Source organism: Leucoraja erinacea, chromosome 34, assembly GCF_028641065.1.
Source record: "Leucoraja erinacea ecotype New England chromosome 34, Leri_hhj_1, whole genome shotgun sequence".
Lineage (NCBI taxonomy): Eukaryota > Metazoa > Chordata > Chondrichthyes > Rajiformes > Rajidae > Leucoraja > Leucoraja erinaceus.
Window position 1 is genome coordinate 12946724 of NC_073410.1, and position 122844 is coordinate 13069567.

General features: G+C 44.4%; 2 protein-coding genes across 2 annotated transcripts; one reads left to right on the plus strand and one right to left on the minus strand.

Moving 5' to 3' along the window:
- Nucleotides 1-5052: 5052 nt before the first annotated feature.
- eif4ebp2 (eukaryotic translation initiation factor 4E binding protein 2) lies at nt 5053-19020 on the minus strand. The gene is made up of 3 exons (XM_055661861.1): nt 18730-19020; nt 10397-10585; nt 5053-7022 (listed from the first exon to the last, which is right to left on the minus strand). Exons 1-3 carry the CDS (start codon nt 18860-18862, stop codon nt 6991-6993), a joined length of 354 nt encoding a protein of 117 aa, XP_055517836.1. The 5' UTR covers nt 18863-19020; the 3' UTR covers nt 5053-6990.
- LOC129713013 (uncharacterized) lies at nt 7022-104994 on the plus strand. The gene is made up of 20 exons (XM_055661858.1): nt 7022-7056; nt 38992-39107; nt 40314-40454; nt 42976-43036; nt 44140-44299; nt 60573-60770; nt 63737-63868; nt 65997-66132; nt 67793-67866; nt 68703-68822; nt 73452-73617; nt 80382-80563; nt 80991-81189; nt 82226-82430; nt 87166-87339; nt 89613-89721; nt 92513-92661; nt 96535-96640; nt 98011-98109; nt 101496-104994. Exons 2-20 carry the CDS (start codon nt 38996-38998, stop codon nt 101745-101747), a joined length of 2775 nt encoding a protein of 924 aa, XP_055517833.1. The 5' UTR covers nt 7022-7056; nt 38992-38995; the 3' UTR covers nt 101748-104994.
- The last annotated feature ends 17850 nt before the right edge of the window (nt 104995-122844 follow it).

Here is a 122844-nt window from a genome sequence, read left to right on the forward strand (position 1 = left end):
TAGCCACAAGGGCCACATCTAACTCCCTCTTAAATATAGCCAATGAACTGGCCTCAACTACCTTCTGTGTCAGGGAATTCCAGAGATTCACCACTCCCCGTGTGAAAAATGTGTTCCTCATCTCGGTCCTAAAAGATTTCCCCCTTATCCTTAAACTGCGAGCCCTTGTTCTGGACTTCCCCAACATCGGGAACAATCTTCCTGCATCTAGCCTGTCCAACCCCTTAAGAATTTTGTACGTTTCTATAAGATCCCCCCTCAATCTTCTAAATTCTAGCGAGTACAAACCGAGTCTATCCAGTCTTTCGTCGTATGTCATTCATTCTCAAGGATTCAGTGAGATGACTGGTCTAGGAGTGTGTGGGTTTGATAAAAAGGATACACTTAACATGACCTGTTATTTTCACCATGAAGGCACCACAAAATAATTGTTGGCAACATTCATATTTGTTAATCCAGCTATCTCCATGTTCAAGCATCCTGCTTAATCTTCCACCAAGAGAAGTCTCTTAAGCATTCACAATCCATTTCCCTCCACAGCCAGCATTTCAAAGTCCACATGTATAAATATTAGCCCCAAACATGGAACATCATGGTTTGTGTGGTTCATGGTCCTGTTTGTGGTGCATGGCGATGGCCTAAAGAAATCCATTCGCAGGCTATGCACCAGGTTGTACAGCAGTTCACAGGCTAGGCAATCGTATAACCATATAACAATTACAGCACGGAAACAGGCCATCTCGGCCCTACAAGTCCGTGCCGAACAACCTTTTTTCCCCTTAGTCCCACCTGCCTGCACTCATACCATAACCCTCCATTCCCTTCTCATCCATATGCCTATCCAATTTATTTTTAAATGATACCAATGAACCTGCCTCCACCACTTCCACTGGAAGCTCATTCCACACCGCTACCACTCTCGGAGTAAAGAAGTTCCCCCTCATATTACCCCTAAACTTCTGTCCCTTAATTCTGAAGTCATGTCCTCTTGTTTGAATCTTCCCTATTCTCAAAGGGAAAAGCTTGCCCACATCAACTCTGTCTACCCCTCTAATCATTTTAAAGACCTCTATCAAGTCCCCCCCCCCCCCCCCCCCCCCCCCCCCCCCCCCCTTAACCTTCTGCGCTCCAGAGAATAAAGACCTAACTTATTCAACCTATCTCTGTAACTTATTTGTTGAAACCCAGGCAACATTCTAGTAAATCTCCTCTGTACTCTCTCTATTTTGTTGACATATACTTGGGAGACATGTGCACCAAGACCCACACAATTATCCTGCTAGCCCAAGTTGTCACTGTGTCTCTTTAGATTACGAGCACCAATTGTTTGAAGACAATACCCAACATACTGGCATCAGACCTAAGCTACAGAACTTGCAGTACTCCGGCACTCCCGTCTTATTTCAAACCTTTTGGAAAGATGAAATGCTCTGTGAATCCAGTCGTGTTTCAAGCCAAAGATCTTTGGGCGCTCAATCAATGGTATATTTTTAAATAACATGCTAAATGCCTAACACTCCAAAATGTTTAAAAATATGAAACTGGACTACAGTTCAAAATACAAAAGGATAGAGTTTTATTTTTTTTTGGGAATTATTATTCCATACAAAGATTCTTTTCCATTGATGGTAAATCCAGGTTGCATCAACATACCCATAGCACCAGTTTGCCAACAGATTTGAGAGGATTAGAATGATCAAGCTTCCGCCATCAAAGTGAGAGAGTGGTACTTTTTATACATGGGCCTTCAATTCACTGGTTGCATGAAGCTGTTGAAGAAGCAGGGTCGGTGGAAATCTAATACCCTCTAGTTGACTTCTGGGATTACAAATGCTCCAGAATTGCCCTGGAGTCCCCATGAAATGAAGATTTAAGTAAAAGATACCATTGGAGCAACCCAGGAAAAAATTAGTCATAGAGAGATATAGCATGGAAACAGGCCCTTCAGCCCAGAATCACTGATCACCAACCCCAATTTACACTAATCCTACATTAATCTTTTTTTTTTTTTTAATTCTCCTCAACTCTTCCCCAGATTACTGGGTCAACGAAAGAATTGTTTTGTTTTTAATCTGCTTTGAACAATTTTATGCGACACAAAAGGTTTTTTTTTTTTAACCAAGACCAAGAAATTATCTATTTCCGGGGACATGCAAATTATCCGCTTGTGGCAATTCAAAGTGGTCCATCATGTCACGATATCTCCAGGAATATGCCAGATCGGAAGTGGAATAGAATCAAACTCTGTTCCTGATCATGTTAAGTGACATGCACAACAATGATGCAAGATTTCTGCTTTAAAGAAAATGCCGATATTCAGTGTGGGCTCCAACTCGATCTGATTATAAACTACAATGGAGTGAAATGAAGTTAGCAGAAATCATATTATGGCAATGGTTAAACTTGCCACCCAGGCAGTTTCCCTTACAGTCACTGGAATAACTCGACTACCAGCCCAAACTACACCTACCATCATAGAACCTAGATTTGAAAAAAAAATGGCATGGCGCATACACAATACAGAAAGTGATGATCAGATCCATTCATCTTATGCACCCTCAGAACCATCGGTACGTTTCAGGTTAAATGCTGCGGCAGATTTTGTTCTTTCAAACTATTCTTCACAAGAAAGTGAGACTCCCCTGGTGTAGGAAGGAACTGCAGATGCTGGTTTAAATCGAAGATGAACAAAATGCTGGAGTAACACAGCGGGGCAGGCAGCATCTCTGGAGAGAAAGAATAGGCGACGTTTCAGGTCGAGACTCTTCTTCAGACTTTTTGAGATTGCTCTGGTGTTTACGTACAATACAACCTAAAGAAACCTCAAATATACAAACCAGCAAGGAGTCTGCCGCAAATTTATATACCCATTTTTAATTCTCAAGCTGCGAGTTGTAACATCTCAGTCCTACCCCTTTCAAACGAAGTCCAGGACCATCCATGTTGGGTATGGGTTCCAAAATGATCGGTATCATATTTGAGGGCAGCTTAACTCCCCACCGCAGTGGGAATATAATAATTCCTGACATCACAGGAGGCCATTCAGCCCATCGAGCCCATGCCAAATCTCAGGGTAATCCCATTAGCCCATCCACTTCTCTCACAAACTCCCCCCCCCCCCCTCACAAGGGGACTACATCATAATTAAAGGGGGGGAAATGGCATTTCTGGGCCAAAGGACGTCAGATGTAAAGAATTCAACGTTAAGAGTGCGAGCCAAGAATTTTAGTCTCTGCTCAGAAATGCTGGACAATAGAGGTTCTCCATATGGCTTCAATGAGGCAAAAATTAAAATACAAAAAAAAACTTATTGATCTAACTATAAAGAAGCATGACGTTAGCAGACTGCAGTTTGCATGAAGGATCTGTAATTGATGCCATTAGAGAAACTAGAATCAAGGCAAGTCAATGCTTGTAGGATGGCAATGGGTTAGAAGTAGAAACAGCAGACATCTTTAAGAATTATAACAGCATTGCCCACGTTAGTCACAGTCATATCAGAAACCACAAAACCAATGCGAGGTGAACTCTCCTGGATTCAAAGCAACTGCCCAAGAAGAAAAACCCAACGTTCTGAATTCACTTAAGGTCAGGCAGCAACTGTGGAGGGAATGGAAAGGCGATGTTTTGGGTCGGGGATCCTTCGTCAGACTAGGAGTTGTGGGAGAAAGCTGGAAAAGAGAGGCAAGGGTGGAATAATGCCTGGCAGTGATAGGTGGACACAGGTGGGGAAGTGGGCAATTGGTAGATGGGTTGAGTAAGTAACTAGAGATAAAAAAGGCCATTTGATAAAAAGAGAAAAATATAAAGCCAGAAGGAGAGATATAGAAAGAAAGGGGCAAAGAGGTTTGTGAGATTCTCTCATAGATGCTGCCTGACCTGCAGTTATTCCAGCATTCTGCGTTGCTCAGGATTCCACCATCTGCAGTTTCTTGTATCCACCCAAAGGTAGACAACAAATAACCCCCCCCCCCCCACCACCATCAACAGGACAGAGAGTGGTGTGGAGTAAGGATACAAGCTGGTGACTGTCACCTTGCATGTCAGGAAGGCAAAGCTGAAACTCGGCAGACATCAATCATTATGGTCTGGCCTCACGACTCCAGGAGGTGAGGTCAATGCAATCTACAAACCATACTGGGCTCAGCCCTCGCTGTACCTTAAGACACAATACGTGTCGCAGTTGGTGACTTGAGCCATGGCGGAAAACAGTGGCACTAAAGATGGATCCATGCAAGCTGTGTGTGTGTGTGTGTGTGTGTGTGTGTGTGTGTGTGTGTGTGTGTGTGTGTGTGTGAGTGTGTGTGTGTGTGTGGGAAGAAAATGCAGTAGAAAGTGATGTCAGAGCCATTCATGCTTTGACTAGTTACTGTTAGCATCTTATTTTGAACAGCAGTATTCATTTGAATGCTTGGGGTGGGCTTTTGATACGTAGGTGACCGTTACATATATACCAGGGCAGGGGCAGATCAGACCAGCAGGCATGGGAGAGAGAATACCATTCTTACCAGGTCAGATAGTAAGAACAGAAAGCTACAATTTGTACAAGAATAAAGAGGACCTGGCATGTTCACTTTCTTTGTACAACTACTTCAATAAAGAATTAATTAAACTGGAAATAACTGGAGGATCCGTTTCTTTTTATCGTCTGCGTACGATCGCTCCCACCTGCCCGTGTAGTAATGGCAACAGAAAGTTGGACATTGGAAAAGTTTGAAACTGCTATTACAGGTGACATAAAGCCGACCTCAGCATCAAACTCTAAAAGATAAGCCATACAATTTTGAGTTCAACTTTCCTATGAATGATTCTTTACAATCAGCTGATACGTACTTGTGCTTGAGTCAAAAGCGTTGTCCATGCAGGTGCATTAGTCACCAGATTACCTTTCATTAATTTTTTTTTTTTTTTTTTTAAATAATAGTTTTTTTTTTAAATTATAAAAGCACCATTTCCATACTAAGTAATGATTGTTTTCCAGTAAGAATCATGGAACCCCGATATTGATCCACCCACACAAACAAATAATAAAACCACAATCAGCTGCAACAATTTTTCTTGTTGTGTGAAGTTTGCCTTCAGATTGGAAATAACTGAGCGGCAGATTTTATTTATCCAGAGTATGAAGTAATTAATACGGAAACCATTCAGTATTACTTTGCTATGAACCCCATCAAAAATAAATCCCCATAAATCACAAAAAAAAAACATTAGAAACACAGTCAAACAGTAAAAATAGAAAGATGATCACAGATCCTTCAACAGAGGAATCCAATTATGATGTAGAATTCTCTTCTACACACCACTGGTTGGGAATAATACTTTTTGTTTTAAAAAAGTATGTGTTAAAAAAAAGAATGTGGCAGCAGGGGAGAAGAGTGGGTTGGCCAAATAACTTGTTGCAGTAATAATTGTTGAAGGAAGCTTGATGGGTCAAATGACGCACTTTGGAATTGCGGTATCCCATAGCCCGGAGCTTCAAAGCAGAGCCTGCCCAGCTCAATAGTTAATCTATTAACTTGCTGTGTTTTGCCAGCTCTCTCTCTTCAAGTTTTAAATCAAGAATTAAAGCCCTGTCCCACTGCACGAGTTCATTCAAGAGCTCTCCCGAGTTAAAAAAAAAAAAAAAAAAAAAAAAATCAAACTCGTGGTAAGCATGTAGAATGAACGCAGCGGGTACGTCGGAGATCAGGGACATCGCTTAGTGGCTCGTAACGCTAACGGCAGGTACTCGGGAAACACTGTAAGCTCGGGAAGACCCGTGAAGATTTTTCTTCAACATGGTGAAAAATGTCCACGAGAGCCCCGAGTACTTACGAGTGGCCATTACCGTAAATCTCCGAGTTCGAATCAGGGCAAACTCGGGAGAACTCTTGAATTAACCTTTAGAGTGGGACAGGGCTTTAAGCTTCAGCATATCCTAGCAGCCCCCCGTAGGACGATGCCAATTCAATACTACATCTTCCAAAGCTGGCCTCCTCCCATTGGAAACAGCACCACGGGGCCAGGTTTCAGACCACTGTCACCCAACATCAAACGTAATAATAAACATTAAAACTAGTCAACTTAAACAGTTAAATGTGAAAAATGTCAGATAAAAAACTCTTTAGCAAAAGGACATACTACTCTCCCCAGTCTCTTGGATCTGACCAGCCTGGTAGTGCAGTGAACCATCCCAAGACAAGCAACCGCAGTACCCATTCCAACAACATGGTTTTCAAATCTAGTGCTACTTCACAGTTTCTGGTGATTTGATAATATAATCGTAAGCTTTGCCGAACACATAGATAGATCCATGCACTTGCAACTCAGACCCAAGATACTTATTGCTGCTCCCCATTGACAACAGTGAAATGTACTGGAGCAAGTTCCCCCAACCCAAATATGAAGATAGAGAAGAGAAAAAAAAGCCTCCAGGCAGCAGAAATCATCAATGAAGCAGCGCTTTCATTGACAAAAATAAAAATGACAGGAATTTAATGGATTGCATTTAAAATAGTTAAGCAATGAGCTTACTGAGGATTCTTGCTGACCTCAACAGGACATTCCACAATGTTCCAAAAATAAGCGAGTACAATTGTGGCTATGTACCAAAATTGCCTTTGAACGCAATTAACAATGCAACAAATCTTAGCACAGATACATATAATGGAAATTGCTTCAAGATTGCTTAGCTTGCAAAGAATTTTTAAAATAGCTCGTTTGTTCATTAAACAAAATGTTATCTTTCCTGTTTAAAAAAAAAAAAAAAAAAAAAAAAAAAAAATTAAATTGGAACCCACTTATCTTGCTGCTAAAACATGATTTAAGGTCATAGACAAAGTGTAAATGTTCAGGATTGACCAAAGGCAAAAAAATAATCTGTATTAAACTTTTTTTTGGCAGATTTCTGGAGAGCTTGTGTACCACGGCAGAGGCCTGTGCGTTAGGATCCACAAGCCAGGTCGTCGAAGCGTCGAGAAGCGGAGTCTGCGGTCGCACGTGGACAGCTCAGATGTCCATCTCAAATTGAGCTTCATCTCCTGGAGAAAGAAAGAGTCACCCGTCAACATTCTGGTGCGTAGATCTCGAGTAAGGTCATAGGAGGGATGTGTCGAGTCACAGGGTAGGAGAATGTATCAGCTTTACAGAGTAAGCGCCCAAAAAGACCAAATCAGCTGAAATCCAACAACTCCCCTCACTCATTGTTATCAAGACAAAGCCCCATGTTAAAGGGGCAAGTACTCTGGGTTAAAGACTCAGAGCATTCAACGCATCTATTCTCCCCATGATCTTATACACCTTTGTAAGATCACCCCTCATCCTCCTGCGAACCAAGGAATAAAGTCCTAGCCTGCCCAACCTGTCCATTTAGCCGAGGCCCTCGGGTCCTGGTAACATGTGAAAGGAGTGCCTATTAAATTATGACATTAAGCAACCACAATATCCTCTAATAATAAACACTATCGTAATGCGTTTTAATTTGTTAAAGCTGGTTAAGGAGAGAAGGCAGGAGAATGGGGTTGAAAGGGAAAGATACATCAGCCTTGGTTGAATGGTGCAATAGACTCAATGGGCCAAATGGCCTAATTCTGCTCCTATCAAATCTAAACATGATCTTATTATCCTAGCTGAGGAATAAAACAAAAATTGCTGGGGTATTGATGGAACTCCCCTGCTCTTCAGTAAGTGGCATGGAAAGTAGCAAATGTTAAGCTCAGCGCTTTCAGTTAAGGAAGTTCCCTTTCACACTAGTGCTAAATCAGTAATGTCACCAAAGTGTCAGCCAAGCTTTGTGTATTCATTGCGAAGAAAGAACCTGCAAATGCTGGTTTAAACCAAAGATATACACAAAAAGCTGGAGTAACTCAGCGGGTCAGGCAGCATGTCTGTAGAAAACAAATAGGTGACATTTCGGGTCGAGCCACTTCTTCATACCGAGTCACGGGGCTATCTCTGTCTCTATATCAACGCATATATCTCGTTTCCCACCCCCCCACCCCATCTCTCACTCTGAAGAAGGGTCTCGATCCGAAACGTCATCTATTCCTTTTCCCCCCAGAGATGCTGCCTTACCCACTGAGTTACTCCAGCTTTTTGTGTCTGTCTTTGTGCATTGATTCCTGGAGTGAAACTCCAGACCCGACGCGATTGAAGGCTGAATCCTAAGGGGCAGCTGGTTAAAAGTATAGAGGAAGGAGGATCAAGAAGTTGGGGTAAATGTGTTCCCTTTAATATAGGGAAGTTGAGCACTTGGGAAGGGAAGAATAAATGGTGATGGATAATGCTTTAGAAAGACGGTGTTGTGTGACAACAGAATACTCTTGTACATGGTCAGCTTGGCGTGTTCCATTGAAAGATGAGAACCGGTTAAACAATTCAGACTACATCCCAGCTACACAGGCCAGGTCAGCTCCAGGCCACGTGTCATTAACTGGCGACAGCTGCGGCAGAACTATGTGCAGCGTTCAAGTTACTGGAGTGGCACGTAGAACGCCAAGTTACTAACCCAAAGACACGAGCTTAAATGGCAGCATGGGGCAAAAAAATTAATGCATTAAAAAGTTATCATGCTGTTCAGAGGCAACCAGTGAATGACAGTAAATGTCTTGCCAGCATAATCCATGCTCCCCAAACAAAATACAACTTCCACCAGTGTTAGATGAGTCTTCAGAGTATCTTGACCAAGATTCATTTCAATAGCAGTTGCTGGACAAACATCAAGGCGATGGTCAGCTCTGATGGGCAAAGGTGTTGGCTGGTCTTGGGGAAACTCCCTCATGGTGGTGGAAAGAGTGCATAATTCATTGATGCAGGGCCACAGTACACTGGTAGCCCAAGGGGTCTTCACTACAGAGAAGTTTGCACTACAGAACCCTATCAGTGTGACTATACAATCTATTAGCACTTTTCATGAAATGCACAAGTTCATTTAAGGACCAAAGTACCAGGAGAAGTCAAACTCAAAGAAAATTCTTGGCACCTTTGCACTGGTTGGATACTCAGCTCTCTAGCCCGCAACTTTCCTGCTCTATCATCTTATGGAGCAGGACAAGAAAGACAAACAGCCTGAGGAAGATGCCAGGCAGATCAGCCTTGTAAATGAATTTGAGGAATAACTACACAACAGACAAGGGAACTCGAGTGGGTACTGACGGAGAAAGAGGGGAAAAATGCACAGAATATCCATAATATTTTTGCAGAGTTTGCATACACCTCCTGGTGGAAATTCGGCAGTTGGGAAATTAGACCAAACATTTCCTGCTTTGCTTCATTCACCTTAAAGTTGTCCCAATTTCCTCACATAATTATCTTATGAATACATGCAAAGAGATTTCGTTTACAGCATACCTGGACTCAAATATTGTGATTTAAACCATGCGTAATCAGTACACTGTTACATAGAAAATAGAAACATAGAAAATAGGTGCAGGAGGAGGCCATTCGGCCCTTCGAGTCAGCACCGCTGTTCAATGAGAAATCCACCATATTGAAAGTAACAAAACCAATGCAATTTACAGGGGATCACTGGACTATCACTATTTCCAATTCTCTAAAATTTTTATTTTACAATGCAACCCACTCTTAACATGGGTGAAGCAGGTGTGGTCCCCATCTGATACCCTAATCCACCCAGCCAGAAACCCCCCCCCCCCCCCCCCCCCCCCCCCCCCCCAACTGACTTCATAGCTCAACAATCTTTCTCACAATTTAAATGCCTCAGCCCCTCATTCTCCCCTCATTTCCCTGCTGTTCTTGCCTCTTCCATTCGATTTCCCTCGTCCATTTAACAGCATTAACCAATATCCAAAAGTTCTGCTTATGAAGGCTTGGTCTGACTTTGAAATCGCTTAAAGAAGTCAACTTGCATTAACGATGTTTCAAAGCAGATTCCCAATTTTCCCCATTACTTGCAACATCTCCGTTAGTGTTAGTTTCAGCACATGTACAGGACAGACACATGCACAATGTATCTTCTAGTGTTGCTTATATACCAAGATTCCAATCACTATAACCACAATCATGATTGTGCTTTGCTGCTGCTGCTAATCCATTCTGATCTACTGGGGGGGAGGGGGGCGCAGCGGAAGAGTCGCTGCCTTACAGCGCCAGAGACCCGGTTTCAATTTGACTATGGGTACTATCTGTACGGAGTTTGTACATTCTCCCTGTGACCAATTTAGTTTTCTCCGGGTGCTGCAGTTTCTTCCAACTGTCCAAGGACGTGTGCGTTTGTAGGTTAATTTGTTTTTGTAACATGTAAAATTATCCCTAGTGTGTGCAGGTGAGTGTGCGGGGTGGTCGTCGGTGACCAGCAATTATTTCACATCATTTTAAATGTAATATTTATGAATGAATGAGAAAAATGTCCGTAAACCGAGTTTTGCCCCCAATGGTTCAAGTTGTCGAATCTCACCAGTAGATGATTTTCCCTCACGGTTGATGCCACCGCTCTGAGCAGCATTATTTGCTTCTGCCTTCGTATCTTCAGCAATGCCTGGGGTTGTCACACCTGGGATATGTGGGAGGTAACGAGGTGGAGTCTTTGCAATCGGAGAATGACGGCAGTCCATCAGAAACTTCCGATCGTAAATAATCCGAGTGCCTGAAATAGCAAGTTAAAGTTTGCATTTTTTAAAAAAAAAAGTTGCTCTTATCTACTCAGAAGAAAGAACATTGAAAAAAAAGTGTTGTCTTTTAAGAACCTGTGGCATCATATCTCAATCTCGAAGAACAGAGTGGGGAATAACTAAAATGGTATCAGTTCTGAGTGCCCTCTGTTGTGTGTAGATAGGAGAAAAGCTGGGTAGTGTCCTTAGATTAGAGCTTTCAAGAGAGTTTTGTTTGGTGCTCACAACTATAAAAGGTTTTTGACATGAGCAAAAATATTTCCTCTCACAAGAGAGATAGCAAAGATTGAAGGTGAATTGTTAAAGTGGAGGAGAGGTGTGGAGAATTTTATTTTAAATATACAAGCTTGTTGCCTTTTTCTGAAGTGTGATGTATTATGTTAAGATTTAGATTTGAAGGAAGTTGGGCAAATACGCAAAGAAAAATAATTGTGCTACAAGGAAAGGGGGAGAGGAATGAGGCTTTTTGCACAATTTGTCAAAAGAGCAGACAAAGGCATTATGGAATAAATGGCAAAAGGTGGAACTAAGGAACTGTACATGCTTGATTACAAAACAGACAAAGTACTGGAGTAACTAAGCAGGTGAGATAGTATCTGTGGAGAATACTGTTGGGTCTCAAGAAGGGCCCGAAAACGTCTACTATCCATGTTCTCCAGAGATGCTGCCTCACCCGCTGAGTTACTCCAGTACTTTGTGTCTTTTTATGGAATAAATGGCCTTCTCCTGTGCTGTGGGATTCTATAACAATGCCCAGACCCACCCAGACCTTCACATAGTATTGTTCCCAATGGAAAAATCAACAAATTACAGCCAAAGCCATGTCTATTCACACCTGCTAATTTTAGCTGAAGAATCCTTGCACAATGAAGCTTGTACATCTATATTTGTTTAACATCTAAAGCATTCGGTGATCACGGAAGAGCTCAAGGGTCAACACATACTCACACGCACCCACTACCCTGATGAAAGCAAATTTTAAAAAGTGTTCAATCCAGCAAACGCACTGAAAGTTTGAAAAAAAAAAATCACAAAAACTTACTGTGCAGGTACATTTCACATGTCTATTTTGCTAATCAGAAGAGCAACTTATACGATACGGGAAGCGGTCTGCTTATTGCATAACACGGACTATAATAAGGCAGCACAAAGTAGGGGTGACATGTGGGACACCATGATCTACCTTTCTCTAGAATGCCAGGGAATGCATTCATCATCGGCACAATTCAAAATTAGATTCATAATTCTTTTCAGCCACTGGATCATGAAAACAACAACTGGTAATAGGAATTTCATGATAAAAGGCTGGAAACTCTGGAAAGAAAATGGGTTTCACAATACTGCCATCCTACATCTGCGCTTTGAAATATATGGGCAGACACAAGGCGTTCAGTGCCTAGTGTACGGTCTGCACTATAGATGGAAATAAATTCTAGGATTGGAGCAGTTCACCCAATTGCTGCAGAATCAAGTCGTCAAGTTTATTTGTCACATACACATACGAGATGAGCGGTGAAATTAAAAGTGGCGATGCTTGCAGATTGTGCAAAAAAAACTACAACCCAGAATAGAACAGAATCACATATTCACCCATTACATATTTGTGGGAGGAAAATAAAGAAAAAGACACCACACAACAGTAAATTGATACAGTAAAGTTAGTCCCTGGTGAAATAGGAGTACACAGTCCTAATGGCCTCTGGGAAGAAACTCCTCATCCTCTCCGTTTTCACAGCATGGCAACGGAGGAGTTTGCTTGAATCATGCCCCAAATATAAATAAAAACACACATAACCCACAGCAAATTGGAGGAGCAGCACCTCATTTCGGTAGGGTAGTTTACACCCCAGCAGTATGAACATTGACTTCTCCAATTTCAGGTAGTCCTTGTTTTCTCCCTCCTTCCCCTCCACAGCTCTCCCACATCCCACTGTCTCCGCCTCTTCCTTGCACCCCACATCGGTCTGAAGAAGGGTCCCGACCCGAAACATCGCCTATTCCTTCACTCTATAGATGCTGCCTCACCCGCTAAGTTTCTCCAGCATTTTTGTCTACCATAATGATACAGAATCTCACTTCCAAACTGCAAGAACAACCTTTGTAACCCAAAGCAAAAAAACTTACACGTTTAACCTGCTCTCATTTCATACAAATATCATGCAAAATCAGCAGTTTATCTGGAAGTAGGAATCTGCAAAATGTAACTGCACAAGACCAAAACAGCCTTGTCTCTGAACACAACTCGTCAAAGCTGAATTGTAACCACAAGATTGAGATTATCTTTAGATTACATATACCCTGTGCAACATATGTTGAGAATAAAAGATTGAGGGGGGGGGGGGGGTCTTATAGAAACGTACAAAATTCTTAAGGGTTTGGACAGGCCAGATGCAGGAAGATTGTTCCCAATGTTGGGGAAGTCCAGAACAAGGGGTCACAGTTTAAGGATAAGGGGGAAATCTTTTAGGACCAAGATGAGAAAAATATTTTTCACACAGAGAGTGGTGAATCTCTGGAATTCTCTGCCACAGAAGGTAGTTGAGGCCAGTACATTGGCTATATTTAAGAGGGAGTTAGATGCGGCCCTTGTGGCTAAAGGGATCAGGGGGTATGGAGAGAAGGCAGGTAAGGGATACCGAGTTGGATGATCAGCCATGATTATATTGAATGGCAGTGCAGGCTCGAAGGGCCGAATGGCCTACTCCTGCACCTAATTTCTATGTTTCTAAACTTATTTTGCTTGCACCAACACACAAAGGTAGCTGTGAGTTTAAACTCCAATCAGTTCTTTGGCAGAGTAGGACTTGACTATTGAACGATCAGATGGGCGAGAATGGAACCAGCTAGAATCAGATTAGTTGAAGGTAACACCTATCTCTTTCCACATCCAGTCAAGCTTAGGACAGGATTTGGGCTTGTCAGAATCATAAGTATTTCCCACAGACTCAGAAGAATTTTTACAATTTGTAATATTCCAGCCCAATAGTTAATTGGGGGACCCAGGTTTGAGTTCGCTTAAAATTAGATCCGGCTTCTACAAAGGGAAGTATGGGAACAGGCTAAAGTGTTATTGGGGATAAAAGCCAAACTGCCCACAGCGGCTCTCATCAGAGATGCAATTGCAGAAAGGAGTGGGCTCATCTCTCATCCATCACACACACAATCAAAGTCTTGATCTCTTTGCCTTTGCCCACAATGCAAAGGATAACAAACACTATATGGATAGGAAAGGTTGAGAGATATGGGCCAAACGCTGGTGGGACTAGTGTAGATGGGGCATCTTGTTTGGCATGGGAAGTTGGACTGAAGGGCCTGTTTCTGTGCTGTATGGCTCTAACACCTTTAAAACAACCCTCTATCCTTAAAAATATAAAGTCACCAGCTTTATCAAAAGTGATGTTACAGAAGATGTGATAAGTTTGAAAACCTTCACTATGGTGGTTAGATGGGCACATTCGGGCTGCTACCTCTGCAGTATTTTCTCTCGCCCTCTTGAAAGATTGCTCTGAGATTTTGTTTGCTTGAAGAGACAATACGATGGCATTTAAAGACCGAGAGATTTCTTCTTAACACATGTACCAGAGCACTTAATTTTTTCCAGAGCTTGGAAGTTAAACTGTAAATTGAATTGATGTGTGTTGCTCATTGTCATTATCATTGCATCGGACAATTTAGGTCATTACCAGGGAAAAAAAAAATCACTGGGTTTCGTTTCATTCTGTAATTGGGAACGGTGTTTGGTTTATAATTGTCACGTGTACAAAATTACAGTGTAAAACTTTGTTTTGCATGTTATCTAGTCATTCCATACACAAATACAATCAAACCATATCCAAGAAGCAACAGATGACGCAAAAAGAGAAAATAAACAGGGTGCAGAACATAGTGTTACAGCTGCAGAGAAAGTGCAGATAACAAAACTGTGCAAGGGCTGTCGCAAGGTAGATTGGAAGATCAGAAGTACACCCTTAGCAAATGCCCGCCCATTCAAAAGTCTGATAACAGCAGGGAAGAAGCATTTACTTGAATCGTTTTTAGGAGTTTACCACCGACCATGTGCGTTCTCAAATGGTACATTATTGATTAGTTAAGGCTTGCACAACTGACTAGAAACAAGTCGGCTCTTGTTGCCTATGCTTGCACAATACATTTCCAATCAAAAGATTGTGTTGTGTAATTATTTTAGTCCAAATAAAATTATAGGCATCCAAAAGGGTATTTTATGATATACTTATTAATATTTTTTTAATTGAAGCACGAATGTCACAGTGGGCCTGTTTCACCATTTATTTATGATATGTATCCATTAGGTCCGTCTGCCCCTTAATCCCTTTTCATGCTTGAAAAATCTATTAATATCAAATCTTGTAAATGTCAATTTGTCTGCAGTACATGCTGTCCTTCAGCTCCACGGGCCTTAACAACTCATGTAAACACAAAGCATGGATGATCCATCACCAAACACAAACATCTAACCAGATATTTCAAGATATTTGAATTTGGAAACATACAGCAGGCTGATTATTATCTAAAGAAAAAAAATCAGATCCACATATTGTTTCTTGCATCACTTTAATTTTGTTTCTTGCCATCATCCTTCTATCTTAAGAAACAAAGCAATTATGTTTCATTAATAATTATGTCAGCATACTTTTGATTTGCATAAACTCTGCCTATCTCTGGGCAAGTAAGAACAGGAGAAATAGAATGAATATTATAAATAGTATTAGGAGCCTACCTTTCTATTCAATACAATGGCTGTTCCCAACTCCCAAATATACCTTCCCTCCACATCTCTGAAAGACTGGGGCACAAACGTTGAGAATTGTATCCCCTTTGGCTAAAACCAAGGGAATCTACATGCCACAGAATGGTCTGTTGCTAACCGTGTTAAAACGTTACCAGAATAAGTAAAGCTCATCCTCCAGACAAAAAACAAAACCGCAAACTTTCCTTTGATAAGAATTCTTCACCCACAATGCCAACAAATCGTGTTAAGTTCCCTTGCCAATTCACACGGACACGATTCTTGCCCAATTCTGTCAACACCCATCTCAAGCATCATTAGTGATCCGTTCAAAACATTGCAACACTATTTATGCGGAAACAGGTAGCTAACACATATTTATCCCATGTTCTCCAGGGATGCTGCCCGACCTGATAAATTACAATAGATGTGTATTTTTTTGGGATAAATCTAGCCCCCTTTAGTAATGGCTAGGATCACCTCCGCTATAAAAGGGATCAAAGACCAATAATTTATTCTAAAAAAAAAAAAAAAAAAATTTCCTGTTTAGTCCTCCCTCCGTTTGGAATTTTGCTCATCTTTTAACACTGTACAGTGGCACAATTTTTAGACATCGATATCAGCTATGAAACTCACTTCAAATCAAATCTCACCCAACTGCAGTGGGTGAAATGCAATACAGCACCTTGGAAGTGGTGCATAGTGACTGGGTGGTCTTTAAGGAGCAATTTTAAACTGATGTGCAACAAAGATCTGCAGATGCTGGTTTAAATCGAAGGGCGACACAAAATGCTGGAGTAACTTAGCGGGTGAGGCAGCGTCTCTGGAGAGAAGGAATGGGGTTCCCCTCTTCCATTATAGATGAGGCTCGCGCTAGGTCTCCTCGATATCCCGCATGTCCAATCTTGCTCCCCCTCCCACCCATTTGTAACGTGGACAGAGACCCCTCTGCCCTCACCTACCACCCATCGTCACATACAGCATATAATCCTCCAACATTTTTGCCACCTCCAATGGGATCCCACAACTGGCCACATCTTCCCATCTCCACCTCTTTCTGCTTTCTGCAGAGACCGTTCCCTTCGAAACTCTGGTCAACTAGTCCCTTCCCACCCAAACCACCCCCTCCCCAGGTACATTCCCCTGCAACCGCAGGAGATGCAACACCTGTCCCTTTACCTCCCCCCCTCGACTCAATCCAAGGACCCAAACAGCCTTTCCAGGTGAAGCAGAGGTTCACTTGCATCTCCTCCAAACTCATCTACTGTATCCGCTGCTCCAGGTATCAACTTCTTTACATCGGCGAGACCAAGCACAGGCTTGGTGATCGTTTCACTGAACACCTCCGCTCAGTGCATCTTAACCTACCCGATCTCCCGGTGGCTCAGCATTTCAGCTACCCCTACCATTCCCAACCCGACCTTTCCGTCCTGGGCCTCCTCCGTTGTCAGAGTGAGGCCCAGTGCAAATTGGAGGAACAGCACCTCATATTTCACTTGGGTAGTTTACACCCCAGCGATACGAACATTGACTTCTCCAACTTCAGATAGTCCTTGCTTTCTCTCTCCGTCCCCTTCCCAGTTCTCCCACCAGTCTTACTGTCTCCAACTACATTCTATCTTTGTCCCATCCCCTCTCCTGACATCAGTCTGAAGAAGGGTCTCCACCTGAAACGTCGCCCATTCCTTCTCTCTATAGAGATGCTGCCTCACCCGCTGAGTTACGCCAGCATTTTGTGTCTACCTTCAATTTTAAACTGATATCTAGCTTCCCTCTCGGGCAGTTGCAAATGAGTGCGGTTAATATTTTTCTGTATCCATGTCATGCAAACAAGTAGTAGAAACAAGGAACTGCAGATACTGGTTTAAAAAAAAAAAAAAAAAGTGTCCCAACCCAAAACATCATCTATTCCTAGACACTGGAGGCAGGAGTAACTCGAGCAGGAAAGACAATTCGAGAGAAGGAATGGGTGATGTTTCGGGTCGAGACCCTCATTCCTTTGCTCCAGAGATGCTGCCTGTCCCGCCCGCTGAGTTACTCCAACATTTTGTGTCTATCTTCGGTTTAAACCAGCATCTGCAGTTCCTCCCTACAAACATCACCTATCCATGTTCTCCAGGGATGTTGCCCGACCTGCTGAGTTACTCCAGCACTCGATTTTTTTTTTAATATCACAAATGCAATTGTTCTGATGAAGGTACATGAACCGCCTGACCAGCTGAGATTTTTGCAGCATTGTCCGATTTTATTTCATTATACCCGATTATCTGTCCCAATCACATTGTGTGTGCAAGCCTGCATTATCCATATTGGCTGCAGTATTCCCCACATTACAGCCACAACCACCTTCAAAAAAATGATATCCACCTCATTGGCCAGAAAATGCTTGGGATGTCCTATGCTCAGGGAAAACACCAATGAAACACGAAGTTACCATCACCTGATTAAGTTAGAAAAATTCTTTTGTTGTGACTTATCTGCTGTGGTTTGGTGGGACCTGCTGCATTTTTCATTTATTTGAGCTATCCTTAAATTGAGAAATCTCTTGTTCTGACTTTGCCCGAATCTGAATGGTCCCTTAAAGGAGCTCTCTGCACGATTCAGGCAAATGGCGAGGAATTAATGGACAGGCAAGGCTTTGGCCGAGGGGGAAGAGGCGGGTGTTGCTGACTCGCTTTATACGCGACAGGATCACGAGTACAAGACATGCAATCCAACCTCGGGGGAGGGGGGGGTGGAGCAAATACAAATGCATGCATGTTAATTTCACCCTGCAGAAGCAAAAATAAGCCAAATAACCCGCATTTAAGACGCTCATTGAAGCACCGTTAACAAACCGGAGTGTTTGCAACAAACAGGAAATTAACCCAAGCCAGGCCGAATTCGAGCAGCGAATTTAGTCCTGAAATGTGCATTTCAAATAAAGCTGTTTAATGCAAGAAATTGTGTGCAGCCTTCTCGCATATCTGCATTAATTGTGATTTCGGTTGGGTACACTTCCATTTTGCAAAGGGAGGGGGGGAAAAAACCATGCAGGCTGCGAAAAGTTAACTCCGCTCAGCTTCGACAACACGAGGTGAAGGCTCTTGCCAAATCGGCCTGCACTCTGGTTTGTTTATTATGCGAACGGAACCGAGCAATTCAGCGCAACAGCAGCTATGTTTTAACCCACAAATACAGCACTAAGTTTCCTTGTGCAACCACACTTGTCTTTGCAGCTTCTCCACCCACTCTTTATTTTTAAACAAACGGATTTAAAGGGAAGTACTCGGACCAGGCCCCCATGTGTGCATTTGCCCGATTTACTGAAGACATAAACGCCAAAGCACAACCAGCAAGGGTTGCATTTACTGCTCGCCAACATGGATTTACCTCCGGGAGTGGTGGAGAACAGCGTTCCTCCCGGTGTAGTGCAGTAATCATGAGGTAGCTGCGTTGTATCGTTCAGAACCACCGTCCTGGTGGGGATCACTCTGCATTGGCTTTGCTGGCAACTTGCAGACATCTTTTCTGAAATTTAGTTATTTAAAAAAAAATAATCAAAAAACAAAAAGTTGAATGCTTTAAATCGCACCCTGTTCTCCCTTCTTCCAGCCTTCAACACACCTCCAACCCTCACCCTGCAGCGAACCAACTCCAGCCAGGCAGCACCGCCTACTTGCAGTGAGACGGGAGGGAAGGCGTACACACACATACACAACAAATCTTCATTTGTGCTCTTGCAGTGGGTGTAATCTTTTAAAGGGGCCCTTCTCTCCCATTACGTTTTCTCCACTGCCCCTTCATTAGTGCAATTATTTCATTGGGACGTGATATGGGGGGAGTGGAGAGTCGAGTCTGGATATGGAGACGGAGACGATTTTTCAACTAGATGTTGAATTTGGAACCACTAAAAAAAAAAAAAATCCTTTATAATAATAAAATAAAGATGTAAGAGAGAAATGCGGTGAATTTCCTTTCTCGCTGACAAGAGTCTGGAACACTATCTCTCAAAGAACCGTGGAAGCAAAAGGCTTCGAATATTTCAAATATAGAAGTGGGTAGATTCTTGAGTTAGCATGGAAAATGGAAATTTATTGAGATAAATAGGAACGTGGGGACGAGGTTTCGATTGGAACAAGCATTATGTTATCGATTGGCACAACAAGCTTGTGGGATTTGCTCCTAATTGTCCTGAACGTTCAACTGTACACCACCCTTTAAACAATGGCGAATGCGGAATGGCACGAGTTAATACCATATTGCAAATGAAGATTTCATTTAAATATCACCTAAACGGTGAAATACTTTAGGAATATAGAAAGGATTGGAAAGAGTCAAGAGTTTCATTGTCATACAGACAACGGAACAATAAATTCTTACCGTTATTCTTAATTCTTAATGATAAAATAATTGAACATTTTTCTTTTAGAGGAGTTGGATGAGGGATAAATAATGGCCAGCAAAACTGCCCTCCCTTTTTCAAACAGTATCTTTGGATTTATAACGATAGAAACAAAATGCTGGAGTAACTCAGCGGGACAGGCAGCATCTCTGGAGAGAAGGATTTATTGCGTTCTTCATTTAGTTGGATTTATTAAGTTCACTTGAGACGGCATTTGGGGGCCCAACCAGAATACACTCCCTCACTGTAGAAACAAAGAACTGCAGATGTTGGTTTATACCAAAGATAGACACAAAGTGCTGGAATAACTCAGCACATCAGGCTGCATCACTGGAGAAAAAGGATAGGCAACGTTTAGAAGATAGACAGAAAATGCTGGAGTAACTGGGCAAGCAGGCAGCATCTCTGGAGAGAAGAAATGGATGATGTTTCAGGTGGGGACCCTTCTTCAGACTCTCGCTTAGTTCTGTACTCACCCTATTCTTATGTGCACACTTAAATGGGGATTGATACAGAGCAGTGAATGGTGTACGAAAGAACTGCAGATGCTGGTTTAAATTGAAGGTAGACACAAAATGCTGGAGTAACTCAGTTGGTGAGGCAGCATCTCTGGAGAGAAGGAATGGGAGATGTTTCGGATCGAGACCCTTCTTCAGACCAGTGAATGGTGTAACTGGGCCACACCTCGCACCACTGGTATGCTGCATGACCAGATCACCCAGCACATGCTAACACAAATTACTCCACCCCTCCAAAAGGCTTTTTACTCTTAAGGTCACTGGGTCATAGAGCACAGAACCACACTCTCGTTTTGCTACTACCATCGAAACGGTATCTGAAAACCATGACCACCAGGTCCAAGAATAGTTTATTCCCAACAACTATAATGCTATTGAACTCTGCACATCACTAACTATGTAGTTCCATTTCTCCAGAGATGCTGCCTGACCCTCTGGGTTACTCTAGCATTTAGTGCCTATCTTCGGTGTAAACCAGCATTTGCAGTTCCTTCCTGCACCGACTATGTACCTATATGGACTGTACTTCTCTGCCACAGAAGGTAGTTGAGGCCAGTTCACTGGCTATATTTAAGAGGTAGTTAGATGTGGCCCTTGTGGCTAGAGGTATCAGGGGGTATGGAGAGAAGGTAGGTATAGGATACAGTTGGATGATCAGCCATGATCGTATTGAATGGCAATGCAGGCTCGAAGGGCCGAATGGCCTACTCCTGCACCTATTTTCTATGTTTCTATGTATTTGATTGCACTGAGGACTTTGGCTTATTTTTACAACAGTATTGTGGTGTATTGATTTTCTAGAATTGTAAATTGCGATTACATGTTTGTTATGCTGCTGCAAGTAAGAATTTCTTAGGTTCACAAAATTGCTGGAGAAACTCAGCGGGTGCAGCAGCATCTATGGAGCGAAGAAAATAGGCGACGTTTCGGGCCGAAACCCTTCTTCAGACTCAGACGGGGAGAGGGGGCAAAATCCCGGTTCTGTGCTCTATGACACAGTGACCTTAAGAGTAAAAAGCCTTTTGGAGGGGTGGAGTAATTTGTGTCAGCATGGGCTGGGTGATCTGGTCATGCAGCATACCAGTGGTGCAAGGTGTGGCCCAGTTACACCATTCACTGGTCTGAAGAAGGGTCTCGATCCGAAACATCTCCCATTCCTTCTCTCCAGAGATGCTGCCTCACCAACTGAGTTACTCCAGCATTTTGTGTCTACCTTCAATTTAAACCAGCATCTGCAGTTCTTTCGTACACCATTCACTGCTCTGTACCAAATGTGGGTTCAATCCCCATTTAAGTGTGCACATAAGAATAGGGTGAGTACAGAACTAAGCGAGAGTCTGAAGAAGGGTCCCCACCTGAAACATCATCCATTTCTTCTCTCCAGAGATGCTGCCTGCCTGCCGAGTTACTCCAGCATTTTCTGTCTATCTTCTAAACGTTGCCTATCCTTTTTCTCCAGTGATGCAGCCTGATGTGCTGAGTTATTCCAGCACTTTGTGTCTATCTTTGGTATAAACCAACATCTGCAGTTCTTTGTTTCTACAGTGAGGGAGTGTATTCTGGTTGGGCCCCCAAATGCCGTCTCAAGTGAACTTAATAAATCCAACTAAATGAAGAACGTAATAAATCCTTCTCTCCAGAGATGCTGCCTGTCCCGCTGAGTTACTCCAGCATTTTGTTTCTATCGTTATAAATCCAAAGATGCTGTTTGAAAAAGGGAGGGCAGTTTTGCTGGCCATTATTTATCCCTCATCCAACTTCTCTAAAAGAAAAATAAGTTCAATTATTTTATCATTGTCTGTGTGAACTTGTCCTGTGAAGATTACCTGTTCCATGCCACACATTACAATAGTGACTACATCTCAGTATTTCTTGCCTGGCTGCATAGTGATGTGGGACATCTTGAGTAATGATATCAGACTCACAATACTACACAAGGCAACATCCTAAATTAATCTGGAGGGAAAATTAATTAAATTATCAGCTAAATTTCAGCATATCTTAGCCTGTCTAGCCTGTCTTAAGGGGTTGGACAGGCTAGATGCAGGAAGATTGTTCCCGATGCTGGGGAAGTCCAGGACAAGGGGTCACAGCTTAAGGATAAAGGGGAAATCCTTTAAAACCGAGATGAGAAGAACTTTTTTCACACAGAGAGTGGTGAATCTCTGGAACTCTCTGCCACAGAGGGTAGTTGAGGCCAGTTCATTGGCTATATGTAAGAGGGAGTTAGATGTGGCACGTGTTGCTAAGGGGATCCGAGGGTATGGAGAGAAGGCAGGGATGGGATACTGAGTTGGATGATCAGCCATGATCATATTGAATGGCGGTGCGGGCTCGAAGGGCCGAATGGCCTACTCCTGCACCTAATTTCTATGTTTCTATGTTTCTATATCCAAAATGGATCTTAATGTTAGTCTCTTAATGATAACCAAGTGCCTCACTGAACTGTTCTAGCTTCATTGCAAAAATGCCAAAGTGATTGATTCAAATGCAGTGCTATCTACAACTTTTTTTGCAAGCTTGATTTCAACTGCTCTAATATTGCTTTACATAGCTTTACCGATATTTATTTGATAATACGACTCTGAAACGAGTAATATTTTATAATGAAATAAAAGTACCACTTTAAAGCAAGTTGTTTTTCTTACAGAGTGTTATGGCAGAAAGGATGAGTTTGGAAGGCAAGAGGCTGGCAAAGATTACACAGGAAGAGTTAATTCTAGTTTCATTTGGTTTAGAGTAAAGGGGGCTGTCCCACTGCGGCGACCTAATCTGTGAGTTTAGAAGAGTTTGCTCTCGACTCAAACTCACAGCATGGTCGACACGTGGTCCTAGGAGGTCCTATGTGATCACTGGAACTCTCATTCACGCCCGAGGGAAGTTCCGGCCTACTTGTGGCAATAGTTTGGTTGAGGAAAATGTTTCAGCATGTTGAAAAAATTTCCGCGACTAAAAATTGGTCGGCATGGTTCTTTTGAACTCGTGGTGCAGTGGAGTGGGGTCGCTATGTAGTTATAGGCAGTCGAGGGCAGCCGTAGGCAATCTCCTTTGCTGACCGGGCATTTTAATTGGCTCATTGGAGTTTTCAGGACCAAGGAAAACCGACCGGTAATTTAAATGCCCGCTAAACTTTATTATGTTGCCTGGTTTCTTAAAAGTGTCTCCACTCCTTCTCCCCCCCCCCAAATGTCTCTCCCCATTTCTCCCATTCTCTCCCCCTCTCTCCCCCATTTCTCTCCCCCTCCCCCCCCCCAACGCTCTCTAAAGGACTTACCGTACACTGTGCAGTCGTCTTTTACCTTCCTGTTCATCGCGGGGTGTGAATTTCAGACAGCGCTCCACGCTTTCCCTGGCCCCCGCCTTTGCGATGTGTTTGTGTCAGTGTGCGGTCGGTCCATCCAGCTCAAGGTTTCATCGCTGACGGTCGATCCAGCTCGAGGTTTTCCAGGCGAGTGCCCTCGAGCTTGAAGGTCGAAGACAGTCACTGTAAAGGAACATCAGTGGGACAGGTGCCTTACAGCACGGAATCAGGCCCTTTGGCCCACCGAGTCCGGGTCGACCAGCGATCCCCGCACACTAACACTATCCTATACACACTAGGGACAATTGACATTTATACCAAGCCAATTAACCTACAAACTTGTATGTCTTTGGAGCTTGGGAGGAAACGAAGATCTCGGAGAAAACCCACACATTCACAGGGGAAATGTACAAACTCCATACAGAAAGCACCCGTCGTCAGGATTGAACCTTTGGCACTGCAAGGCTGCGAACTCTACCACTGTACCACCATGCCTGCCCATGCCTATAGATAAAACAATTGGCAAAGATTTCAAAAAGGAAATTAAGTGAGGCATGAGATTTTCTTCTTTCATGTGGCGTGCACAGCCTAAAGTTGTAGGACAACCTGTTCTATTTGATCTTCCGTTTGTGCACATCGAGTTGATTGCATTAGTCGAACAGGACGGACCACGTGAAGGTTGCAATCTTCCACCTGAGGCATGAGATGGGTCAATGTTATGGAGACAACTTTAGTGATGCAGATGATAATGGTTAAGAAACTCTGCTCCTGGCTAAATCGGATGCCAAAATTATGAATGGTCTTCAGCAGCAAACATCTGTTGGAGGAGTTCAGCGGGACAAGCAGCATCTATGGGGGGAAATTAATTGTTAATGTTTTGGGTCAAAGCGCTGCATCAGATGCTGCTCAACCTCAGATGGTGGAGAGAGACGGGTGATAATACTGGACTGGAAATTAGAGGCTTGGTTGGCCTCGAAGAATTGCCAAAGTCTTCCCATTATTTAAATTCAAAGCCAATTATCTTCTCAGAATCTATTGCTGCTTTTTTTAATGTTAAACTATCACATTGTAAGCATAAAATAGAAAATATTAAGGGCTAATTTTAAATCTACACCGGATAGATTCCCTGCTTGTACTCAGGATCATTTAGATACACAAGATACAAGATACAAGATACATTTAATTGTCATTTGGACCCCTTGAGGTCAAAACGAAATGCCGTTTCTGCAGCCATACATTACAAACAAATAGACCCAAGACACAACATAATTTACATAAACATCCATCACATCGCTGTGATGGAAGGCCAAATAAACTTATCTCTCCACTGCACTCCCCCCCGATGTCAGAGTCAAAGTCAAAGCCCCCGGCTGGCGATGGCGATTGTCCCGCAGCCATTAAAGCCACGCCGGGTGGTGCGAGGTCGCACACCGGGTCTTGATGTTAGAGCCCCCGGCGTGCGCTCGCAGAGTCCCGCGGCCATTCCAAGCCGCGCGGGGCAGTGATGTAGGCCCCGCTCCCGGAGCTCTTCAACCCCGCAACTCGGGCGGGGGAAGTCGCCGTTGCGAGAGCCCTGAAATTATATTATATCCCATTGTCTTTATTAAAGACATTGATTAAAGAAAGACTTTCAACTGATGGAAATATGCCATGAGGAGTAACACTGCCCAGTCCATCATCGGCTCTGACCTTCCTTCCATCGAGGGGATTTATCACAGTCGCTGCCTCAAAAAGGCTGGCAGTATCATCAAAGCCCCACACCATCCTGGCCACACACTTATCTCCCCGCTACCTTCAGGTAGAAGGTACAGGAGCCTGAAGACTGCAACAACCAGGTTCAGGAATAGCTACTTCCCCACAGCCATCAGGCTATTAAACCTGGCTCGGCCAAAACTCTGATTATTAATAACCACTTTCTGTTATTTGCACTTTATCAGTTTATTTATTCATGTGTGTATATATTTATATCATGGTATATGGACACACCTATCTGTTTTGTAGTAAATGCCTGCTATTTTCTGTGTGCCGAAGCAAAGCAAGAATTTCATTGTCCTATACAGGGCCACATGACAAAAAACTCACTTGAACTTGAACTTGCTTGCCATTTATTGCACAGAAACAAAATAATAAATGGCAAGCCATTTGAAACATCTTAAAACATTTTTAATTTCAAAATAGACTTTATTCAAATAATGAATATATACAATACGTGAACCGTGCGGAAAAATTAATCCGACAGAGGCTCTACAAATTGTTCAATATAGTTTATACATTTCTCAAGTCTGTCCCCGACCCGTGCCACTCATGTGGCTCCTTGGCGTGGGATACCTTCCCTTGTTTTGAGGGGCGTCTCCACCATACCGTGCCCCCCATGTCCAGCAGCGGAAGGACACTACACTGTGGTCCTCCCCCACTGAAACATCTTAAAATAGTATTTAAAGCTAAAAATGTGTCCTAAAGGCCGGCACAGTGGCGCAGTGGTAGAGTTGCTGCCTTACAGTGCCGGACACTCAGGTTTGATCCGGACTACGGATGTTGTCTGTACGGAGTTTGTACGTTGTCCCTGTGACCATGTGGGTTTTCTCTGGGTGCTCTGGTTTCCTGCCACATTCCAAGAACGTGCATGTTTGTAAATTGGCTTCTGTAAATTATCCTTATGGTCTAGGATAGAACTAGTGCACGGGTGATCGTTGGTCAGTGTGGATTCAGTGGGCCGAAGGGCCTGTTTCTATGTTGTATCTCTAAACTAATCTAAACTAAACTAAACGAAAATTACAAAGGCATTGAATGATTGTTTACATAGCTTGAATCTGGTTCATTCCAGTCACAGTATCAGTCTGGTGTATGTTTAGCACCCTATCAGTTATGAGCCTGTGCATTTATTGGCTTAAGGCTTTTAGTTTGTGGTTTATTTTTAGCTATACATTTATGAACATTCTTCTATGGAACTGGCCTTGGATTAGATAACATTGAAAGCAAAGTATGGGACTACTCAACCAAGCTGGTCTCTGTCTGAAGATCCTCATCAGCGTCTTCCTGTTACATTGTACTTTTAAATCTTTTATCATTCTGCTCTATTACAGCACTTTCTTTCTCGTGTGTTTATTTAGCTTTCTTTTTGTGTTAAACTTCCCACAGGAAACAGTTTCTGCCCACTCTTTGGGTGGCTGAGATTCTCTGAGTACTGGATTGAATTTATTGGTCACCATCAACATTTTTGGCCTCTAATTTTGAACTATCTTACATAGAAACATAGAAAATAGGTGCAGGAGTAGGCCCTTCGAGCCTGCACTGCCATTCAATATGATCATGGCTGATCATCCAACTCAGTATCCTGTACCTGCCTTCTCTCCATACCCCCTGATCCCCTTAGCCATAAGGGCCACATCTAACTCCCTCTTAAATATAGCCAATGAACTGGCCTCGACTACCTTCTGTGGCAGAGAATTCCCGAGATTCACCACTCTCTGTGTGAAGAATGTTTTTCTCATCTCGGTCCTAAAAGAGTCCCCCTTATCCTCAAACTGTGACCCCTTGTTCTGGACTTCCCCAACATTGGGAACAATCTTCCTGTATCTAGCCTGTCCAACCCCTTAAGAATTTTGTAAGTTTCTATAAGGACTATCTTAGACTAGGGACCATCGATCGATAGGGTAACCATCCATACAGTGTCTTAATAAGGGACGCTGACTTTTGAAAAGCGACAAGGAGTTGCCAAACACAACACCCAACAAAATCCCTCCATGTCTGCAGTGTGAACTCATTCAAAATCAATGAGGTGAAATGCAAAACATATAAAAACACTAAAAAGAAAAAAAACTGGTAGCTTTTACAACATATTACAATAGTTGAAATTAATAATAAAATAGCAATATTTACAGTTAAAACCTATTGCCTCTTGCCCTCTTGTCATTGTGCTGCTGTAGTGTAATGTTTCTATCAGTTGTATTTTTCTTCTGAAGCAATCTTTTGTAAACTCCATTTATTTTTCAACAATTTATCACAAAAGTCTGAAGGTCAAAATGTACGCACACAAACAAAACAGCCTCCATTATTGAGTTATTGATGTGCGACTTTACAGGTGACGAGGCTGTGTTCACTATTGAAAAGAAGCGTTCAGCAAGGCTGTGCTGCCAGGTTGATACTTTATCAGTTGCTTTAGCTGGATCTTCCACTACATTTGTGTCCATTTAAAAAAAAATCATTGTACCTCCTTCCAGAAATTGGTACTTCCAAACACATCAGTCTGCCTTTGCAGATTATTGCTTTCCCATTTGTCAAATAAACAATTTATATCCATTAAACTTGGGTGCCAGTTCTTATTTGGCAAGCGACAGACTGCTTTGTGTACTGTATCATTCTACTCTGGCATGTCCTTCAACAAGACCCCTTAAACTGTTCCGTGGACAAATTTGCCATTTTCCATAGGTCTCAGTGTTCAATAGTTTAGAAATGCTTTATTTGCCACCTACGCAACTGCACCTAGAAATTCCTTTTGCACACTTAAACATGCAGGCTCCACGATTTTGCCGCTATTATTCAAAGTCCAAAGTTCAGTGTAACTTAAAGCTGCTGTGGAAACATTAATGTTTGCATTAAAGAATTCCACTCCACAGATTTCCCCATCATCAGCAAAACACAGATAAAGTTCAAGTTCAAGTGAGTTTATTGTCACGTGTCCCTGTATAGGACAATGAAATTCTTGCTTTGCTTCAGCGCACAGAACATAGTAGGCATTTACTACAAATCAGAGAAGTGTGTCCATATACTATAATATAAATATATACACACATGAATAAATAAACTGATGAAGTGCAAATAACAGAAAATGGTTATTAATAATCAGAGTTTTGTCCGAGCCTAGTTTTATAGCCTGATGGCTGTGGGGAAGTAGCTATTCCTGAACCTGGTTGTTGCAGTCTTCAGGCTCCTGTACCTTCTACCCGAAGGTAGCAGGGAGATGAGTGTGTGGCCAGGATGGTGTGGGTCTTTGATGATGCTGCCAGCCTTTTTGAGGCAGCGACTGCGATAAATCCCCTCGATGGAAGGAAGGTCAGAGCCGATGATGGACTGGGCAGAGTTTACTACTTTTTGTAGTCTTTTCCTCTCCAGGGCGCTCAAATTGCCGAACCAAGCCACGATGCAACCGGTCAGCATGCTCTCTACTGTGCATCTGTAGAAGTTAAAGAGAGTCCTCCTTGACAAACCGACTCTCCGTAATCTTCTCAGGAAGTAGAGGCGCTGATGAGCTTTCTTGGTAATTGCATTAGTGTTCTCGGACCAGGAGAGAACGGGTGGTGAAAACCGCGCAGCACATCATAGGTGCCCCGCTCCCTGCCATGGATGCCCTCCACCGAAAACGGTGTCTGAGACGGGCTGGGAAGATCATCAAAGATCCCTCACACCCCAACCATGGACTGTTTGCCCTCCTCCCATCAGGGAGGCGGTACAGGAGCCTCAGGTCACGTACTAGTAGGATGAGGAAAAGCTTCTACAACAACACAATCACATTGCTGAACTCGGAGTCCCGACGATAGATTTCTCTGGTCCCTCCGTCCCCATTGTTTAATTATTCTGTATTTCTTCATTATTCTGTATCTTCTCTCTTTCTATTTTTTTTTTCTTCTTTATGTACAACTACTACGGACTGACGCAAAACTGCATTTCGTTGTACTCATACTTGTATTTGTGCGATGACATTAAAGTTGAATTGAATTGAATTAAATCTTCAGAGACGTGCACGCCCAGGAATTTGAAGGCTCTTGACCCTTTCAACCATCGACCCGTTGATATAGATGGGGCTGTGGGTCCCCCTCCTATTCCTTCCAAAGTCCACAATCAGTTCCTTGGTTTTGCTGGTGTTGAGGGCCAGGTTATTGCGCTGGCACCATATGGGCAGTTGCTCGATCTCTCTTCTGTACTCTGACTCATCCCCATCAGTGATGCGTCCCACAACAGTGGTGTCGTCAGCGAACTTGATGATGGAGTTCGCAGTGTGACTGGCTACGCAGTCATGAGTATAGAGTGAGTACAGCAGGGGGCTGAGCATGCAGCCTTGAGGTGCTCCCGTGCTGATTATTATCGAGGCTGACACATTTCCACCAATACGAACAGACTGTGGTCTGTGAATGAGGAAGTCGAGGATCCAATTGCAGAGGGATATTTGTGCTATGCCAAGCCATCCTGTGATCCTCTCGGCTAGTTTTCTCAAAGGTCGTGGATTTCCAATGTAACTTCAGTCACTGGCGATTTAATTTTTCCAGCAAACAACGTGACCTTTTAAAATATGGCTCTTCGTCTACTTGCAAAAACAAACCACAGTTGGTGTAGGTGTCATAAAAAAATGTTTCTCGGCATGTAAAATGCACTTTCCTTGCAATAGAAAATACGCCTTCAGCTCTGCAAGTCTCAAAAAGTTCATGAGCTTGGGACCTTGTGCTGCACACAGTCAGAAGAAGGGCCCTGACACAAAAACGTCACCTATCCTTTTTCTCCAGAGATACTGCCAGACCCGTGGAGTTACACCAGCACTCTGTGTCTGTCTTGCCTCTGCGGTGCATGTTCTTGCCAGGTTACAATCACCTGATTTAAGTACATCCTGCCTGCACACTGTGTACAATTGTTTGGCGACCAGCAGGGTGGATTTGCTGGCTGCTGAGAGGTTGCAGGCAGCCGTTCTTGATAGTACTTGGAATTTTGCCAAATGTCGGAAGGATATATTCCAGTTAACATGCACATGTTCAATTTGCAAATCTTGCCTCGAGACAAGCCATCTCTTTGAAAACCGTCAATAGCCTTTAAAATCTCATCTGTGGTAAAATCATTAAAAAATAATATCATTATCAGCCCAAGGTAGGCTCAGGCCAGATTTGTTCTGAATGATAAAATGAGATTTAAAATGCTTCTCCAGACTATCTATTCCTATGGGGCAACCCACCTCAGCAGGCATCTTCTGCCGTGTGGGAACGTGGTCTGTGGCCACATTTCCAATTTGCAGATTGTTGGCGTTACCAACAGAACCCTGCCGTGACCCTGTGTTCCAGCTATTTACAATACACAAGGTTCACAAATTGGCAAACACCCAATCTGTTCTTCAACACAAACTGTGTAAATGTGGAAGAATGGAAGTGAAGAAAAAGACAGACAACTTCAGTCCTCAACAATTAAGTGCAATGTGAGCAGTGTCAATGTCTGAAGAAGGGTTTCGGCCCGAAACATTCCTATTTCATTTGCACCATAGATGCTGCCTCACCCGCTGAGTTCCTCCAGCATTTTTGTCTACCAAATATTTAATTCCCAGGTTTGATCTGCAATTTTTGCCAGGCAGCTCCTGCAGCTTGTTCAGCACGGCCAAACGCTGTACTTTGATCATTCTGCTTTTAGTTCAACAAGCTTTTCACTGTGATGTTTTTTTCCTGTTCAATTGAATGAGAGAACTACTCTGTGGGTCAAAGGTTTTGCCTGTAAAAAATAAACTCCGTGATTATTGTTTCCACCCCAATCATTCGAAAAATTCATAAACCGGGATCTGTAATCACTTGCGGCTTATTCTGTCTGATGAACCAAATCTAAGTGAGATATACGAGCATTCCTTTAAATTATCCAGTTCTTCCATTGACAATGACGTTAACAAGCTGCAAACAATTGCCTCAGATTTTGTCTATGCAGAAGAACATTTAGGCTGCATTTCTTTAATCAAATGCAATGTATAATCATGAGCTCTGAAAACTGACCTCGGTACACAGCACGGCACACAAACTGTCCCTCACCCTCTGAGCATTATTATCTTCTGTAGATTTGCTTTGCAACGAAAAAACCCTGAAACAATTGAAGCTGCTCAATTTGTCCAACGTTCTTGCATTTGAAGATGTCGTGAGAAATTGCAACGTTTCCTCTGCCTTGCTGACAAATTAATGGTATTACCAGCAGCTGGCATGCCTTTCTTCAAACTCTTAAATTCTTTCTGAAGATCCTCACAAAAAGAACAGGCGTTTGTGACATGTCTACAGAATTAAAAAGATCTGCCGTGTACCATAGATACCACTTTGGTACTATGACAACATTTAAATGACATTTGGACAGGTACATGGATAGCACAGGTTCGGAGGGATATGGGCTAAGTGCAGTCAAGACCAATCTAGTGTAGATGGGGCATCTTGATCGGCATGGCCAAGTCGGGCCGAAGGGCCGTTCCCATGCTGTACGATCCTTTGATTCAATGGCGTGGAAATTGTTTATGTGCAGTTTCTTTTACAATAGCATAGTTGTTGTTGGCATCTGTCACACAGGTTTCCCAAAGCAAGCTCTTGGTGCCAGTTCACCCACCGGTGGCACCCATGTAGGTGTCACTTGGCTGGTACCTTTCACTCTCTCCCTCTTCCTTACAAGTGTGTGGGCTCAGCGGAAATCTTCCTCACTTCTATTCCCCCCCCCCCTTCCCCCCCCCTCCCCCCCTCCCCCCCCCCCCCCCCCCCCCCCCCCCCCTCCCCACCCAACTGACCATCACTGACCTTGCACAGACTTCCAGCTCTTCCACCCCTCTCTCTCACTGTACACTGTCCAGTCTGGTGCCTTTGGTCTTGGCTACACACCTGATCCTGTCCATCAGGCCCCGTTCCTCTGCTTCAGTCTCCTGCCCAGCTCTCATTTGCATATCTGGCCCCAATCCTGCCCGTGCTCCATTTTTGACAACTTTTCACATGAATCATACAAAAGGGCACTGGAATCGTGGTGACTCTTGTGCTGCCTCAGTTAATCTGCTATTCCTACACCCTTGTACTTAAGTAAGATTGTGTTTGCGAATAAAACGATGTTTACTGAACTGGATGCGAAAATTGAATTTCACTGTACCTAGGTACATGTGAGTGTAAAGTATGATTGAACCATGAAGACAGCTGACCCTGTCCCCCCCACCCCCACGTTGCCTTGTTCCACCGTACTCCAGCTGCATATCTGGCCTTGCTTCCTGCTCCTGGCAATGCATCGCTGGCACAGTTGTATGTGTTCCCAGACCTCTCCTCCTGGATCGGCCCCAGTTCCTGGCAGCGCTCAGGCTACATGCCCACTGTCGTATTGTCAGGGGTCTCCTGGCAACTTGCAGAGGGTGGATGGCCAAGCATCACTGGCCAGTAGAACCCTTCTAGGTTTAATCACAATGTGTCCGAGGTCGCTCAGGACAATGGCTGTCTTTGGGATCTGCGGAGACTGACGAGGCCAGTGTACAAACCACAGAGTCTTCCACAGGAGGGGCAAGAGGCATCTGATGTGCGGGATAGTATGATTGATGAGATGCTTCTTATACCATTCATGCAGGCTTCTGTGGGCTGCCCAGTGCAACTTAAAGCTGCTGCAGAAACATTAATGACTGCATTAAAGAATTCCTCTCCACAGCTTTCCCCATCATCAGCAAAACACTGATAAACATCAGCAGCGTGGATTTACTAGCTGCTGAGGGGTTGCAGGCAGCCGTTCTTGATAGTACTTGGAATTTTAACAAACGCCGGAAGGATATATTCTGGTTAACATGTACATGTTCAATTTGCAATTCCCACCTAGAGACAAGCCATCTCTTTGAAAACTGTCATTACATTAGCATTTAAAATCTCATCTGTGGTAAAATCATTTTTAAAGAATATCATTATCAGCCCAAGGTAGGCTCAGGCCAGATTTGTTCAGCTTTATTGTTAAGAATGATAAAATGAGATTTAAAATGCTTCTCCGGACCATCTACTCCTATGGGGAAACAACTGACCGCAGCAGGCATCTTCTACCCTGTGGGAACTTGGTCCATGGCCAAATTTCCAGTTTGCAAACTACTAGCATTACCAAGAGCACCCTGCCGTGACCCAGGATGCATGCAGTTGTATAGGGCTCTGATGAGACCACATCTGGAGTATTGTGTACAGTTTTGGTCTCCTAATATGAGGAAGGACATCCTTGTGATTGAGGCAGTGCAGCGTAGTTTCACGAGATTGATCCCTGGGATGGCGGGACTGTCATATAAGGAAAGATTGAAAAGACTTGGCTTGTATTCACTGGAGTTTAGAAGGATGAGGGGGTATCTTATAGAAACATATAAAAATATAAAAGGACTGGACAAGCTAGATGCAGGAAAAATGTCCCCAATGTTGGGTGAGTCCAGAACCGGGGGCCACAGTCTTAGAATAAAGGGGAGGTCATTTAAGACTGAGGTGAGAAAAAACTTTTTCTCCCAGAGAGTTGTGAATTTATGGAATTCCCTGAAAATTCTGGAGTAACTGGAGTAACAAAATATCGGGTAGAGACTCTGGAGAAAAGGATTAGGTGAAGTCAATTTCATCTGCCTTCGGTGAGAGGAGGCTCGTGAGATATGCTAGTTACATCACACTATCCAGCGTCTTGCTGTCAGCTTTTATTTTTGGAGGGCAATGTTGTACAGTATTGTACACTGGGGAAAGGCTGGCAGAGAACCAATGTTTGGCAGGCATGGAGTGCAATCGATATCCTCTTGAATGCTGAAGTGAATGAATCAATGTTGCTGTGGAGTTTGGCCCTGAGTATGTGCAAACACAAACAATCTCTGGGTATCGCAGCTCAGTTACTGATGTTCAGTTCATTTTGATTCTGCATTATAGTCAGTGTGGCCGAATAATTGTCCATTGGGTCTGAAGATCAACTCTATGCTCCTGGAGTTGAAAATGAGTGGGGCATTATGGTGAGGAAGATGAAACAAGTTAGAGGAACAGATATACAGGCAGATGATGGAAAAATATGGAAGTAACTGGGTTGGAATCATGGGCATCTTAAATATCCCTCATATTGAGTGGGAGTTCCTCAGTACCAAAGGCTTAGATGGTGCAGAGTTTGATACTTAATCTTCATTGTCATTGATGCTGTTGTCCAACTGGTGAGTTAAGATCATGGGTTGCAATACATCTGGAAGCAAACGTAAAACTGTGACAAATATCCGTGGGGAGCTAAATTAGAGTGTGGTGCTCCATAGTCCTTCCCAGTTGATGGAATCGAAGGCTTTAATGAGACTAATATAAACCATAAAAAGACACAAAAAGTGCTGGAGTAACTCAGCGGGTCAGGCAGCATCTCTGGAGAACATGGATGGGTGACCTTTTGGATCAAGACCTTTTTTCAGACTGATTGTGTGGGGGGGGGGGGGGGGGGGGGGAGAAGGAAGCAAGAAAAGGGGAGAGGCTGGACAAAGTGTGGCAGATGATAGTTGAAACTAGGCGAGGTGGGTTTTTGACAGGTAGATAGTTGGGACGAAGGGCAGAGGTAAGAAAGGGAGGTGTGAACAAGTTTGAGTAGTTGCGGGCTGTAAAGCCAGAGGGAGGAAAGTTGGTGGAGTGGGTGGAGGGGAGAAAGAGGGAAGATGGGGGGGGGGGGGGGGGGGGAGATGGTGGGGGGGGGGGGGGGGGTTTGGGGAGGAAGGGGGTGGTGGGGGGGGGGGGGTTATTATGGGACATTACCTAAATTGGAGTAGCGATGGTCCATTATAACAAGGGCTTACTGTAAACAGACCATAGTGGGAGGAGTGGTGTCCATTATTGCCGATGACTGCTGATGGACACAAGGACACAAAGTGCTGTCGTATTTCAGCGGGTCAGGATCTCTGTAGAACATGGATAGATGACATCGGAACCCTTCCTCAAACTGATTCAGTCATCTGAGTTACTCCAGCACTTTATGTCGTTTCACTCTAAAACTAGGCCCAGTTACCGTGGGGCTCCCTCCCCTCTCACCCACCTTCACTCAGGGTCTTCCGCATCCTCCCATTCCATCATCCCCACCAACAGTCCTAGACTAAGCCAGTGAGCCAATTTCCTTCCTGGGGTCTAACTCAGGCTGAGACTTCTTGCCACTCTGATGTTTAGATGCACTGGTGAACGCAGGAACTGGAAGAGGAGGCCTCCTGTCAGCGAGGCGTTTGGCAGATTTGGCTCCCTATGGCAAGGAGAAAGAGCAGTGAGATGCCAACCTAGCTGTTAGATAGGTGGTCAGAAGGTCAACGATCGCTGCGAGATTCAATGACCTGCCGAATCTCTGATTCGAAATTGAGATATTGTTTGAATGTGGTTAATAAAGGAATAATTAAACAAAAAAAAAAATCACTGTCTATGGGCTTGGAGCTGTTCCGAGCTATAAAAGAATGCCTTGAAACCATGCCTAATTACATATAAAATTACAAGTAATAGATGCATCAGAATTACAAGTAATAGATGCATCAGAAGAGCATTCAAAATGCAAAATCTCATGGTTTCTATCATAGCAATGTCTTAATCGACCTTCCCAAAGAGACATTACTAAACTTCAAAGTAACGGAATTGCCCATGTTGGGGTTTCACTCAGCACAGGAATAGATGTAATCATTAAAAACAAGTCATTAAAATAGTTACAGCTGTAGATAAAAAAATTAATTAAAATGTTCATACTTGTTATTAACATTACTTACTTCATCATGTCACCGTAGGGAAGAAGTAAAGAGCCGGGAAAGTTCATAGTTTTGGACGGCTAATTATGATAATTTCCAAACTAAAAAGCAATCAGCAAAACATTTAATTTTTGAAGTGGGGTGTCATTCCTTCCATCTACAGATGTGGCTTATGACGTGGGCGTTCATTGAAATAACCTTATAAAAGGTTTCTGCATCAGTTCAACCATGATCTCAGCTCCCCAGACCACCCCGTTATACCTCAAGTCAAGTCAAGTCAAGTCAAGTCAAGTTTATTTGTCACATACACATACGAGATGTGCAGTGAAATGAAAGTGGCAATGCTCGCGGACTTTTGTGCAAAAGACAAACAACAAAACAACCAAACAAATTATAAACACAAATCATAACACTCATATTCTTTTACATAATAAATAATAGAAGGAAAAACGTTCTGTAGAGTTAGTCCCTGGTGAGCTAGGCGTTTACAGTCCGAATTGCCTCTGGGAAGAAACTCCTTCTCAACCTCTCCGTTCTCACTGCATGGCAACGGAGGCGTTTGCCTGACCGTAGCAGCTGGAACAGTCCGTTGCAGGGGTGGAAGAGGTCTCTCATGATTTTGTTTGCTCTGGAGTTGAACCTCCTAATGTATTGACCTTCTGTCATGGCTTAAAAATAGCGGAGTCAGGGGATATGGGGAGAAGGCAGGAACGGGGTACTGATTGGGGATGATCAGCCATGATCACATTGAATGGCGGTGTTGGCTCGAAGGGCCGAATGGCCAACTCCTGCACCTATTGTCTATTGTCTGTTTCCATTGTCTTGCACTGGCCAAACAACAGCCTCAGCTGTCACAGCATTCACGCTTCCAACCTGACAATTCTCATCTTGTACAAAAACATTTCGCCATTTCAAATTGGATGTGATTTTAAATGGGCTTCAGGCACAAAGAAATGTGCGATTGCATATTTACACGCTGTTAAATATAACAAGACTAATTAAGAAGACCGTACAAAATCCAAACAATGGGAATTCTTGAGAAGAATGGAATTCAAGAGCAGAAAGCTATGTTAACTTTATGTAACTTAGCTTGTACTTGGAATACTTGGACCAGTTTTGGAAGATGGACATAAGAGGCGTCAGGGAAGATGAATAAATATTTGGATGATGTCAGAACCGAGCAATTGTTTCAAGATGATAGATTGAATAGATAGTGGGGCTTTTTTGCTTAAATAAATAGGTTAAGCAATGGCCTTATATATAGTAGATCTTAAAAACAATGGAAGTAGATGTAAGGTAGACAAAAATGCTGGAGAGGCAGCATATATGGAGTGAAGGAAACAGGCAACGTTTTGTGTCGAAACCCTTCTTCAGACTGATGTGGTGGGGGGGGGGAGGGGGGGTGGCGGGAAGAAGAAAGGAAGAGGTGGAGCCAGTGGGCTGAGGGAGAGCTGAGAAGGGGAGGAGAAAGTAGGGACTACCTGAAATTAGAGAAGTCAATGTTCATACCGCTGGGGTGCTAACTGCCCAAGCGAAATATGAGGTGCTGCTCCTCCAATTTACGGTGGTCCTCACTCTGGCCATGGAGGAGGCCCAGGACAGAAAGGTCGGATTCGGAATGGGAGGGGGAGTTGAAGTGCTGAGCCACCGGGAGATCAGGTTGGTTATTGCGAACCGAGCGGAGGTGTTGGGCGAAACGATCGCCAAGCCTACGCTTGGTCTCACCGATGTAGAGCAGCTGACATCTAGAGCAGCGGATGCAATAGATGAGGTTGGAGGAGGTGCAGGTATGTAGTAGTTTTTCCATTTGTGAGCAAACTAAAAACCGATGATATAAATATAACCATTGGCAATGTAGGAGAAAGAAGTTATACCCAGAAATGATGTTGAATATTGAAATTGATAACACAAGGTGCTATTGAAGCAAACAAATCCAATGACTTTTGGAAAGTATATATATACATGTGTGTGTGCATGTGGAAGAAAGGAATAGATATTCCCAAAGGGTGAGATGAATATGGAGGGATGGATATGCAGGGAATGGAAGGATTGTGGATCATGTGCGGGCAAGAGGAGCTTTGTATATCTTGGCATCATGTTCAGCACAGACATTTGGTTCGAAGTGCCAGGTCCGGTGCTGCACTGTTCACAGTATGTTCTATGCAGCACAATGACAAGTGTTTATATGGAGCATAAAGATCAGCTTAGATCAGTGGAGCTGCTTTTGTGTTGCAAATTTCACATTTTTATTTAGCAGGTCTGGAAAAGGATAGACTACACAGTGTCAGGACTCTTTCCCAAATGACCTTTGTGAAACACTAAGGGAGTGCAACTGAAGTAATCAGCAGAAGGTCTCTTTTTCTATATTTGATGAGAAATCTGAATCAATTTTAAGGACTCTCAATGATATTGTATTTAATACTGCCCAACCCCCACTCCTAACAATCTAATTTTCATCACAAAAAAAAAGTCACAAATGCTGGAGTAACTCAGCGTGTTAAGGCCCTGTCCCACTTTCACGACCTAATTCACGACCTCTGCCGAGTTTGCCCTTGACTCGTACTCGCAGCATGGTCGTCACGAGGTTGTAGGTAGGTCGTAGGTAGGTCGTGAAGCTAGTCGTAGGTACTCGTGGCATCAAGTAGGTCGGGGCGTTTTTGCAACATGATGAAAAATGTCCACGAGTAAAAAAGGTCGTGAATTAGGTTGTGAAAGTGGGACAGGCCGTTTAGGCAGCATCTCCGGAGAACATGGATGGGCGACGTTTTGAGTCGGGACCCGTATTTAGATGCCGCCTGATCCACTGCGTTCCTCCAGCACTGTGTCTTTGTTTGTAAAGTCGCATCTGTAGTTCTTTGTTTCTACAACTGATTATAACATTTACTGTATTTGAAAAGTACTCCATTGATTGGAAACTTTGGCTCAACTTCAGGATGTGATACCATGTTAAATAAGATTATTGTACACACGCTTCACTATTCTAATGAAAGTGTTTTGTCTTTTTCAGCGAAATGGATATCGAAGCTGTTGAAAACAAGATCAGGAGTACAGTTTTAGCGAAAAGGATTCGAATCTCAGAGTACTTTGGAGACTATGACAAATTGCACAGTGGTTATATCACAAGTAAGTCAGGAACACCACACACTCGGGGTAATTTACAGAGGCCAATTAAACTACAAACCCACATGATATGGGCGGAAATTGGAGCAGCCGGATGAAACCAGCGTGGTCATAGGGGGACTGTGCAAACTCCACAAAGACAGCACTCGAGGTCAGGATTGAACCTGGCACTGTGAGGCAGCTGCTCTACCAGCTCATTGGGATTCTCCTTGGTCTTAAATGCATTAGTTAAAAATGTTGTTACATCTTCAGTTTTATGGTAAGTATATAGTTCATGCGATCTGCAAGTGAATACGGGCATGCAAAGCCCAATTCTCCCCACTTGGTATGGTATCGTGTGTGTGTTTGGAGACGTATTCTAACTTTTATCTGACATTTGTGAGGTCAGTTTGTTATTTGTCCATTTCCTTTATTGCCATGTGAATGTACCACTGAATGGTTAAGATAACTAAATCAAAACCCTGTCATACGATGATCAACAGAAAGCAATGTCAACATAAATGGATTAACCAGGATTACATAACATTCAGCTCAAAACACAGAAATAGCCAACTATTTATACTCCACATGGCTCATTTAACATTCCCTTTACCTCAAACCTCTTTCCTTCCTTGCTCTTCTTCTTACCTAGCCTCCCTTATTTGCGCGATGTGCATCAACTATGAATATGGAATATGGAAGGTAGACAAAAATGCTGGAGAGACCCAACTCTATAGATGCTGCCTTACCCGCTGAGATTCTCCAGCATTTTTGTCCACCTTCGATTTTTCCAGCATTGTAGTTCTTTCTTAAACTATGAATAAGGAAGTGCGTTTTCCCATTTTCTCATCTGTAGACAATGCCCAATGATTTGCCAAGTTGCGGCACCAATTGATGCTCCAACAGGAAGGTGCTAGCCCCAGCAGAAGCTTGGTTTAAACTGCATAGCTTGGAATTATTGAGTGTGCTTCCTGCCTAGAAGACGCATTCATATTGACTTTGGTGCCTTCCCACACAGTGGGGAACTTTGATTCTGCTGTGTGGGGATGTTTTATGTCAAACCCTATAGTGTGTTGTGTCCTGTTGATTTTTATTGTATGGCTGTATGGAAATTCATTTCACTGTGCCATCAGGCACACGTGACAATTAAATCTATCTTGAATCTTGAATATTGCAGTCAATGGCAAATCAATTTTGTTCTGCAATGACCGCTACTTACTTGTCTTGCAGGATCTCAATTCCTACGATGCTTGGACCAAACGGTCGGGGTCCGTCTCACACTGGAGGAGAGCGATGCCCTCTTTAGGAAGTATGACTTGAAGTGCAATGGCACCATCAACTACAGGCATTTCAATGATATCATTAATAAACGTAGGTGAAGACGGTGGGTGGGGAAGTATGGATGTTTGAGAGGCTGAAGTGGGATGGGATAGAATTATATAAATAATAAATTATACACATTGGGAATAATTAGTCCTGTACATTTTCTCTGTGCAAGTCAATAGTAATCACTATAGGTGCAGAAGTAACCCAGCGGGACAGGTAGCATCTCTAGATAGAAGGAATGAGTGACGTTTCAGGTCAAGGCCTAAGGGTCTCAACCTGAAACGCCACCCCATTCCTTCTATCCAGAGATGTTACCTGCCCCGCTGAATTACTCCGGCATTTTGTCTCTATCTTCAGTGTAAACGAGTATCCGTAATTCCTTCCTACACTATAGGTGCAATGTAGAAATGGCTGGATGCTCAGTTCTACTTCTGAAATTTGTTTCCATTGAACAGGTCTTGCACTGGAAATGGAGAATCCCAATGACTGCACTGTTACCTAGGAATGGTGGGAATGGTGATATTTAAAAATTACAATCCCTTCTCCATATCATGCTTGTTTAGACCAGGTATACTGCTGCTGTTCCACCACTGCCCTAACACTGACAATAGTCCAAGTTCGCTGGTGCACCAACATATATATATATATATAATTCCCATTTCAGCCATTCTGTAGACTCTTTCAGATTAACAGTTATTTCCAAATTAAGGATTATGTTCAATGACATAATGAACCTAATGGAGAAAGATACAAAATGCTGGAGTAATTCAATGGGTTGGATAGCATCTCTGGAGAACATGAATAGTTGATGTTTCAGGTTGGGATATTTCTTCTCATGGAAATTGGTTTGGAGACTGGTAGAAACAAGGAACTACAGATTCATGTTAATTTAATACACAAAAGGGCACAAAGAGCCGGAGTCACTCAACCTAACATGCGTAGGTGACATTTCGGGTTGAGACAGTTCTGTAGACTAATTGTAAGGGGCAGAAGAAAGGCAGAACCTGGGAGAGGCAGTTCAAAGCAAAGATCATGGAGCGGAGCAAGATTGACCACTCCTGCAAAGCCCAAAGGACTGACGTGTAGTACGCCACGGATCTTTGGTTCAAAGTGTGGCTGGTGATAGGCGGACACAGGTGACGGGGGTGTTGGATAAAGCAGATAGTTGGAACAAAGGCCCGAGATAAAAACAGAGATGTGAGATGATTGAATAGATGTGAATCCTAAAACCAGAGGGAGGAAAGTAGCAGGAGGAGATAGATTGGAGTCCAGGTGAGGCACAGCGGAGGTGAGGCGTGAGTAAGGGGAGGTGTGGTACAGTTACCAGGGAAACCGGGGAGAGGATCATTTCAGTCAGAGACATTCAAATGCACAATTTAATATCCTATACAATTGCCTTTTTATAGATATCTGAAGCTACAATTTAACTATTGTTTCCTGTTAAGTCATGACCTCCGTAGCAGAAATGGATACTGGAAGTAGAATTGGTTTGGGCCTGGGAACAAAATGGAGGGACTACAGCGCCACCACTTGCAGGATGGTGTGAGTGCATGATGATCTTTAAAATGTCAATAGGTACAAATATAAACAGGGAAACCTTTAAAGAGTGCCATAGAGTGGGTGGGAATATAAATCTTTACTGGATTGTAACTGGATACTGTGGACAATTTAGTTGCAGTCAGAAAATATTCTGCATTTAAGACAATAAACTATGGGATGAAAATAAAACTATACAGGAGAAGAAATAAAGAATGACAGAAGGTACACAAAATTGCTGGAGAAACTCAGCGGGTGCAGCAGCATCTATGGAGCAAAGAAAATAGGCGACGTTTCGGGCTGAAACCCTTCTTCAGACTGATGGGGGGTGGGGGGGGGGGGAAGAAGGAAGGAAAAAGGGGGGTGGAGGGGCCCGAGGGCGGGGAGGGGGTGGGGAGGAGACAGCTCGAGGGTTAGGGAAGGGGAGGAGACAACATTGGGAGAATTCAACGTTCATGCCATCAGGATGCAAGCTGCCCAGGCGGAATATGAGGTGCTGTTACTCCAATTTCCGGTGTTGCTCACTCTGGCAATGGAGGAGACCCAGGACAGAGAGGTCGGATTGGGAATGGGAGGGGGAGTTGAAGTGCTGAGCCACCGGGAGTTCAGGTAGGTTATTGCGGACTGAGCGGAGGTGTTTGGCGAAACGATCGCCCAACCGCCGCTTAGTCTCCCCGATGTAAATCAGCTGACATCTAGAGCAGTTTAAAGAAGGACAGATGCTGGTTAATACACAAAAGGACATAAAGTGCTGGAGAAACATAGCAAGTCAGGCAACATCTCTGGAGAACATGGATATGCGATGTTTTAAGTTGACACCTTTCCTCAGGTAGAAACAACTGCACATATTGTTTCAACCTGAATGTCACTTGAAAGTCGCGACCCGAAACGCTGCCTGCCTGCTAAGTTACTCCAGCATTTTGTGCCTGTCACTTGCCAATGGTCTCCAGAAATGCTACCTGACCTCCTGAGTTAATCGGGCACCTTATGTACTATCTGTTCAGTGATCTGTTGTCTATTTTATCGATAGCCTTCAATCCAAATGAGATTGACATAGACCCAAGTCTTCAGGAAGTCAAAGCTCCAGAAATGTGAGTATGTCATTACGATAAAACTTGTTTTAAATTTCCAAAAATAAACTTTATTAAAATTGAAAAAGTATATACATACAAAATTAAAACGGTGCAAAAAACAATTCAGACTTTCTCCTCACTTGTACATTATTGTCGTACGTAGAGTTTTTGCATCTATCATTAAGATCCTCGCCACTCAGGTAGACAAAAATGCTGGAGAAACTCAGTGGGTGAGGCTGCATCTATGGAGCGTAGGAATGGGTGACGTTTCGGGTCGAGATCCTTCAGACCTCACCCGCTGAGTTTCTCCAGCATTTTTGTCTACCTTTGATTTTTCCAGCATCTGCAGTTCTTTCTTGAACACTTGCCACACAGGTGGTCCCCTGGGGCGAGGCATTGGCCTCACCAGACTCTACCGCTCAATGACCAGCAGATGGACCCTAGACTGTGCTCCTCCACAGAGCTTTCATGTTAGTTGCACCAAGCATCAGTGAGTCCCTCAGCATGTACTCCTGCAGTCTGGAATGGACCACTCAGCAATATCCCCTGACGCACTCATTCAGTTCTTGTGACACACCAATTAAATCTCATTTCTAATTCTGCAAACCAATGCCCATTTGAAATTATAATCCCCTTTCAGGTAGGTTTAATTATTTTTATAATATAGTCTAAACAATGGGGAACAAAGTATTTTTCCAAATAGAGATGTGTAGGAAATTCAAATCAATTGGCAATAGGGTGGCACGGTGGCGCAGCAGTAAAGATGCTGCCTTACAGCACTTGCAGCACCGGAGACCCACGTTCAATCCCGACTACGGGTGCTGTCTGTACGGAGTTTGTACGTTCTCCCCGTGACCGCGTGTGTTTTCTCCAAGATCGTCGCTTTCCTCCCACACTCCAAAGATGTACAGGTTTGTAGGTTAATTGGTGTGGTAAATGTAAAAATTGTCCCTAGTGTGTGTAGGATAGTGTTCATGTGCGGGGATCGCTGGTCGGCATGGTCCCAGTGGGCCGAAAGGCCTGTTTCCGAGCGGAATCTCTAAACTAAACCAAAATAAACTAAATACTACAATCCATAATGGGAACGTTTTAACATGTTTTATTTCAATTTGTTTTCATAGTCGGAATGATATCAATCCTGAAACTGACCCAGACAAGATGAAGTGTTTTGAGACTATCATGAAGCAACTATGTGCTTATTATAAATACCATGGTACTGACATTTCCCCACCATTTCAAGACTTAGACAAGCTAAACTCTGGAACAGTGACAGAGAGTCAGGTAAGATAAGCGGCCATTGGCTCAACATAAAATATCTTTTGGTCAAGCACTGATTTAGAAACACCTTTAAAGAAATAAAATAAATCAAGAGCTTGGTTTTAAGAGCTTGGCTCAGATTCAGATTCAATTTTAATTGTCATTGTCAGTGTACAGTACAGAGACAACGAAATGCATTTAGCATCTCCCTGGAAGAGTGACATAGCAAATGATTTGAATAAATAATAATAAGTGTCGGGGGGGGGGTGGTGATTGGCAGTCACCGAGGTACGTTGTTGAGTAGAGTGACAGCCGCCGGAAAGAAGCTGTTCCTCGACCTGCTGGTTCAGCAACGGAGAGACCTGTAGCGCCTCCCGGATGGTAGGAGGGTAAACAGTCCATGGTTGGGGTGAGAGCAGTCCTTGGCGATGCTGAGCGCCCTCCGCAGACAGCGCTTGCTTTGGACAGACTCAATGGAGGGGAGCGAGGAACCGGTGATGCATTGGGCAATTTTCACCACCCTCTGCAATGCCTTCCGGTCGGAGACAGAGCAGTTGCCATACCATACCGTGATGCAGTTGGTAAGGATGCTCTCGATGGTGCAGCGGTAGAAGTTCACCAGGATCTGAGGAGACAGATGGACCTTCTTCAGTTTCCTCAGGAAGAAGAGACGCTGATGAGCCTTCTTGACCAGAGTTGAGGTATTGTGGGTCCAAGAGAGGTCATCGGAGATGTTGACTCCCAGGAACCTGAAGCTAGAAACACGTCCCACCTCCGTCCCGTTAATGTAGATGGGGGTGTGCGTGCCGCCTCTGGACTTCCTGAAGTCCACAATGAGCTCCTTGGCTCACATTTTAAGGAGCATTTAAAGGCAGAAAGGAAGATGGAGTCACAGAGAGGACCTGGGAAGGAATTCCAGAGCTTCTAGCCTTGGCTGCTGCAAATGGTACATTAGATTTGGGAAAGGGTATGAAGCTGGGATTAGCCAGATACATGAGAGGATTGCAGAGCTGTAACTGAAGGAGATCAGCAGAGAAAACGATGAGAATTCCAATACAGATACATTCAGAGAGCATATTTCAGAATAGAAAAAATACTAATGTTGCATATTACAGCAATCCTCACCACATTCACTGCCGTATGTTCTTAAGAATTTCTGGAAATGTTATATTTAGATTGATAATCATAATAATAATAATAATAAATAACTGTAGAAATTCTCAGAATTAAGCCATTGATTGTGGTGTGTTTCAGGGACAGATTGTGCAGTTCTATACATAATTAAAAGTTCAAATATTGTGACCAAAGGAATGATAACAATTGCACAATTCTCTGCAGTTGTTCTGCCAATTAATAATTGGGTGTAGTGTGTGTTAACACCCATAACATGCCTCGGGAGATTGTTCTGCCAGCTGGAAGTGGCCAGCAATGTTGCCTTGCACAACTTAAACATAGAAACATAGAAAATAGGTGCAGGAGGAGGCCATTCAGCCCTTCGAGCCTGCACCGCCATTCATTATGATCATGGCTGATCGTCCCCTATCAATAACCCGTGCCTGCCTTCTCCCCATATCCCTTGACTCCACTAGCCCCTAGAGCTCTATCTAACTCTCTCTTAAATCCATCCAGTGGCTTGGCCTCCACTGCCCTTCCACAAATTCACTACTCTCTGGGTGAATAAGTTTTTTCTCATCTCAGTCTTAAATGGCCTCCCCTTTATTCTAAGACTGTGGCCCCTGGTTCTGGACTCGCCCAACATTGGGAACATTTTTCCTGCATCTAGCTTGCCGAGTCCTTTTATAATTTTATATGCTTCATATGTTTCAAACCTTCACATATATATCACATATGTTTCAAACCTTCCATAACTTACACTGACTCCCAAATAAACCAAGCCCTGCATAACCTCGCCAGATAAATGTCTAAAGCTAAGGTAGACAAAAATGCTGGAGAAACTCAGCGGGTGCAGCAGCATCTATGGAGCGAAGGAAATAGGCAACGTTTAGGGCCGAAACCCTTCTTCAGACTATCTCATACCCAATGTCTAAAGCTACCCCATCTGGAGCAGAATATTGCTGGAACCATTTGTTCCTCTATCGGCTGGTGGTACCTTGGACTTTAGCTCTGGCATTCCAGGTGTACGTTGAATAATGCCCAGGGCACTACATAATTGTCCATTCATATGTGATACATATACTTTATGGCTTCTTAACCCCATAAGACTTTATAACCCCATGAAGTTGTATATTTAGTACAGGTGAACTGGAGAAGGGTAGTGGTGGAAGCAGTTACAATAGTGGTGTTTTAGATATGCACATTTAGATGTGCAGGGAATGTAGGCAAATTATTCTCGTGTCGGTTATGCTAGGCATGGATATTGAGGGCTGAATGGCCTGCTCCTATGCTCTACTGCTCTGTGTTCTATGAGAGCAGATGCTGTGGCTGCAACAGGCTCTGTGCCTTCATGCCAACCTCTCAACTTTCATCCAGTTGAAGATGGCTGGTCCGAGGCCATTGCCGCTGTAGTGGTCATCTGGAGTCGAGATGATCGACCTCCTACTACCACAGCGCTCTACACAAGATATAATTCTGACCATTAGAATCATTACCCGTTCACTACAGTTTTACTTGAGTACCTTAATGCCACGCTTGGCCAAATGCTGCTTTGATAGATCGTTACTTCTGAATTCAATTCTTTTAGTTCATGTTTTACAAGGACTATGAATCTGAGTGGTTCTGCCAAAACCCAACATGGGCATCCGAGGGTAGTTCATAAATGCATAAATGCTGCCTGAACGCAAACAGTAATTAGTTGGACTGGAGACTTCTGACTGGGTACCACATCATCCCGATTCGTCCTCTCTCCACTGGCTCCCGGTACGATGCAGAATCAACTTCAAGCTCCTCTTATTCATATACAAACCCCTTAACGGGCTTGCCCCCCCTCCCATATCAAACATCTTCTAACCCACCATACTACCTCCAGGTCCCTCAGGTTGACCGACTTGGGCCTACTAATTATCCCGCGGTCTAGGTTTAAGCTCAGGGGTGTGGTTGCAGCACCTAAACTGTAGAACAGCATCCCTCTCCTCATCAGAACTGCCCCCTCCATCGACTCCTTTAAATCGAGGCTCAAAACCTATTTCTGCTCCCTAGTGTTTTTTGAGGCCCTCTGAGGGGACGCTGTAAACAGGTTATGTATGTATTGTTAGGTCTGTGTATGTAGCACATTAGTATCGGCTATGATGGACAGCACTTTGGTCAACGTGAGTTGTTTTTAAATGTGCTATACAAATATAATTGATTGATTGATTGATTGGAATCATACTTCTTTTTGTGAGGAACATAGTAAAATAACCTGGTGTGGACCACAAACCTGCGTTGCTATTTCACATGTTCACAACTTCTAACTTCAATCTCAACGTCATTTTTGGTACTTTTTATGCATCCATTGATTCCGTTAATATCCAAAACTATCTATCGTTGTTTTGAGTGCAATCAATAATTGAGCCACCACAGTACTCTGGTGTGAAGAATTCCAAAATGTCATCACCGTCCGAGTGGAGACATTTCTGCTCATCTCAGGCCTCCACCGCTGTCAGAGTGACGCTAATAGCAAACTGGAGGAATAGCATCTGATATTCCTCTTGAGCATCTTACACTCCAGTGTTAACATTTTGATTTCTCTAACTTCAAATAATTCTCTCTCTCTCCATCCCTCCCCCAACCAAGTCACACCAGTTTCTCGTTCTCACCTAGCAAACAGCTAATGAGGGCCTGTTTCCTTTATCAACGTTACTTTTTTTGCATATCTTTCATTAATTTGTTCTATATCTTTCTACACTACCGTCTATATCTCTCGTCTCACTTTCCCCTGACTCTCAGTCTGAAGAAGAGTCTTGACCTGAAACATCACCCATTCCTTCTCTCGAGGGATGCTGTCTCTTCCACTGAGTTACTCCAGCATTCTGTGTCTATCTTTGGTTTAAACCAGCATCTGCAGTTCCTTGCTACGCATTCCTATATATATGTGTGTGTGTATGTGTTAGTATGTAGTATATAGACACACACTGAACTTTTTCCTCATTTATTATATTGTATACAGTGTACTATGTTCACATATTCTGTTGTGTTGCTGAAAGTAAGAATTTCATAGTTCTATCTGGGACATCTGGGGTGGCACAGTGGCACAGCGGTAGAGTTGCCGCCTTACAGCGCTTCCAGCCCCGGGTTCGATCCCGACTACGGGTGCTGTCTGTACGGAGTCTTTACATTCTCCCCGTGACAGCGTGGGTTTTCTCCGAGATCTTTCCTCCCACACTCCAAAGACATACAGCTTTGTAGGTAAGTAGCAAAGAACTGTAGATGCTGGTTCAGTCTGAAGAAGGACCCGAAACGTCACCCATTCCTTCTCTCCACAGATGCTGCCTGGCCCGCTGAGCTACTCCAGCATTTTGTGTCTGTCAGGTATGTAGGTAAATTGGTTTGGTAAATGTAAAAAATTGCCCCTAGTGTGTGTAGGATAGTGTTAATTCACGGGGATCGCTGGTCAGCGTGGACCCGGTGGGCCAAAGAGTCTGCGTCTACGCTATATCTCTGTATCGTATCTGTACATGACAATAAAACACTTGACTCTTGACTCGACCCGTGACAAGCAGTTAATAAATTTCACAAATAGCTGAGGCCCTGGCATGGATCCTGTTAGGATTCTCAACCGGATGTCAAATCCCTTCCTGGTTTTGTTTCACCCAGCTTGGTCATCTTGCTGTGATTTCCACTATGTCTGACCTTTAGCACATCCATAACTACCATCAGGCCACTAGCAGCACCTGTGCTTTCAATCACTAAGGCCTAAGTTCTGGAATTATTCTTCAAAATCTCTCTGTCCTTGCGTGTCTTTTAAAACGTACCTGCTGATAGACGCCAACGTCGACAAACCAACGTTTTTTCTATCTTCCAGGTACTAAAATAAGTCATTATTCCTGGAACTAATTAACGTTAGCTGTTGTTAGCTCCTGACATTTGAGATTAATTGTACGGCTTTTTTGCAGAGTCTGATGGTCATCTGGTTGATTTATTTTCCACACCCAAAACACATCCACAAGCTCAGACCTGCACAAGGGAATGGTAAAGAATACTTGCAGTGTTCCTCAGGGGAAATGCAGTGGCAGGGCATAACCCTAATGTAATATCATAACCACATTGCAGCTGGGAGCAGTTGGATTCCACTGTTCCCTATATAACTCACGCTAACTGTAATCATGTATAGTCACGTAATCATGTATAGTCTTCTCTTTGACTGCTTAGCACGCAAACAAAAGCTTATCACTGTACCTTGGTACATATGATAATAATAAGTAAGGCTAAACTAAACTATCTCAGTTTTCTAGTTAAATAATAACTGTAAATAGCAACATAATTCTTCGACGGAACCCTGGGACGTGCATTGATGGGGCCCCGCGACTGGGAGATGCAAGGAGCAGATGGGGCTGTGGTTGTCGGGGACGTTGCATCGATGATCGACGAGGAGGTCGGTGTGGAGGTCGAGGTTGGCAGTCGTTAGTGGGGCCGGTGGTCGAGGATGGGCCTCGTGGGAGCTGGACGACATGCTGCCAGGAACAAAGGAAGTCCTGGCTCCGGGGGGGGGGCGGGCGGGGGAAGAACAAGGCGAAAACGGCGGCCGTGGATGGGACCGCCACCGTGGGGGGGGGGGCGTGGGGGGGAAGGGAGAACAAAGGAGGATCCTGTGTCGGGGAACCACCATGGTGATGAGAGGCAACTCTTTCACCCACAATAAAAATCCTAATAATCATTTTATCACCTTTCCAGGTCCTCAAGGACAACTTCACAGAATTCCAATATCATCCCACCGGAGTAAAATAAATAATAAAGACAACCAATCCTGGTAAAGACAGAACGATCCAAAGCCAAAAAAATCCAAAACACTGGCCCTCCCAGCAGCTAAAAACCGCACCAGTGACCACTCTTCTTCCCCCATACACAAACTGACATCACGGTCCCACAAAGATCATCCCATCAGCCACTGGGGGGAAGGCTCCCCATCCCCATCCACAAGTCCAACCTCCGCATTGTTTTACGGGGCCAGATGTCCTGCCTTTCTCCAGGGCAGCTCGGGAGAGTCCCTCAGCTCTGGAACTCCCTCCCCCAACTGATAACAAGCTTACCCCGGAGGGGAAGGTCGCAATTCCGTGTCCCTCCCGATGTTGAATCTTTCCAGTCCCACCTCAAGGTCCATCTCTTCACAGCTCTGCTCCATCGCTTGGCCCCCACAAGTGCCCCGTCCGCTCCGCGATAGAGCTCCATCTGTGCCGCCACCGAAGCCGAGGTGTGCCGGTCCCCATATTGTGTTCCACGTATGGTAGAAGGACGGTCGATTTACTTTGGAGTAGTAGCTCATGTCTCTACTATTTATTTACATTCCCCTTACATTAAAAAGTTTATTTCCTCTACAAAAAACTACTAACAAAAGTGAATTTGTAAGGCTGCTGGTCAGCCGTTCCCCAGATGGCTCTCCTCCGAGGCGCCCATAAATAAAAATTTCATGTATTATTATTGACAATAAAGTGTATCAAAAGTAATGTTCAAAATGAGAGGGTCACTCTCCATTGGGTACAGCAGGCGAGACCAAACGAAGACTGGGCCCATGTTTCGCGAATATCTGAATCACTCAGTCTGCCTGGAACTACCCGATCTCCCAGTTGCCAAACACTTTAATTACCCTTCCCATTCCCACCCTGACCATTCTGTCCTAGGCCTGCTCTATTTTTAGAGGGAGGCCAAACGCAAACTGGAGGAACAGCATCTCATATTTTGCTTGTGCAGCTTTCAACCCAGTGGTATGAACATTGATTTCTCGAACTTCAAGTACCCACCTCTCTCCATCCCCCCCTCACCCATGTCGTACCAGCTTCAAAGTCATCTTGTTGAGCCTCATTGTCTATACTCATTTTCACCTCGGCCACAGCTAACAATGGCCTGTTTCCTTTATCATTGTTACTTTTTTGCAAATCTTTCATTCATTTGTTCTATGTCCCTCTACACCACCGTCTATATCTCTCATTTCCCTTTCCCCTGACTCTCAGTCTGAAGAAGGGTCTAGACCCGAAATGCCACCTATCCCTTTTCTCCAGAGACGCTGTCTGACCCGCTGAATTACTCGAGGTTTTGGGTCTATATCCAACATTTCCTTGGTGTTCAGGCTATGGTTTCCTGTTGCAGTTACATGTTCTACCTTCCAATCTATGGGAATCATTCTGCAGTCTGCAAAACTTTGGAAGGTAACAACTAGCGACTCAACCAGCTCCATAGCTATCTCCTTAATGACTCTAAGATGTAGGTCCATTGATTTCTTCAATAATACTTTTATTTCCACGAGGATTCCTGTGTTTCTATTGTGAAGATATACTCAAAATATATATATTTAATTTCCTTAGCAGCAGCCATATCAGCAGCGCGTCAGTTTTTTCCCCAACTTTTTTCTTATTTTTTAGTATGTTTTTAAAGTATGTATTTTGTGTTTCTTTGTGTGTCTTGTGTGTGGGGGGTGGTGTGGGTGGTGTAAGGGGGAAACCGCTCCAGTCACCTCCTCCATGGAGAGGCGACTTTTTTCCAGGTCGCCTCCCCCATGGCCTAACATCAAGGATCGGCGCGGCCTTTCCCGGAGACGCGCCCGGGGCTTCAGCGGCGGGCGCAGCGTGGACTCTCGGCGTGGAGCGGGTGAGCCCTCGCTGGAGGGGAGCGCTCCGTTTCGCTGGCCCGGGGCAGCCGGCAGCTTGAAGTCGCAGCCTGAAGCCGCGGTCTGCAGAGCTCCAGCTGGTGCGGCGTCTACAGCCCGAGATCCCTCGTGGAGGACCCGGGGGAAGAAGAAGCCATCACTGCCGGCCCGCGGCCAACTTCTACCGCGGGGCCAGCATGGACTTACCAACACCCCTGGAGGGGAGCTTCGACCGCCGGCCCTGCAGTCTACGGTGCTTCTGGCTGCGGCAGAGACTTTAAATCTCAACCGCCGGCCTGCGGCCTACAACAACTTAATTCCGCGGTCTCCGGTGAGGAAGAGCCGATCCTGGACTGACTCTGGACTCTGGACGGGGGGAAATGGAGGAGGATTGGCCAAATTTTTGTGCCTTCCACCACAGTGATGAATGCTGTGGTGGATGTTTGTGTTACAATTTTATTGTGGTTGTGTGTTCTTTATTATTGTATCGCTGCTGACAACTCAAATTCCACCGACCCTGGTTGTGTGGTCATTAAAATACAATACAGTACAATACAAATTAATCCTGAATACAATTTCTAATTTCTCACTGTGATTTAACTTTTGCTCTCTACTTTAACTTTTGCTGGCCATTTTCTTGTTAAAGTCAAGATTCAAGATTCAAGTGAGTTTATTGTCATGTGTCCCTGATAGGACAATGAAATTCTTGCTTTGCTTCATCACAACAGAACATAGTAGGCATTGACTACAAAAACAGCATCTAGTGTGTCCATATACGGCGGAGACTTTAAATATCAACCGCCACATGAATAAAACTAATTCCGCGGTCTAAAGTGCAAATATATCTGCTGACTCTCTCTGGTCCAGTCCACGGGGGGAAATGGATGTTGGCAAAATTTTGGAGTAACACCACCAGGGATGAATGCAGTGGTGGATGGATAGAACAATGAATTGTGGTTGTGTGTTCGTTATTATTGTCGCTGCTGACAACCAAATCCAGTCCTGAAGAAGGTCATTGAAATACAATACAATCCAGCACTGAGTTACTAATTTCTCACTGTGATTTAACTTTTGCTCAAACTTTTGCGCCCCACCTTCAGTTAAAGTAAATTCGACCAAGTCTTTTATTGTCAGTGTCCCTGAATCTAAATTCTTGCTTTTTTCATTTAGAACATGTAGGCATGTTTTCAAAACAGATCATTGTCCATATACCTTTATATAAAGATACATGTTTTGAATAAATAAATTTGTCCCAGTGCTTAGACTTATTTTGGGTTTTTTTGGTAAGTCATAAGCTTTTTATCCAATAAATCCATAACCTATCCAGCGAGGTACAGTGAGACCACCTATCTTCTTGAATCGTTAAAAGCTATGAACAAACAGGTCATTGTTTGTCTCCTCCCAGTGTGCATATTCAAACGTGTTGTTGCTGCATTACTTAGCTTGTTACTACGCTCAAGTTTACTTGTAACTCCCACTGCGGTAGTCATAAACAACCTACTTCTTCCCACAGTTCACAAATCGATATGGGGAAGGTCAGGATGAGGAAAATAACATACATTCATTGTAGTAAGCTATCCAAACAACAAGGAGCAAAACTGCAAAAGCTGCAATTCATACATTTACTATACATTCAATTGTGTCATACGCAGTAGTATTTGCGCTCTTCTTTAAAGAAAACACCCTTGCCACTCATGGCCATCTGGGGTGATATCCCTTCCCTTGTTTGAAGATGGCCCTCATTGGGCTCTGCCCCTCAATGTTCAGCAGCTGAAGAACTCTCGACTGTTGTCCTCCCCCACAGAGTCTTCATGCTCTCTGCACGAGCTTCAGTGCGTACATCAGTTCATACAGTCTGGAAGCAAAAACATTCCCTGACAGACATCTTACTGCGTCTTTCACCGGGTTAAAGGTCTTCCTGCAGCACTGTATGTCCATCTCCAAGTGGGCGCCTGGGAACTGCCCATAAATCAGGGAGTCCTCTGTCACAGAGCTGTTTGGGATGAACCGCGACAAGGATGCTTGCATTCTTCTCAAAAAAATTATCTTCACAAATCCACACTCTGCGAAGAAATAGGCAAGGAGTAAGCTGTATAAAATTGTCTTTACATCTTATTGAAGTGTCAGGGACTTAAACAGTTCCGCATGGCTCAGTGTCACCATTTTGAATTTGATCCTGGCTGGAATTTTACTTACATGTCTTACCAGTACATTGGCATCATTAACATTGATAATGTGAACCATCTGTGTACCACTTGTGTCGGCCGCCTTTGTAACAGATTGTTAGGGCTTATTCTCACCTCTGCTTTGGTCAGCATAGAGTGATCCGCTGGGTTTCGTGATGGCGGGCAGTTATTCCAATATCAGTGTAGGAAGGAACTGCAGATTCACGATCAGAAAAAGGATCTCCACCCGAAACGTCACCCATTCCTTCCCTCCAGAGATGCTGCCTTGCCCACTGAGTTACCCCAGAATTTTGTGTCTATCAAAGAACTGCAGATGCTGGTTTACACCAAAGACCACCACAGCGGCGGTGGAAAGCATCTTGTCCGGGAACATTACCATCTAGTTTGGGAATTGCTCTGCCAAGGACAAGAAGGCTCTGCAGAGAGTAGTGCGTTCGGCCGAACGTACTATGGGAACTTCACTCGCCCCCCTGCAGGAACTATACAGCAGGAGGTGCAACTCCAGAGCAAATAAAATCATGAGAGACCCCTTCCACCCCTGCAACGGACTGTTCCAGCTGCTACGGTCAGGCAAACGCCTCCGTTGCCATGCGGTGAGAACAGAGAGGTTGAGAAGGAGTTTCTTCCCAGAGGCAATTCGGACTGTAAACGCCTATCTCACCAGGGACTAACTCTACTGAACGTTTTTCCTTCCATTATTTATTATGTAAAAGAATATGTGTGTTATGATTGTGTTTATAATTTGTTTGGTTGTTTTGTTGTTTGTCTTTTGCACAAAAGTCCGCGAGCATTGCCACTTTCATTTCACTGCACATCTCGTATGTGTATGTGACAAATAAACTTGACTTGACTTGACTTGAGATAGCTTCCAGTATCAACGATGATGGTCTCTTTTGTACTTTACAACAGATATCTGAGAAGGGTGGTTAAGAAGATGATGGCATCAACTTTGTATAACAACCTTGGACATTTAACCATGTATGTTTGCAAAGCCACCCTCTCCGACTGTTCCTTTCTCTTAACATGTTCAGAATCCAAACTTTCTGTTAATAGGGCTGACCGAGGCACTTGGTTGCCATGTGAGCATGCATATTTATTTACATTAATTCTGGATGATCATACATCATTACACAGAGCAAGATAATAACCGAATACAAATTGGAGCCATTGGGTGCCATGCCAACCTATAAACTGTACCGCGATTGGATACCAGTTATACAATGCAGTTCAATACCTTTGGGGCACTCCGCCAAGAATGCACAGTGATTTCATGCAGTTTTATCACAACAGGTGTATGTCATGGGTATAGAGTTCAGGTTTTTTTATCGGAATCTATTTTGCTTTTGGGGTTTTTTTTAATCAATGTCCTGAAAAGTTGGAGAATTAAACTTATTTCCGGAAACGGCACCCTTTGGAAACAGGGTTGAAGATAGACACAAAATGCTGGAGTAACTCAGTGGAACAGATTCACTATTGTATTGTACTTACGGAGAGAGAGTGAGAGAGAGAGAGAGAGAGGAGAGAGAGAGAGAGAGAGAGAGAGAGGAGAGAGAGAGAGAGAGAGAGAGAGAGAGAGAGAGAGAGAGAGAGAGAGAGAGGCCGGAATGAACTCAATCAACAATTGCTAGGTTTTTGGAGCTATCTTGATTTGGAACTATCTTGTGCATGTGTGAAGGAAGTAAGTTTATTTCATGCAGCATCTGCATTATTTTGGTTGGAAATTTCTCACTGAAACAATTGTGTGATTTCCTCTTGTAGTCTTGAAGGTAATGCGAGTGGGTCGTGGCTGTCTGGTGTCTGAGCTTGTACATTGTATATCAGTGTTAGTGAGATACTCGTTGGCTCAGGAATTGCGTGTGTGTGTGTGTGTGTGTGTGTGGGAAGTAGGCAGATAGGTGATTCATGTCTTTAAGAAGGAACTGCAGATGCTGAAGAAGGGTTTCGGCCCGCAAAACGTTGCCTATTTCCTTCGCTCCAGAGACGCTGTTGCACCCGCTGAGTTTCCCCAGCACTTTTGTCTACCTAGGTGATTCATTACTGTCTGGGTAGTAGGTTGCACTGATATACTCACGGAAGGAAACCAAACAAGACAAGTGGGGGAACTGGCAGACAGTGCTGGGAGGTCAGTGAGTGTTGCAGTAATCGAATTATGGGCAAATCACAAAACAGAAACAGCCCTCCACTCTCACTATCTCCATGACTGTGCCCTCTGCATATGAACAGTTCTTCTTAAAGCTATTGGATGATGTTCTTGGTGATGTTCTGAGACACTGCAATTTTTCACCATTTGGGATAGCGTGGCAAAGCAGTGCAGGAATGCCTCAAGGTGAACACATCCGACTTTGCAATCTGCTGCCTTAGATCCAGTATGGTAGAGAAACCTACTGCAGTCCCAGATCTCTATGCTTCAAGTTGGACTTTGGCACAGGCAGAGTCGGCTTCCAGTTGACTGCTCAGTCACCGAGGCAACAGGTGCCTCGTTCTGTTGAACAAACACTTCTCCACCAGATGCTTCAATGGAAGGAATCAGAGGTGTCCATTTCAGAGACTTCAAAATCTGGCATGGTGGAGACTAATGGACATTGTTCTAATCATGAGAGAGAATAGGCCTCTTCAGAAACCAAAGTGGTGATCTATAGGTAAAGCTGCAGTAGATGGACAAGGTTCTCAATGAGTATTTCTCCTCTATTTTTACCCTGGACTTCTTTTACTGCTTTGGTCTTTAGCGAACTTCTTTTTGTTTATTATATTGTTTACAGAGTGCTATGGTTACATATTAGTTGTGCTGCTGCAAGTAAGACATCTCAATGTTCTATTTGGGACATATGACTGTAAAACACTCGTGACTCTTGACTCCTTTGGAGAACAACATTGGGGATGTTGCTAGGGGACTTGGGACAGTTAATGAAGATACCCAGAGGATTGTCCATATTATGGTCTAGAAGACACTGGGCATTCGAGGGAGCATGAACGCAGGTAAATCTCCTGGTCCGGATCAGATATATCCGAGGTCGCTGTGGGAAGCTCAAGAAGAAATTGCGGGAGCTGAAAAAGAAGTTCAGTCTGAAGAAGGACCTCGACCCAAAACATCCCCATTCCTTCCCTCCAGAGATGCTGCCAGTCCCGCTGAGTTACTCCAGCATTTTGTGTCTATCTTCGGTTTAAACCAGCATCTGCAGTTCCTTCCTACACATTTCGTCTGAGATATGTGAATCATTATTAGATGTGGTAAGGTGCCGGATGACTGGATGGGTGGCTGATGTTGTGTCTCTATTTAAGAAGGGCCACAAGGAAAAGCTGGCAACTATAGACCAGTGACCCTAATGCCTAACATCTGTGCTGGGTAAGTTACTGGAGAGGATTCTGAGGAATAAGATATATATGCATTTGGATAGTCAGGGGCTGATTAGGGACAGTCAGCATGATTTAGTATGTGGGAGATTCTGGTCTCATGAATCTGATTGTGTTTCTTTAAAGAAGTACCTAAAAAAGTTGATGATAGTCAGGATGGCTGACTTCAGGGACAGTGATTAGGTTGATTGTACATTGCTCTGGTGGATTAGATTCTGGATCTCAGGGAAACTAAGAAACTTACAGGATGGCTACATATCTTTAATACTAAAGTACGATCGTAGAAAATTATCAAAAATGTTCTTGATGACACAAAAAAGCTGGAGAAACTCCATCGGTGTTGCAGCATCTATGGAGCAAAGGAAATAGGCAACGTTTCGGGCCGACCCTTCTTCAGACTGATCGGGGACGGGGACAAGAAAGGAAAAAGGAGGAGGAGCCCGAAGGCTGGGGGATGGGAGGAGACAGCAGGGGGGCTGAGGAAGGGGAGGAGACAGCAAGGACTAACAAAATTGGGAGAATTCAATGTTCATGCCCCCAGGATGCAGACTCCCCAAACGAATATGAGGTGCTGTTCCTCCAATTTCCGGTGCTGCTCGCTGTGGCCATGGAGGAGACCCAGGACAGAGAGGTCGGAGACGGAGTGGGAAAAGTGCTGACACCAGGTTCTTGGTTACGGACCAGTGTTCGGGATCGCCCAAGTTGGTCTCACCGAGATCTGTTGAACTGGTAACCAGTTGGGCAGTTTAGGAACAATGAATACAGAAAAGTGAGTTGTGGCATTTTTGGAAGTCAAACCAGGGCAGAAGGGGTACCTGAAGGTAGAGCAATCAATATTCATACCGCATACACAAATGTATCATATTAATTCCAATGTCACCCATCAGAGGGAGCTCTAGTATTCAACCAAGTCGATAGCTCCCTGAAAATGGCAACATTTCTGAGGACAAAAATGGTTTTGCCTTTCACATCTTGGGTCGTCTCACTGCATGGATCCCTCATTAGAATCATCAGCCACGTGTCCAGTTTTCAGAAATATGTTCCATATGCAACATTTGGCATATATATTCATGGAGATTCGAATGCTTCAAGGAGTTTGGATTACCACTGGATGAATGAAGTATGGCAGCTGCTCAAGTGTCTTGCCCAGATTCTATGATCAAATATTACCTGCACATTATCAGAATAGAAATGTCTATGATTGATGGGACTTAGGGAATAGATTTGGAGTTGCGTGTTCCGTACGTTGCACTTATAGCAGCAGAATTAGGCCATTCGGCCCATCTAGTTTCTTGATTAGTACAGGTGTCAGAGGTTTTGGGGAGAAGGTAAAAGAATGGGGTTGAGAGAGAAAGATAGATCAGCCAAGATTGAATGGCGGAGTAGACTCAATGGTACTTCGGTCATAAGTTCACAAGTGATAGGAGTAGAATTAGGCCATTCGGCCCATCAAGTCTACTCCGTCATTCAATCATGGCTGGCCTATCTCTCATTCCTAACCCCATTCTCCTGCCTTCTCCCCATAATCTCTGACACCCGTACTAATCAAGAAATCAAGATGGGCCGAATGGCCTAATTCTGCTGCTATAACTTATGAACTAATGAACTGCAAACCCGTTCATTGCGTAATTGTCAACCCTTGAAAAGGAAGCCCCAGTCATCTGATTCCGTTGTGATTCCTTCTTCTGCAAGATGCATGGTTCAAAATTCATGATAGTCCTGGAAGTATTCTAAAGGTGAAGATAATGGCTACTCTCACGGTCGCTAGTCGTCTGTGCCCATCAGGTACAATGGGGAGACACGGAGAGGTGTGGATGCTGGAATCTTAAGTAAAACTCAAAGTCACTAAGAGGGTCGGGCAGCATCTGTGGAAGGTTCTGGCCTGAATCGTCGCCTGTCCATTCCATTAGGTGCAATGGGGAAAAGAGTTTGCGGAGGCTGCAAGGTGCCTGGGCCTTTCCTGGGCCTTTCAAGCCATCCTGGGCCTTTCAAAGACAGGTTTTCCAATCTGGACCCCTGAGCTGTGTGTGCATGTTCTGCTATCCAGTGAGCTAACTCCCTCTCATGGGCTCTTCTCTTATGTGCCACCAGCAGGGGGCGACCCACTGCTCTTCCTGAGACTCCAGTCATTTAGTTTGGTTTAGTTTAGTTTAGAGATACAGCGCGGAAACAGGCCATTCGGCCCACCGGGTCCGCATTGGTAGACAAAAGGAATTGGTAGACACAAGGAACTGCGGACACCAGTTTACCAAAATATACCCAAAGTGCCGGAGAAGCTCAGCTGGTGCAGCACCATCTATGGAGCGAAGGAGATAGGCAACGTTTCGGGCCGAAACCCTTCTTCAGACTGCATCTCTGGAGAATGTTAATAGGCAACGTTTCGGGTCGGGACCCTTCTTCTGACTAGAATTCAAAATGGAATTTGTGTCGGATTAGTATAAATGGTTGCTCGAGGGTCAGCACAGGCCTGATGGGCTGAAAGGCCTGATTTTGTATGGATTTATTGACATTTGATCTGTGCAATTAATTTAATCAATCTCTGTAAAGCACTTTGGTTCAAATACTGGTTTTGTTGAAAAGTGCTATATAAATAAACATTATTATTATTATTATTATTCCATGATGTGTGACTTTATGACCCCATCAACAACATTTATTGTTATTCCCCAATTGACCATCAGAAGGCGGCAGTGAGCTGCCGTCTCGAACTGCTGCAGTATTGGTGGTGCAGCTGTTATTGCATACAGAGTTTCTGGAAAGAGATCCTGCAACAATATGGTGTGTGCCTGAGACAAGATATTGAAGGAGGTGATATCCCCACTTGCTTGCTACCATTTTGTTGTTCTAATTCATGGGGATTTATTATGGTTAAATTGGCTAGCTAGTGGTTGGGTCCTCTTCATCGGGGCGACCAAGCTCCTGCATTAGTCCAAAATACAATGAATTCTCTGCATTACCGGTGGTTCTCTAACATTAACTAAGCATTCATGCCTAACCTGGGATTTCTCTGCCATTTCTTCCGCAGTTTGATCGTAGTATTATACGTCCCACTGGTCTGTCGGATGAGATGGTATCTATGATTGCCTCCCACTACGCAGTGCCAGACAAACCCGGCTTCATCAACTACATAAACTTTTGTAACGATGTTCACAACAGGACCAAGAGCATGGAACCAGATGCCCCGGCTGGGCCAACTATTCCATATGGGTACTGGCCACCTGAGGTAGGTGCAAGAAAACCACACAGGGTTTCACTGCTCAGTCCGATTTTGATGTCCGCAGCTGCAATTGCGGTCCTCGAAAGAGGTTTCAATGATTCAATTCAATGCTTAAATTATGCTTCATTCTCACATGCACCTAGGTGCAGTCATGCTTAGTTTTGCATCCAACCTGGTAAAATCATACAGCAGGCCTCACTTAGACAGAACACGAGTGTTGCCACGTTTCTGGTGCCGACATTGTTACAGAGATTCCCCGAACTGTCCTATCTTCAAACTCATGCCGCACGTGGTAGCAGCCCCCCCTCCTCCCCCCTCCCCCCCCCCCCACCCCCCCCTCTCTGCGAAGCCTCCCTTCAAAGTCAAAGTCAAAGTCAAGTTTATTCGTCACATACACATACGAGATGTGCGGTGAAATGAAAAGTGGCAATGCTTGCGGATTGTGCAAAAAAAACTACAAATTGGAACAGAAACACATATTCACATATTTGTGGGAGGAAAAAAAGAGAAAAAACAGCAATTTAAAAAAAGGCACAACAGTAAAAAGGCACAGTACAGTTAGTCCCTGGAGTTTACAGTCCTAATGGCCACTGGGAAAAAACTCCTTCTCATCCTCTCCGTTCTCACAGCATGGCAACGGAGTCGTTTGCCTGACCGTAGCAGCTGGAAACAGTCCCGTTAGCAGCCGGAACAGTCCGTTCCTTCTCAGTGCCCACCCCCGCCAGGTCCCCCCTTTGTTCACGGCGCCACCCCACCCCACCCCCCACTGCCGGACTCCCCCCCCCCCCCCCCCCCCCCTCATTGGTTTTGTATAGTTTATTTCTTTGGATTTTATTGTTTATTCTTTGCTTTTAGGAGCTCTGTGTTTCCTTCTTAATGTCTTCTTCAGGTTTCAATACAACGCTGTGTTTTACCGCCTGGGTTTCCATGCGTGGTATTTGATGTTCATGTACATTTTGGTATTTGGATGTTTCTTCTCCTTGGTCCTTCGGTTAGGTTTTTGTTTCAACCATTCCTTGTATTTCCCTATTTTATTTTGGTTTCTTATGACAATGTATAATGGCTTTGGCATTTTGTGGTGAATTTCAGTGGGTAAGCGAATGCTCGAGAAGTAGGGAGGAGGGGTTGGAAATGGGATGTGAAATACCCGTTGGACATTTATGTCGTGTTCACAACACAGAGAAAGGCTAATAGCTGGCCTTGTTCATAAGTTAAGGGCCTGTCCCACGATGCAAGTTCACCCAAGAGCTCTCCCGAGTTAAGAAAAAAAATCAAACTCGTGGCACCTTTTTTACTCTTGGACATTTTTCACGCTGTTGAAAAAACGTCACGAGTTTCCGCGTTTCCCGAGTACCTGCCGTTAGCATTACGAGCCGCTACGAGACATCCACGAGCTCCGACGTACCCGCTACGTACATTCTACGTACTTGCCACGAGTTTGATTTTCTTTTTAAACTCGGGTGAGCTCTTGGGTAAACTCACATCATGGGACAGGCCCTTAGCAATTTTCACTCCAAAATTAAATTTGGTGGATTCAGTGATATAACTCTTGCTTTGCAAGATTAGAGAATCATTCTTGTGAGCACTCTAACTACTCCGCTTTTCATATTTCCTTATTTGGCTACCTAACATCCCCTTTGCAGGATCTTCATACACAAATTAGAATCTTATGCCCCTGTCCCACTTAGGAAACCTGAACGGAAACCTCTGGAGACTTTGCGCCCCACCCAAGGTTTCCGTGCGGTTCCGGAGGTTGCAGGTGGTTGCCGGAGGTTGCAGGTAGTGGAAGCAGGTAGGAAGACTGACAAAAAACTCCGGGAACCGCACGGAAACCTTGGGTGGGGCACAAAGTCTCCAGAGGTTTCCGTTCAGGTTTCCTAGGTGGGACAGGGGCATTAGCAGACTTTCATTGATATCTCTCCCAGACCAATAATCTTGGAATAAAGAATAATAATAGGAAAATCTTTTTTTTCTCAAACAAATGTGATATTTCGCGCTAAAAGAAGCCGCTTTTAAATTGGAATCACTGATGTCTTCTTGAAAAAGATCCTATTGCGACATTTACTGGCTGGTTTCTGGAAATGGAACATGTCACCTCTTTTTCTATTTTCCAGTGCATGATTAAACATGATTAAGTAAGAATGATAATAATGAGACAAGCTAGGTACACTACGAACCACACCCAAGTCCAATAAATCCCTTATTTACTGCATTGCACGTTCTCCCTTTAACTATGTAGGTTTCCTCCTGATGATCCAGTTTCTTTCCATATCCTAATGTATGGGAGTGGTAGGTTAGTTGTCCACTGTAAACTGCCCCTAGGTTGGTGGTAGAATATGAGGGACTAGAGGAGTCTGATGGGCAACATTGTCTTGGTGAGATGAATGGCCTGTCTAAAACTCTGTAACATGTAGCAGATCTTTGACTGGGAGAGACAGGAGACGTTGGGAAACAACGTCTGTAGTATATTATGAGTTCTATTTCACGTCCAACCTGTTCTCTGTTTGATCAAGCAGTAGTTTGCACAACTTATTATGATATTTTTTAATGGAGCTTTTACTCTGCAGTTAACACAATACAATACAATACAGTACACTAATACTTAATTAGCCAAGTATGTTTTGCAACAAGCGAGGAATTTCATTTGCCAAGTCAGTGCCAATTTAATTTGCCAATACAAATAAAAAGCAACAGAACACACAAAATTCATTTCAACATAAACATCCACCACAGTGACTCCTCCACATTCTTCACTACACGCAAATTAGTAGTGATTATATTATTAACAATGGGTATTAGTAGTGATTATATTACTAGCAATGGGTATTAAAATTGAAAGATGCCCTTATGGATAGATTTAAAAAAAAAATGTATTACCCTGAAATAATCCCCATGATAACAAATGCCAAACTAAGTTGATCATAACGTTGACTGGAACTATAGGGCTGATTTGGTTTGTGCATCATTTACAGTTACCCAAATCGCCTGAGATTCTGGAGGTGTTTGACAAAATCCGGGATGTTGTTTTCCTTAAAGGGATTCGAACGCCAGAATTCTTCAAGGATTACGACAAACTGCACAGTGGTCTTGTCACAGAAAGTCAGGTGAGCATGGCTCTTTGTGCGGAAGGAACGAGTTATTAAAAATGTAAGATCTTACAAAATAGCAGCAGGAATAGACCACAACCCTGCGAAGCCTTCAATAAGATTGTGGCTGATGAACATAAAATCCACTCTTCACCTAAACTCAGAATGCGAAACTTGCACAATCTCAAAGCATTTGTGAATCATGGTAGCTTGTCCATGCAATAGGCTTCAGTATCAGCAATACTAATGTGACAACTAATGGGTGGCGCAGCAGTATAGTTGCCGTCTGTACCTTCTCCCCGCGACCGTGTGGGTTTTCCATGGGTGCTCCGGTTTCCTCCCACACTCCAAAGTCTCACAGGTTTGTAGGTTAATTGGCCAGTAAAAATTGTAAATTGTCCCTAGTGTGTAGGATAGTGCTGGTGTACGGGGATCGCTGGTTGGCTGGGACTCGGTGGGCCAAAGGGCATGTTTCCCTGCTGAATCTCTAAACTAAACCAGAGCATTATCTTATGAAAATGCCTGTGCAGCATTCACTGCTTTTAGCTGGAGAATAAGATATTTCTCTAGCCAGGGCCACCTATGTTATACTGTTGCTTCTTTCAATTTTTTGCTCCATTTCTTTTATTTAGTTTTACCTCTCCATGTGTTTATATCTGTGAAGTATTTTCTCTGCATTTTATCCTTCTAAGTGCACCAGAATAGATGATAGCAGGAGATGCAGCTGAAGCCACCAGATTATCAGTAAAACATATGAACAAAATCTGCATCAGAATATGAATTTTGATGTAATGACTGGATATTTTTGAAAGGAAGTTGAACCTACAATGGTTATTCCCTACCAGCGACTGGGAGAATGGTCTTTGATATATTTTGATTGCCTGTATCAATGTTCCTTAAATGTATCCTCTTCTGGCAGCAAGTTCCAGGTGTCAACCAGTCTCTGTGTGATATACCTTCCCCTCAAGTCCCTCTTAAAACTCATTCCACTCACCTTAACTCCTCTTGTTTTTGATACCCCTACCACGTGAACAGGATTCTGACTGTTTACCCAACATAATTTTACATATTTCTATCAGATCACCCCCCTCAGCCTTTTTCACTCCAGCCTATCCAATGTCACCCCATGTGCAAACTCCTCCACTCCAGCCAATGCTGCCACATTCTCCAGTGCAACCTCATTCTTCATATACTGTGATCAAAACTGCAGGCAAGACTCAAGTGTGGTATAAACATTGGTATGTAAAGCTGAAACTTAATGTTCCCAATTTTATATTCTCTACCTCGACATGCATGAAATAGATCTTCCTCACTAATCCTGTTGAACTAGTGTTGCTACTTTCATGGAACTATGGATTACAACTCCAAGGTTCCTCCATTCATTAGCATTCCTTTGTGCCCCACCATTTACAGTATACGACCTCTCCAAATTTGACTGCGTGGTGCATCATCTTGCATTTGTCGAGATTCAAATCCATCTCCCATTTGTCTGCCCAAACTTTGCATCTGATCTTTATCTTGTTGCAACTTTAATCTTCCTTGTCTCACGCAGAACACGGCCAACTCTCAGGTCTTCCATTGAGTAAGCCATTTAGAACGGAGACGAGGAAACACTTTTTCTCACAGGGAGTGGTGAGTCTGTGGAATTCTCTGCCTCAGAGGGCGGTGGAGGCAGGTTCTCTGGATGCTTTCAAGAGAGAGCTAGATAGGGCTCTTAAAAATAGCAGAGTCAGGGGATATGGGGAGAAGGCAGGAATGGGGTACTGATTGGGGATGATCAGCCATGAATGGCGGTGCTGGCTTGAAGGGCCGAATGGCCTACTCCTGCACCTATTGTCTATTGTCTATTGTTTATTGTCATCTGCAAACTTACATATAATACTTGCTAAATTCACATCCAATATATCTTAACATGTATCTCAAAGAATAAAGGTATCTGCATCAACTCCTATAGTACCCACTGATCACAGTTTTAAATCAGAGAAACATCCACCCACCACTATATGGTGCCTCCTATTATCAAGCCAGTTTTGGATATAATTACCTAGCTCGCCTTGGATCCCATGTGCCTTAACTCTGTGAACCAACCCGCCATGTAGCGTCTTATTCATTAATTGTCTGATTTATTACAAAATGTTTTCCACAGTTTGTACGAGGCCTGCATTTGATTTGTGGGAGAGAAGGTATCTTGACAGAGCAAGACATCCAGATACTTCTCAGATGCTTTGGCACACCGGATGGCAAAGTTCGCTATCGTGATTTCTGTGATGTGATGGAACACGGTGAGGGAGTTCCTCCAGGATCATTGCATTCACATTCTGAAACTCCTTCATTATAGAAAAGAGAACTAACATGTTGACAATGATTAGCTCCAGCAATTCTCCTATCCTCACAATCAGGTTACCCTTGCCATGTCAAATGAATGGCAGAAGGGTCATAGAGTCGTAGTCCTACACCATGGAAACAGGCCCTTCAGCCCAACTTGCCGATACTGACCATCATGTCCCATCTGCCTGTGTTTGGCCAATATCCCTCTAAACCTGTCCGATCCATGTAAATCAACCTTTAGTCATTCTGAACCATCACGGAATTGTCTGTGAACAGAGGAGTAACCAGAATCATCTCCTCATATCTTGTAACTAATTAAACTACCATAAGAAATCAGTGACTTTCAGGGTCATATCACTCAAATGAGACAGGGCTGCATGCAATTGTTTTTTCAATGACAGGTGGATGGGTGAACTTTTGGTGGGATTATTGGTTTGCATTTAGAAAGCAAAAATTAAAAAAACTTAAACATATACAGCTCAATGAAGATAGACACAAAAAGCTGGAGTAACTCAGTGGGTCATATCTACCCTAGGACCATGACCCCACAGATGAGCATCTTGCCATCATCTCCAATTTTAGCACTTCCAGCTATCTGCCATCCACAGCCTCCAATCTTATCGTTCTCCAGCCCCGCATGGCTTGGTTTTACCTTCTCCCCATAATCCATCAACACAACTGCCCTGGTAGCACCATTGGTTCTGCCTGCTCCTGTCCCTATGAAATAATTTCCGCGTACCTTCACTCCATCCTATCCTCCCCTGGTCCAACTCCTCCTGACTAAGATGCTGTCTGACCCACTGAGTTACTCCAGCTTTTTGTGTCAATCTTCAGTTTAAACCACCATCTGCCGTTCCTTCCTACACAGCTCAAAGTCGCCTTGATATAAAACAGACATCTTCTTCTTCTTGCGTATGGCATGCACAGCCTAAAGTTGAAGGACAAGTTGTTCTATTTGATCTTACTTGATTGTGCACGCCAGGTTGATTGCATTCGTCGAAACAGGGCGGACCACGAGAAGGTTGCAATCTCCCACCCCTAAAAAAAAAACAGACATCATATTCCCTTACAATGAGAAGCCACATTTGTGATTAAGGTACAAACAGAAATATGGAAAGTGTGGTTTATGTTGCTCAGAAGAGATGGGTTGTTGGGGTTTTGTACATATTTACTTCTTGCTTCACAAATTAGTCACTTGTTCACTACAGTCTCCATCTGTCAGAAAGTTCCCACAAAACTTTTTGTCTTATTAACCTCCCCCCTTGCCTTTAAAATGACTCATAATTCCATTTATTTAATTGTGCGTTTGGTCTTTTGTTGCACTCTCTCTCAATGCCGTTCCCCTTAGCCCCACCTGCCACCCGCCACCAACCCATCTAGGCAACGCAACTCACAGGAGGGTTTGGTTCAGATGAGCTTATTGTCTATTTTTAATGTAATGGTGGACCATCGGGACCTTTATAATCTTGTTCGATAAAGGAGATTGAATGAATTGTGTGTGTGTGTGTATGTGTGTGTGTGTGTGTGTGTGTTGTGTGTGTGTGTGTGTCCGTAATCATATACGTGTGTATGTGTGTAACCAAGACATATCAAAATGATCATTTCTTTCTGCAGCATATAATATTCCTCATTTGGAAAAATATCCCAGAGCGGAGGTGTACAAGCCACCAAGTGGAAGTCTGTTCAAGGTGAGCTGTCAGATGTTACACATTCACTCCCAAGCAAAGTCCACTGGGTTCATGGTACATGAAGTAGGGTTACTGTCAGAAGCAGGTGTGGAGGATATGTGCGTGGAGGATAGGATAAATGCGATGTCCAAGGAGAAGCAGATCATTTAATTGCTCAGGGAGTCCTCTCTTGGTCAGGGAGATACTCTTTGTGCCATTTGCTCATATTTCTGCATGGCCAAAGGATTGAAAGCGAAAATTGCAGACTTTACAAACTAAACACCTCGGCTCCACAGGGTGGGATCATATGGGGCAAAAATACATGGAGTTGTACAATGCAGTTTCTATGCATCGAAGCAGAAAGTGGTGCAATATGAGGTCATGGAAATGACCAAAGGTGAAGTTGCGGAGACAATCATGACCATTATGTGTGAGGGTTATAGATCAGTGGCAGAGCATTTGAATGTGGATCAAGAGGTCCCCAGTTCAAATCCAGGTGCTCCCTATACAAGCTGTAGTAATAATATGAGCAAGAAGTAGTTGAGAGTTGTATGGTATGTTCACCTTCATCGGTCGAGACATTGAGTATGTGACTTATGGAGTCTCTGTCTGAAGAAGGGTCTCGACCCGAAACATCACCCATTCCTTCTCTCCAGAGATGCTGCCTGTCCCGCTGAGTTCTGTGTCTATCTTCCTTCTTCAGTAACCATCAGACTGGCCCTGATGGGCTTTTGTGGACCACATGCGCGTGATGCAATGAATTGACATTCCAGCCTTGTTCTAGCCAAAGACTTATAAAGGGTTAGCATCAAGAAGATACTTCTAAGCAGTTGACTGGTATTCTCTCACTCCGACAGCTAGGGACAAAGCTAACGGATGAAGAAGAGAAAAGACTGGAGACTCTGCTCAGAGAACTTTGTGACAAAGTGGATAAGAGACAGTTATTGGTGAACCCATTTTTCAGAGACTATGATGAGGTAAGAGCATGGTCCTTTCCTTTGAAAGGTTTCTATAGATGTCAAAAGAATGAGTTTCCACTAATTCCATAACTAATTTATCAATCCTCACTTTCAATAAAAGGACCCTAGCACAAGCTAATCCTGTAATCTCCAAATAATGCAACAAAGCTTTACCCGACTTCTCATTGTGGATATAATGGATCATAATACCCCATTATCACTGTTATCACTTCAGCTTCTGCTAATTCATTTGAAATGACATATATCCAAATCACTTTTCCTGACGCTGCCTGCATTGACTCTCATTTCCTTTGTATTTGCTCCTGATCTACTTAAATCGGAACCATTCCCTCTGCTTGCGGCCATAAGATATTTTCATCCATAGAGTCAAAGAGTCTGTCACAGTTTATGTGTGTAGCCTGGGGGTTTTCGTTTGGGCCTAGGCCTTGCTGAATTGAATCTAAAAACGGCATCCAATGCACCCATCAATATTTGAGGCATAAATGGAGTCAGCCCAATAATGGAATTATTAGATACAGCATCAGGTTTTCATTCATCAGGCACAATCATTTCTCGCCTTCCCTAGGTGCTTAGCCATATAGCATGCCCTTGGCTGAGTTAAATTTCCACAGATTCACAACTCTCAGGGTGAAAAGGTTTTTCCTCATCTCCGTTCTAAATGGCCTACCCCTTATTCTTAAACTGTGACCCCTGGTACTGGAATCCCCCAACATGGGGAACATTTTTCCTGCATCTAGCCTGCACCAAATTGCACCAAAACATGCAACACAGCAGTTTTGTAACGCCTAGTGATTTGCAGGACTGCTGTGTGCAATCACCCAAGCTAAATTTCCAAATCAAATGTGTAATTCTGCATTAAAACATCAACAAATCAGCTAATAGCTTTCCTTCCTGTCCCTTTCCCGGCACTACACAATACAATACAATACAACGGTTTATTTGTCACATTGCACAAAAAGTGCAAGTGAAATGATATGTCAGCAGCGATACAATGATAAAGGGCACACACAAAAACACAATAAAATTTTAACATAAACATCCACCACAGCATTCATCACTGTGGTGGAAGGCACACAATTTGGCCAGTCCTCCTCCATTTTCCCCCGTGGTCGGGACCTCAACCCTCCGCAGCAGTCGCTACGGGCGTCCAGATGGTAAGTACAAGGTACAAGTCCAGGTAAGTCCAGAGTCGGCTCATCCCCACCGGAGACCGCAGCTTTTAGTTGGTGTAGGCCGCAGGCCGGCGGCCCAAGATTTAAAGTTCCCTCCACGTCGCAGCCATAAGCACCGCAGTCTGCAGGGCCGGCGGTCGAAGCTCCCCCTCCAGGGGTGATGTAAGTCCATACCGGACCCGCGGTAGAAGATGGCCGCGGGCCGGCGGTGGAAGCTTCTTCTTCCCCCCGGGTCCCCGACGAGGGATCCCGGGCTGTAGACGCCGCGCCAGCTGGAGCTGTGCAGACCGTGGCTTCAGGCTGCCGTCTGCTGCGGGCCAACGGAACGGAGCGCTCCCCTCCAGCGAGCCCCAGCTCCGTGCTGACAGTCCACACTGCACTCCACTGACAGTCCACTAGGGCTCAATGTAGTGCCTGCAGCTTGGCTGGCGAAAGGTGCTGACTTTCAATGGGGGAAGGGGGGGTCTTATGGTCTTAGAATTAACCTTGAGCAGCTGTGGCATCAGAAGGCCCAACTTCACATTGTGTCATTTGGTGCGGTGTGAACCAGCTGGTTAACACGGACTGTCTGAGGCACCGGCCAACCGGCAGTGGTGAGTGGAGAAGATCAGCAGTTTTATGCTCTATGGTCACAGCTACTCCCCTGCATCAGCCTGTCGACAGTGCTGGTAACCTGTAGTTGGACCGATTGCTGGAAGGCTATGATGACCTGTAGATAATAGTTTCCAAAACCATGCATTGTGATTTTACACAGCAGACGAGTGCATGGTTCCACCACACCAATTGCTGTTGGCTTCTGATTATGGAGATTAGAAAATGAGACATTGGCCCCCCAGATACAGTGTAGCACTTGGGTCCATTGGTGTGTTATTAAAGTTGCCCACCACATTCACTGCTGAAGAGGGGGACGTAAGCACTTTCTCAAGTCATATGTTAATAGAATGGAGCGGCTGGGCTTGTGCACCCTGGAGTTTAGAAGGATGAGAGGGAATCTTATTGAAACATATAAGATTGTTAAGGGTTTGGACACACTAAAGGCAGGAAACATGTTCCCGATGTTGGGGGAGTCCGGAACTAGTGGCCACAATTTAAGGATAAGGGGTAAGCCATTTAGAACGGAGATGTGGAAATACTTTTTCAGACAGAGAGTTGTGAGTCTGTGGAATTCTCTGCCTCACATGGAGGCAGGTTCTCTGGATGTTTTCAAGAGAGAGCTAGACAGAGCTCTTAAAGATAGCGGAGTCAGGGGATATGGGGAGAAGGCAGGGACGGGGTACTGATTAGGGATGATCAGCCATGATCACATTGAATGTATATTATGTGGTGGGTATAATGTGGATAAATGTGAGGTTATCCATTTTGGTGGCAAAAACAGGAAAGCAGACTATTATCTAAATGGTGGCAGATTGGGAAAGAGGGAGATGCAGCGAGACCTGGGTGTCATGGTACACCAGTCATTGAAGGTAGGCATGCAGGTGCAGCAGGCAGTAAAGAAAGCGAATGGTATGTTAGCTTTCATTGCAAAAGGATTTGAGTATAGGAGCAGGGAGGTTCTACTGCCAGGGTCTAGACCACACCTGGATTGCGTACAGTGGAAATCTGACATTTTCAGAGGGAGTGCAGAGTTGTGAGTGGATTCTCTGCCTCACATGACTGGATATCTATGGAAATTTAGGAGATTAGGAATTCTCTGGATGGAGGCAGGGGATTCTTGTTTTCAAGAGAGATAGACAGGATAGGAAGGAGCAGGGGATATGGGGAAAAGGAGGGAGGGTACTGATTGGGGCATGATCAGCCATGATCACATGAATGTATATTATGTGGTGGGTTATTGTGGATAGGAGGTTATCCAGTTGGTGGCAAAAAATTCGGGAAAGCAGACTATTATCTAAATGGTGGGTAGATTAGAAAGGGGGGAGATGCAGCGAGACCTGGGTGTCATGGATGTATAGGAAGGTAGGCATGTGAGGTGGGCAGGCAGTATTATCTAATGGGTGGCAATGAGATGCAGCGGAGACCTGGTATGTTAGCTTTCAGGCAAATGGATTTGAGTATAGGAGGGGTTTCATTGCAAAAGGTTGGAGGGAGCAGGAGAGTACTACAGTTGTACAGGGTCAGGGGTTTTGGTGAGACCCACACCTGGAGTATTGCGTACAGTTTGGTCTCCAAATCTGAGGAAGGACATTATTGCCATAGAGGGAGTGCAGAGAAGGTTCACCAGACTGATTCCTGGGATGTCAGGACTGTCTTATGAAGAAAGACTGGATAGACTTGTTTATACTCTCTAGAATTTAGGAGATTGAGAGGGGATCTTATAGAAACTTACAAAATTCTTAAGGGGTTGGACAGGCTAGATGCAGGAAGATTGTTCCCGATTTGGGGAAGTCCAGGACAAGGGGTCACAGCTTAAGGATAAGGGGGAAATCCTTTAAAACTGAGATGAGAAGAATGTTTTTCACACAGAGAGTGGTGAATCTCTGGAACTCTCTGCCACAGAGGGTAGTTGAGGCCGGTTCATTGACTATATTTAAGAGGGGGTTAGATGTGGCCCTTGTGGCTAAGGGGATCAGGTGGTATGGAGAGAAGGCAGGTACGGGATACTGAGTTGGATGATCAGCCATGATCATATTGAATGGCAGTGCAGGCTCGAGGGGCCGAATGGCCTACTCCTGCACCTATTGTCTATTATGCAAGGTGCCATTCGTCAGTATCATCAGGTTCATGCTTGATGTAGAAACAATTCTTCCCTTCGAGAAGTCAGCGTTAATTGGTGTTGACCATTCCTGGTGAGGCCGGCAGCTGTCTAACACCGTGACTACACACAGCAGTCCTGCAAATCAGTAGGCATTACAAAACCGTTGCGTTGCATGTTTTGGTGCAGTTTGGTGCAGGCTAGATGCAGGAAAAATGTTCCCCATGTTGGGGGATTCCAGAACCAGGGGTCACCATTTAATTATAAGGGGTAGGCCATTTAGAACTGAGACAAGGAAAAAAAAAATGTTCACCCTGAGAGTTGTGAATCTGTGGAATTCTTTGCCACACCAAGGCAGTGGAGGTCAATTCACTGGATGTTTTCAAGAGAGAGTTAGATTTAGCTCTTAGGACTAAAGGTATCAAGGGATATGGTGAGAAAGCAGGAACGGGGTACAGATTTTGAATGATCATCCATGATCATGTTGAATGGCGGTGCTGGCTGGAAGGGCCGAATGGCCTGCATCTATTTTCTATTTTTTCTATGTCTATGTTTAATTGCACGTTGCAGTCCCTGCACCACTTTTCAACAGCTATCAATTTAACCCCACTGTAGCATTTCCCTATTCCAGCCACTCAACTTTTCAGATCAACACCAGAGACAGCATAGGTCAATACCCAATCACTCAGCTTGCATCTACTCCATCTGTGCTCTGCAATACATGACCCTGCCAATTAATTGTGAAACTATTTAATTCAATAGAAAGTGGCATATAGAAGACTTCTGTCCAAATCGCAGTTTGAGAGAACATTGGATTATTTGGGACTGAGCGTGTTGCCAATGGACTTCCGGCTGCTGTGTAAGAAATTTGGGGACCCAGCTTCGGGAGACATCAATTATGTTGCATTTAGCCAGGCCGTTGACAAAGGTAGGTGATAAAGTACGATGCCTTTGGTATTATTGCAAAACAATACAAAGTGCACTTGCCAACTTTATTTTCAGCTTGGATTTTACTTTGAAGAGTTTTTAAATAGAACTTTATTCAACCATCATTCCATATTGTAGAGATTATTCACAAGCCCGAATAACAAAGAGATACTTTGTCATTAGAATGCTAAGTTTTCAGATGACTACTTCTGATTAAAAGATAAAATTCCTCTTACATTCTCTGTGAGATTTCTTCTGCTAAAGATGTTTTGAGGTTTGTGCAAATCTCTTCCAACCACTTCATAAAAATCGCATTCATTGTTGTTCTGGTGGCCTAAGCATAGACCACTCTGATTCTTCACATTCTTCATCTAATCTGATCAGCACAGATGTAACAGCAAAGAAAGTTGATAAGTACATATTGGGATTTATGGATGGGATTGAGCTGATGTTGAACGTTCTGTCCCATGTGCATGCTCATATTGTCTCCTGGGCAAAATAGCCAGTTTCAGTGCTTCAACTTTAATGTAAAATAGTTTCTACATATCTTTTCTAAACAGTTTCTAAATTTCTTCATCTCCTTTTCATCCCATATGTATCAGGTCTTCCCTCAGCCTCCAAATCCCCAGAGAAAATAATTCAAGTTTATCCAAGATACAAGGAACTGCAGATGCTGGTTTACAAAAAAAGTGCTGGGGTAATTTTGTGGGTCAGGCAGCACCGCTGGAGAAAAGAATTCCGACCCAAAACGCCACCTATCCATGTCTTTAGAGATATTGCCTGACCGGCTGAGTTACTTCAGCAATTTGTGTCTTCCTAATTTATCCAATTTATCCTAGTAGTTAATTACTACCTCATCTGGGATGTACCCTGGTCCTCTTCTTCATGCTCTCCAAAGCATCCACATCACTTCCGTAATGGGAGCGATGCAGAGATGCTGCCTGACCCGCTGAGTTACTCCAGCACTTTGTGTCCGTAGGTGTCCCAAATGCAGCATGATCAATGGTTATGAAACCAAGGCATTGCACATTTTAAAACTGGGGTCAAGGAAAGAGCATTCACGTCACAGTCCTGTTTCCACCAATCTTTCCAACACAACACCCAAGTAGCGCAAGACGCCATTGTATGCAGATGCCGACAAGTGTGTTCCTCTCTGGATGAGCAATTTCTAATCTTGTGAAGTCAACTGCATTAGAAGATTTAAAATCCAATCAGATCAAGATTCAAAACTGATTACATTTTTCAAGCTGTGCACTATATGTTAAAATCTCTGCACCTGGGCACCCAGGTGTCCTTTCACCTGCTGAGTTTCCAGTTTCTCACCATTATGAAAATGTCCCAGTTCTTCTTTTTTGGATCTGGGCAGGATGACCTCACAAATCTCCATATTAAACTGACTCTGTCATTATTTTACCCGCGTTAGTTTAGTTTAGTTTAGTTTAAAGATAAAATGTGTAAACAGACCCTTCGGCCCACCAAGCCCGTGCTGGCCAGCCAACCCCGCACACTAACACTATCCTACACACACTAGGGACAGCTTACACTTATACCAAGCCAAAACCTGCACGTCTTTGGAGTGTGGGAGGAAGCCAAAGATCTTGGAGAAAACCACGAGGGTCACGGAGAGAACGTGCAAACTCAGTACAGACAGCACACGGGATTGAACCCGGGTCTCTGGTGCAACAAGCGCTGTAAGGCAGCAATTCTCCTTCTGCTACCACCGTGCTGCCCCGCTCTTCTTCTCCCCCCACCTCCCCAATTCTGCACCTGTTCTGGCACCCGTAACTAACTCCCTTCCCTCTCCACCCACACTGCTTCCTCTCACTTCACAATTCGCAACCAATCGATAGTTTGGTGTCATCAATTCTGTTTTCTCAACTCTGTCTAACCATCTGTCTAAAACCATCTCCCCCCCCCCCCGTCCTATTAAACCTGTCCCCCCCCTCCTCTTTTCCAGTGTTCTTCCCCCCCCAGTCTGAAGAAGGGTCCCGACCCCTATCCACCCAGAGATGCTGCCTGACCGCTTAGGCTTTGTCCTGCCCCTCCTCTTTTCCAGTTTTCTTTTCCCCTGACCCCAAAATTCAGTCTGAAGAAGGGTCCCGACCCACCTATCCATGTTTTCCAGAGATGCTGCCTGACTCGCTTAGTTACTCCAGCACTTTGTGTCCTAAAATGTCCCAAAATCAGAGCCAGCATATTCCACAACTTCTAACCACATAAAATGGGGTTAATTAGGCTTTATTAGTTTGCAGCCAGGGTTTGGTGAGCAGACTCGACCTGATTTGGAGGTGTTGATCTTATGTACAGGATGGGCTGCAGGCACTGTGGTGCAGGGAGCTGGCCACAGTTGAAGGGAGAGGTAGGGTGGGGTTGAGAGGTGGTACGGAGGGTGGGAATGGAAAGAGCATACAGTGCATGTTGACCATAGAGATTGGGGGCAAGCCTAATTGTGCCGGGAATAAATTGCCCAACGTTTATGCCCAGAGCTGTACCTTTCACTATAGAAAGTCAGTATAGATGGAGGATAAGTTGGCTGGACAAGATAGACTGTGCATGCATTATGCTTCAACATTTTCAATGCCAAATGATGCAACGTTTTCTTTCTTTTTTGGTTGCTAATGTTAATTTAAAATGTGGGATGCCCAAGGAGGTGCCTTTTACAGTACGTGGATAGAAGGTGCCACAAACAGACGCACAGACATACCTTTAACCCCCCTTCATTCCATGGCATTTAGTTGATGTGGAATCTTGGTCAGGAGCTCCGGGGCTGAAGGGGAAGAAATGTCACATGAAAGCAGTTTGTAAGGATAAAAATAAAACTAATGTGGCCCGTTAAACATGCTTGGCCACGTACAAGAACAAATTGATCTTATCTTTTCTAAACACTTTGAAAGCATTCCACGGCTTTTGGTTCTTTAGTACCAAATTCTTCTGCCAGATCTGTGCAGCTGTCGGTGGAGATGTGGAGTGGTCAAAGTTCACAGCGCTTGGGTGGCTTTCAAATCGGGAATGGTTCATTCAGCGTGCCCCTTACATGGAAGAATGTCTCCCCTAATCCTCACCCCAAGAACTTTCCAGCTCGTTTGGCAGGAGGAGAATACAGAGTATTCCTTTCAGTGGGCATTGCCAGCCGATGGTACAAATTTAGTTTAGTTTAGTTTATTGTTACGTGCACCGAGGTACAATGAAAAGCTTTCTGTTGTGTGCTAACCAGTCAGCGGAAAGACCATGCATGATTACAATTGAGCTGTCCACAGTGTACAGATACATCGATAAAGGGAATAACGTCCAGCGCAAGATAAAGTCCAGTAAAGAATGTCCGAGAGTGTCAATGCTGCTGTTGGTGGAGAGGTATTAAAGAGTGGAGTGATTGTAAGATCCACATCTGGGTCACTTCTGGCACAGCAGCGTTGCCTGACTCAGTTACCAGATGTGTTTCCTCTTGCATCAGGTACCACAGAACTCCACTGTGCCTCATCTGGGAACTCACACACTCTGCTGATAGTATATAGAACTTAAAAAAGTATAGCACAAGACCAGGCCCTTTGGCCCACAATGTCTGTGCCGAACATGATCTACCACCTGTGTCATTGTGTTCTGCGGTCAACTTATGGCCATCCATTCTAAATCTTTAAAGTAAAAGGCACAGCTCTAGGCATGAGTTATTTTTGATTCTTCCCAGCTGCAGACCAACTTTGTATTCTAAGATATACTTGGATTCTTCATTTCTTCATACAGATAATTTCTTACTAAATCAGGATATAGTCTTTTCCATGCGTACAGTTGATGTTTAAAGTTTAACTTTGAGGTCATGAAACTAATCACAACTTATTAATAAAGGTTTTTTTCCCCTCATATACATTTACCAACAGTAGTTTGGGGTTATTTTTGTTCTGAAGTTTATTTTTGTCAGGAATGTTAATTGCTGTTCAATTCAAAATAATGTTTCCTCAATTTTTTTTGATTTTTTCATAATTGCTGCTGATCAAGCAAGCATTTGAAATTCATAATGTATCTAATTTAATCATTCTCTACAGGGCAAAGGCCACAACCACCCTTTGGCACTTCGCCAGTTTTGCAATGTTTAGGAAGCCGTGGTACCAACTCATTGTGTTTTTCTTTGTTTTGCCCATCCAAATCAAATGGCTTCCGCTATTTCATTCCTGTGGATACATCAATGAACTGCAATGGGACTTTAGCTGTCTTTTCTCTGCACCACAAACCCAGCTCTCCCCCTACAGTATAATATCATCTTCTGGGTTTTAATATCTCTAAGGTAAATGTCATAATCCTATGACATTGATTGACGGGGGATCTTATAGAAACTTACAAAATTCTTAAGGGGTTGCACAGGCTAGATGCAGGAAGATTATTCCCGATGTTGGGGAAGTCCAGAACAAGGCATCACAGTTTAACGATAAGAGGGAAGTCTTTTTGGACCGAGATGAGAAAATCATTTTTACCACAGAGAGTGGTGAATCTGTGGAATTCTCTGCCACAGAAGGTAGTTGAGGCCAGTTCATTGGCTATATTTAAGAGGGAGTTCGATGTGGCCCTTGTGGCTAAAGGGATCAGGGGGTATGGATGGGATACTGAGTTGGATGATCAGCCATGATCATATCGAATGGCGGTGCAGGCTCGAAGGGCTGAATGGCCTACTCATGCACCTATTTTCTATGTTTCTTTGTTTCTATCCAACCTTGGCATATTGCTTGGTTGCAAAGTTATCACCCTGGAACAAGATTATAACCTCTAACATGGTTAAATGGGCATGCTCAGTGCTGAGCTGCTGGGCTCCGAAAACGTGTAAAGGGCCTGTCCCACTTACGTGACCTTTACAGGCGACTGCTGGCACCCGTGATAGGTCGCCAAAATTTTCAACATGTTGAAAATTCAGTGGCGACCAGAAAGACGCTACGACTCATTGGAGACCGTGGTCGTGAGAGGTCTCCAAAGAGTCGTAGCCTCTAATTTGAGGAAGGACATCCTTGCTATTGAGGGAGTGCAGCGTAGGTTTACAAGGTTAATTCCCGGGATGGCGGGACTGTCATATGCTGAGAGAATGGAGCAGCTGGGCTTGTACACTCTGGAGTTTAGAAGGATGAGAGGGCATCTCATTGAAACATATAAGATTGTTAAGAGCTTGGACACGCTAGAGGCAGGAAACATGTTCCCGATGTTGGGGGAGTCCAGAACCAGGGCCCACAGTTTAAGAATAAGGAGTAAGCCATTTGGAATGGAGACGAGGAAACACTTTTTCTCACAGCGAGTGGTGAGTCTGTTGAATTCTCTGCCTCAGAGGGCGGTGGAGGCAGGTACTCTGGATGCTTTCAAGAGAGAGCTAGATAGGGCTCTTAAAAATAGCGGAGTCAGGGGATATGGGGGAAAAGGCAGGAACGGGGTACTAATTGGGGATGATCAGCCATGATCCCATTGAATGGCGGTGCTGGCTCGAAGGGCCGAATGGCCTACTCCTGCACCGATTGTCTATTGTCTATTGTCTTTCTGGTCGCCACTGAATCGGCGACCTATCACGGGTGCCGGCAGTCGCCTATAAAGGTCGCGTAAGTGGGACAGGCCCTGTAACTTGACTTGCAGCAGTTTCCATCGTAATTGTTATTTTTTACCAACGCTTTGCGCCGTTATTTTTTATCAATGCTTTGCCTGCATCAATGGTTCTGTCAGACAGAAAACAAAGCAGCCCCTTTTTCCATTTTCACCAGCATCACATGTTTCAAATAGTTCCTTCTGTGTTGCTTAAACAGAGAAACTATTTTATCATGAATTTGCTTCCTCTCTGGTTAAACTTGGACTATTCCTGTTTTGTGCTCAGATATCATTTGCATGCTTGGACTAACTGTTCAAATCTGTAGGCCGATCAGCAACTATCAAATTCTATGTCAATGGTTCATATTATGGGCTTGACTGTTCATGTGAGATGCTGTCCTTAGACTTTTTGGAATCTGTTAACTTTTAAAGCCCTGTCCCACTGTACGAGTTCATTCAAGAGCTCTCCCGAGTTTTAAAAAAAATCTAACTCGTGGTAAGCACGTAGAATGAACGTAGCGGGTACGTCGGAGCTTGGGGACGTCTCTTAGCGGCTCGTAACGCTAACGGCAGGTACTCGGGAAACGCGGTAAGCTCGGGAAGACTCGTGAAGATTTTTCAACATGTTGACAAATGTCCCCGAGAGCCCCGACTACCTGCGAGCGGCCATTACCGTAAATCTCCAAGTTAGAATCAGGGCAAACTCGGGAGAACTCTAGAATGAACTCGTACAGTGGGACAGGGCTATAAGTTGCCTCAAAGTGAAAACAGAATTTTCAGTTCTATAACACTGTCTATATCTCTCGTTTCCCTCTTCCCTGACTCCCAGTCTGAAGATGGTCTCGACCTGAAGCGTCATCTATTCCTTTTCTCCAAAGATGCTCTCTGACCTGCTGAGTTACTCCAGCTTTTTCAGTGACTCGGTTCAGTGGCATGCAGGAGTCAGTAATATCTTCTTCTTGCGTATGGCGTGCACAGCCTAAAGTTGTAGGATAACTTGTTCTATTTGATCTGATTTGAGTGTGCACGCCGGGTCGATTGCATCCGTCGAAACAGGGCGGACCACGTGAAGGTTTCAATCTCCCACCCCCAGTAATATCTTCTAATGTCGACAGGTAAAATGACACGCTGACTCAGACCAGTTGCTGTCGCTGCACAGAAGTGTAGAGGATGGGAAGCATTTGGCACAACAGTTCACCTTGTGTGTCTCTCAATCAGATTTTACAGGTTTCAGAGTGGATTCCTTTGAGGATGAATTCCCAGCAATTAAACCAATTGTGCTTTCGCCAGAAGAACAAGAAGTTGGCTTTAAACAAGAGGAAAAGATAGAGAGCGGTGTGCAGGACGTGGGCGAGCTGATGGCCCGACTCCGCCACCATATCTTGGTCAACAGAGTCAGGGTGAGTTCACAGATTCCTCTTTCTCTCCTTGTTTACTTTCATCATTTCTGGCTCAAATTCTCCCTTCTTTCCTTTGGGCATCTGCCTTAAGCAGGGACTGGTTGTGCTACATGTGGCCAACTGGTGTGGGAGATGGGAGGGGATGTTGCGAAAGGACACCCCTGCCCCAACCCATCCACAAAGATCTCTGGTACCCAAGCGTTAGAAGCTGCTCCCAGGGATCACCCTGAATGGCGGAGTAGACTCGATGGGCCGAATGGCCTAATTCCACCCTTATAACATGTGAATCCTCATCCCGTCTCTGATTCATATAATATGGCTGCTGAAGAATGATCGCACAGGCAGATCCCAGCTGGTATCTGCACCCAGATTGAGCTAAAGGCAGGACTATAGTCAGTGAGTCTAACTAAAATGTTTTCCCTTTCAGACTGTTGACTTCATTGAGGACTTTGACCCTTTGCGCAGTGGAAGAATCCCTACATCAGTCTTTAGGAGGGTTCTTGGTATGATAGGATTTGACTCAGAACTAAATGATGCTAAATTCAATGCTCTGGCGAATTGCTATGAAGATCCCTTTAAACCTGGCCATATTATATGGACTAATTTCACCAAAGACATTGACTCAGGTACTAAACCCTTTACATGAACCATAATTTGGGGACAGAGATAGAAGGAGTAACAGAAGATGTCTTTGAATAGAAAGCTATTGACTTTCTCCATGTAACTCATTGATTCGCCATTTTACGCTGTTGCCCTTTTGAATCCTAGACTGTGTTCACCTGACTTACAATCCAAACACAAAAAGTTGGAGTAACTCAGTGGGACAGGCATCATCTCTGGAGAGAAGGAACGGGTGACGTTTTGGGTCGAGACCCTTCTTCAGATTAGTTCGGGATAAGGGAAACGAGAGATATAGACGATGATGTAGAGAGATAAAGAACAACGAATGCAATATATGCAAAAAAGTTACGATGAGAAACAAAACAGGCTGTTTGTTGGGTAAAAATGGGAACCTGGTGTGACTTGGGTGGGGGAGGAATAGAGAGAGAGGGAATGCCAGGGTTACTTGAAGTTAGAGAAATCAATATTCATATCCTTGGGCTGCCCAAGCTGCCCAAGCGAAATATGAAATGCTGTTCCTCCAATTTGCGTTCAGCCACACTCTGACAATGGAGGAGACCTAGGCAGCAAGATCTGTGTGGGAATGGGAAGGAGAATTAAAGTGTTTAGCAACCGGGTGATCAGGTAGGTTCAGGCAGACTAAGCGGAGGTGTTCAGCGAAACGATCGCCCAGTCTACGTTTGGTCTCGCCGATGTATAAGAGTCCACATCTTGAACAACTGATACATTAGATGAGGTTGGAGGAGGTGCAAGTGAACCTCTGCCTAACCTGAAAGGACTGTTGGGGTCCCTGGACAGTTGAGAGAGGAGGTATAGCGACAGGTGTTGAATCTTTCATTGGGAAGGTGATGAGTTAACCAGGGAGTGGTGGAGAGAACGGTCTCTGCGGAAGGCGGAAAGGGGTGGAGATGGGAAGATGTGACTAGTGTTGGGACCGTGTTGTAGGCGGCGAACATTTAGGAGGATTATGTGTTATATGCGATAGATGGACATTTCGTTCATCTCTTTGCACTATTTAAGGTGAGCCAATTCTCTTTCCAGTGTTCACCATCCCGGAACTGGAGAAGGCACCCACTGTAAAGGTTCCACCATTAGAGACTTACCTGCTGCCCAAGGTTGGCACAGTGGATGCAGACATCTTAAACGCTCCAGAGAGAACTAAGTTCGAATCTTTGATGTGTCGTCTGAAAGAGCGAATCAGCCACAGGGGTCTCATAACACTTCCCGTATTCAATGATTTTGACAAGTACGTTGGTTATTTGTTTCTTTATATGATAAAACATTGTATGTAATCTTTAAACAAAAAGGCCATCATTACAACATCCAGTGAGTTTTGCAAGGCTGTTTGTTGCAATTTATCAGGATGCATCTTAGGACACAGCTCCGAGGGTTCAGGTCGGGGGGAGATCCCCCCCCTCCACGGGTACCATGTAATCCCGTGCTACCTGCTCCATGGTCGGATAGTCGGCGACTAAACCGTCTTCCCCACCTGGGTTTTCCAGTTGAAGGGGGGGGGGGGGCTGTAGACCCCCAGCAGGACTAATAACAAAAGACCTGTCAAAGGGCGGATGAGTCAATGGCCATCCACACTTCATAGAAGTTGCGATCACTGTCGTACATAGCATTGTAAGGCACCGTGCAATTGATGTTTTCAACGAAGATGATGATGATGATGATGATGATGATGACGATGATGATGATGATGTTGACGATGATGATGATGATGATGATGATGATGATGATGATGATGATGATGATGATGATGATGATGATGATGACGATGACGATGACGACGATGATGATGATGATGATGATGACGATGACGATGACGATGACGATGACGAAGACGATGATGACGATGACGATGACGATGACGATGATGATGACGATGACGATGACGATGACGATGATGACGATGACGATGATGATGATGATGATGATGATGATGATGATGACGATGACGATGACGATGACGATGACGATGAGGACAATGACGATGACGATGATGACGATGACGATGACGATGACGATGACGACGATGACGATGACGATGATGATGACGACGATGATGATGATGATGATGATGATGATGATGATGATGATGACGACTTGGTTTGAGACCAGCTCCATCCAGGACCGTACGCAATTGCAGCAAATTGTGGTCGCAGCCCAGGCCATCACACAAACCAACCTCCCTTCTATTGATTCCATTTATACCTCACGCTGCCTCGGCAAGGCCAGCAGCATAATCAAGGACGAGTCGCACCCTGGCCACTCCCTCTTCTCCCCTCTCCCATCAGGCAAAACCCAGAGAAGTGTGAAAACGCACAACCCCAGATTGAGGAAGGTTTTCAAGGTTTCAAGGCCAGCTTATTATCACGTACCAATTAAGGTACAGTGAAATTCAAATTACCATACAGCCACACTAAAAAAAAGCAACAAGACACACAACTACATAAAAGTTACATAAACATCCACCACAGCGGATTCCCCACATTCCTCACTGTGATGGAGGGCAATAAAGTCCAATCTCCTTCCTCTTTATTCTCCCGCGGTCGGGGCAGTCGAACCATCAGGGGGGATCGAAGTCCCCGCAGCCGGTGATCGAAGCCCCCACATCGGGGTGATCGAAACTCCCACGTCGGGGCAGTCGAAACTCCCGCGTTGGAGCGGTCGAAAATCCTGCGGCTTGGAGTCTCCGATGTCGGTCTCTAACCAGAGACCACGGGATGTTAAAGTCCGCCGGCACCCACGGCTGGAGCCCCAAAGTCGATCCCCGACAGGGATCGCGAACTCCGTGATGGTAAGTTCCGCAGGCCTCCGCGGTGGAGCTTCTGGTCGGTCTCCAGCAAAGGCAGCCAACTCCTCGATGTTAGGCCGCAGTGTGGACGGAGATACGATACGGAACAAAATCGCATCTCCGTCGAGGTAAAAGATTAGAAAATGTTTTCCCCAACTCCCCCCCCTGGTGAATCTACTTTGCATTACTCCCAGCTCAATCATATTCTCTCTATGGTATAGCAACCAAAACTGCACACAACACTCTAACTAACCACTAAACAGCTGGACACTTTAATTCATCTTCCCATTCCTACACAGACCTTTCTGTCCTAGGTCTCCTCCATTGTCAGAGTGAGGCTAAATGCAAATTGGAGGAACAACAGCTTACAGCCCAGTGGTATGAATATTGTCAGACTTTAGACTTTAGAGAGAGCTCCCCCTCCCCTCACCCCACTCACCACCAACAACACCACAGTCACATCTGTGGAGTCTTTTAAGTTCCTGGGAACCATCATCTCCAAGGACCTTAAATGGGGCATGACCATCGACTCCACAGTCAAGAGGCACAACAGAGGATGTACTTCCTGCGGCAACTGAGGCAGCACAATCTGCCACAGACAATGATGGTCCAATTCTACACGGCCATCGTAGAGTCTGTCCTCACCTTCCCCATCATGGTCTGGTGTGGCTCAGCCACCAAGCACGACACCTGGAGGCTGCAGCGAATCGTCCGATCAGCATGAGAAGGTTATTGGCTGCAATCTTCCCTCCATTGACGAACTGTACACTGCAAGGGCCAGGAAGCGAGCGGGAAAGATCATCTCTGACCCCTCTCACCCTGGCCACAAACTCTTTGAATCACTTCCCTCTGGAAGGCGACTCCGGACTGTCAAAGCTGCCACAGCCAGACATAAAAAAAGCTTTTTTTCCACGAGTAGTAGCTCTACTCAACAGCCAAAAATTTGTAGCCTTCTTTTGCTCTGGTATTTTATTTAATTCACATGTTTAATCAATAATGTTTTATTATTAATGTTTAATGTTTTATGAGTCATTCCTAACTGTCACTGCATGTCACATTGTCACTTGCGGGCGGAGCACCAAGGTAAATTCTTTGTATGTGAATACTTGGCCAAAAAACTTGATCATCCATTCATTCATTCATTCATTCATCCATTCATTCATTCATTCATTCATTTCTCTCACTTTAGGTAGCCCCAGCATTCCCTTTCTCTCTCTATCCCTCCCCCACCCAAGTTGCACCAGCTTCTCGTTTTCACCAACAAACAGCTAACAATGCCCTGTTTCCCTCATCATCGTTACTTTTTTGCATATCCTTTATTCATTGTCCTTTATCTCTCCACATCATCGTCAATATCTCTCGTTTCACTTATCCCAAATCCAGGGGTTCCCAACCATTTTCGTCCCGTTCACCCCCGGCAACTTTAATTGTCATCATCATCATCATCATCATTCTTTATTGTCATCATACAAAGCAACAAATTGTACAGTGCAAAATGAGAAGACGTTTCTCAGGGAATACCGGAGCATCGCACATAAAAACTTAAACATTTCACACATAAATAAAAACAATCCAGTTTCTGATAAAAAACAGTACGAATAGTTAAATAAAAGTGTAGGTAAAAAAGCAACATTAAAATACAATTTTAAAAAGTCATAAAATGTCCAGGACAGCTGATTTAAGTGGCCTGAGCCAGTGCCAGACTTATTACTCTGCCAGTTATTAAATTGTCAGTGCATAAGCAGCAGAATCAGGTGGAATGACTGTTTAGCAGCCTCACAGCCTGTGGAAGGAAGCTGTTTAGCAGTCTGGTTGTCCGGGCTTTGATGCTGCGGTATCTCTTTCCTGATGGCAGGAGATCTAGATGTGTGTGGAAGTGGGTGCAGTCTGTCCTTTGCTATGCTCAGTGCTTTTTTCAGGCAGCGGCTCTGGAACAGTTCTTGTACCGAGGGTAGCGAGACGCCAATGATCCTCTCTGCTCCCCTCACTACCCTCTGCAGAGACTTCCTGTCTGAGCAGTTACAGTTGGAGTACCACGTGTTCATGCAGCACGTGAGTACAGACTCCACCGTGCCCCTGTAAAAAGTCCTGAGGATGTTGGTGGGGAGTGAGGCCTGTTTGAGTTTCCTCAGGTAGTGCAGTCGCTGATGGGCCCGTTTGACAATCCCAGTGTTGTTCCTGGACCAGGTGAGACTATCTGTTATTTGCACTCCGAGGAACTTTATGCTCTCCACTCTCTCCACCGTGGTGCCACTGATGTTGAGGGGTGTGTGTTTGGGCTGCGACCTCCTGAAGTCGACAATCATCTCCTTTGTTTTTTCTACATTTAATTCTAGATTGTTGTTGCCGCACCAGTCCACTAGTTGGTTCACTTCCTCCCTGTACATTGTTTCATCCTCTCCACTGATGAGTCCCACCACTGTGGTGTCATCTGCAAATGTTATAATCCTGTTGTCCCTGAATCTAGCAACACAGTCATGTGTGAGCAGTGTGAACAACAGCGGGCTGAGCACACAGCCTTGAGGGGAGCCAGTGCTCAGCGTGATCGAGCCTGAGGTGTTCTTGCCAACACGGACTGTCTGCGGTCTCTCTGTCAGAAAGTCCAGGATCCAGTGACACAGGGTGGTGTTGAGGCCCAGCAGGGTTAGTTTCTCCACAGGTCTCTGTGGGATGATGGTGTTAAAGGCTGAGCTGGTCAATGTACAGGATTCTGTACCACATAATACCACATTACAATGTTATTTCATTTATTTATGAACAACTAATGATGAACAGATACCGGTACACCAGAAGCAAACATAGTCAGTCAATGAGGAAAAATATGTACAAATCCAGAATCAACAAATTTACCCCTTGGGTAGGCAACATTTACCCCTTGGAGGTAAATTTACCCCAGGTTGGGAACCCTTGCCCTAATCAGTCTGAAGAAAGGTCTCGACCCGAAACATCACCCATTCGTCTCCAGAGATGCTGCCTGACCCACTGAGTTACTCCAGCTTTTTGTGTCTATCCAGTTTAAACCAACATCTGCAGTTCCTTCCTACACAAGACCCTTTGTTCTTTATATTCAGAAAACTATGGCAAGTGACATGGACATTAATGAATGATAGAACAGAGTTTAGGAGATAAATAGTCCATTGTGGCATCCATGTCCCTAATGTTGTTGCTGTCATATTTCTAGGGAAAACAAAGGCCACTTGTCTCGGTCTCAGTTTCATCGATCTCTTGCTCTGCTGAATATAGAAGTGCCAGAGAATGAGGTGGATTTGCTGGAGAAAGTGTTCTCAGATGAACTGGGTGTCAACTATGTCAGATTCCTGGACCAAGTAGATCCCCAGCCGAAGCCTGAAGAGATGTGAGTATGGATGTTCATTACTGCATGATACTGGCTCTGCCGAGAGATCAGAAGAAGAGGCTTGACTTCATTCCCTGCCCCCACCTTGCCTCATCCAAACCCTGAAGTGAGTATATTACATTATCACAGATTCAGCAATTCTCTGGCAAATGGGCTTTGCCCGTATTTCAGTCTTAATGGTGGATTTTGAAAGTTGACCAGTCAGTAGGGAAATCCTATCCTCCTTTAACTCTTTGCACAAGTTAGTGATGTGCAATAGAGCCCAGGCTGACTGCATCCCTATTATCATAGAGGTCCCATGGCCAATATCATTGAGAGACATCAGTGAAAAAACAGAAGATGAAGCTAACTCTGGCCACGGGTGAATGGGTAAAGGGCCCAATATATGTTGGATGATGATGCGCTGGTTGACCATGTCAAATGTTCTACAGTGGTTAATAGTACCAGGAGAGAGGTCTCCCACAAGTCCCAGGCATGGTAGCTCTTGAGGGAAAGATGACTGAAAGATCACTGATTAATCCATTACTCTGGCTGTCTTCCCATCCTCCACCCACAGTAAACTACAGCTGATACAAAACCCTGTGGCCCATATTCTATCCTGCAACGGATCGCAATGGCTCATGTCTTGGGTGCCATTGTGTAAGGCTGCTCTGCCTGCAGTCTGTCCTTTCACCCTTATTTTCAGTGTGTTTAAAAAGTTTTGTTGGAGGTCTTTCATGTGGGGGGATGGGGGGGGAGGGGAAGGGGGAAATTGTATTTCTTAGTCCCTACCTGGTCGGAGAGGCGGCTTCCCTCTGAGCCGCATCTTCGCCCCTTCCTCGCGGCTTACCAACGGGACTGGAGCAATGTCTCCTGCCGGGACCGGCCAGAACCCCAGCTTCGGCGGCTGTGCATCGCTGAAGCACCATCACGGAGCGGGCGATGCCTTACCGAGGATCGCCGTGTGGTAAGCTCCAGAGTGCTGAGACCGCCGACGCCAACGTCGCGGAGGTGTGGTCGCAGAGCGTCCAGCCGCGGGCGGCGCTGACTTTCAAACACCGTGGAGCCTGGAATCCCTCGACGAGATCACCAGTGTCGGAGCTCGGACCAGCGCGGCCTGTGGACTTCGGGAGCCTCGGTCTCCGGGGAGGAAGCGGCCGTTCCAGACACTCCAAGCCGCTGAAGAGCGTTCTCCCAACACGGAACTCCATCACCCGGCGAGAGGGCCTGTTGCGGCGACTGCGGAGGCCTCAAATAGTGCCATGACATTGCTGGTAGTATGTTGGTCCATTTGCACTTGAGCTTGGTTATAACACCTTGCAGTCTGGGCTATGGTAGATTAGGTGTTGGACATTGGTATCTTTGGTTCTTCGACATGCAGATTAGGAAATTAAGACATTGTGAGTTGGATTCTGAGCCACAGCACAATGTGCTTTGGAGAGTTGGACTTTGGGCATTTGGGAGTTTGACACTGAGGTTTGATGAGATGGCCTCTGGGTTATCAAGGGTTGGATCCTGGACATGATGATTTCACAAGAACATTAAAAAATACAAGAACATAGGAGCATGCTTCACTGTGGATAGTCACCTTGTCGTGGTGGAGAAGCTTGTGTGGACCTGAGATCCTGAGAGCGATGCCGTCTGGAGCTATGCTGCTGGTAGGGCCACCCATGGCGGTAAGGTCGAGGGGGAGGTCTCTGACACAGAGCAATCCAACCAAGACCTCAACGGTGGAACAGGCGGAGGATGATGGCTGACCTTAGTGGAGCGTCACAGCGGCTGGGAAGGCGGATGAAGGCTGCAGCAGAAAAAGGTCACCGGTCGTCTTGGACTCCATGCCACTGGATCCTGACCCAGATCTGTCAAGGACCGTGGGGTGGCTGTCTGTGCACCAGTCTCCCCATGTTAAACAAAGTAACGCACAGGTGTCCTCCATATAGGGAATAGCACCCTGGAGACACCTATGGTCAGCCAAGACTGAGGGGGGCCTAAGCAGAAATAGGAGCATGCTCTTCAAGCCCCACCATTTAATAAGATTGTAGTTGATCCATGCTTGCCTCTTCTTCCACTTTTCCCTACCTCATTATTTCTCAACCCTTCTCCCCTTGGGGTAACCAGAGGCTTTGGCACCGGGCACTGGAGGTGCTGAGATTGATCCTGAACTGAGCAGAGATGGATCTAGGACAAAAATAGTTGTACCCTGGATCTGGTTAGTTTCATTATCAGGCTGTGGGACATCAGAAGTTCGTCGTTGTTTTTTTTTAAATTTTGATACTCTTTTATCTTTCTTACAGGTATGACAAACTGATGGATGAGATTCAGCAGCTGAACGATTTTAAGGGAATCCATGAACTGGGGGCCTCGAATGACATTAACTGCATCTTAGAAAAGATTAAAACCAAGGTAAACATAACGTGCACAATTTATTGCAGTGTACTGGTCCCATTCATCCCATTTCCAATATCACATCAATCCACTGTTACCCAACATAAATCTGAATCTTCAGTATTATAGACAACAGACAATAGGTGCAGGAGTAGGCCATTCGGCACTTTGAGCCAGCACCACCATTCAATATGATCATGGCTGATCATCCCCAATCAGTACCCCAATCAGTACTGCCTTCTCCCCATATAGAAACATAGAAATTTAGGTGCAGGAGTAGGCCATTTGGCCCTTCGAGCCTGCACCGCCATTCAATATGATCATGGCTATTCATCCAACTCGGTATCCTGTACCTGCTTTCTCTCCATACCCCCTGATACCCTTTAGCCACATCACATTAAATATAGCCAATGAACTGGCCTCAACTACATTATGTGTCATTATATCCCCTGGCTCCGCTATCTTTAAGAGCCCTATCTAGCTCTCTTGAAAGTATCCAGAGAACCAGCCTCCACCGCCCTCTGAGGCACAGAATTCCACACACTCACAACTCTCTGTGAGAAAAAGTGTTTCCTCATCTCCGTTCTAAATGGCTTACTCCTTATTCTCAAACTGTGGCCCCTGGTTCTGGACTCCCCCAACATCGGGAACATGTTTCCTGCCTCTAGCGTGTCCAAACCCTTATTCTGCCGTTTATTCCAAGTTGGATCAAATCCCCTTCATCCATGGTTCCTGGGTTCGTTCACTAACATTTGCTTATGGAATTGTAACAACTCGATTTCAACAGCTGTTTTAAATCCTGCTCTCTCTGTAACCCTCTCTATTCTACGGGGCATGATGGCAGAGCAACGTGGCACTATTACACCCTGTATAATATACGCTCATTACTCCCCCAAGGATCTGCAATTACAACCTCAAATCCCATCATGTCTGTCTGGCAAGTTAGATGCCAAATAAGAAAATAAATATATCGAGCTTTGAAATAAATATATTATTTATGAGAAATAATGACCATAACGGTGACAGTTGTTGTGAAAGCTTGTTCATTGACAGACATTAAAGAGGGAAGTCAGCTATGCAGGTACAGCTGGCAGTGAAGAAGGCGAATGGCATGTTAGCGTTCATAGCAAAAGGATTTGAGTATAGGAGCATGGAGGTTCTACTGCAGTTGTACAGGGTCTTGGTGAGACCACACCTGGAGAATTGCGTACAGTTTTGGTCTCCTAATCTGAGGAAAGACATTCTTGCCATAGAGGGAGTACAGAGAAGGTTCACCAGACTGATTCCTGGGATGTCAGGACTTTCATATGAAGAAAGACTGGATAGACTCGGCTTGTACTCGCTAGAATTTAGAAGATTGAGGGGGGATCTTATAGAAACTTACAAAATTCTTAAAGGGTTGGACAGGCTAGATGCAGGAAGATTGTTCCCAATGTTGGGGAAGTCCAGAACAAGGGGTCACAGTTTAAGGATAAGGGGGAAATCTTTTAGGACCAAGATGAGGAAAACATTTTTCACACAGAGAGTGGTGAATCTGTGGAATTCTTTGCCACAGAGGGTAGTCGAGGCCAGTTCATTGGCTATATTTAAGAGGGAGTTAGATGTGGCCCTTGTGGCTAAAGGGATCAGGGGGTATGGAGAGAAGGCAGGTACAAGATACTGTGTTGGATGATCAGCCATGATCACATTGAATGGCGGTGCAGGCTCGAAGGGCCGAATGGCCTACTCCTGTACCTATTTTCTATGTTTCTATGTTTCTATCCTCCATCCAGGGGCAGCATGGTGGGGAAGTGTTAGAGTTGCTGCCTTACAGCTCCAGCGACCCAGGTTCGATCCTGACTACGGGTGCTGACTGTATGGAGTTTGTGTGTTCTCCTTGTGACCACGTAGGTTCTCTGTCAGTGCTCCGGTTTCCTCCCACACTCCAAAGACGTACAGGTTTGGAGGTCATTTGGCTTCAGTAAAAATTGTAAATTGTCCCTAGTGTACAGGAGAGTGTAAGGCATGATTGTTGGTTGCTGCCAAAGCTTTGTTTTGCATGCTATCCATACAGATCTGATAGACCCTACATACGTAGTGGATACACTAAGTTCACACGCAAGTACTCACTGGGGTAGAAGTGAATCGAACAATTACCCTGGCTTATGGAAGGACCATTCGGAAACCTGATAAAGGAGGGAGATAAGCTCTCTTGAATCTGGTGATGTGCACTTTCAAGCTTCTGTACCTTCAGCTGGATGGGAGCAGGGAGAATAAGGAATGATTGGGGTGGGGCAAATCCATAAGACATGGAAACAGAATTGCTGTAATCATTCAGCCCGTCGAGTCTGCTCCGCCATTCGATCATGGCTAATCGATTTTTCCCTCTCTACTCTATTCTCCTCTCCGTAACCTTCAACTCCCTCACTAATCAAGAACCTATAGGAAGGGTCTTGGCCCGAAACGTTGCCTATTTCCTTTGCTCCATAGATGCTGCCTCACCGGCTGAGTTTCTCCAGCACTTTTGTCTACCTTCGATTTTCCAGCATCTGCAGTTCCTTCTTAAACAAGATACTAGAAATCTCAGTTTTTAAAATATCTTGGTCTCCACAGCCATCCGGGGTGATGAATTCCACAGATTCACCACCCTCTGGCTAAAGAAATTCTTCCTCATCTCCATTCTAAAGCTCCATCTTTTCATTCTGTGTCCGTGCCCTCTGGCCCTAGATGCTCCCACTACTGGAAGTTTCATCCCCACATTCACTCCATATGATGCTTTGAATATGTGCCATGTTGTCAGCTGTTCCTCAGTCACTTTGTGTTGGTTCAGGTGTACAGAAACCGGGTCAGGATTGGTGATCATATGAAGGACTTTGACAAGCTGAACAGTGGACGTATTCTGAAGAATAACTTCAGAAGGGCACTCAATTTAGACGGGTTCGAACTGCAACCTTCCGAAATGGCAATACTTGAAAAAGCGTAAGTAGATTTGTACATTATGGTTACATGTTTGTTTAAAACAGGAGACTTCTATAAATCAAACAAATCAAGTGAATCAAAGGATAAAAATGGCATTCTCACTGGTTTATGAGTTAACATTTATCCCTCAAAAATCCATAAAGGTTTATAAAGTCAACGGTAGCGCCAAAAGCTTAAAACAATTATAATAATTGTTCAAATAAGGTCAGCCGTGTGTTATTTTAAAGGGAGGATTGAGCAAGTTGGACCTTGATTCAGTTGAGAAAAGAACCAGAGATAATCTTACTGAAATATAAAAGCGTCTGACAACGCAGAAACGGAGAGGATGTGTGTTTGGAAAATCCAGAACAGAGATCATAATTTCTCCCATTTAATACAGAGATGAGGAGTGTAAAGAGCTCACACTCACACAGGTTAAAACACAAGAAACAGAAGAAACACTGGAATATCAGATGATTGTGGATGCCTGAACAGAGAGAGCAGGGAGACTGATGTATTGAATATATTTAAGACCAAGATTTATTTGGTCTATAGAAAAGCACGAGGCTCTGTGGAACAGGAAGGAAAGACGGGCTTGAATGTCGATCATTTTGAATGACAAAGGGCCATATAATTTTCTCCTGCTTCTATTTCAAACGAGCCTACGTAACAAATGTTAAAGCAGAATTCAAGGGGAATTTATTTGATAAATAAACCCCTCTCACCTAGTATTCTGCCATGCAGGAACAGGGGTCAAAGTAGATCACCGTTGGGCAGCAGGTAGATGTTAGTAATTTCAGTTTAGTTTAGAGATAGAGTGTAAAAACAGGCCCTTCAATCCACCAAGTCCACGCAGTCTAACAGGCACTCATTCACTTGTTCTATCCTACACACTGAAACGATTTACAGAAGCCAATTAATCTACAAACATGCATGTCCTAGGAATGTGGGAGGAAACCGGAGCACCCAGAGCAAACCCACGTGTTCACAGGGAGAACGTGCAAACTCCGTACAGACAACACACGTAGTCAGGATCGAACCCAGGTCTCTGGCACTGAGGCAGCAACTCTTCCCCAGTGCCACTGTGGAATTGGTTCTCAGGGCAAGTTCCTACAGCAACATCGCGTTGCTATGTTTTACTCCTTATTGGAGTGGCTTCCAAACCTTTCATCAGCAGTCAAACATTTGGCCTTAAAGTACATATTTTTAACTTAGTATGATAAGTGAATTGATAACTCAGTCAAAATGATTTTTATTTTTTGGATTTGCAACTCATTGGAACAGAGAACAGGTTCACAAAGAACTACAGTTCAAGAACAGGTTATATGACCTACATATCTGTGCCGAACATGATGCCAAAACTATGATTCACATCCCTCCCATTCCCTGCATATCCATAAGCCTGTCAAAAAAAATTGTAATTGCCTGCCACTGCTCAACCACCAATCCTGTCAGCACGTTCCAGGCACTGACCACCCTCTGTGTTAATAAGTTGCCTCACAAGTCTCATTTAAACTTTGCCCCTCTCACCTTTAAGCTACAGTATGTCCTCTAATATTTGATTTTTCCATTCTGAGAATAAGATTCTGACTGTCTACCCTATCTATGTCTCCCATAAATGTATATAACTTTATCAGCTCCTCGCAACCTCTGGCGTTCCAGAGAAAACAATCCAGGTCTGTCCAACCTCTCCCTGTAGCTAATCCCCCCTAATCCATGCAACATCCTGGTAAACCTCCTCTGAGACATTTTCAAAGCCTCAACATCCTTCCAGAATGGGAACTGCATGCAATACTCCAAATGTGGTCGAACCAAACTCCTATCAAAACAACAAGAAGCTGGTCAAACTGGTTAAACGAGCCAGCTCAGTGCTGGAGGGGAGAGTAGACTCTGGGATGGATGTGCTTGAGAGGCGTATGAGGCACAAGGTGCAGGTCATCCTGAAAAACCCCGGGCATCCCCTCCATGTAATTCTGGAGAGTCAAAAGAGCAGTCGGAACAACAACCGGCTCCTCTCCCTGCCCTGTAGAACGGAGCGGTTCAGGAGATCCTTCACCCCTGCAGCCATTAGATTTTATAATTCGGACCGCTAGGCTGTAGGGGGATGCATTTTTGCCATTTTTAATTTTTAATTGTTAATTATTGGTCTTTTTAAGTATTTATTGCTCTCAGGTAGTGTCCACAGTGTATTCTATGTATTTTCTGTCTGCATTCGTTTTGAATCTGTGGGTTTGTTGGTTGGGGGCTTCTGGACATCTGAATTTCCCTGAGGGGATTAATAAAGTATTTATTATTATTATTATTATTATTATTATTATTATTATTATTATTATTATTATTATTATTTATCACCAGCTCCATCTCCAGCTCTAGCGCTAACTCCAGCTCCATCTCCAACTCTAGTGCTAACTCCAGCTCCATCGCCAGCTCCATCACCAGCTGCTCCAGCTCTAACTCCAGCTCCATCTCCAGCTCCAGCTCCATCTCCATCTCCAGCTCCAGCTCCATCTCCAGCTCCATCTCCAGCTCCATCTCCAGCTCCAGCTCCAGCCCCAGCTCCATCAGCTCCATCTCCAGCTCCATCACCAGCTCCATCTCCAGCTCCAGCTCCATCTCCAACTCCATCTCCAGCAACTCCAGCTCCATCTTTACCACCCTATCTACTTGTATTAATCACAGAATTAAAACATGGAATTAAACCTTTTCGATCCCCTTACAATTCTTCAGTTTCAATCCTTCGCAGCCCAATATTGGGCAGTGGCTGGAAGTTGGGAACCAGCACCTTAATGCTGGCAGCAGCCCAGCAGCAATCCCTGGGCAGTAACTATAGATACCTGGAAGCTGCTGACTGATTTGGGCAAATGTTAGCAAATTCGAAAATTTTCATATAATTTCCATACAAAACTGGGACATTGTGGTACATTGAAAACTATAATCTTTACATGGGATGTTTGTAATAGTTTGAATTAACTATGATTAACATTGTATTAAAACTATAGGCTATGTGTATGAATTTAGAAGAATGAGGGGGGACCTCAGTGAAACATGCAGAATAGTGAAAGGCTTGGATAGAGTGGATGGGAGAGGATGTTTCCACAATTGGGACAGTCTTGAACAGGAGGTCATAGCCTCAGAATTAAAGGATGTTCTTTTAGGAAGGTGATGAAGAGAAATGTATTTAGTCAGAGGGTGGTGAATCTGTGGAATTCTTTGCCACAGAAGGCTGTGGTGGCTGTCAGTGGATATTTTTAAGGCAGAGATAGATAGATTCTTGATTAGTATGGGTGTCAGAGGTTATGGCGAGAAGGCAGGAGAATGGGGTTAGGAGAGAGAGAGAGATCAGCCCTGATTGAATGGCAGAGTAGACTTGATGGACCGAATGGCCCAATTCTACTCCTATCACTTATGACCTTATGACCTTATAACATTCTTCTCCTTAATAATCCAGTTTAAGGAACGGTTTAAAAAAAAAGACATCAAGGTGCTGGAGTAACTCAGAAGGTCAGGCAACATCCCTGGAGAACATGGGCATGGTGGCACAGCGGTAGAGTTGCTGCCTTACAGCACCAGAGACCCAGGTTCGATCCTCACTATGGGCTCTACACAGACAGAATTTCCTCCCACTTTCCAAAGTATAGGTTTGTAGGTTAATCGCCTTCAGTAAATTGCCCCTAGTGTGTAGGATGCAAAACTGTGACAACATAGGGTGATCATTGATCAGCATGGACTTGATGGGCTGAGGAGCCTGTTCCCATGCTGTATCTCTAAACTAAATGAAGCAGTTAAATTGAAGAATACCATTTTGACATTCTTTCAACATTAAATTGATCTATGCACTAATGATTACATGTCAAAGCTTTAAATTTACACAAGATGCATTTGCTTGTTTTCCAGATACGAATCCTGCAAGGAGCCAGACTATGTTGATTATAAGGTGTTCATCAATGAAATTGAATCTATTTTTACACTTGATCATCTTGAGAAGTGTCCTCAAACTGAGGTAACAAAGCTTGATTCTATTTGCGACTCTAAGATTTACAAGTAAAATCAGTTATTACGCACCTGGAGACTTGAACCCGAAATATATTCTTTTCACACGTATCCGCAATTTAGTATAAACAGCAGAAACCATGTTGCTATGCAATAATTTATTGAAGTTAGTCACTTCATGAATATTTACATTTAGAAAGCCTCAGGAAGACAAAATTGCTGGAGAAACTCAGCGGGTGCGGCAGCATTTATGGAGTGAAGGAAATAGGCAATGTTTCATGCCGAAGCCTCAGGGCTGGGCACAGTGTATTGCTTTCACATAGACACCCATGTAAAGGTTGGAGCTCCTTTGAAGAAAGGTCTCGACCCAAATAGTGGCCAATTCCATCTCTCCATAGATGCTGCCTCACCCGCGGAATTTCTCCAGCATTTTCTTTGTAGTTTATGTATGTATATGTGCGGTATATACCAAAGATAGACAGAAAATGCTGGTGTAACTCAGCGGGACCAGGCAGCTCCTCCGGAGAGAAGGAATGGGTGACGTTTCGGGTCAAAACCGATCTTCAGATATATGCATGTACAGTATATATGTATGTGGGTGGCACGGTGGCTCACTGGTAGAGTTTGTTGCTTGCAGCGCCAGAGACCCGGGTTCGATCCTGACTACTGATACTTGTCTGTACAGACCTTTAGTACGTTCTCTCCGTGACGTGCGTGGGTTTTCTCCAGGTGCTCCGGTTTCCTCCCACACTCAAACACAAATGGATTTGTAGGTTAATTGGCTGGGTATAATTATCCCTAGTGTGTGTAGGATAGCGACTACACTTTTTTTAGAAGGGCTGGCAGGAGTCTAATGGGCCGAATGTCCCATTCTATCCTCTTGTATGATTCATTGATTCTCAAATATTTGTTTCCATGTATTTTTTAATGATTTATCATATTCATAGAAAAATAAGTGTGTTCACAGGTTAGGAAGAGTTCCTTCATGACTTTTGCTGTTTATGTCCTCATTTTTTATTTATCTTCCTACATCAATAAACATTATAGAGACAAGTAGCACTAGAACTGCAGATGCTGGTTTACAAATAAAAACGCAAAGTGCTGGGGTAATTCAGTGGGTCAGGCAGCATCTCTGGTGAAAAGGGATAGGCGACACTTTGGGTAAAGTCCCTTCTTTAGGATCTCGACCAGAAACGTTGCCTGTCCATGTTCTCCAGTGATGCTGCCTGACCCACTGAGTTACTCCACCACTTGGTGTCGTTAAATGTTATTCTGTTTTTCATATCCCATTGTCATTTGGAGGATGTGTAAGTGCTCGCGTGACTTGAGTTTACAGCAAAGTATATGATCACTAATGGTCCTAATATTCCCGTAATGTAGGTGATCGAGTACAAGCCACCTCCAGACTGGACCCTCAACACACTGTCTGCGGAAGAGATCTGTGTTTTTGAAGATGCCATGAATCGACTGGCGGACAAGGTAAGCACATCGTGAGGAATTTAATAATTAATGTCTCGGGTGGAAAATGTGTCCTGGTGATAGAGGCACCAGACTCCTGACTATCGAGCTATGTCGAAGCCTTCAACTTCGATGGACTGGCCATGTCATCCGCATGTCCAACACACGTCTCCCTAAACAAATCCTGTACTCTCAACTGAAGGGATGTCGGTGACCCCCCCGGCGGGCCAAAGAAACACTTCAAGGACAACATCAAGAACAGTCTGAAGAAATTCATCATCACATCGAGCAACTGGGAGCACATTGCACTGGACGGGCGCTCCTGGAGGAAATCCGTGCAGGAAGGAGCTGCACGTCGTGAAATGGAACAACGCCGTGTCGCAGAGACAAAGCGACAGCACCGTAAGGAGAGAGAGAGAAGGGGACTCGACGACTACCAACCACCGCCAGTCTCCACTGCCCACGTTGCACCAAGGTGTGTGGATCGCGGATCGGCCTCTACAGACATCTGCTGATCCACAAGTAGACGACCCTATGGAGAGGAGAGGACAATCATGCTCATTTCGAGTGACCACGGATGATGAGAAGCCTCCTACCCTGGCCTACATGTGACTACCGCACCACCATTTACTTGGTTGTAATATCCTCAAGGTGAGATTGAAGAATTCTCTGGCTTGACCTGCAGGTTTTGGCAGCAGTAGAAATGATTTATGATAATGATAATACTATAGCCTTCCCTTATCAATCATATTTACTGAAGAAGGGTCTCGACCCAAAACATCACCCATTCCTTCTCCCTAGAGATGCTGCCTGTCCTGCTGAGTTACTCCAGCTTTTTGTGTCTATCTTCAATCATATTTACTGAGTGACTGCGATTAATTTAGGGCACAAATATATCCTCCATTACTGCAATTTGAGATGAAATATGAAATATTTGAAGTGGTTGGTGCAGTTTTTAATGACTGTACTCTTACACAGACTGTATATGAGTAAATTGACTTTGTTTACTGTGCTATAGAGGGTTTAAAGTGAGTTTGATTTTCTGTCTCATCCCCAGCAAATTGGTTGTCCAGGAAATATTATGTGAAGAATCAGCTTAACTTTCTAACCTGTAATACAATTATCAACCCAGCTAATAAAGTCTGAATGATCCACAACCTTGAACTTTTGGGAAGAAATTTGGAAAGATTCCAGATTTCTATTATAGTTTATAGAAGAAACACTCAGTTCAGTTTAGTTTATTGTCACGCTTACCGAGGTACAGTGAAACACTTTTGTTGCTTGCTATCCAGTCAGCAGGTCTAATTTTAAGCTTATGTCCCCCATTCTGGCCTATGCCATTCAAGAGGATAAAGGGCCTCTGCATGCGGCAAGCTCGACCAAACCGGAAGCGGGGGCCGTGCGGAGGTCCAGTGATCCCGTACAAGTTGACGTGAAGTTCGAGCGAAGGCGTACGTCATCAAGACGCTGCGTACGGCATCAAGACGCTGCGTATGGCTTCGAGACGCTGCGCATGCCCGTCGTGGCGGTGCGTACGGCCTCAATGCGGCTGCGGGCTGCGGAATCTTTGGACAGTGGCAGTTTTTCGGAGCCCCGCGCGATGTTGGGACCAGCTCCGCACAACTTTATACGGCTCCGGCGATCTAAGTGGGACCGGCCCCGCGAGGCCGTACAGCTCAAGCGACCACGTTAGGTCACGCTTGCCGCATGCAGTCGCATGCTCGTGGAACAGGCCCTTTAAAGGTTCTCTATATCTCAGTCAAAATCATTTTTATTGTGATGAATAAAATTGACTTTGACTTTGACTACGACTTCTCTCTCTTGATTTTAATAACTCCTAAATACTGCAATGAAGAGGATGCAAATCTTTTGAATGTATACTGCCCTTATAAATTACCGTTGTACCCCAGGGATCATTTAGACAAATCTAGGCACACAAACCTGAAGTGCAGTATCTGAACTGAACACAGGATTTTCGATGTAGTCAACCAGCCAACAACACTTTATCCACTGATAGCCCAAACAAGAGGTTTAGCACAGAGTCGTTTGAAACATTCCACCATCTGTAGCCTGTTCATAAAACCTGTTTTGCTGAAATCCAGCCAGTTACAGTGTCTTACAGGGCATGCCAGATGCAAAAAGTCATGTGGATAAATGGAAATGCAAATATTCAAGTAGATTGGCACTGTGTCATTGCAAGAAAAGGTCAATAACTGTGGCATCATCTGTAATGTGGGTGATGGTTAATCCACATTCCCGGACACAGTTATAATTGTGAATAACATTAGGGTTACTCAGCAATTGGTGGGGCTTTCACCCGTTGCTTTGATGTAAGTGTAGGGAGTCCAAACTACGTGGTCAAACAGTTACTTTATTTGATGAGATAAGTTTGACGTACATGTGCGTTTGGGACTCTCTAACATATTGAGTCATTGCTGCTTCTGCCTAGTGAGGGTGTTGACTCGAGCTCAGCTCCCTGTCGACTGGTGATCTCAAGGTAAGATCCACTGATGTAGCAGGGCACTCCCCTTAACCCCATGACGTCACGTGACAGTCCTCGTGACCCCACTGAGGAGGGTTCGACAGTAACATAGAAACATAGAAATTAGGTGCAGGAGTAGACCATTCGGCCCTTCGAGCCTGCACCGCCATTTAATATGATCATGGCTGATCATCCAACTCAGTATCCCGTACCTGCCTTCTCTCCATACCCTCTGATCCCCTTGGCCACAAGGGTCACATCTAACTCCCTCTTAAATATAGCCAATGAACTGGCCTCAACTACCCTCTGTGGCAGAGAGTTCCAGAGATTCACCACTCTCTGTGTGAAAAAAGTTCTCCTCATCTCGGTTTTAAAGGATTTCCCCCTTATCCTTAAGCTGTGACCCCTTGTCCTGGACTTCCCCAACATCGGGAACAATCTTCCTGCATCTAGCCTGTCCAACCCCTTAAGAATTTTGTAAGTTTCTATAAGATCCCCTCTCAATCTTCTAAATTCTAGAGAGTATAAACCAAGTCTATCCAGTCTTTCTTCATAAGACAGTCCTGACATCCCAGGAATCAGTCTGGTGAACCTTCTCTGCACTCCCTCTATGGCAATAATGTTCTTCCTCAGATTTGGAGACCAAAACTGTACACAATACTCCAGGTGTGGTCTCACCAAGACCCTGTACAACTGCAGTAGAACCTCCCTGCTCCTATACTCAAATCCTTTTGCAATGAAAGCTAACATACCATTCGCTTTCTCCACTGCCTGCTGCACCTGCATGCCTACCTTCAATGACTGGTGTACCATGACACCCAGGTCTCGCTGCATCTCCCCCTTTCCCAATCGGCCACCATTTAGATAATAGTCTGCTTTCCCGTTTTTGCCACCAAAATGGATAACCTCACATTCTTGTTGGCAGGTGGGGAAGAAACGAGTCCAGCTCTTCCCGCTGTTCGAAGACTTCGACCGCCTGAAGATCGGCAGTGTCTCACAGGCGCAGTTCCACCGTGTGCTGGCCGAGTTGGATCTGGATAACGTGCTCAGCCCAAGGGACGTCCGTGTCCTGATGAAAAGATTCCGGGTGAAGATCGGCACTGAAGACGATGTCAACTACAACGCGTTCTGTGATGCCGTGTACGATGCAGCCAACATGGACAAGAGGATCCCTTAGCCCGGAACACTCACCCTACCCCACTCCTCCTTCTATCCCATCCCCACACTGTAATCCTCATTCCCAAGAAAAGATTCAGTAACATTGAGAATAAAGGAGGAAAAGTCAACGACTTTTTCATACAACACAGTTAGTCCCAGCCGATATAGACTGCAATGATATTTTGCACTTCTCTACCTTCCATAAAATGTAACTATGTGTGGTGTTTTCCATGATCTTTCTAAAGCTGTTTTTAATGAAGTAAGTTATATATTCTTTGGTTACACATGTTTGAGGTTAAACTATAACTCAGTCTGCTCGCCTGAATGGATGTAAAAGATCTTGGGCACTACCTGGCTACTGCTTTGCCTGGAAACCTTGGCGAATGTTCATCCCTCAATCAACAGCACTGCAAGGGCAAACTGGTTACTATTCAGTAAGGCCCTCGCTGTTTGTGCTCTGGTTGCCATAAAGACATTTGTTACAGAAGTAACAAACGGAAAATCAAACTCATTAATTGGTTGTGAAGAACTTGGAGACACCTTCAGGATGTGAAAGTTGCTTTAAGAGAGGGCTCTGCTAATAACTGATGGCTAAAGCAGTGAGTGGTAACTTCACAAACCCGCAGCTCATGGCTGAATGCCTCAAGAAAGACCTTAGCAGGTACGGCGAGATGCGGGGAGTGTGCTCGCCGTTCCAGATGCATGTGGACAACTTACAATCGCCTAAACTCATGGACCAAGTCTAGAGTTAGCGCAGAAACCTGTTCTTTATCTACAAAATGACCCCCACACTCAGATAATGGAGAAGAATTTGCACTGTTGCAGAATTTACAGATCACTACCCAAAAGTTTGACGTATGGAATAAAATTAACTCTCATGGAAATTTATTTGGAAAAGCAAATAAATCTACACAGAATGCATTAATATTTTCCAATTCCCGTTTCTTGATGAATGAGCAGCTGAGGTGGTTTCGAGTTGGGGGAAAATCGTGAAATGGACCCTTTTCTATGATGGCAACCGCCTATAATGAGGGATTCACCAAGCGTCTGCTGCAATTAATTAATTATAGGCAGCACTGATGGGTTGGGAATGATTCAGGGTAGATTGTAGGTAAATGTTGTGGGAAAGGGTGAATTAAAAATCAGGCCCCATGTGTCAATAGAGTGCAGTATAGCCTCAATGTTCAGCTGTGGCCAGACACCCAGTGTTTGCTCCAATTATCCAGAGAGGTTTTGATTCTTTCCAGGGCGATGTTAGAAATTCTCTTCACAGATTGTTGCCTGGGAATTATCGGCCGCAATTCCACTGAAGGGAATGCTTTGTCAGATGTATTTGCACTCGGTGCAATTTTACAGCTGGCGAGACAAGTGCTTCTGGATGACAGGTCAACAATGGAGGAGCTGTCACTCAGCTTTCGTTTAGTTTTAGTTTAGAGATACAGCGCGGAAACAGGCCCATCGGCCCGTGCATTAATGCTATCCTGCACACACACTAGGGACAATTTTCCATTTTATTCCAAGCCAAATAAACTACAAACCTGAACGTCGTTGGAGTGTGGGCAATAATCAAAGACCTCGGAGAAAACCCACGCACGCTACGGGGACAACGTGCAAACTCCCTACAGACAGCACCCGTGGTCAGGATCGAACCCGGGTCTCTGGTGCTGTATTGGGCCTGTCCCACATTGCGATTTTTTTCGGCGACTGCCGGCATCATTGACTGATGCCGAAAAACCGTCTGGATGGGCGACAAGCTGCGATAATTTACGCCATCTGGCATCACAAATTTTCCGGACCTAGGACGACCACAACAGCGACAACATACGACATCCTGCGACCGCACAGACGTCAAACAACGACAACCGAGGTCAACATACGTCCACCCGCGGCACGGCACGATACAGCAAGATACGACACTGTCTGCTACATCTGAAGACAAGTAGCGCCATTTTGATCCGTATCTTGACGCAGGCGCTGTCGCCGGTCGGCGTATGATGACGCAGGTTGGCGCAAAAGGAATTTGCCGAGGTCATGACCTTGCGACATCGTACGTCACCTGGCGTCGTCCTGGCGACCACCTACGACAGGGGACGACAGGCAACATCAGGCAACGCCAAGTCCACTGTCGCTGCAAGGTTTTGAACATTTCAAAATCCAGCTGCGACAAGAAAAAGGTGACGACACTCACGGAGACAGCTCACGGCAACACAGGCGTCAGCTATCACCGAAATAAGCCGCCAGGTAGGACAGGGGCTTAAGGCAGTAGCTCTACCGCTGTGCCACCCTAACGACACAACGTGCTTGCCATCCGACCCACACCTTCACTCTGAGAACCCCCAGCCACCCGTCAATGGACAACGGACTTTCAATTACTTTCCTATCAGCGTGAGTCTTGCTTGGTGTCGTGGGCAGAGGGGCAGCTAAACCATGGCTCCCACACCTTAGCCGGCCTCTGTAGTGGCAACATCCTGACACACTGAGGAACAAGGAGCAGTTGTAAAGAGGCCACAAAAAATCATCATCAGTCGCCACTTACATTGGCGCCCAGCATGTTTAACGACAAGATTTGAAATGTAGTCACATTGAATAAAGCATTTTAAAACAGGATGTCTTGGGTGATCAATTTAGGTGGTTAAATATTTGCCCGCAGTCCTGGAGCGATTGCTGGCAATGGTGTACATAGTGGCCAGCTGGTTGCGTGAAAGCATTTTGCACAGTCATCCTTATGTGTCCTGAGCTGATATTGTTCCAACGTGACCAACTCTGTTTGGGACATCTGTTTACTCTTGTCCCAATCTATGAGTGATTCAACACTAGATTCATTTTTGGTAAGATTCACACCCCATTAAATGAAGGGAAACTTCCTGGTGCAAATGAGGTGCGGCCTGAGCTGGTTCCCAAGATATTAAAAGTGATCCACATTGATCAAGGTCTCATCATGGATGCTGACTGTCAGGGGGTGATGTGTTGCAGTTTGGTGAAGGACCATTGGCTTAAAGTAAAGTTTGACCTCCGAGTGTGCAAATGAACCATCCCAACCTGAAACGTTGCCTGTCCCATGTTCTCTACAGATGCTGCCTGACCTACTGGGCGGCTGCAGCGCTATCTGTCCATTTTTGTAGTTCCTTGTTTCTAAATCAATGCAAACATTGTATACCTACTGTATGCCTACTGTCAGAGCTCACCTGACCGTGTGTTCGAAGGCCAAGACTTAAAACATGACAACCCGGTTTCGATCCCGAATATGGCTGCTGTCTGTATGGAGTTTGTACGTTCTCCCCAGCTAAGTCGGGACGTGTTTTCAACATGTTGAAAAATATCCACAAGTTAAAAAACATAGCCTTGAGTACCTACGAACGTAATTCTCCGAGTTCATGATACCATGATATCTACTGATTACTATTCCTGCAGGAAATAGCACCAGTGTGGGATGGACTTCGAGTGGGGACACAGAGGGAGTGGCTATCATGGCAAAACATATGCTGCAATTTACACAAGAAGATCAGCCAAAAATAAGGCAAACCCACCTACACTGAGCCAATGGTTCAGGAGCACCCAGAGTGAAGGGAAAAGTATAGGGAAATAAAATGAAATGTTATTTTTACCATCCATTTCACAGTTTCTTTGTTTCTGACATGTTATCATAAGCAGAGGGCGTGCAATCATCTGGCTGACCTTGGCATGCCTGACTAGTACTCAGTTATCTGAAAAAAGATTTAATTTCAAGCTGAAATGGTTACCAGAGCCGGATGATGCCATTATCGCCAGGAAGCAGTATTACGTCTGGTTCATCCTGCGTTAAAAACAGAAAATCCCAGCTTCAGGCTCCAGCCCTGTCTCACAGAGATGATTCGCAGTTACCTGCATGTGATGTAAACAGGGTGGGGAACAGATAACATTCAAGAACAGACATTGATTCATTCAAATTGTGTTCTATTCCGATTGCCAATAGAGGGGCTGACCTCTCTCCCAGAATTGAACATAATTTCCTGTACTTCACCAGCACTAAAGTGAAACATAGAAACATAGAAAATGGGTGCAGGAGTAGGCCATTCGGCCCTTCGAGCCTGCACCGCCATTCAATATGATCATGGCTGATCATCCAACTCAGTATCCTGTACCTGCCTTCTCTCCATAACCCCTGATCCCTTTAGCCACAAGGGCCACATCTAACTCCCTCTTAAATATAGCCAATGAACTGGCCTCAACTACCTTCTGTGGCAGAGAGTTCCAGAGATTCACCATGAGTGAAGGCTGCTTAATAATGGGATGGAGGAGAGTAGATAGTCTGAGAATGGCTAAGGGCGACAGGAGCTTTGATAATGGGTCACGTGACAGTGAGAGTGGCTATATTCAGAACAAAGATCCCAATATTGTGAATATGCAAGGAGAGAAGACTCGATTGTGAGAGTGAGAGAGAACTGTCTTATGAAGAAAGACTGGATAGACTTGGTTTATACTCTCTAGAATCTAGAATTTAGAAGATTGAGAGGGGATCTTATAGAAACTTACAAAATTCTTAAGGGGCACTGGACAGGCTAGATGCAGGAAGATTGTTCCCGATGTTAGGGAAGCCTCCAGGACAAGGGGTCACAGCTTAAGGATAAAGGGGAAATCCTTTAAAACCGAGATGAGAAGAACTTTTTTTTACGCAGAGAGTGGTGAATCTCTGGAACTCTCTCTGCCATTCAGCTATGAATGCCCTTTAACCCCTGCAAGGGACAGAGGGTGGTTGAGGCCAGTTCATTGGCTATATTTAAGAGGGAGTTAGATGTGGCCCTTGTGGCTAAAGGGATCAGGGGGTATGGAGAGAAGGCAGGTACGGGATACTGAGTTGGATGATCAGCCATGATCATATTGAATGGCGGTGCAGGCTCGAAGGGCCGAATGGCCTACTCCTGCACCTAATTTCTATTGTTCTATGTTTCTAACTTCATGAAACGAATTACTCACTTATATTCGTCTTTGGGAAACCTGAATTTAAAAAGGGCAAAAATAATCTTACCAATTATGTTTTATTTTTCAAGTAGGTTTACAAGCATTCCCGATCTAAAATGTGTCCTGGGAAAATTCTTTGTTAACGCACACAAATCAAAATCAAAAAGGCTTTACCCATTAGTTTGAATGTAAAAACTATTATGTTCCAGAGTTCAAGAAAAGTTATCAAATAAAATTAAAAATTAAAAATGTAAATATCTGAAATGAGAGGTTATTTTACTAACAATCGTGGAGGAGACGCAATCTTCGTAAATTCTGGGGAATGATGAAGACATCTTGAAGGAAACAGAGAATATCTTATGATTGATCACGATAACAGCTATAGCTCTGTGACCTTGATGAAGATTGATGTGTTTTTTTGGAGCCCTATACTAGCTCCAAGGAGCAATCCCATTAGTCCCATTCCCACTTTCCCTATTCCCCTAGTCTCCCTCACATGCCCTCAGCTCCTGTTTGACTGGGTTTGTATTCACTGGAATTTAGAAGGTTGAGAGGGGATCTTATAGAAACCTATAAAATTCTTAAAGGATTGGACAGGCTAGAGGCAGGAAAAATGTTCCTGATGTTGGGGGAGTCCAGAACCAGGGGTCACAGTTTAAGAATACGGGGGAAGGCCATTTAGGACTGAGATGAGGAAAAAAAAAATCTTCACCCTGAGAATCTGAAGGCAGAAGGCAGTGGAGGCCAATTCACTGGATGTTTTCAAGACAGAGTTAGATTTAGCTCTTTGGGTTAAAGGAATCAAGGGATATGAGGACCCTTCCTATTTTTTCTCGAGTAATCTTGTGAAACATTGGAAAAAGGTTGATAGGGGTCAGGCAGCATCTATGGAGCGAAGGAAATAGGCGACGTTTCGGGTCGAGACCCTTTCTCAGACTGATATGAGGGTGGGGGGCGGGAAGAAGAAAGGAAGAGGCGGAGACAGTGGGCTGAGGGAGACCTGGGAAGGAGAGGAGAAAGCAGGGACTACCTGAAATTGGAGAAGTCAATGAGGGCTGTCGGTGGTTGTCACAAGAGTATGTTCTTGCTCATTGACACTACAAGATGGTCTCCACACCGCTCAGTCCCAACTGTGTTGCCAACATGCTCTTGCTGGTGGGACAGGGTGTATCGAGAGTACATTCTAGATGGAGTGTTGGAAGCTGCTGTGCACAGGGCCAATACACAGGTTCCATTCCAGTCATATGCAGCTCATTATACAAATCTGCAAAGGTTCCCTTCCTATTTCTTCTTGTCATCTTATGAAACAATGGAAAAAGGTTGATAGGAGGCAGACTTGGAAAACTATGTCCACCCAGGGTACAGAATTTATGGTGATTACACGGCATCCATAGATAATTAAGAGAGTTGATGGGGCTTTAAATCCTGACAGAAATACGTTCTTTTACATCCGTTCCAAAGGTCAGTCCCACAGCTGTGCGGCTAATTTATGGAAATTTTATGTTTACTTACTTTCTTTCCCTGTCCTTGTACATTGTAATATTTGGCTAAGGAAGAGGCAATCTCAAGGGTGGAACTGTGTTTATTTTACTGCTACTTAAAAATGAAAAGTACACAAGAGGTGAGGCACATTCAGTGTTTATCTCATCTAATGGTTGTAAAGTTATATGTTACAATCATTTTCCATCAGTCATTAATGTGTCCTCTATAGGCATTAGTGGTTGTAGAGGACAGGCCCGGAAAGCATTGGACTTAATCGTTAAAAGACACAGAGTGCTGGAGTAATTCAGCAGGTCAGGCAGCACGCCTGAAGAACATGGATAGGTGACGTTTTTGGTCAGAACCCTTGTGTCCCATCCCGAAACGTCACCCTATCTATGTTCTTCACACATGCTGCTTGGCCCGCTGTTATTCCAGCATTTTATGTCTTTCATTAGTTCCTTGTTTAAATTTTAGTTTAGTTTAGAGATACAGCATGGAAACAGTCCCTTCGGCCCATCGAGGCCACGCCGACCAACGATCATCCACACACTAGTTCTTTATTATCCTCCTTTCAGGTCCTACACACTAGGGGCAATGTACAGAAGCCAATTAACCTACAAACCTGCAACTTTGTCACACAGAGGGTGCTGGGTACAAGGAACGGGCTGCAGAGAAGGTCGTTGAGCCAGGTACGGCAACAACATTTAAAAGGCATTTAGACAGAAAGTTTAGACGGAGTTAAGATGCCCCATCTACCTGTATAAGATGCTCCATCTACCTGTGTAGATGGGGTATCTTAGTTATCTTGGGCAAGTTTGGCCATTGGACCTGTTTCTGTGCTGTGTGCCTCTATGTCTGTAATTAGAGATTCATTATTAAAGGAAGATAAGCCAGATTGTTGCTTTGAAGCTGAAGATAAGAAGAAATTTAATTTAGGAACATAAAAGAGATCTGAATGGAGTGGATAATATAGTCTACTTCCCACTGTAGATAGGCCACTAATTAGGGAGCAGAGATTTAAGTTATTCGATGAAAGGATCGGAGGGGAGCTGAGGAAAATGTTTTCAACTATAGGATGCTCAAGTTTCTCAAACTCACCAGGAAGGAGGAACAAGTCAAAAAACTTTGTCAAGTTTAAAATCTATTTGATCCATTGTGGATATGATGCTCTGATTGGCTTTGACTGTTGCTTATAGATACGGCACGGGCACAGGCCCTTTGGCCCATCGAGTCCGCACCGACCATCGATCCCTGCACATTAGCACCATCCTACACACACAAGGGACAATTTAAATCTATACCAAGCCAATTTACCTACAAAGCCGTGCGTACTTGGAGGGTGAGAGGAAAGCGAAGATCTCGGCGAAATCCCACGCAGGTCACGTGGAGAACGTGCAAACTCCGTACAGACAGCGCCCATTGAACACGGGTCTCTAGCCCTGCAAGGCAGTAGCTCTACCGTTGCACCACCTGTTGTGTCGAGATTTATGATTCTACAGCGTTGAAATGGGAGCAAATCTATTTCCACACATTTATAATGAGTAAACAGCTCAGAGCAACGGTGTGTATATATTTGTACCTATTTTCTGAAGTCCCATCCACTGGGGAAGAGGGCAGCATTTCTTGTCACGATCCACCCTAATGACGACAATATTGTTCCACCTTTTTTGGCGCATGTAATGATGTTAGTGGTGTACACAATGCCTCTTGTTTACCCAACAGCACAAATTGGATCAAAACGTTCATGATTTATGACACGTCCAGTTTGCATACAGTTTGATAAGAAACACCACACTCAAAGCAAAGACATCTCTGTGATTTCAAGTTGACCCATTTAACTTGGAATTAAACTTCAGATAATTTCAGATGTTAGACTTTACACATCCAGACATTTCCGATCTAGTTATTAGTTCATAAAATGTTAACACTGAAGCAGTATGCAAATTGTATAACTGTTATGTGTCGATCATTCTCTTTTTGTACAATTGCAATTGAGCTCCCACCAACGACAGCTTCGTCCGCTGTACTGGAGGGCGGCAGCTTCGACCGCCCCTGGCCGCGGAGTTTGAACCGGCCCGTTCGCGGAGCTCAGATTCGGCCGCGGGGCTTACCGTCACCCGGCGGGGTCACAACATCGGAAGCCTGGATCACCTCGGCGTAGAGGGAGAACAAGGAGTGAAGAGACAAGGACTTTAAGACTTTTGCCTTCCATCACAGTGTGGAGGTGCCTGGTAGACTCACTGTGGTGGATGTTAAATCTGTGTTTATTGTGTGTTTTGTTATTTTATTCTATGTTGTGACTGCAAGGCAACAAAATTTCCTTCAGACTGAAAAGTCTGATTGACAATAAAGAATACTTACTTACTTACTAATAAAAATAAATATTAAAAAAAAACTTTACATATAGCAGGGAAGCTGGCCCTTCGGCCCACCGAGTTCCTGCCGACTAGCGATCACCCCGAACATTAGCACTATCCTACACAATAGGACAATTTACAATTTTTAACAAAGCCAATTACCTATAAACCTGTACGTCTTTGGAGTGTGGGGGGGGGGAAACTGGAGCACCTGGAGAAAACCCACACTATCACACGGAGAACATACAAACTCCGTACAGACAGCACCCATAGTCGGGATCAAAGTCGAGTTAAGGCAGCAGCTCAACAACTACACCACCGTGTCACCCTAATGCTTATATATTTTAAAGATTATTGCCTGTTATCATTTATTACCTCATTATTTAATTACGGGCTAATAATGGGAAAAAAGCTTATACTTAAATTCTGGAAAAATGCGCCTACACCAACAATAAAAATGTGGATATCAAATATGTTTGAAACATTACATCTGGAAGAGATGAGATTCCTCCTAGCAGGTAAAGCAGACCAATTCCAAAAGACGTGGTCTATGTTTCTGGACCTATTACAAGTATGAGGTGCAATAGTAATTTAAAAAAAAAACAAATATATAAATAAGTGGTATCAGGACCTGGTAACGGGAGGTAAAACAACAAAAACAGACTTGGTTGGTAGTCCCCTTTCTGCGGAGTTTAATGTTATAATAGAGCGATTGTTTCTATTTTCTCTCTCTTTCTTTTCTAGGGTCTATTTTCTCACTTTACTTCCTTCTCTAACTTCTTTCCTAAGGGGCTTTCTTTTCCCAACACTCTTGCACTGCACGACTCTCTTGCACTTTCTTTACTTTCCTTACTTCTACCTTTTCTTAAAGCTCAACAAAAAATGAAGCGGTACAAAAAATGTATTAAGATATATGTGTTGTGTAGGATTGTAATTTACCGTACTTCTAATTAAAAAAAAAAAAAAAAAAAAATCATTTATTACCTCAAAACATTATTGCTGGTAATCTCTTGGAGAACATCGAGGCTTCTGTGAACTGATTATTTCAGTTCACTCCGCCTCCCATCTGCTATTGAATGCTGCCCTAACCACAGAGGCTTGGGTCCACATGGGCCAGAGATGCAATCAGGCTGAGGTTTCCATGGAGACCCCACTTTAACCATGCTGACTGACCCCTGCTTTAAGATCTATGTGCAAATGCCATTGGTGAGGCCTGCCTAGCGAACCACAGTATGTATGAAGGAAGGAACTGCAGATGCTGGTTTACACCAAAGACAGACACAAAATGGTGGAGTAACTCAGCAGGGCAGGCAGCATCTCTGGAGAGAAGGAATGGGTGAAACTTTTTCACACAGAGAGTTGTGAGTCTGTGTAATTCTCTGCCTCAGAGGGCGGTGGAGGCCGGTTCTCTGGAAGCTTTCAAGAGAGAGCTAAACAGGGCTCTTAAAAATAGCGGATATGGGGAGAAGGCAGGAACGGGTGATGTTTTGGTGATGAAGTAGGCGTGATGTTTTTCACCCTTTGACCTGGCTGCTGTGAGCTGGACATAGTGATTGGTTTCTGCTCAAAATGGCCATAATGTGGTTTGCTCCAATTTGTTACTCGATATATACTTTTAATTGCTGCCCTGAAGAGGTTGTAACCATAGCAACTGCCACATCTTCCTTCATTCATCAGCAAACAAACTCAGTGCTGGTGGCTGTTTGGACCTGTGCTTGAAGGAGCTTTACAATGGGCGTGTACGACACTGACAGTTCTCTCTGTCACATTAAATATGAGTCACCAGGAAACCAAATTAATCCATCTACGTCAATCAACTATTGACACCATGGCATTAATTTTACAAAAAATGTGAGTCGTATCACTTCAAATATGTGCTCATGTTATTGTGTTTAAGAAGGAACTGCAGATGCTGGAAAATGGAAGGTACACAAAAATGCTGGAGAAATTCAGCGGGTGCAGCAGCATCTATGGAGCGAAGGAAATAGGCAACGTTTCGGGCCGAAACCCTTCTTCAGACAGATGGGGGGGGGGGGGGGGCGGGGAGGGGGGGGAGAAGACAGGAAAAAGGAGGAGGAGCCCGAGGGCTGAGGAAGGGGAGGAGACAGCAAGGGCTAACAAAATTGGGAGAATTCAATGTTCATGCCCCCAGGATGCAGACTCCCGAAGCGGAATATGAGGTGCTGTTCCTCCAATTTCCGGTGTTGCTCGCTCTGGCCATGGAGGAGACCCAGGACAGAGAGGTCGGATACGGAATGGGAGGGAGAGTGTTCATGTTACCCTGGTTGTTAAGATCGTTAAGATCTCCTCTTGAATCCAATACATAAAGAGCGTGTAAAAGGCCTGTCCCACTGGGGCGTCATTTGCGCGTCACGCAGATGGTGCGTGCAGATTTTGTACATCACTGCCTACGTCACCACACACCGCGCACGGATCACGGGCGCGTCACGTCACACGCATCATGACGTGTAAAGTATGTCGCATAAATGACGCGCAAATGACGCCCAAGTGGGACAGGCCCGTTAATAAGTTGGATACAACATGGGCTTGGTCATAGAAGACAGGAGGGCAGTGGCAGAGTGTGTTCCACCCTCTGCAGCTCAGAATGGGCCCTCTGTCATTTGTGATATGTATGAAGGATCTGGACAAAAATGTACTGTAGGTGGTCTGATGAGTATGTTTGCAGATGACACAAAACACTGAGGTAGTAGTAGTTTGTGCGGCAGTATTGCTGGGGAAGATAGACACTCGGCTAATAAAATGTATTCAATCCAATTCAATTAAAACAACAGAGTTTGTGAACGGGGAAGATTTTCATACAATGCGTTACAACAAGGCTGGAGGGAATTAGAGGGGAAAGGAGCTCTTTCCCTTCAGCGATAGTGATAATTAAAGGGCAGATTTAAAATAATTGTTTAGAGGCTAAAGGAGTAGATTAAGTTTTTTTTCCAAAAACAATGGTTCTGGAGGTTGTAGCTGTGGGGAAAGGCTTAGCTCTACTTGCTATGTGATTCAGAACTTAGGAGAGGAGGCCAGTTAGTTTGCAGGTCCTCAGTGGGTTGAGGATTGGATACGGAGGTATTGCTGGGGAAGCCGGAGTAACTCAGCGGGACAGGCAGCATCGCTGGAGAGAAGGAATTGGTAACGTTTCGGGTCGACATCCTTCTTCAGAATGTCTGAAGAAGGGTCTCGACCCGAAACGTCTCCCATTCCTTCTCTCCAGAGATGCTGCCTGTCCCGCTGAGTTACTCCGGCTTTTTGTGTCGATCTTCGGTTTAATCCAGCATCTGTAGTTCCTTCCTACACATTTCGTTTTGCTAGGGAGAGTTGTGGTTTAGGAAGGTGGAGTTTGGAGAATGGGTCATGACAGAAATAAATCTAGGAGGATGAGATATTGACAACACACCTCAAGTACCCTCATGTCCTGCCCAGTCATGTAACTGAAATCCTAGACTTATAGACAATAGGTGCAGGACTAGACCATTTGGCCCTTCGAGCCAGCACCATCATTCAATGTGGATGATCAGCCATGATCACATTGAATGGCGATGCTGGCTCGAAGGGCAAATGACCAACTCCTGCACCTATTGTCTATAAGTCTAGGGTTTCAGTTACATGACTGGGCAGGACATGAGGAAGGCAAGATAACTAGGCAAACATACAAGTGGGTATTCACTCCATTGGCAGAAAGTGGAGATTGGGACTGAACACCAAAGGAAGCTGCTCCCTGGAGGACTTCCCTCCAAGACAACTATGGCCTCTTGTCCAAATGGAAAATCATGGGTTCCACCAAAATAATATCACAGAAAGTCAACTCCCAAGTTAGGCCTGCTTTAGTATGAGTGCCCAGAGAACATAACTGCACAAATAACGTTTGTACAAGTGACTTTAAAGTGTATGTCATGTGTTTTTCACAATTCCCTGCATGCTTCACTCACAGAGAACCCGATTGGAATTTGCAGAAAGGTGCAAATGAACTTCAGAAACAAAGCCCTTTCCAATCCAAGGTGCTTGATGTTGGTTTAGTGATTGGGCTGCAGTAGAGATAACCTCCTTGGTTAATTTTTGAATACTGGCGAGGAATTTTCCTATTAACTCAAAGGCCTGTTTTTAAGATGTTGTCAAATAAGGGAGACCTGTGTGTTTACCATCCCCGCTGCACTTAAACCCTCGAATGTACGGCTTAGAAGTGATCTCGGCATCTCCTGAGCCACCGTTATATAAATGCAAGCTGTGGGAATTCCAATTAAAGCCAGGATCAATGCCGGATCAGCTGCAAATTCAAAGGCGAGAACGGGTTAGGAATAAGTGGAACCAAAAATCATGAATTTATTAGGAATCAGAGTAATCGGTGGTTAGGTTGAGTGCAACATTGCAACAACATAGCATCAACGAGGCTGGCTTGCATTTGAGGTATTGGTGCTGAATTTATTACCGGGAGATTTAAAAGCTGAGCATGATACAGAACTACAAACAGTACAGTACATTTTCTATTCTCTGAGTGCATAACAATGAAACTCAAACAATTAAATGTGAACACAAACAATGAACTCCACTTTATTCCCCCTACTCTCTATTGAGTAAGGCACATCCAGATTTCAGTAGACACAAGGAACTGCAGATGCTGGGAATCTTGAGTAAAGTACAAAGTGCTGGAGTAACTCAATGGGTCAGACAGCATCCCTGGGACAGGTGATATTTCAGATCGAGACACTTCTTCGGACTGGTGAGGGTGAGAAAACTGAAAAGGGGAAGGGGCGAGGCAAAGCGAGTGATGGTTGGATACAATAGACAATGGGTGCAGGAGTAGGCCATTCGGCCCTTCGAGCCAGCACCGCCATTCAATATGATACCCGGGACGTTAGAATGGCAGATGGGTAGACTAAGGCGGCAGATGAAAAGGAGACAACAAGGTGTCAGATAAGGAGAGAAGACTCAAATGTAAAGTCAGAGATAGGGATGTGTGTGGAAGGGAATCGAGGAGGTGGGGGGGGGAGTAGAATGGTGGTAGAAATGGGTGAGCACCAGAATGGATGCGCACACTGAATAAATGGGGAGGAGGGAATGAAAGAGGGGGGTGGAGGGGATACAATGTGCATACCATTGGGTTGTAAGCTACCCAAATAAAAATTAGGTGCTGTTCCTCACATTTGTATGTGTCCTCACTCACATTGGAGAAGACCCAGGACAAATAGGTTGGTATAGGAACGAGAAGAGGAGTTTAAGAAAGAACTGCAGATGCTGGAAAAATCGAAGGTAGACAAAATTGCTGGAGAAACTCAGTGTGGGTGAGGCAGCATCTATGGAGAGAAGGAACGGGCGACGTTTCGGGTCGCGGCCCTTCTTCAGGAATTAAAGTGGTTTGCAACTGGGAGATCCAGTAGGAGTAGGTGGAGCGGGCACAAGTGGTCATCAAAATAGTCGTCTGGTCTGCGATTAGCCTCGCCGATGTAAAGGAGGCCACATCGGGAACAGTAGATGGCTTTAGGGGAGGTGCACATGAACATCTGTCTCTTTTGGGCTAGGATTGCCGGTGTCCTTGGATGGAGGTGAGGGAGGAGGTATAGAGACAGGCGTTACATCTCCTGCAGTGGCAGGGGAAAGTACCTTAGGGGAGGGGGGGGGCTGTTTTGGGCCGGAAGAGGTGAATGAACCATGGAGTTGTGGAGAAAGTTGCCTCTCCGTGGAGAGCAGAAGGGGGGGGGGGGGGGGGGGGGGGGGGGGGGGGGGGGTGGGGGGGGGGGGGGGGGGGGGATCTGGTGGTGGGATCACATTTGTGGTGGCGGGTATGTTGGAGAATGTGTGTTGGATGCGGAGGCTTGGGGGGGGGGGGGGGGCTGGAAGGTAGGAACCAGGGGATGTCTATTCTCGTTCCTCCTGGGGACGAGGGACAAGAGCAGAACTGCGGGATACAGAGGAGACAAAGGGAAGGGATCCATCTACAACAGCAGGGGGGGGGGGGGGGGGGGGGGGGGGGGGGGGGGGGGGGCCATGTTTACTACAGAAAGAGGACATCTCGGTTGTCCGAGAAAAGAAAGCCGCAACTTGGGAGCAAATGGGGCGAAGAGGGCGAAACTGAGAGTAGGGGACAGTGTTCTTGCAAGAGGCCGGGCGGGAGGAGGTTCAGTGGAACTAAACAAGACCGCATACCTGAGATTTGGTGTGGAGTTACAGAGACATGCGCTGTTGGTATAAGTAGTTCGGCAGCATGAGGGATGTAGCCATTATGCAATGAGTTATTATAATCTGGAATGCATTGTCTGAAAGGGCGGTGGAAATATATTTAATTGATCTATTGGCGAAAACTAGGCTGCAGGGAACATAACCAAAGTGCCAGCACAGGCACAGTGGACCAACAGAGCCTCTTGTGAATGGTTCTGTGGGTAGCTGGATTGGGTGACCAATCTTGACTGCCATTATCAATATCAAAAATACATACGATTAAAAGGTATACATCGCCTTGAGAGAGTCTGCACAGCAGAGAATGTGTCTGTGAGGAAGGGGAGAATTGGGCATGCAACTTGTATAGCAGCAAGGCAGTGACGTGCCTGGGGTGGGGTGCACGGGAACTTCTGCAACTTCAAACACTTCCTCCATCAACCAGTTTTTCAGGTGCTGTCTAACTGGAGCCCAGAACAGCACAGAGGGACACTGTTCATTTTACGCAATATCTCCCAATGGAAATGGCCTTGCTCTTCCTAAGGTTTGGGAAGCTCCAGAGATGGCAGCCAGGAAGGAAGGATCTGATCCATTGCAAGTGCATTTGACTGTTAAAAATAACCTGAGAAGTGACTTCCCTTCGCAGTCGTGGCTGCCATCTTCCCATCGACAGGGTCAAGCAGAAATGTTGGGCCCAATTGTCCACCTGCTCTGGGTTCCGCACCTACCCTGATGTGAGATGTGTATATCAGGCCCCATTGGTAGCACATAGTCCATTGTCAGCACCTCATCCTCGGAAACAAGCCTGCGGCCTTCAACTGCAGACCTGAAGGCAGCCACGTGCCTTATGGCTGCTGGGCACAGAAGGCCAGAACCTCTGGGGGAAACTGGAAGGCAACGTTAGCCGTTACCTTCTTTCTGCCTTCCTCACCGTTTGACCGGCTCACTATATATCCTCCAACGCTAAAGTGGTGGAGGAACCTCAAAGCCCAATGGCAGTTCCTCTGGGAACCATGTGAAGAAGCTGAACAAAGCTAATGGAGGCGAGCCAGGGGCATCCAACCCAACCACTATTCCTTGTCATCCTTTCCATATCTTGCTGGGATTGTGGAACATGCTAGGCGGCGGGGGTGGGAGGGGGGGGGGGGGGGGGGGGGGGGGGTAGTGGGAACTCAAGGGCAATGCACAGGCAGCAAAAATATATAATTCACTCTTTGTCTTAAACTTAATTACTGTACATTCAGGAGCTGAGAATCGGCAAGAAACACAGGAGAGGGATGATGGGGACAATGATGTCTCCCACAGTCTCACGCTGTGTAAAAGTGGATGTTGGATGGAAAGGAAAAAGCTATCCTATAGATTCCAAAGAAGAGACACCAATGTTGACAGGGACTGAAAGACCGATGGAACATAATCTAAATAGAAGGAAGAATCATGTGGTTCCACCTGCCCGTAATTGCACAGCCCTCGGTGCTTGGCGTTCCGCTGCTCATTTGTCAAACGTAGACATATCTGTACCTCGTTGCTCCGACAGGATCGCGATTTTCTCATCGTCGGGCCTGCTGATCAGTACGAGGAGAACGGAAGTGGTGATGTAGTAAAATTCAAAGGTAAAGGACATGATAAAAACATAGAAATTCGTGGCCAAGATCCATTCGCAAATGACTCCTATGTGTTGCTTTGTGAGATCGGGGTGGACAAAAAAGATCAGATCTACAACAGAGTTAAGGATAAAATGCAGCAAAAACAGTCATTGTCAAAACATACCTTCCACCCAGCTCACTTCCATCCCTTTCAGTAGAGCCCCGTGTGGTGTCTACATCTTCAGATGCACTGGTTAGTTTATCCTAAGGTCACCATTAAACCCAACCACTTAACCCAACGCACAAGCAGTCCTTTCCCTTGCTTTTTAACTTTTACCGTAACTCAGAGTGTTTGTGTGAAAATGCATCTGATTTGACCACAAGGAGATATTATGGTCTGAAATAAGAGAAAGCATCAGGAATAAGTTAGTAAACTCTCAAGTCTACTCTTGGCATTCAAAAAGTTCCTGATCAGCCTTGAGCCTTGTCCATTTTCTCATCAGCTTCCATATCCCCTGCTCCCTCAGTCTCCTCTAGACAATCCCAGCTTTGACGACACTCTGTCTCAACAGACGTGGAGAGATTCAGAGATCGACACCAAGATGTTTCTCCATATCTCAGTTGTAAATGATCACGTTTTTATCCTGAACCTGTGCCCTCTTGTCTGGATCTTCTTACGACAGGACACCCCCCCTTGGAATCTACTCTCAGATCTATCCAACAAATTTGCAGAGGACACCAACATTACTCATATAGGTCGTCATGAGAAGGGTCATCTCAGTTTACCAAAATTCTGGATTAAATAAAGAAATGGGCTAAGGACGATGGATCAGCAGATTTAATTTGTTGACTTCAGTGTGTAAAGACCACTCATTCTCAATCTCTATTTACGGGTCCATCTGCTCATTCTAGGAATTAATCTTTTGAACCTACACTGCAAGAAAAGTACATTTCTTCTCAGCCATGGAGACCAACATTTCATACAGTATCCCAAATTATCTTCTTCTGACATGTAAGATTCTGAGAATGTTTGATAAGGTAGTTGCTAAGGACTGTTTTGATTTCGCTAGAATGGACTCTATCATTTTCAGGGGAGGTGAAAGAGAAGTGAACATCATAGAGTTATCAATGAAATCTCCAATTAAGCTTTCTCTATGAGTAATTTCCACCCTCACATTCTCTTGGAGAAGTTGCTGTTATGAATGGTTTCACCTACACATATGTAAGCCGTGGTGCATTTGCAGGATTTACTCATTCTAGCTCAATTGTATCCAGTTCTGGGCACCATGTTATGGGATAGATGTTGTCAAACTGGAAAGAGTACAGAGAAGATTTACGAGGATGTTGCCAGGACTAGAGGGTCTGAGCTACAGGGAGAGGTTTAGTAGGCTGGGAATCTATTCCTTGGAGCGCAGAGAGGATGAGGAATGATCTTATAGAGGTGTAAAAGATCTTGAGAGGAATAGATCGGGTAGATGCACAGTCTCTTGCCCAGAGGAGGTGAATCGAGGACCAGAGGACATAGGTTTGTGAAGGGGAAAAGATTTAATAGGAATCTGAGGGGTAACTTTTTCACACAAAGGGTGGTAGATGTATGGAAAAAGCTGCCAGAGGAGGTAGTTGGGGCAGGGACTATCCCAACATTTAAGAAGCAGTTCGACACAAAATGCTGGAGTAACTCAGCGGGACAGGCAGCATCTCTGGAGAGAAGGAATGGGCGACGTTTCGGGACGAGACCCTTCTTCAGACTGAGCCGCAGTGTTTAAGAGGCAATTGGACAGGTACATGGATAGGACAGGTTTGGAGGGATATGGACCAACTGCTGGCAGGGGATGGGAACTAGTGTAGCTGGAACATGTTGGCCAGTGTGGGCAAGTTGGGCCGAAGGGCCTGTTTCCACACAGTATCACTCTATGACTCAAGGGTTATCTGTTAGTGTGGTTAACTTGCCTGGCAGCTGGATCGAGTCAGTTCATATATTGAGAATTGCATTGCAGTTGAACCCTATTAAAAAATCATCAGATGCTCATAAATAGTCACTTTCTAACACATCAGTAGATAGTTATGAAGAGTGTTGGATGGGTTTCCACCCACTGTGTGATGAGGTCGACTGATGCAGCCAATTGCATTGAAAATGAGACTAATACAGGTGTTTCGCAAATGGCTTTCTGAGCAAGATGACTTTTTGCATTGTGACAAAAGCAAGTGGAATTTTGATACTTAGAAAGCTCTTTTAAGTAACCAACATAATTCCTCCTAATGGATAAATCAGACCAATTCATAACGAGTTGGTCTCCATTCGTCGTTTTTTTGGAATCATATGGTGCAACACAATTGTAAAAAATAACTGTTTCAGGACTGGACGAGGGTTGGTCAAGACTATAAATAATGATCTCCTTTTCTTTTCACTATTTTCTCTCAACTTTCTTCATTTACTCGTTTTCTTTCTTCACACACATATAACACGGCTATCCTTTACTAAACTATTTTTTCTTATCACATCTTTTTTCAATGTCAAAGAAAAAAAAGAAGTTGTACAGCTGTATTATGAAAATATATAACCACTTGTGCCATATGACTGGTCAGCAATAAATAAAATAAAAAAAAAAAAAAGCAACCAACATAAACCCAATTCCTTCCCCTTCTTTTATGCTCTAGGGACCTACACGTTCAGGAATGAAAGCTCCCCTGTAATATGCTCATTCAAAGTTAAGCCAGCCGCTGACAAAAAACTATTCATCACCTGTCGCGTCAAAGAAGGATAGCTGTAGAAACGACCACTTGAAAACTGGTCAGCTGTAAAAGGCACCCCCAAACATTCACCCCGTTATAGGGACCCCCGTTAAAGCTCTAGTAATATGCAATAAATGCAGCCGCTGACAAAACATAGTGTCGCTCCGAAGTAGTGCAGCACCATGAGAACTGATGGCTGTAAAGGAAACAACACATTAGTACTCCCTCCCTCTAGTACAATTAGCGGAGAATGCCCTCAAGTTGCATCACAGACACATTAAATTGAAGTTACATTCATAAGAAATCCACGCTGGCTTACTCATCGACCATAATGAGCAGATGAAAGAAAACTGCTTAGATAGTAAAAGAGGCCGGATCTCAAAGACTTGTCCTGAAGGAGGGTCCCAACCCAAAATGTTGTCTGTCCATAAATGACCCCTGACCTACCGAGTTCCTCCAGCAGCTTGCTTTTTGCTAATACCTGTATAGTCATGTCCATTAATCTATTACCATGTACCCTGACTGCCATTCCCACTTCCTATCATTCCCAATATTCATCTTGATGTCTAAGTCATTTTTGAATCACAGTCCCAGTGACAATGTTCATTAGTTCAGTTTAGCGAGGTTTAGTTTATCACCATTAGCATGTGTACTGAGGTACAGTGACAAGCTTTTGTTTGTGTGTTATCCAGTCAAAGAATAGATGATACATGAATATAATCAAGCCATCCACAGTGTACGGATAAACGATAAAGAGGACAACCTTTAATGCAAATAAAGTCAGACTAAATGTCTCCAATGAGGTAGATGGGTCAGGACTGCAACCTTTCATCTTTTTTTTTTAATGTTCTTCCCTTTAATAGAAATACCCTTTCAATTTCTATTCGGCAGTACAGATTTCCTTTCGCATCCCATCTTTTCAGTAGCTGAAACATTTTGTTAATGGACAAAAAATGTTACTTATTTTTTTATGATGTTTGTTTTTTATCATTATAAGGTGATCACACTATATTCCTTTTACATTCATCTTATACCTAAATACCTTTCACATTCTGCCTTATTCATATTTACATAAGAAGGTTCAATTGTTGGGTATTAATGCAGGAGTAGCAAGATGGATTCAACAGTGGCTGAATGGGAGATGCCAGTGAGTAATGGTGGATGGCTGTTTGTCAGGATGGAGGCCAGTGACTAGTGGGGTGCCTCAGGGATCTGTGTTAGGTCCACTGTTGTTTGTCATGTACATCAATGATCTGGATGATGGTGTGGTAAATTGGATTAGTAAGTATGCAGATGATACTAAGATAGGTGGAGTTGTGGATAACAAAGTAGATTTCCAAAGTCTACAGAGAGATTTAGGCCATTTGGAAGAATTGGCTGAAAGATGGCAGATGGAGTTTAATGCTGATAAGTGTGAGGTGCTACATCTTGGCAGGACAAATCAAAATAGGACATACATGGTCAATGGTAGCGAATTGAGGAATGCAGTTGAACAGAGGGATCTAGGAATAACTGTGCATAGTTCCCTGAAGGTGGAATCTCATGTAGATAGGGTGGTAAAGAAAGCTTTTGGTGTGCTAGCCTTTATAAATCAGAGCATTGAGTATAGAAGTTGGGATGTAATGTCAAAATTGTACAAGGCATTGGTGAGACCAATTCTGGAGTATGGTGTACAATTTTGGTCGCCCAATTATAGGAAGGATGTCAACAAAATAGGGGGAGTACAGAGGAGATTTACTAGAATGTTGCCTGGGTTTCAGCAACTAAGTTACAGAGAAAGGTTAAATAAGTTAGGTCTTTATTCTCTGGAGCGCAGAAGGTTAAGGGGGGACTTGATAGAGGTCTTTAAAACGATGAGAGGGAT

What these genes read in the sequence shown, in the direction of transcription:
- eif4ebp2 (XM_055661861.1), bottom strand. Translation starts at nt 18,862, where the DNA reads ATGTCTGCAAGTTGCCAGCAAAGCCAATGCAGAGTGATCCCCACCAGG. An exon ending in GTTCTCCACCACTCCCGGAG is followed by an intron (nt 10,586 to 18,729) that starts GTAAATCCATGT and finishes TTGCTATTTCAG; the next exon opens with GCACTCGGATTATTTACGAT. An exon ending in TGAGGGAAAATCATCTACTG is followed by an intron (nt 7,023 to 10,396) that starts GTGAGATTCGAC and finishes TTCTTTCTCCAG; the next exon opens with GAGATGAAGCTCAATTTGAG.
- LOC129713013 (XM_055661858.1), top strand. Translation starts at nt 38,996, where the DNA reads ATGGATATCGAAGCTGTTGAAAACAAGATCAGGAGTACAGTTTTAGCG. An exon ending in CAATGATATCATTAATAAAC is followed by an intron (nt 40,455 to 42,975) that starts GTAGGTGAAGAC and finishes TTTTATCGATAG; the next exon opens with CCTTCAATCCAAATGAGATT. An exon ending in TAGAAAAGATTAAAACCAAG is followed by an intron (nt 89,722 to 92,512) that starts GTAAACATAACG and finishes GTGTTGGTTCAG; the next exon opens with GTGTACAGAAACCGGGTCAG.